Raw genomic sequence first — 144179 nt, forward strand, 5'->3', positions numbered from 1 at the left:
AATTTAAAAAAATGATATACCAACAGTATATGCAAGATGATGTGAAGCCATAGTAGATGAAAATGACTTCTCACCTAGGGAAGTCAGAGGGAGAAGCTTGGAGAAGGTTGTTTGAACTTGAAATATAAGAATTTACCAAGCAGCGTGGAGATAGTGGGTATGCCAGGCAGAGAAAAAGAGCATGTGCAAATATATGAATGTATAAAAGTACATGACATTTTTGGGGAACGGCAATGATTTGGGGAAGATGTGTTGAGACAGTGACAAGAGATGAAGCTAAAAACATATTAGGATCCGATTTTAAAGGGCCTTATATATCATTTTAAATGACTTGGGCTTTAAACTGAAGTTATTAGTGAGCCATTCAAGGTTTTTATAGAGATATATGATTTCAGATACATATTTTAGCCAAGATAAATCTGACGAAAGATAAATTAGAAAAAGGAGAGACTAGACCTAAAGATCAATTATTAAGCTAGTGCAGTAGTCTTAGAGAGAGATGATGACAACCTGTACAAAGATGCTGATGATGGAGAGAGGAAATAAACTGAGAGTTATTTAGGGGGCATAAACAATAAGGATAAATCTATAACAAAGATATAAGAGGTGAGGAGAGGTAGGAATTGAGGATGACTTCATGTTTTCTATCTTGGGTAACTGCATTGAAGATATAGAAGAGCCAAACTGGAAGCAAAGAGAGACGAGGACAAGCATTTGGTTTTGGTTAGGCTAAGCTGGCTTTCTAGGTGACGTGTGATAGGCCGTTGAAAATACAAATATGGGTTTTGGAAGAGAGATGAGGACTAAAATAATGAATCTCAAATAATGATTTGAGATTCAATATAGATGCGTATATTCAACAATATAGATGGCACTTGGAACCATGGGAGTAGTTGAGATCACCCAGGGTGAGTGAATAAAGTGAGATGGTGAAAGGACTGGTAAGATCTCTTAGTAACAATTCAAGAAATGAAACGAAGTAGTCTGTGGTAATTAAGAAATATACCACAAATTGATACATTTCAAGAGGTAGAGCCTAATTCCTCTCTTCTTCAGTGTTGAGATGAACTTATTGGCTAACTTCCAACAGTGGACAGTTTCAGAGAGGAGGGCATAAAAGGTACTGCAGCTTTTCTGTTTGTCTGTTTGTCTGTCCTTCTTTACTTAATCTGGGGGATGTTATCTGTCATGCTGTGAAGACACTTAGGTAGCCCGTGGAGAGACCCATATCGTGAGGAACTAAGGCTTCTAGCAAACAGCTGGTGAGGAACTGAGACATATAGGACACATAGGAACTGGGGCCTTCTGCCAACAGCCATGTGAGTGAAACTTCATGGAAATGGATCCCCTCTCCCCATTTGAGCCTTTAGATAATTGCAGCCCCAGTTAATGCCTTGACTGCAACCTCATAAGAGACCCTGAGCCAGAATGTCCCTGTCTCCCCACCCCAAGCTGCTCCTGAATTCCTGACCATCAGATACTTTGAGATAAGTAAAGTTTGTTGTTTTGATACACTAAGTTTTAGGGTAGCTTCTTACATAGCAATACATAACTAATACAAAGACATTGAAGGAAAAAAGACAAGAAGTTATCAGAGAGGTAGAAGGGAAACAAGGAGAAAGAGTAGTGTTGAAAAAGCCAAGAGAAGAAAGTTTTTAGGAGGAGGAGTTGTGTCAAATGCTATACGTAAGCACTTTTTGACCCTGTATTTATTCATCTTATTAATCATTTCCCTTATTTTGCCTATGTGTGCCTTGAGTCTTTGCTTTTCTCTACATACTTTTTTTTTTTTCCTAAAGAGATCCTATTCTCTCTCATGGCTTTATGTAATTACTGCCTGTAGGTCGAAAATGATTACATGCAGAATTCTAGGTTTGGTTTCTGGAAGTAGCAGCTTGAACTAAATCAGTGCCATGTGCCAGAGAGTCTTAATGTGCTCAAACTTTATGATCTAGTTCAAATGGCAGTTACTCAGTAAAGCCTTCTCAAATAGAGTTATTTTCTTTTTCATAGTCCCACATGATTTTTTCTTCAATCTCTGCTATAGATATTATATACTATTATTTACCTCACTATCTCCCTCACCAGACTGATTTTCTCGAGTGTAGGGGGCCCATGTGAGATAGTCACATCTGCCTCTCCTTGGTACAATAACTGACACAAAGACATTTAGTATTTATTCACTGAATGAATAAATGAATGTTGAGCAAATGTTGACCATGTGTACTTGTTCTCAGTGGCAGCATAATAAATTACCCCAGAATTCAGTGGCTTAACCCAAAAAACATCTATCATCTCACACTTTCTGTTTGTCAGAAATCTGGGCTTGGCTTACTAGGTCCTCAAACTGCAATCAAGGGGTGGCCAGGGCTGTGATCTTATCTGAAGTCTCAACTAGGGAAGGAGCTACTTCCTGCTCACTCAAGTGGTTGATATCCTTGTGGGCTGTTCAACTGCGTGCCTGAGTTTCTCATGGACTGTGGGCTGGAGATGTCCCTCAGATCCTGACAAGATGGGCCTCTCCATCAGACAGTAACAACATGAAAGCTGGCTTCTATCAGAGTGAGCCAGGGAGAGAGGAAGAAAGGGCAAGCAAGCTGGACGCCAAAGTCTTGTTGTAACCTAATCTTGGAAGTGACAGTCTGCCATTTTTGCTGCATTCTATTCGTAAAGCAAACCACGAAGTCCAGCCCACAGTTTGGGGCTGGGGTGGATTACACAAAGTTATGAATACCAGGGCAGGGGTCCTGAGATCATCAAGGGGCATCTTAGAAAGCACCTATCACACAATCTGTATTGATTAAGAGCAATAATTTCACAGACAAATATGTGGACTGACTCATATTCCCTTCTACTTAATGAGCATGTACTTTTGATTTTACACATTAACAAAGATTAATAATGCTAAGATTTTAGTGTTATCCTTTGACTTGTGTCTGGTATTCTTTATAACACAGTTGCCAGATACTGCAATGGTAATACAGTAATGGAGAAAGAAGAAAGAGACACTAGCAAAGAGGGGGAATGAAATTTTAAAATTTGTCAGGTTTTTTTTTCAGCATCCTCTCATTTTTTAAAAAAATAAAAACAAAGCCCCAAACAAAAAGGTGTCTAAAACCAGTGCTTAGAATACTACTTAGTACATTATTACAGTAAATGTTATTGTTATTATTATTTCTATTTTTCCAGTGATTTCTCCTGATTCTACTTTTCTCCTATTAGTACCACCAATCTTGGACTTGTCTTTTACACCACTTCTGCCGTAGTTCCCCAAAGCTAAGGCATTATTGACATATTTACTTTTCCAATGCCTTTTAAATTATCTTTCCTTTCTTCTATTGTAACTTTTACTACCCTATGTTCCAGTTTTTCTTACATTATTGTTGAATGATTGCAAATGCCTTCCTACTGGTTTTCCTCTTCTAATCTTTTCTACACAAACTTGATTTTTGCATCCTGTTTAGTCTGGAGGTCTGTTTCTAGGTCAGAACTAGTACATAAAGTTGCAGCTATTTGGTACTGAGTTGCCCATTTCTGCCAGGAGATAAGTGGGAGGTGTTTGCCAGTTCCTTAGTTCCCAGTACTTCAATGCTGTGGATAAGAGGTTCTCAAATCAAGGTACATAAACACTGGGGTGGGGGAGGGAGCCTCCAATCCTTTTCAGGGGGTCCATGAGGTCAAAATTATTTTCATAATGAAGTTGAGACTTTATTTGCCTTTCACATGTATTAACATTTGCACTGATGGTGCATAGCAAGGCAGTGGCACCCAACAATATTAGCAGTCTTTGTATGCTTTGTTGCCACTTACAGAAAAAAAGCAAGTTTCACTTTAGAATGTCCTTGATAAAGTAGTGTAAACTATGAAGTTTATTAAAACTTGACCCTTAAATACATCTATGTAGCATTCTGTGTGGCAAAAATCAGAATTATTTATAAAGCTCTTCTGATGCATACTGAAACACAATGGCTGTCTCAAAGAAGAGCATTTGTGCAACTGTTTGGGTTGGAAGCTGAACCAGTTGCTTTTCTTATGGAACAGAATTTTTATTTAAAAGACTGACTGATAAACTATGGTTGTTTAGACTTGGGTATTTTGCAAATATTTTCTTGAAAAACAACTGAGTGAGACTATCACTTCAAGGAAAATTAATTGTTGCCAATGGTAAAATTCAGCCTTTCAAAAGTTAGAATTTTGAAAAACTTGTACTTGTCATTATGGGCTTGACAGCTTCATACTGTCTAAAGATTTTTCTGATCACATGGTGGTGATATTAACAAATGTGATTTAAAAAAAATAATTTTATAATAAACATTTGGAAAATCTATATAACTCATTGAACTGATATTTTTCAAAAGACCAATGCATGAGTTAACAGAATTATATGTGGGTGAAAGATCTACTCATAGTGCAAGGTGGGTCATTTTATGTAACAGAGTATGAAAATTTATTGATATAATTTTGGATTCCTCATCTCAAAAGGAATTTGTATTACCTGATAGAAAGTAGATACTGCTTGCCAAAGAGCTTGTTTTCTTAGTTTTTATTTTATAGTGAGACCCGAGCTTCCGAAGAATATTTAGGGCAAAGAAGAGAGTTAAATTCCTTTGAGGGAAGTGAATGAGGAAAGAGAAATTCCCCAACACTGGGCCTGGAGGTTTATGAACTTCAAAAATAGTGGTGATCCACCCTCTATTCCCTGGCAGTACCTTCAGGAACTGGCAAGACATCTGAGTTGATTTGCTGTGTGGTGCTCCTAGAGAGACTGGACCGGGAAATGGGACTCCCAGCTTTGACAGAGATTCCAGTGCTCAGGTTTGACATAGAATGAACAGAGCCATCTGCCTTCAGGAACCAAGAGGCCTTGAAAAATAAGATATCAAAGGGAAATATGATAAAGCTGAGAGGATATCTGTGAACTCTAAAGGACCTAGGTTGAATTTTTTTGCTGGTCTGTGGAATGGGAACTTGGAGTTGGAATTAATTTGGTTTTAAAGAAATAATGGAGTTTAACATTTCCTGCACACTTCTTTGTAGTTGAAAATACAATATATACCTATTATATCAGTTAGAATTCTGCAAAGAACTTGGGTGTGTTTGTGTGTGTATGAGTGTACACGTGGACATATATGTGTATTTATTTATTATAAGGAATTAGCTCATGTGATTTTGGGAGCTAGCAACCTGAAATTTGTAGGGCAGGCGGGCAGGCTGGATATTCAGGTAAGAGTCAATGTTGCAATCTTGTTACCATATTGAGGTGGCATTCCTTCTTTTCTGGGAAACTCTAGTTTTGCTCCATAAATCTTTTATCTTTACATTTACCTGTATATTTGCTTTTGTCATCATAGACAAAATAAAAAGAATATCAAAATGTCCAGGAAAAAGTAGAGGGAATAAAAATATCAACTTCTTTTTTAGTTCCAATTACAGTGCTAGTGTAAATTAAAATACTTTAAAAACAGATTAATTCTGAGAAATATGGTTCCACAAACACACTTTTTTCTTCTCTGATCTTATAGAAAGCTGTGTGACCGTTTCATGTGCAATACATCTGACTTATTTCCATTCCTCTGTTCCCCTAATATTTTTAGAAAATCCTAATAATATTTGGTATTTGAAAAGGCTTCCATCAAACAGAAAAAGACAATTCTTATATATGAGAAGATACACAATTATACTTGGAATGAAGTTGGAAGTAACAATTATATGAATTAATTGGTATTACAAAGGGACATAAATAGATTGTTTATGGTGCTTTCTTTCTACAGCCCTCCCACGGTCCTTTTGGTCTTCATAATAAGGCAAAAATAAAAGTTTACAAAAATAAAATGAGCTTAGTTCCAAGATAAGATTTAACCTTGGATTTGAATGATTCTATTGATTTGGTTTTATGAACCTGAGGCAGGATTGCATTTAAGGATTGGGTGTACTTTAGTTTAAAATTAGTGCTTCTTAAATTGTTGGCAAATAGACTGCAATTGCCAACAAACTTGGCTGAGACAGGCTCAAGCAATAGCTAAGTTCATACAGAGATAATAACTGAGATAAATATAGAGTCACAAGATGTTCATAAAAAAAATTTCTATACTATAATTATCAAAATAAATCTCACAAGTCATGAGAAGTGAAGCTAACCAAAACACCTCAAGGGTACTCATGACCTTCAGTGTGGAAAACTGCAGCATAGTTTTAATCTTTTTTTCCTATATCCTCCTTTTCACCTCTTCTCATTTTCTTCTTGTACAATCTACAACATCAGCTTCACCTATAAGGAAGTGTCATTTTAAGCAATTTAAAAAATACTTGTTAAAGAAGTTCTGGCTCTGAAATCTTAGATAATGACAATTATCTAGTCACTGGGAACTGGAAGGGGAGGAAACAGTTGCAGTCTCATGCCTATTCCTCCCTCTCCTTTCCCCTCCCCCATTGGCTCAGCCAACTATCACTAATAGTAACCTTCCCATCCCTCTGCTAAAGCAATAAGCAATCAGCTATTGCTTTAGCAGAGGGATGGGAAGGTTACTATTAGTGATAACACAAGTTCATCCTAAATGTTTCATTTAAGCTAAGTTAGATAGTGTATTTTATTTTGTTTTGTTGTCTTTTAGAGATTAATGATGCCAGGCTGAATAAGGCATGGCCCCTGTCCTTAATAATGGTGGATATAGACATGAAGTAGTTACTATACAACTTGGTAAATTCTGTAACAGAAGTCGGCAAAGTATTCTGAAACCATAGTGCCAAGAACAATGAACTTTATATTAGGGTGACAAGAAATGTAATGGGATGTAAAAGTAGGTCTTATAGTATTTTGGAAATGTGTTGACATAGTAAAAATTAATTTAAGAAAAAAGGCCTCTTCCAAAAATCAGAAGTGAAAATACAAGGATAGTGAGAAAACAGACCCCACTGGCCTAATGCCAGCAGGCATTAGGGAGAAATAACAAGGGGACAGGTAGCTCCCTGTATTATAATATGCGAATAGGAAGAGGCATGGGTCTAATGTAATCCCAGGGGGAAGTGGTCAAGAGAGGAAACAAAGGGAGGAGGAGTTTTTGTTTTTTTGTATAAATATGTACATCCAAGCCTGTGCACCTGAGAACTCTTTGGGTACCGCAAACCTACAGTAGCCTCACTCACTGACTCTGATGAAATCAGTGCAGATACTAAATCACAAAATGGCCACATAATCTTGTTGGCCACACTTGTTCTCCCAGTTGGACTCACTGAATAGAAGAAACATTTGACTGGGAAAAAAGTCAAAAGCTACCCAGGAAGTCAGCAGAAGGTATTTGGAAAGGTTCTCAAGGGAAGTGACCTTTTCCAGGCATGGAAGTAATGGAAAATTTATTCTAGGAAAAGCAAAATTTATGTGCAAAGGCTCAAGAGCATAGAAAAATTATGGTGAGTTTGATGAATAGTAGGTTGATCGGAGGAGCTAATGACAGCTGCCACCTTTAGAATCATTGGCAAGGCCACAGGGCACAGCTCTTCAAGTGCCACTACTCTGTGAGCTAATCTTCGACTTGAGGAACTTGGGTCAAGACTATGCTATAAATATCGGGAATTCAAAGCAGCAGAGCGAAAGGTCTCTGATACTAGATGAACTTCTAGATGGTTAGGAGTTCTGTTTAGAGGCCCCAGCTTAGGTTAGGATTGGTTTCACCTCTCCATGTACCTGAATTTCCCTTTACTAGCACCCATTTGTCTCTTCACCATTAGAGGTCTAGTGCCCTTAAGTGCCAAAACAGCACTAAATGATGAAGAAAAAGGAATGCATCACTGCTTTAAATTTAAAAGAGCTCTGGGCTGGAGCTACCATGATTTATATAGCAGCACAGCTCTAATGAGAGGTTTATATTAGCCTTTATATTATTTTCTTGTATTTATTTCTGTTTCCATTGTGCTTACCATGATAAAGTGCTTGCTACAATGAAGTTACAGTAAATTGTATGCTATAATAAAGTTACGGTTATCATTGCTGATTTTGATTTCTTATGATGAATATGTCAGGTGAAAAAAAACACAAAAAACATGAACTATAGTAATATAACACAAACAAGTAAAGTAAAAAATTCAAAGGCATAGTGTATTCGTTTTCTATTGCTGCATAATAAATTATCACAAACTTCGTAGTTTAAAACAACACACAGTTATATCTTGCAGTTTCCATGGGTCAGGAGTCTGGGCACAGCTTAGCTGGGTCCTCTGTCCCACGGTCTCAGAAGGCTGCAATAAAGCTGTCAGATGGAGCTGCAACTCATCTGAGGCTTGAGTTCTCTTTCAAGCTTGCCAAGGTTGCTGGCAGAATTCGGTTTCTGCCATGTGACTCTTTCCACAACATGGCAGTTTGCTTCTAGCCCAACAGGAAGGTGTTTGCTGCTGCTTTGAGCCTCTTTTAAGGGCTCGTCTGATTAGTGCAGGCCTCCACCAAGCATAATCTCCCTTTTGGGTAACTCAAAGTCAACTAATTAGGCACCTTCATTACATCTGAAAAATTCCTTCACCTTTGCCATATAGTGTAACCTAATCAAGAAAATGATATCTCACCATATTTGCAGGCCCTGCCTACACTCAAGGGGAGGGGATTATACAAGGGTGTAGGTCATTGGGAGTCATCTTAAAATTCTGCCTACCACATACATCAATCTTAAATTACGGATATATTTCCTATTTTCACAAATGAGCTGAGAATTTCCATAATACCTATATAATATCTAAAGCTTAGATGTTATCACAGCACTATCTAGTAGAAGTATAATGCAAGCCACAAACGTGAGCCACATATGTAACTTTAAAATTTTTAGTAGCAACGTAAGGAAAAGTAAATAGAAATGAGTGAAATTAATTTTAATATGTTTTATTTAATCAGTATATCCAGGACATTATCATTTCAAAATGTAATCAATATAGAACATTATAGGTGAGGTAAAATATTGTCTTTGAACACCAAGTCTCAGTTTGGGTTAGCAACATTTCAAGGGCTCAATGGCCACAAGTGGCTAGCGGCTGTCGTATTGGAAGCAAACTACTATTACTTGCCTTTTCAACAATATCCACCAGGTGTCACAATGAGTTTACAACTCTAAGCCAGCGACGCCAGCAATTTCTTCTCTTGGTAACAATTTTCACATATATACAGAATCTGAAAAAAAGGAAAATGGTCCTGAAGAACCTAGGGGCAGGACAGGAATAAAGACACAGATGTAGAGAATGGACTTGAGGACACGGGGAGGGGGAAGGGTAAGCTGGGAAGAAGTGAGAGAGTGGTATGGACATATATATGCACTACCAAATGTAAAATAGATAGCTAGTGGGAAGCAGCCACATAGCACAGGGAGATCAGCTTGGTGCCTTGTGACCACCTAGAGGGGTGGGATAGGGAGGGTGGGAGGGAGGGAGATGCAAGAGGGAGGGGATATGGGGATATATGTATGCGTATAGCTGATTCACTTTGTTATACAGCAGAAACTAACACAACAATGTAAAGCAATTATACTTCAATAAAGATGTTAAAAAAAAAGATTGGTGGATTGTATCAATGTTAATACCTTAGTTGTGAAATTATACTACAGTTTTACGTAATGTCATCATTACAGGAAACTGGTTACAGTGTACACGGAATGGATCTCTCCATATTTCTTGTAATGCATGTGAATCTACAATTATCTAAAAAAATTAAATTAACAAAACAAAATCTACAGAATAGTTGAAAAATAAACATATGTTAAGGCAGAAATAAAAAAGAAAACAATTGTTAGTTCTCTTTGTATTCATGTATTTTTGACTTTCCATGTACTTGTAATATCCCTTGAATTTTTTGCCTAGATAAATAAGAAATCAAGCAATGTGGATTTTACTACTTAAACAAATGAGTCAGAACTCAAAATGATGTGTATATCAGACCCATTATTCCTTAGTTTTTCTGTAATCTCATCCTTAGATGGTCTGCCTGGTGAGAGGGTAAATAATTAATAATTACATGCACGTGCAATACTCAATAACATAATAACAATTATTTTAAAATTAGATCATTTCAAATACCTAAGCAATTTTCTCAACCCCAGACACAATTAAATGGTGGTTTTTTTGTTTGTTTGTTTTTTTGTTTTTGTTTTTTTTTTTTTGGCGGTTTGTGGGCCTCTCACTGTTGTGGCCTCTCCCGTTGCGGAGCACAGGCTCCAGACGAGCAGGCTCAGCGGCCATGGCTCACAGGCCCAGCCACTCCGCGCCACGTGGGATCCTCCCGGACCAGGGCACGAACCCGTGTCCCCTGCATCGGCAGGCAGACTCTCAACCACTGCGCCACCAGGGAAGCCCAAATGGTGTTCTTTTTACCTTCTCAAATTTTTAATAGAACACATTAAGAATAGAAAACCAAAGTTTTTTTTAGGTGACAAAATATTCCTTAATTTTAATAACATTACTGCAATTTACTAATTGCCAATAATAACTTCTACTTCTCACATACACAATAAGCCTCAGTGGGATTATGATGTTTGAGCTTATTAACACTTATTACTTTAGAAAGCAGCATCATTTAAAAATGTTCATTTACTTACTTGCAGGTTGTTTTAGGATTCCTTTTAAAATGAGGGACAGGGCTTCCCTGGTGGCACAGTGGTTGAGAGTCCGCCTGCTGATGCAGGGGACGTGGGTTCGTGCCCCAGTCCGCGAGGATCCCACATGCCGCAGAGCGGCTGGGCCCGTGAGCCATGGCCGCTGAGTCTGCGCGTCCGGAGCCTGTGCTCCGCAGCGGGAGAGGCCACAACAGTGAGAGGCCCGCATACCGAAAAAAAAAAAAAAAAAAAAAAGAAAGAGGGACAAACTGGGCTTCCCTGGTGGCGCAGTGGTTGAGAGTCCGCTTGCCGATGCAGGGGACAGGAGTTCGTGCCCCGGTCCGGGAGGATCCCACATGCCGCGGAGCGGCTGGGCCCGTGAGCCATGGCCGCTGAGCCTGCGCGTCCGGAGCCTGTGCTCCGCAGCGGGAGAGACCACAACAGTGAGAGGCCAGCATACCGAAAAAAAAAAAAAAAAAGAGTGATAAATTGCTTTTGTTTTAATATTCTGTGGTTTTAATTTTCACAGTCTTGTACTTTATTTCCTAGGTAAAACTAAATATACATATTTAGAGATTGAGGCATCTCAAATACCTTCTCCTTAACTTTTAGAAAATCACTAGTCTATAAAATATTTTAAAAAATACAAACAGATGTCATACAGAAGCACATGAGTAGTGAGAAGATTAAAATGTGAGTTTTTATCACTAACTTCCATAAAGTGAGTATAATTTACATGTACTCTAGTTTTATACCAATAATTATGCCTTCTTTTTGTCCTATTAGTCCCAACTATACGATGTCCATAAAATAAAAATAAACTTGATTCTAATGAAAAACAATAATTATTTATCTCTTGAGGATTCACATTGTCAACTACCTTCAGAGGAAATGAATCAGCCTTGGCATCTTATTAACTAATATATTAAGGACAGAAATGAACAGTGTTGTAGCCATAACTATATAAGATAGAAAAATGAAAAAAAAAAAAAGAAAAATGACCATGTGGAAGTACACAAGTAATATTTTTTTTAAAAATCCATAAAGCTTAAAGTTGGGATAATGTATACAGTACTTTTGTGTGTGTGTGTGCCTCCTGTTGGGATAAACCTCTTTTAACACATCTAGGAAAATTTAACCACATATATAAATATTTTAGAAACCAGATTTTTCATGAAATAATCAAGTATATGCAAATAACATTGTTTGCTGCTCAGCTCTTTACAATTTTTCTTATTTCCTTCTTGAAGAAATATTAGTAATATAAGGCCTAATTTGTTTGTTGTTTTTGAAAGCAAAAGCCTCATATAGTCCAGGAGATGGCAGCCAACACCTTTTGTAAAATAAATGAGTTATGTTGATACTTTATTATGGTAATTTTAATGTGATTTCTTGGTTTTAATAACATCAGCATTGAAGAGATCACTAAAAGAATAAAACTGTTGAAATTCTAAATGTAGATATCTCATTGTGTAAGTGTGCTTTAAAGAGATTCCTCAGAGTATTTTACAAGGCAAACTGAATACATTTCTTTCTCCTCTTTCCTCCTGCCCTCAGAGCATTGGTTTCTGCCACAATATTGACCTAGAATTACCTATAGAGCAGGAGGATTAAAGAATAAATTGCGATATTAATGAATATTTCAGAGGTATTCAAATTAAACACATAAAATATTAATAATATCATTTAGAAAGTATGTCAGAACCAATAACTGAGGTTTTTTTTTGAATACCATACTTTTCTGGTTAAATTCATAATTCATAAAGCAAGAAAAGAAGGCCAATACAGTGAGGATTTTGCATTTGCATTTGTTTTAAGGGGCTATTTTAACTTATGAATACATTACTTTGTATAATATTAAAGCTGTTTTATTATGTGAGCCTACAGGGTAAGGAAAGGCATTACTCTGTCCCTTGTCCACACATCTAGTGCCCCAATTTTTATGGCTACTACCTGAGGGACAGTCTACAAATCATGCAGTTCTGATAGCCAACAGAACTTGCATTTACAAGTCCCACAAGACTACAGCAAAGAAAAAAGCAGTTTTTATTTTTACTTATTTATTTTTTGGGGCTGCACCCAAAGCACGTGGGATCCTAGTTCCCCGAACAGGGATGAAACCTGCACGCCTTAACCACTGGACCCCCAGGGAAGTCACAAAACAGCAATTTTTAAATGGGTAAAGAAGCACCCCCTTCCAACGCAGGCTATATACCTGGGCCCAGCACTGGGGGAGCATGCCAAAATGCCCATCTCCCAGTTCCTACCTGGAAGGAGTTTAACTGCATACTTCCCCAGGTGCTGCTTGAGAGTCTGGCTTCTACCCAGCCTGCATCTAGGTGCTGACTTCCATCCTCCCCTTTGGGACACTGCTGGGTCTTGACACACCCTTAACTACTAGGAACCATTAAGAAAAAAGATGGTAACTTGGACAATTAAAAAGGTTTGAGAGGCAAACAGGAGCTCAGACCAGGCTGATTGATGAGACTCAACTCCTACAGAAGTCTGTCAAGATAGGGAGAGGTGGCTGTTTTATCTAATGTGCAGAAATCAACACAGAGAGTCAAGGAAAATTAAGAAACAAAAGAATATGTTTCAAACAAAAGAAGAAGGCAAATATCCTGAAATCAATTTCAATAAAATGGAGAGAAACGCTTTATCCAGTAGTTCAAAATAATGGTCATAAAGATGCTCACTGAGGTCCAGTACAGCAGTGCATGAACAAAGCAAGAATTTCAACAAACAGAAATGTGAAAAAGTACCAGACAAAATAAATAGATAGATAGATTAATTAATTAATTAATTAAAAGTACGAAACAGGGACTTCCCTGATGGCACAGTGGTTAAGAATCTGCTTGCCAATGCAGGGGACTCGGGTTCAAGCCCTGGTCTGGGAAGATCCCACATGCTGCAGAGCAACCAATCCCATGCACCACAACTACTGAGCCTGCACTCTAGAACCCATGAGCCACAACTACTGAGGCTGCGTGCCTAGAGCCTGTGCTCCACAACAAGAGAAGCCACCACAATGAGAAGCCCACACACCACAATGAAGAGTAGCCCCCGCTCGACACAACTAGAGAAAGCTTGCATGCAGCAATGAAGACCCAAATGCAGCCAAAAATAAATAAATAAATTTATATTTTAAAAAGTGCCAAACAGAAGTCATAAAGATGAAGAATACAATAAGTGAATTGAAAAATTCAGTAGAGGAGTTCAACAAAAGGCTAAATACTGTAGAAGAAAGGATCAGCAAACTTGAAGACAGGGCAGTGGAGTTCATTCTATCAGAGGAACAAAAAAGAAAAAAAGAATAAAAAAAGAGTGAAGATAGCTTATGAGACTTATGGGGCACCAATATGTACCTCATAGGGGCCCAAGAAGCAAAAGAGAAAAAGGTGCAGAAAGCTTATTCAAAAAAATAATGGATGAAAATTTCCCTAACTTGGGGAAAGAAATACATGTCCATATCCAGGAAGCCCAGAAAATTCCAAAAAATGTATGTCTAAAGAGACCCACACTGAGACACATAATTGAAAGCAGCAAGAGAAAAGCAACTTGTAACATAAAAGGAACCCCCATAAGGCAGTCAGCAGATTTTTAAGCAGAAACCTTGTAGGTCAGATAGGAATGGGATAATGTAGTCAACGCGCTGAAATAAAATAAAACAAAAAACTGCTAGCCAAGAATTCTTTACCTGGCAAAGTTGTCCTTTAGAATTGAAGGAGGGATAAATAGTATCCAGACAAACAAAAGCTTAATAAGTTCATCATCACTGGATTAGTCTTACAAGAAATGTTAAAGATAGTTCTTCAAGCAGAAATGAAAGAACACTAATTTAGTAACATGAAAACATATGAACGTATAAAACTCATTAGTAAAGTTAAATATATACTTAAATTCTGAATACTCTAATATTGTACTAGTGGTGGGTAAATCACTCATGAATCAGGTATAAAGGTTAAAAAACTAAAGTATTAAAAATAACTATAACTACAATGATTTGTTAACAGATACACAAGATAACAAGATGTGACTTGTGACATCAAAAACATAAAATGGGGCAGGAGTATGCAAATAAAATGGACAACCACGAGGAAATGGGCAAATTCTTGGAAAGGTATAATTTTCCAAGACTGAACTAGGAAGAATTAGAAAATATAAACAGACCTATCACAAGTAATGAAATTGAAACCATAATTAAAAATCTTCCAGCAAACAAAACTCCAGGACCAGATGGCTTCACAGGTGAATTCTAGCAAACATTTAGAGAACAGCTAACACTGATCCTTCTCAAACTCTTCCAAAAAATTGCAGAGGGAGAAACACTCCCAAATTCATTCTATGAAGCCACAATCACCCTGGTACCAAAACCAGAGAAAGATATCACAAGAAAAGAAAATTATAGACCAGTATCACTGATGAACGTATATGCAAAAATCCTGCACACAATACGAGCAAACAGAATCCAACAGCACATTAAAAGAATCATACACCATGATCAAGTGGGATTTAACCCAGGGATGCAAGGATTCTTTGATATACGCAAATCAATCAATGTGATACACCACATTAACAAATTAAGGAATGAAAACCATATGATCATCTCAATAGATGCAGAAAAAACTTTTGACAAAATTCAACACCAATTTATGATAAAAACTCCCCAGAAAATGGGCACAGAGGGAACATACCTCAACATAATAAAGGCCATATATGACAAACACACAGCAAGCATCATACTCAATGGTGAAAACTGAAAACATTTCCACTAAGATCAGGAACAAGACAAGGATGTCCATTCTCACCACTCTTACTCAACATAGTTTTGGAACACCTAGTCACGGCAATCAGAGAAGAAAAATAATAAAAGGAATACAAATTGGAAAAGAAGAAGTAAATCTGTCAGTGTTTGCAGATGATATATAAAATCTTAAAGATGCCACCAGAAAACTATTAGAACTAATCAATGAATTTGGTAAGGTTGCAGGCTACAAAATTAATGCACAGAAATCTCTGGCATTCCTATACACCAACAATGAAAATTCAGAAAGAGAAATTAAGGAAACACTTCCATTTACCACAGCAACAAAAAGAAAAAAGTACCTAGGATACCTAGGAATAAACCTGCCTAAGGAGGCAAAAGACTTGTACTCAGAAAAACTATAAAACACTGATGAAAGAAATCATTGACATAAACAGATGGAGAAATATACCATGTTCTTGGATTGGAAGAATCAACATTGTGAAAATGACTATACTACCCAAAGCAATCTACAGATTCAATGCAATCCCTATCAAACTATCAATGGAATTATTCACAGAATTAGAACAAAAATTTTACAATTCGTATGGTAACACAAAAGACCCTGAAGAGCCAGAGCAATCTTGAGAAAGAAAAATGGAGTTGGAGGAATCAGACTCTCCAACTTCAAACTACACCACAAAGCTACAGTAATCAAGGCAGTGTGGTACAGGCACAAAAACAGAAATATAGATCAATGGTACAGGATATAATGCCAAGAGATAAGCCCATACACAGATGGTCACCTAATTTATGACAAAGGAGGCAAAAACGTACAATGGAGAAAGACAGCCTCTCCAATAAGTGGTACTGGGGAAACTGGACAGCTACATGTAAAAGAATGAAATTAGAACACTACCTAACACCATACACAAAAATAAACTCCAGATGGATTAAAGACTTAAATGTAAGACTAGACACTATAAAACTCTTAGAGGAAAACATAGGAAAACCACTCTTTGACATAAACCACAGCAAGATCTTTTTTGACCCACCTCCTTGAGTAATGGAAATAAAAACAAAAATAAACAAATGGGGCTTAATTAAACTTAAAAGCTTTTGCACAGCAAGGGAAACCATAAACAAGACGAAAAGACAACCCTCAGAATGGGAGAAAATGTTTGCAAATGAAACAACAGACAAAGGATTAATCTCCAAAATATAAAAACACCTCATGGAGCTCAATATCAAAAAACAAACAATCCAGTTAAAAAATGGGTGGAAGACCTAAATAGACATTTCACCAAGGAAGACATACAGATGGCCAAGAGGCACATGAAAAGATACTCAACATCACTAATTATTAGAGAAATGCAAATCAAAACTACAGTGAGGTATCACTTCACGCTGGTCAAAATGGCTGTTATCTAACAATCTAGAAACAGCAAATGCTGGAAAGGGTGTGGTGAAAAGGGAACCCTCCTGAACTGTTGGTGGGAATGTAAATTGATACAACCACTATTGAAAACAGTATAGAGGTTCCTTAAAAAACTAAAAATAGAGCTACCATATGACCCAGCAATCCCACTACTGGGCATATACCCTGAGAAAACCATAATTCAAAAGAGACATGTACCACAAAGTTCATTGCAGCACTATTTACAATAGCCAGGACATGGAACCAACCTAAATGTCCATCAACAGATGAATGGATAAAGAAGATATGGCACATATGTACAATGGAATATTACTCAGCCATAAAAAGAAACGAAACTGAGTTATTTGTAGTGAGGTGGATGGATGTAGCTTCTGTCATACAGAGTGAAGTAAGTCAGAAAGAGGAAAACAAATACTGTATGCTAAAGCATATACATGGAATCTAAAAAAAGAAAGAAAAAAAAAGGTACTGGTTAAGCTAATTGCAGGGCAGGAATAAAGAGGTAGACACAGAAAATGGACTTTAGGACATGGGGTGGGAGGACGAAGCTGGGGCGAAGTGAGAGTAGCATCCACATATATACACTACCGAATGTAAACTAGTTGGTTGGTGGGAAGCAGCAGCATAGCACAGGGAGATCGGCTCAGTGCTTTGTGATGACCTATAGGGGTAGGATAGGGAGGATCAGAGGGAGATTCAAAAGCTAGCGGAGACTTCCCTGGTGGCGCAGTGGTTGAGAGTCCGCCTGCCGCTTCAGGAGACACGGGTTCGTGCCCCGGTCCAGGAAGATCCCACATGCCGTGGAGTGACTGGGCCTGTGAGCCATGGTCGCTGAGCCTGCGCGTCCGGAGCCTGTGCTCCGCAACGAGAGAGGCCACGACAGTTAGAGTCCCGCGTACCACAAAAAATAAAAATTTAAAGAGCTAGGGGATATGGGGACATGTGTATGCATATGCCTGATTGGCTTTGTCGTGCAACAGAAACTAACACAGTATTGTGAAGCGATTATACTCCAATAAAGATCTATTTTTAAAAAATGTAGAGCTTGTGTATATGTTTGAAGTTAAGTTGTTATTTTAAAATAGGCTGTTAAAATATACCACATATCTGATAAGAGATTAATATCTAAAATATATAAAGAACTTATACAACCCAACAGTAAAAAAAACAACCCAATTAAAAAATGGGCAAAGAACCCAAATAGACATTTTTCCGAAGAAGGTATACAAATGGCCAACTGATATGAAAAGGTGCTCAACATCACTAATCATCAGGAAAATGCAAATCAAACCACAACGAGATATCACGTCACATCTATTAGAATGGCTATCATCAAAAAGATCACAGATAACAGGTTACGGCAAGAATGTAGGGAAAAAGGAACACTTATACGCTGCTGGTGGAACTGTAAACTGGTACAGCCACTATGGAAAACAGTGTGGAGGTTCCTTAAAAAATTAAAAATATGATCCAGCAATCTTACTTCTGGGTATCTATCCAAAGTAAGCAAAATTACTATGTTGAAGAGATAACTGTACTCCCACATTTATTGCAGCCTTATTTTCAATAACTAAGACATGGGAACAACCTAACTGTCTATTGATAGATGCATGGATAAAGAAGATGTGGTATAATTTTATATATATGATACATATTATATATATATAATTCAGCTTTAATAAAGAAGGAAATCCTGCCATTGCGACAACGTAGATGAACCTGGAGGGCATTATGCTAAGTGTAATAAACCAGGTAGTGTAAGACAAATACCGTATGATATCACTTATATGTGGAATCTAAAAAAAAAAAGTTGAATTCATAGAAATAGAGAGTAGAATGGTGGTTGTCAGGTGGGAAATAGGGAGATGCTTCTAAAAAGGTACAAACTTTATAATTGAAAATTTTGCTAAGAAAGTAGAAATTAGTGTTCTAACCAAAAAAAAAAAAAAGTGAGATGATAGATGTGTTAATTAACTGAATGATGGGAATCCTTTCACAATGTATACTGCAATTTTGTCACTTATACATCAATGCAGAATAAAGAAGATTTCGCTCATAACACTCCTCCCTTCACCCTTTGAATCCTTTAATATTAAAGCATTATAGTTTTATACTTTTAAATATCTTATTGTGCTTTATCAATGATTTTAGAGAGGTAACATTGATAATAGTATAATTAAAATGTTTTTTAAAGTGTTTATTATCTATATTATATTACCTGCCATATGTTAAATTCATGTAATCATTTTATTTGATCTTCATAACAACTGCAGGAGATATTTTTAACTTAATTTTACAGATGAGGAAACAGGATCAGAGATGATAAGTAACTTTCTTAAAATCACACAAATAATAAGTGGTAGAGCATTATCTAAATCCCCTGAGCATAATATCAGAGTTATTTTGAATATATCATTCTTTATAACAACCATCTCCGAAGTACAAGAAATCAAATTCTGTAAAAGCAGATTTTCTGACAAATTCTTGCCACATTTTGCTTACAATCTCACCTCTCAAAAGGTCAAAAGGGACTAAGCGGTATTGCTAGTCTGTGATTAATTCTAAATAAGAAAGTATTATTATTATTTTTTTACATCTTTATTGGAGTATAATTGCTTGACAATGGTGTGTTAGTTTCTGCTTTATGACAAAGTGAATCAGTTATACATATACATATGTCCCCATATCTCTTCCCTCTTGCATCTCCCTCCCTCCCACACTCCCTATCCCACCCCTCCAGGCGGTCACAAAGCACCGAGCTGATCTCCCTGTGCTATGCGGCTGCTTCCTACTAGCTAACTACCTTACCACGTTTGTTAGTGTGTATATGTCCATGACTCTCTCTCGCCCTGTCACAGCTCACCCTTCCCCCTCCCCATATCCTCAAGTCCGTTCTCCAGTAGGTCTGCGTCTTTATTCCTGTCTTACCCCTAGGTTCTTCATGACATATTTTTTTCTTAAATTCCATATATATGTGTTAGCATACGGTATTTGTCTTTTTCTCTCTGACTTACTTCACTCTGTATGACAGACTCTAGGTCTACCACCTCATCACAAATAGCTCAATTTCGTTTCTTTTTATGGCTGAGTAATATTCCATTGTATATATGTGCCACATCTTCTTTATCCATTCATCTGATGATGGACACTTAGGTTGTTTCCATCTCTGAGCTATTGTAAATAGAGCTGCAATGAACATTTTGGTACATGACTCTTTTTGAATTTTGGTTTTCTCAGGGTATATGCCTAGTAGTGGGATTGCTGGGTCATATGGTAGTTCTATTTGTAGTTTTTTAAGGAACCTCCATACTGTTCTCCATAGTGGCTGAACCAATTCACATTCCCACCAGCAGTGCAAGAGTGTTCCCTTTTCTCCACACCCTCTCCAGCATTTACTGTTTGTAGATTTTTTATAATGGCCATTTTGACTGGTGTGAGATGATATCTCATTGTAGTTTTGATTTGCATTTCTCTAATGATTAATGATGTTGAGCATTCTTTCATGTGTTTGTTGGCAGTCTGTATATCTTCTTTGGAGAAATGTCTGTTTTGGTCTTCTGCCCATTTTTGGATTGGGTTGTTTGTTTATTTGATATTGAACTGCATGAGCTGCTTGTATATTTTGGAGATTAATCCTTTGTCAGTTGCTTCATTTGCAAACATTTTCTCCCATTCTGAGGGTTGTCTTTTGGTCTCGTTTATGGTTTCCTTTGCTGTGCAAAAGCTTTGAAGTTTCATTAGGTCCCATTTGTTTTATTTTTGTTTTTATTTTTTCTGGGAGGTGCGTCAAAAAGGATCTTGCTGTGATTTATGTCATAGAGTGTTCTGCCTATGTTTTCCTCTAAGAGTTTGATAGTTTCTGGCATTACATTTAGGTCTTTAATCCATTTTGAGCTTATTTTTGTGTATGGTGTTAGGGAGTGTTTTAATTTCATTCTTTTCCATGTACTTGTCCAGTTTTCCTAGCACCACTTATTGAAGAGGCTGTCCTTTCTCCACTGTACATTCCTGCCACCTTTATCAAAGATAAGGTGAGCATATGTGCATTGGTTTATCTCTGAGTTTTCTATCCTGTTCCATTGATCTATCTTTCTGTTTTTGTGCCAGTACGTACTGTCTCGATTACTGTAGCTTTGTAGTTTAGTCTGAAGTCAGGGAGCCTGATTCCTCCAGCTCCTTTTTTCGTTCTCAAGATTGTTTTGGCTATTTGGGGTCTTTTTTGTTTCCATACAAATTGTGAAATTTTTTGTTCTAGTTCTGTGAAAAATGCCACTGGTGGTTTGAAGGGATTGCATTGAATCTATAGATTGCTTTGGGTAGTAGAGTCATTTTCACAATGTTGATTCTTCCAGTCCAAGAACATGGTATATCTCTCCATCTATTTATATCATCTTTAATTTCTTTCATCAGTGTCTTATAATTCTCTGCATACAGGTCTTTTGTCTCCTTAGGTAGGTTATTCCTAGATATTTTATTCTTTTTGTTGCAATGGTAAATGGCAGTGTTTTCTTGACTTCACTTTCATATTTTTCATCATTAGTGTATAGGAATGCAAGAGATTTCTGTGCATTAATTTTGTATCCTGCTACTTTACCAAATTCATTGATTAGCTCTAGTAGTTTTCTGGTAGCATCGTTAGGATTCTCTATGTATAGTATCATGTCAACTGCAAACAGTGACAGCTTTACTTCTTCTTTTCCGATTTGGATTCCTTTTATTTCCTTTTCTTCTCTGATTGCTGTGGCTAAAACTTCCAAAACTGTGTTGAGTAAGAGTGGTGAGAGTGGGCAACCTTGTCTTGTTCCTGATCTTAGTGGAAATGCTTTCAGTTTTTCACCACTGAGGATGATGTTGGCTGTGGGGTTGTCGTATATGGTCTTTATTATGTTGAGGAAAGTTCCCCCTATGCCTACTTTCTGCAGGGTTTTTATCATACATGCATGTTGAATTTTGTTGAAAGCTTTCTCTGCATCTACTGAGATGATCATATGGTTTTTCTTCTTCAATTTGTTAATATGGTGTATCACAATTGATTTGCATATATTGAAGAATCCCTGCATTCCTGGAATAAACTCCACTTGATCATGGTGTATGATACTTTTAATGTGCTGTTGGATTCTCTTTGCTAGTATTTTGTTGAGAATTTTTGCATCTATGTTCATCAGTGATATTGACCTATAGTTTTCTTTCTTTGTGACATCAGTGTCTGGTTTTGGTATCAGGGTGATGGTGGCCTCGTAGAGTGAGTTTGGGAGTGTTCCTCCCTCTGCTATATTTTGGAAGAGTTTGAGAAGGATAGGTGTTAGCTCTTCTCTAAATGTTTGATAGAATTCGCCTGTGAAGCCATGTGGTCCTGGTCTTTTGTTTGTTGGAAGATTTTAAATCACAGTTTCATTTCAGTGCTTGTGATTGGTCTGTTCATATTTTCTATTTCTTCCTGATTCAGTCTCGGAAGGTTGTGCTTTTCTAAGAATTTGTCCATTTCTTCCAGGTTGTCCATTTTATTGGCATAGAGTTGTTTGTAGTAATCTCTCATGATCTTTTGTATTTCTGCAGTGTCAGTTTTTACTTCTCCTTTTTCATTTCTAATTCTATTGATTTGTGTCTTCTCCCTTTTTTTCTTGATGAGTCTGGCTAATGGTTTATCAATTTTGTTTATCTTCTGAAAGATCCAGCTTTTAGTTTTATTGATCTTTGCTATCATTTCCTTCATTTCTTTTTCATTTATTTCTGATCTGATCTTTATGATTTCTTTCCTTCTGCTAACTTTGGGGTTTTTTTGTTCTTCTTTCTCTAATTGCTTTAGGTGCATGGTTAGGTTGTTTATTTGAGATGTTTGCTGTTTCTTAAGGTAGGATTGTATTGCTATAAAATTCCCTTTTAGGACTGCTTTTGCTGCATCCCATAGGTTTTGGGTCATTGTGTCTCCATTGTCATTTGTTTCTAGGTATTTTTTGATTTCCCTTTGGATTTCATCAGTGATCACTTCGTTATTAAGTAGTGTATTGTTTAGCCTCCATGTGTTTGTATTTTTTATAGATCTTTTCCTGTAATTGATATCTAGTCTCATGGCATTGTGGTCAGAAAAGATACTTGATACAATTTCAATTTTCTTAAATTTACGAAGGTTTGATTTGTGACCCACGATATGATCTATCCTGGAGAATGTTCCATGAGCACTTGAGAAGAAGGTGTATTCTGTTGTTTTTGGATTGACTGTCCTATAAATATCCCTTAAGTCCATCTTGTTTAATGTATCATTTAAAGCTTGTGTTTATTTATTTTCATTTTTGATGATCTGTCTATTGGTGAAAGTGGGGTGTTAAAGTCCCCTACTATGATTGTGTTATTGTCGATTTCCCCTTTTATGGCTGTTAGTATTTGCCTTATGTATTGAGGTGCTCCCATGTTGGGTGCATAAATATTTACAATTCTTATATCTTCTTCTTGGATTGATCCCTTGATCATTATGTAGTGTCTTTCTTTGTCTCTTGTAATAGTCTTTATTTTAAAGTTGATTTTGTCTGATATGAGAATTTCTACTCCAGCTTTCTTTTGGTTTCCATTTGCATGGAATATCTTTTTCCATCCCCTCACGGTCAGTCTCTATGTGTCTCTAGGTCTGAAGTGGGTCTCTTGTAGACAGCATATATATGGGTCTTGTTTTTGTATCCATTCAGCCAGTCTGTGTCTTTTGGTGGGAGCATTTAATCCATCTACATTTAAGGTAATTATCGATATGTATGTTCCTATTCCCATTTTCTTAATTGTTTTGGGTTTGTTATTGTAGGTCTTTTCCTTCTCTTGTGTTTCTTGCCTAGAGAAGGTCCTTTAGCATTTGTTGTAAAGCTGGTTTGGTGGTGCTGAACTCGCTCAGCTTTTGCTTGTCTGTAAAGGTTTTAATTTCTCCATCAAATGTAAATGAGATCCTTGCTGGGTAGAGTAATCTTGGTTGTAGGTTTTTCTCCTTCATCACTTTAAATATGTCCTGCCAGTCCCTTCTGGCTTGTCAAGTTTCTGCTGAAAGATCAGCTGTTAACCTTATGGGGATTCCCTTGTGTGTTATTTGTTGTTTTTCCCTTGCTGCTTTTAATATGTTTTCTTTGTATTTAATTTTTGATAGTTTGATTAATATGTGTCTTGGTGTGTTTCTCCTTGGATTTATCCTGTATGGGACTCTCTATGCTTCCTGGACTTGATTAACTATTTTCTTTCCCATATTAGGGAAGTTTTCAACCATAATCTCTTCAAATATTTTCTCAGTCCCTTTCTTTTTATCTTCTTCTTCTGGAACCCCTATAATTTGAATGTTGGTGCATTTAATGTTTTCCCAGAGGTCTCTGAGACTGTCCTTGGTTCTTTTCATTCTTTTTTCTTTATTCTGCTCTGCAGTAGTTATTTCCACTATTTTATCTTCCAGGTCACTTATCCGTTCTTCTCCCTCAGTTATTCTGCTATTGATCCCATCTAGAGTATTTTTAATTTCATTTATTGTGTTGTTCATCATTGCTTGTTTCCTCTTTAGTTCTTCTAGATCCTTGTTAAATGTTTCTTGCATTTTCTCTATTCTTTTTCCCAGATTTTGGATCATCTTTACTATCATTATTCTGAATTCTTTTTCAGGTAGACTGCCTATTTCCTCTTCATTTGCTAGGTCTGGTGGGTTTTTATCTTGTTCCCTCATCTGCTGTGTGTTTTTCTGTCTTCTCCTTTTGTTTATCTTACTGTTTGGGGTCTCCTTTTTGCAGGCCGCCGGTTCATAGTTCCTGTTGTTTTTGGTGTCTGTCCCTAGTGGCTAAATTTGGTTCAGTGGGTTGTGTAGGCTTCCTGGTGGAGGGGACTAGCACCTGTGTTCTGGTGGATGAGGCTGGATCTTGTGTTTCTGGTGGGCAGGTCCACATCTGGTGGTGTGTTTTGGGGTGTCTGTGGCCTTATTATGATTTTAGACAGCCTCTCTTCTAATGGATGGGGTTGTGTTCCTGTCTTGCTAGTTGTTTGGCATAGGGTGTCCAGCACTGTAGCTTGCTGGTCGTTTGTGCATCTGGGTGCTGGTGTTGAGATGGAGATCTCTGGGAGATTTTCGCCGTTTGATATTATGTGGAGCTGAGAGGTCTCCTGTGGACCAGTGCCCTGAAGTTGACTCTCCCACCTCAGAGGCACAGCACTGACTCCTGGCTCTGCCCAGGGAGAAATTCCAGCAGCAGGCTTGGGTGACACAGCCTCTTCTTTAGCAGGTGGCAGCCCAGCAACGCCCGGCCTGCCGTCCCCAAGACTGTTGCGGCTTCGGCCGCCAGGGCTCCTCCAGAGCCGGCAGCCTCGGTGAGGCCGACCTGCCCTCGGGCTCCGGGGCAGTTCCGTGATGGTGGAGGGAAGAGACCCCGAGCCGGGAGTTCCAGCTCTGTGGCAACGCAGGCTCCAAATAAGAAAGTATTGATTGATGATGTGGAACTGATGTGCAGCTTGAGAGAAAACTCTGTGTGACACTGAACATAGTCAAGTATATACGGTGGATTCTAGGAAAGAAAATTTCAAAAACTTCAGAAAAATAGATAGGCATAAGACCATGATTGGAGACTTAAGTGGAAATATGGTTCTAGATGGTTGGGGAAGTATGAAATTAAATGCAGAATGTACCATGTACTCTATTGATAATGAATAGGGAGCTGCAGTGGAAGAAATCAATGTGAACAAGATGCTGAACAGAGAGTTTAAAGACCATTTACAGAAGATGGGAAGAAAATAAACACAAAAATAATGGTATGGGCCTATAACAGTGGTGGTAAATTGGATAACTAAAGTTCATGAGTTAACTTTTTGAATTATGCTACAAATAATTAAAAAATGGAATTAAAACCTATTTTGAGACAGGAAGAAAGAGCGGGAGAATGAAGTAGAGACAGGTTTGCTGTTTCGAGCAGTTAGTGTAGTGTTAACAAATGTTAGGAAAAAGCCCAACTACTCAATGTGTATTTTACTCCTATTTTACCTATTAAGAGGGAATGGGCTTCAAAATATGACACAATCATAATTAAGAATAATTGAAGTCCAATATCAGGTGAGAAGAAATTAAAAGTATCATCACTTCAGTGAATTCATCTCTTTGGGTTGGGTGAATTACATTTTTTACAAATAAATAAATAGTACCATTAATGTATGTGATCAAAGAACCATCAGAATCTTTGTAGGAATGTTGAAAAACTTGAGAAATAAAAAAAGCCTAGGTATAATCAACTTTGATTTTAAGATAAACAACTATAGACAGACAAATTTGATTTCCAGGAAGGGAAAAAGTGAATACTAGAAATTACAATCTGATAAATGAATTCTGAGAAAAATGTTGAAGGAAGTGTTAATCAAATCATGAAGAGAAAACATATTTGTGCCAAAATGAATTCAAGCCAAATTAGTCTTTCTTCTGCCCCTGCCACTTGCTTTTCCATGTTGAGAAAGCTATTCCATGATGCAAAGTGCATAGTGAGGTATACAAAAGAATCCTGAAAGCATTGAAACTAGTCTCTTCAATACTGAAAAAACAGAAGTAACATGATAACTGCAAGGTTTTGATTGTGTATAAACATATGACAACAATAATCATCTTCAAGTTTAATCTGAATATAGCTTAATGATCACACATTCTTTTCATGGAGTCTTTTCAGAGGAAAGCAAGTATTTAAAATAACAACCACTTAATGATATTTGTTTTTGTCTTACGTTGTTTTATTTACTCAACATACCTTTATTAAATTCACTTCTTAGGTGTCAGACTATGCTACATGCTCAGAATACAAGGATGAATAGAGCCACAAACCTTGAAGGTTCAATACCTAGTGGTGGGGATAAAAACGTAATTATGGCAATATTATAAATATTATAATAATATAATTAATATACTATATTAACAAAATACTTGTATGATAAGTATTATAATGGAACTATAAGTGACCATGGGAATACAGAAGAGGCAATAATTAACTTTGCCTTGATTACTTGAGAATTTTAGAAAAATTTTCAAAAAGTTCAGAAAAAAAGGTAGTCATGAAAGTATGTGGGAACCTTTATATTGAGTCTTGAAATGTAAATGGTAAAAGGAAAATTGTAATTGCAGGAAAAAGGACTAGGCTATGAAAAGTCACATCTTGATATAGAATTCTGTCCTCAGGCACCTACAAGTGGCTTAGTATTGCTGGAAAATAATGTGCATGTAAAGGAGAAAGGGTGATGGGAATTGTGGTAGGAGAGTGGGTACCAACTGGTAACGAACATCTGACATTAATCATGTTAACAAGTTGCTGGGCTGGAGGAATAATGATGGAAAGATAGGATTACTGCCTTTGAGGGCAAGCTAGTAGAAAGCACTTGCATACTAAGGATCTTATTTTATAAGAAATAAGGAGCTATTGAAGAATATTAAGTAGAGGAAAAACATCATTTGGTTTCTTTTATAGAAACATCACTCTGACTGCAGAGAAGAGGTTGGACTAGAGGAGGCCAAGAAGGGAGGTAGGGAAACTAATAAACTTTTATAAGAAATGAGTTAAACTAAAGCAGTGGAAGGTGAAGAGGGAGGGATGAATTCAGTTTGGAAAATCCACTGGTTTTATTAACTAATTGGAAATGATGTATAATGGAGAGGAAAGAGTCTAAGATAACCAGTAGATTCTTGGATTAAGTTATTAGTCAGATGGTGATGCCAATAACCAGGAGGGTACATAAAAGAGAACCCTATATTTGGAATAAAATAATAAATTTATTTTGAAAATGTTGAATTTCAGATAGTTGTGGGAAATTCAGAAGGAGATGTTCAATACTGGGAAATACAGGTCTGGAGCTGAATATAGACTTGGGGATCATCACCATGTAAATCCCTAGAAGCCCTGTAGAATAGTATAAAAATCAAAGTTAGAATCAAGGTGAGTGTGTCCATCTGTTTGGTGATAATATTCTAAAGTCTAATATAAATATTTAAAATATGTATATTGCATTTTGGATCTGTGTCTCTTTTTCTTTAATATGGAGCTACCTATTTTATTTTATTTTTAACTTATTTATTTTATTTGTTTATTCTTTGGCTGCATTGGGTCTTCGTTGCTCTTTGTGGGCTTTCTCTAGTTGTGGCAAGCAAGGGTTACTCTTCATTGCGGTGCGCGGGCTTCTCACTGCGGTGGCTTCTCTTGCTGTGGAGCATGGGCTCTAGGCACGTGGGCTTCGGTAGTTGTGGCTCACGGGCTCTAGAGCGCAGGCTCAGTAGTAGTGGCGCACGGGCTTAGTTGCTCCGCCGCATGTGGGATCTTCCTGGACCAGGGCTCGAACCCATGTCCCCTGCATTGGCAGGTGGATTCTTAGCCACTGCACCACCAGGGAAGGCCCGAGCTACCTATTTTAAATAGTAAGAAAGTCAATTTGAAAAATTATCTGAATGTGAATAATATAATCTTGTTTTAAGACATATTTTATAACTGTAAATTGAAAAATGAACTCTAAAACAAAAAATATGTGGATAAAAGTTACCATATAACTTTTTTTCTTAATTTGATTAAAGGGCATGTTAGTGTAGCTTGTGAAGCCTTAATATTTAAGTAGTATGCAAAATATGTGCATATTGTAAAAACATTTCTAAGAGCAGTACTTCAAAAATTTTTTACATATTTAGAATTTTATATAACAAATAAGCGCATGTTGTTAAATAGTATAACTGATAGATACTTACATTTATTTCCTTTTTAAAGACTCCTGTTTCTTCATAGGCTGGCTTAAATAAATGCCTTTTCTCCAGTTTCCATACAACCCTAAATATAATTTTATCATAGAATTTATATTATTACCTTGAAATTTTCTCTTTACATGTCTATCACCAAACATTCTCCTCTGACCCAACCACCACCCTGGACTGTGAGATATTCTAGAAGAGTAACTTTCAAATCTTTTTGCTGTCAACCATAGTAAGAAATACATTTTATGTGAGTTATGCATAAAATTGAAACTAAATTTCACAAAACAATATTTATATTTACTATGGGAACTGTACTCTGCTATTTTCAATTCCATTTTTTAAAAACATTGATACAACTCAATATATTCATTTAACAAATCTCTAATTGGTCTCAAGCTGTGGTTTGAAAAAAATTACTCCAAGGCAAGTCTTCCTGATGCCCATATCTCTGGTGTTTAGCATAGGCTCTGGCACTACTGATTGAATGTAGACCCATGAAATTCTTTTAGATTGTACCTCTATGTAAATTCTAATATAGGAAAAAAATACTATTTCCACTGTGCCCAGCATAGGATTTTCTAAATTCATATTTTAAGAGGTAGCATATGCCATGAGCCATGAATTGTGTTAAAAATAAAAAGCTGTAAAGCCTTACTGCATTGCATTTTTGTGATTCCGCTAATACCAGTGTGATCTATCCACATGCATCCAGGGGTAGCATACTGACAAATTCTCAATTAATACAAGCATTTCTGAGCTTCTAGCAGGCAGCTCTAGTGTATTAAAAGCTTTAACTCTTTCAGCATGAAAAAAGCATAGAAGCTAAATGATTAGCATATATAAAGGAGTTCAAATTTTTAATATTGCTTAAATGTAAGAAAAATTGTACATTTTAAATGACTAGCCAGAGATAAAATAATAAATCAAGAGAAAATTATTCTTTTTCGGTGTGAATAACACAGTCTTAAAAAAACTGATGAAGTATTGAATAAATATAAAAATATTTGTATTTATATTCATAGTGTTTTTATGAACCTGAGTATACATAGGTAAATGAATAATACAAGAATCTATTATGGAATTCATAATATAGACATTTACATTTATATATATTTTTCTCTAGCAACCTCCCTTACTCTTTTCTCACTTTCACAGCTAAATTTCTAAATTTCAACCTGCTTCAGTTATACTTACTCCCAGTTATACCACTGAAAATGCTTTTGCTTCAATTACCAATAATCTCATTATCACCCATTTCAAAGGACACTTTAGGACCTTATCTTTCTTGCCAAATCTGTTCAGTCTGATACTTTGGTCAGTCTTGAAATTTTCTTCTTCCTTGGCTCCTTTGACATCATTCTTTTCTAGTTTTCCTTCTACACTTTATTGGCTGCTCCTCAATTTTCTTTCCAGGGTCTCCCCATTAGCATCTTCAATGTTTGTACCTACTCTAAATAGTCTTCATGGAAAATCTCATCCAGCTTCAAATATTTCTGGAACTCATATGACTACTAAATCTATGTCATCAGTCCCAACAACTTTTCTGAAATGTATAATACACTCATACATCTATCAAACTACCTCTTAAATATAGTTCCTATTAGGAATTATAGTATGTATCCTAAAGTCTCATCAAACTCTACATGTCTGGAAAAGAACTATCTTCCTCTCCTTGCCCCTCACTCCAACTTGAACACATCTGCTCCATATGTATATCCTACTTTGCTTGCTATAGATTTTCCCTCTTTCACCTCCTCCCCCAATCAAATTACTGACCAAGGTAAATTTTCCTATTAACTATTACTTGAATATCTCCACATCTTTATTCCTATACTGTCCCTCTCAGCTAGTGTGGTGAGGAAAACAGAAACCATTTTAGGTGGAAGGTATTTGATACAGAAAATTAGACACAACACTATTGGAAGACTGAGAGAAGGAAGATCAGAAGAAAGTGTTTCTGGTAGTTAGGAAGTCCAGAAATGCAGGAATCACAGGGAAGTTGTGATTGCAATGCTGAAGCAAGTCCTAAGAGCTCTGCCCTCATTGTTGACGTTGGCTTATCTTGAACATCCCTTGAAACTTTGTAGGATCAATGTCTGTGTATTTAGATGTTGTGTCTCTCTGAGGGCTTTATCTGGCTGTAGGGGCATACTGTATGTGGGACAGGCTATAGGTGGCAGGAAGTGAATGCCTCAGGAGCAACCCTGAGGGACAGCAGCTTCCTTGCCTTAAGTGGGACAATTAAGGCAATTTTGCCTTAAGTGGGACAACTTTGAAATGTTCTACCTAGTCCCGTGGAGGGTTTCCAGCAGGACTGAGCCCTAGTTGGCTATAGTTGTAATCCACATGTCAATGTCCTTTTATTGTCTTTCTTTCCTTTCTTATTTTACTTCTGCACTCTTTTCTCCTGCTTCTGGATCAATTCCAAAACAAGCTATTTGCACTCAAAGTCTTGCTCATGGTCTAAGACATGTTTTGTACACTGCTTCTGGAGGAGAACAATACTTTTATTTCTCTTCAATCTTCTATGTTTTCTGAAAGTGCCCCTCTTTGAAGAATTTAAACCAGAAAATTGCCTGCAAAGTCTTCTGAGAAATGTATTTTTTAGGGTTTTAGTCCTTGTGGTAATGAGGAATGTTTTTTAGAAGGGCAAGAATGATGCTGAACATCTTTTTTTTTCATGTTTGAGAACTTTATTTTTTTATTTTTATTTTTTTAACACCTTTATTGGGGTATAATTACTTTACAATGGTGTGTTAGTTTCTGCTTTATAATAAAGTGAATCAGTTATACATATACATATGTTCCCACAACTCTTCCCTCTTGCGTCTCCCTCCCTCCCACCCTCCCTATCCCACCCCTCCAGGCGGTCACAAAGCACCGAGCTGATCTCCCTGTGCTATGTGGCTGCTTCCCACTAGCTAACTACCTTACCACGTTTGTTAGTGTGTATATGTCCATGACTCTCTCTCGCCCTGTCACAGCTCACCCTTCCCCCTCCCCATATCCTCAAGTCCGTTCTCCAGTAGGTCTGCGTCTTTATTCCTGTCTTACCCCTAGGTTCTTCATGACATTTTTTTTCTTAAATTCCATACATATGTGTTAGCATATGGTATTTGTCTTTTTCTTTCTGACTTACTTCACTCTGTATGATAGACTCTAGGTCTATCCACCTCATTACAAATAGCTCAATTTCGTTTCTTTTTATGGCTGAGTAATATTCCATTGTATATATGTGCCACATCTTCTTTATCCATTCATCTGATGATGGGCACTTAGGTTGTTTCCATCTCTGAGCTATTGTAAATAGAGCTGCAATGAACATTTTGGTACATGACTCTTTTTGAATTATGGTTTTCTCAGGGTATATGCCTAGTAGTGGGATTGCTGGGTCATATGGTAGTTCTATTTGTAGTTTTTTAAGGAACCTCCATACTGTTCTCCATAGTGGCTGAACCAATTCACATTCCCACCAGCAGTGCAAGAGTGTTCCCTTTTCTCTACACCCTCTCCAGCATTTATTGCTTCTAGATTTTTTGATGATGGCCATTCTAACTGGTGTGGGATGATATCTCATTGTAGTTTTGATTTGCATTTCTCTAATGATTAATGATGTTGAGCATTCTTTCATGTGTTTGTTGGCAGTCTGTATATCTTCTTTGGAGAAATGTCTATTTAGATCTTCTGCCCATTTTTGGATTGGATTGTTTGTTTTTTTGTTATTGAGCTGTATGAGCTGCTTGTAAATTTTGGAGATTAATCCTTTGTCAGTTGCTTCATTTGCAAATATTTTCTCCCATTCTGAGGGTTGTCTTTTCGTCTTGTTTATGGTTTCCTTTGCTGTGCAAAAGCTTTGAAGTTTCATTAGGTCCCATTTGTTTATTTTTGTTTTTATTTCCATTACTCTAGGAGGTGGGTCAGAAAGGATCTTGCTGTGATTTATGTCATAGAGTGTTCTGCCTATGTTTTCCTCTAAGAGTTTGATAGTTTCTGGCCTTACATTTAGGTCTTTAATCCATTTTGAGCTTATTTTTGTGTATGGTGTTAGGGAGTGATCTAATCTCATACTTTTACATGTACCTGTCCAGTTTTCCCAGCACCACTTATTTAAGAGGCTGTCCTTTCTCCACTGTACATTCCTGCCACCTTTATCAAAGATAAGGTGTCCGTATGTGTGTGGGTTTCTCTGGGTTTTCTATCCTGTTCCATTGATCTATCTTTCTGTTTTTGTGCCAGTACCATACTGTCTTGATTACTGTAGCTTTGTAGTATAGTCTGAAGTCAGGGAGCCTGATTCCTCCAGCTCCTTCTTTCGTTCTCAAGATTGCTTTTGCTATTTGGGGTCTTTTGTGTTTCCATACAAATTGTGCAATTTTTTGTTCTAGTTCTGTGAAAAATGCCAGTGGTAGTTTGATAGGGATTGCATTGAATCTATAGATTGCTTTGGGTAGTAGAGTCATTTTCACAATGTTGATTCTTCCAATCCAAGAACATGGTATATCTCTCCATCTATTTGTATATCTTTAATTTCTTTCATCAGTGTCTTATAATTCTCTGCATACAGGTCTTTTGTCTCCTTAGGTAGGTTTATTCCTAGATATTTTATTCTTTTTGTTGCAATGGTAAATTGGAGTGTTTTCTTGATTTCACGATGCTGAACATCTTTGATCACATATTCATGATACCACTAATATCTGTTTAAAAATATAATATGTTTTACATTCACATGACACTTGATCTTATATATTATTCTACTGAGTATCCACACACTATCTAGCACAGTCCACATCATCCAAATTTGAACTATACACATTTAGACAGTAGCAACTATATCATGCAGTATAACGCAACTATCCCTTGTGTATAAAAATATCCTCACTATTTCCCCTAAAAGGAAAGACACCAAGTATTTCTTAGAGATGATAACTTCTCTTCTAGCTTACTCACAGTCTCATCAGGGTATCCTATAAACTAAATATTAAATTGAAACACTCCATTTTGTTAGATGTTAATCCTTAAAAAGGCCTACAGAGTCTTACATATTCTCTTCCTAACCCAGTTTTCCATTCTCATCACACACTGCGCTTTCCCTCTCACTGCCTACTGCAGACACAGAGGTCTTTGTTGACTCCAAAGTATTCCCCAAGCTTGCTCCCACCATACACATTACTTACGGTCTTCCTGAGGTTTCAAATGAATGTAACCATCTTTTTCTTCTAATTAACCCATACTTATCTTTCAGATTTTAACTCTAGGGTCATTTCCTCAGGAGATCTCCTCTGACCTTGTGATGAAGCCAAAATCCATTAGTGGAGTGTGTGTGTGTATGTGTGTGTGTGTGTGTGTGTGTGTACATAAAGCATTTACTTGATTTCATAGTTTCTATTTCCTATTTATTTGTAATTGATTGACTGACTGATTGACATGTTTCCTCGGTTAAGGTGTTTGTACCATGATGGCACGATCATTTATTTTTGCTATTTTTTTGCTTACCATTATACTCCCAGCACCTAGCGCATGTAAGACCCTCAAAATAATTTTTTTAATGAATGAAAGCAAAGGATTGCTTGTGAGATGAGTTATAAAGATTGCTGAAATTTGCATCATAAATTCTATCACGTTATTATTGCATATTATATTATTCTTAGAATTCTTTTCCTTTCCCAAGCAATGTTTGTTAGTTGTAATTTTCAGTAACTTCAGGAAGGATACTTTTACAAGTACATCCTCTCTTAACTGTGATTTCTAAATTGCTGCTATTCTTGATTTTAAATTAAAAATCATGATATTTTGATGTCATTTTATCAATGATTTATCAATTTTGGGTTGCTTATTTAATCCAACAGTATGTAGCAATGCATACTTGCATCAACAAAAATATTACAATATTATAGACTTTAAGGCACAGATGGATTCTAGTTTAAGATAACACAGTTATAGCTCTCTTGTTAAATAAGGTTAATAAATAGTAATGCTCCCCAAATTTGTTTGTAAGTCAAGAGTCAGGTAGATTGGCTATGGGTCATGTACCAGTTAAATTCAGAATTCAGAAAATTCGAATTCAGACTATTTGATAGCTATTTCAGTTTGAGGGTTTAGGTTGCCTCATTCATCTTTGTATTCCCTAAGCCTAGCGAAAGTCTGGGCATTTACTCACTATGTCAGGTTTCAAAGGCTGGTTGAAGTTCATAGATTGATACACATTATGAATCTACTTTGTATCATTCTCTTTGATTTTCTGCTGAATCAGCAATCAAGATTGCAAAGAATATATATGAATGGATACAGTTCCTCCAAATTTCCAGTTTTTCATGGAGATGAGTACTTAGTTTGATGATCAATATCGTACCCATAGTGTAAGAAACTGTAGGCTTAGAGCTACATCAGCCAGGGAAGCAGCCAGGCCAGCACTAAATGGTCTACCTACTGCCTTATAAAGCAATACCTTGCTGCACACTCAAGTTTTATTTCTCTTTGTGTCAGGCCAGGCTATAGCACATCACACTTTCCCTAAAATCCATACAAGGTGTAGTTTGTACGACAGAATAGATTTGGGCAGTTTTTTGTGTAATGTAAATAATTAGGCAAAAGGCACTTTAGAAACAGATGAGGATCTATCATAATTTCAGCATGGTGCTGGACTGAAAATACGATATTGGTGGGACTGTTCTATTGAGGCTTTTTTAAAAAAAATATTGTATTTATTTATTTATTATTTCTGGCTGTGTCGGGTCTTAGTTGCAGCATGCAGGATCTTCATTGCGGCATGTGGGATCTTTCGTTGTGGCACATGGGTTCTTCATTGTGACGCTCGGGCTTCTCTCTATTTGTGGTGTGTGGATTTCCTCTCTCTAGTTGAGGTGTAGGAGCTCAGTAGTTGTGGCACGCGGGCTTAGTTGCCCCCCGGCATGTAGGATCTTAATTCCCCAACGAGGGATCGAACCTGCATCCCCTGCCTTGGAAGGTGGATTCTTTACCATTGAACCACCAGGGCAGTCCCTCTATTGAGCCTTAGCACAATTTTTCTTTGCCATTAGAATGTCGTGTGGGTCAAAAATGTTTTTTGTTTTTTATTTTTAAGTTTTATTTTAAATGGTCTATATTGTCTGTTGTTATATTATATACAAAATTGAGAGAGATATCATGTAACTTATTTTTCATTCTGGAACAAACGAGGACATAATATTTAAAGCAAGAAAAAAATTGACATTTGTAGCTATCATTTGTGCGCCCCCAAAATGGTCTGCTCTAGAAGTGAGAGTTAATGTTTTCAGCAGCCTTTGATAAATCCTTCATTTTTAAAAATACCCACTGAAGAAGACACCTGAGGAGTCATTACAAACAACCTTTTGTATTTGAGGCTCTACCAGGTAAAGAAAACATAGAGAATACCTTTGCAATCTTGGTATTAAAGATTTCTTAGACAAGACACAAAAAGCACACAGCATAAAATGATAAGATGATAAATAAGACTTCATAAAAATTGAAAACTTCTGTTTAGCAAAAAGATACCATCAAGAAAATGAATAAGCATTCACAGATTTGAGAAAATACATGCAAGAAAAACATTTTAAAACAATTTTTATCAGAATATATAAAGAATTCCTAAAACCCAGTAATAATAGCTTTTGTGTTTCTATCTATTCTCCTTCTGAAATTAATTTTTGAGCATTGTGAGAGACACATTTGAAGTTAGTTGTTTTTTTTTTATATATATATATAGATATCCAGTTGTTCCAATACCTTTTGCTGAAATGACTTTCCTTTCCCCATTGAATTACTTTAGGCCTTTGTAAAAATGAATTGACCATATAACTGTGTGTCTATTTCTGGACTCTATTCTATTCCATTGATCTATTTGTCTACCTTAATGATTACTATAACTTTTATAGTAAGTTTTGAAATCAGGTATTGTGAATCCTCCAACTTTGTTTTTATATTTCAAGATTATTTTGGCTATTCCACATCCTTTAACTCTCATGTAAATTTTACAAACAGCTTTGTCAGTTTCTACAAAAAGGGGCCTCTGTGCTCTGCCTGCCTTCCACATTTTTGTGCAGTGGTTTGGAAAGTGCTTCCAGACCAAAGTCCGAGCCATTGTGGGACTCACCTGATGAGTTTCCTTTCTCTCATGGATTATGGTTCTTCACTACCTGTCACCAAAAATGTGACATCTGATGCTTCATATATTTTGTTTAGTTTTATATTTGTTTAAAACAAGATAGTTAATTTAGTGCCAGTTATTTAGTGATGGTTGGAAGCAGAAAACTTAGAATTTTAACCTAGAATTCTACACAAAATATAGGAGAATATTACGTGGGAAATGTGACCATTCTTATTTTCTAATTACAAAATTGCAGAAATGTTGATTAGAACATAGGATATATTAGTATGTAACCAGGTAAATACTGTATAAACAGAAGTTTAAAAAAATCAAGTGAATGTTTTGGTTGAATAAACTGATATTGTTTTGTATGATCAAGATTTAATTTTTTGCTATTTGAATAGCTGAGGCAGTTAAGTCATTTCTCTTTGACTTAATTAATTAAAAGTAACAATTTCCTTTTTTGTAAAGCTTTGGAAATGTGTGTGGCAATTTGAGTAAAAGTCGATTTTGAATTTGCCTTAGATAAATGCCCTGTTTTTTTCTTGTGTTTAACACTAGTGACAGCAGGCAATTATTGAATGAATCTACCAGTTTGAGTTTGTAGTGGATGGACCAGCTGGATAACAGTTTGTACGTTACTGTTGTAAACATGGGGGGAAGTCTCCCACTTGGGAGAGAAATTTAATTCCATCATTTGAAGCTATGAAATTAGATGTTTCCTATACATCATTTAAAATTGTATAATTTTAAAAGAAGGATATAGGGTTCTCTGGAATTTGCCCCTATTTAAGTTTTCATGACATCATTTGTACCAACACATTGAATATATTTAATGGTGTTAGGCATACACACAAATTTACCAACACATAAACACAAAGAGTTATGATGAGGTATCAAACATTAAGAAATTAGTTAAGCTGGCAACTGATTTGGTTTGAAGTATGGTCAAAAAGGTGTCATTTGATAGTGCTTAAAGACATGATAGTGTAGTCAATTTAGGGAAATGATGAAACTTCAATGTATTAGAATAACTAAACATAAAATATAATTGCATATCCAGTTACTAGATAATCCACAACTTCCTATGGGTCACAAAAATACTATCCTAAGATTCTAATGATCATTTTATTGTTCACTTAATTTTGATAGTCAAATACAGAATCCACCCAAGTAAAAACAAAAGTAAACAAATGGGACCTAATAAAACTTAAAAGCTTTTGCACAGCAACGGAAACCACAAACAAGACAAAAAGACAACCCTTAGAATGGGAGAAAATATTTGCAAATGAAGCAACTGACAAAGGATTTGTCTCCAAAATATACAAGCAGCTCATGCAGTTCAATATCAAGTAAACAAACAACCCGATCCAAAAATGGGCAGAAGACCTAAATAGACATTTCTTCAAAGAAGATATACAGATTGCCAACAAATAGATGAAAGGATGCTCAACATCACTAATCATTAGAGAAATGCAAATCAAAACTACAGTGAGGTATCACCTCACACTGGTCAGAATGGCCATCAACAAAAAATCTACAAACAATAAATGCTGGAGAGGGTGTGGAGAAAAGTGAGCCCTCTTGCACTGTTGGTGGGAATGTAAGTTGATACAGCCATTATGGAAAACAGTATGGAGGTTCCCTAAAAAACTAAAAACAGAACTACCATACGACCCAGCAATCCCACTACTGGGCATATACCCTGAGAAAACCATAATTCAAAAAGAGTCATGTACCACAATGTTCATTGCAGCACTATTTACAATAGCCAGAATATGGAAGCAACCTAAGTGTCCATCAACAGATGAATGGATAAAGAAGATGTTATTAGAGTAATATTGCTTTACAGTGGTGTGTTAGTTTCTGCTTTGTAACAAAGTGAATCAGCTATACATATACATATATCCCCATATCTCTTCCCTCTTGCATCTCTCTCCCTCCGACCCTCCCTATCCCACCCCTCTAGGTGGTCACAAAGCACCGAGCTGATCTCTCTGTGCTACGCGGCTGCTTCCCACTAGCTATCGGTTTTATATTTGGTAGTGTATATATGTCCATGCCACTCTCTCACTTTGTCCCAGCTTACCCTTCCCCATCCCAGTGTCTTCCCCCTACCTCCATTCTCTAGTAGGTCTGCGTCTTTATTCCCGTCCTGCCCTTAGGTTCTTCATGACCTTTTAAAATTATTTTTTGTAGATTCCATATATATGTGCTAGCATACGGTATTTGTTTTTCTCTTTCTGACTTACTTCACCCTGTATGACAGACTCTAGGTCCATCCATCTCACTACAAATAACTCAATTTCATTTCTTTTTATGGGTGAGTAATATTACATTGTATATATGTGCCACATCTCCTTTATCCATTCATCTGTCGATAGACACTTAGGTTGTTTCCATGTCCTGGCTATTGTAAATAGAGCTGCAATGAACATTTTGGTACATGACTCTTTTTGAATTATAGTTTTCTCAGGGTATGGGCCTAGTAGTGGAATTTCTGGGCCATATGGTAGTTCTATTTTTAGTTTTTTAAGGAACCTCAATACTGTTCTCCATAGTGGCTGTATCAATTTACATTCCCACCAATAGTGCAAGAGGGTTCCCTTTTCTCCACACCCTCTCCAGCATTTACTGTTTGTAGATTTTTTATAATGGCCATTCTGACTGGTGTGAGATGATATCTCATTGTAGTTTTGATTTGCACTTCTCTAATGATTAATGATGTTGAGCATTCTTTCATGTGCTTGTTGGCAATCGGTATATCTTCTTTGGAGAAGTGTCTATTTAGGTCTTCTACTCATTTTTGGATTGGGTTGTTTGTTTTTTTGATATTGAACTGCATGAGCTGCTTGTAAATTTTGGAGATTAATCCTTTGTCAGTTGCTTCATTTGCAAATATTTTCTCCCATTCTGAGGGTTGTCTTTTCGTCTTGTTTATGGTTTCCGTTGCTGTGCAAAAGCTTTTAAGTTTCATTAGGTCCCATTTGTTTATATTTGTTTTTATTTCCATTTCTGTAGGAGGTGGGTCAAAAAGGATTTTGCTGTGATTTATGTCATAGAGTGTTCTGCCTATGTTTTCCTCTAAGAGTTTGATAGTGTCTGACCTTACATTTAGGTTTTTAATCCATTTTGAGTTTATTTTTGTATATGGTGTTAGGGAGTGTTCTAATTTCATTCTTATACATGTAGCTGTACAGTTTTCCTAGCACCACTTATGGAAGAGGCTGTCTTTTCTCCATTGTATATTCTTGCCTCCTTTATCAAAGATAAGGTGACCATATGTGCATGGGTTTATCTCTGAGTTTTCTATCCTGTTCCATTGATCTATATTTCTGTTTTTGTGCCAGTACCATACTGTCTTGATTACTTTAGCTGTGTAGTATAGTCTGAAGTCAAGGAGCCTGATTCCTCCAGCTCCGTTTTTCGTTCTCAAGATTGCTATGGCTCTTCAGGGTCTTTTGTGTTTCCATACAAATTGTGCAATTTTTTGTTCTAGTTCTGTGAAAAGTGTCAGCAGTAGTGTGATAGGGATTGCATTGAATCTGTAGATTGCTTTGGGTAGTAGAGTCATTTTCAGAATGTTGATTCTTCCAATCCAAGAACATGGTATATCTCTCCATCTATTTGTATTATCTGTAATTTCTGTCATCAGTGTCTTACAGTTTTCTGCATACAGTTGTTTTGTCTCCTTTGGTAGGTTTATTCCTATGTATTTTATTCTTTTTGTCTCAATGCTAAATGAGAGTGTTTCTTAATTTTACTTTCATATTTTTCATCATTAGTGTATAGGAATGCAAGAGATTACTGTGCATTAATTTTGTATCCTGCTACTTTAGCAAATTCATTAATTAGCTCTAGTAGTTTTCTAGTAGCATCTTTAGGACTCTCTATGTATAGTATGATGTCATCTGCAAGCAGTGACAGCTTTATTTCTTCTCTTCAGATTTGGATTCCTTTTATTTCTTTTTCTTCTCTGATTGCTGTGTCTAAAACTTCCAAAACTATGTTGGATAATAGTGGTGAGATTGGGCGACCTTGTCTTGTTCCTGATCATAGTGGAAATCGTTTCAGTTTTTCACCATTGAGGACGGTGTTGGCTGTGGTTTGTCATATATGGCCTTTGTTTTATTGAGATAAGTTCCCTCTAAGCCTACTTTCTGGAGGGTTTTTATCATAAGTGCGTGTTGAATTCCGTCAAAAGATTTTTCTGCATCTATTGAGATGATCATATGGTTTTTATTCTTTAATTTATTAATATGGTGTATCACATTGATTGATTTGCATATATTGAAGAATCCTTGCATTCCTAGGATAAACCCCACTTGATCATGGTGTATGATCCTTTTAACGTGCTGTTGGATTCTGTTTGCTAGTATTTTGTTGAGGATTTTTGCATCTATGTTCATCAGCGATATTGGCTTGTAGTTTTCTTTCTTTGTGACATCCGTGTCTGGTTTTGGTATCAGGGTGATGGTGGCCTTGTAGAATGAGTTTTGGAGTGTTCCTCCCTCTGCTATATTTTGGAAGGTTTGAGAAGGATAGGTGTTAGCTGTACTTAAATGTTTGATAGAATTCGCCTGTGAAGCCATGTGGTCCTGGGCTTTTGTTTATTGGAAGATTTTTAATCACAGTTTCAATTTCAGTGCTTGTGATTGGTCTGTTTGTATTTTCTATTTCTTCCTGGTTCAGTCTTGGAAGGTTGTGCTTTTCTAAAAATTTGTCCATTTCTTCCACGTTGTCCATTTTATTGGCATATAGTTGCTTGTAGTAATCTCTCATGTTCCTTTGTATTTCTGCAGTGTCAGTTGTGACTTCTCTTTTTCATTCGTTATTCTATTGATTTGAGTCTTCTCCCTTCTTTCTTGAATGAATCTGGCTAATGGTTTATCAATCTTGTTTATCTTCTCAAAGAACCAACTTTTAGTTTTATTGATCTTTGCTATCATTTCCTTCATTTCTTTTTCATTTATTTCTGATATGATCTTTATGATTTCTTTCCTTCTGTTAACTTTGGGGTTTTTTTGTTCTTCTTTCTCTAATAGCTTTAGGTGTAAGGTTAGGTTGTTTATTTAAGATGTTTCTTGAGGTAAGATTGTATTGCTATAAACTTCCATCTTAGAACTGCTTTTGCTGCATCCCATAGGTTTTGGGTCGTCATGTTTTCATTGTCATTTGTTTCTAGATATTTTTTGATTTCCTCTTTGATTTCTGCAGTGATCTCTTGGTTATTAAGTAGTGTATTCTTTAGTCTCCACGTATTTGTATTTTTTACAGATATTTTCCTGTAATTGATATTTAGTCTCAGAGAGTTGTGGTAGGAAAAGATACTCGATACGATTTCAATTTTCTTAAATTTACCAAGGCTTGATTTGTGACCCAAGATATGACCTATCCTGGAGAATGTTCCATGAGCACTTGAGAAGAAAGTGTATTCTGTTGTTTTTGGATGGTTCAGTGGGTTGTGGAAGCTTTCTGGTGGAAGGGACTGGTGCCTGTTTTCTGGTGGATGAGGCTGGATCTTGTCTTTCTGGTGGGCAGAACAGCATCCGGTGGTGTGTTTTGGGGTGTGTGTGACCTTATTATGATTTTAGGTGGCCTCTCTACTAATGCGTGGGGTTGCGTTCCTGTCTTGCTAGTTGTTTGGTATGGGGTGTCCAGCACTGTAGCTTGCTGGTCGTTGAGTGGAGCTGGGTCTTGGCGTTGAGATGGAGATCTCTGGGAGATTTTTGCCGTTTGATGTTATGTGGAGCTGGGAGGTCTCTGGTGGACCAGAGACCTGGTCCTGAACTCAGCTCTCCCAGCTCAGAGGCAGAGGCCTGACACCTGGCTGGAGCACCAAGACCCTGTCATCACACGGCTCAGAATAAAAGGGAGAAAAATAATAAATAAATAAATAAAATTAAGTTATTAAAATAAATATTAAAAATAATTATTAAAAATAAAAATTTAAAAATAATAAAAGGAAAGAAAGAAGAGAGTAACCGAACCAAAAAACAAATCCTCCAATGATAACAAGGGCTACAACTATACTAAAAACAAAACAAAAAGCAAAAAAACCCCTGACAATTAGAACCCTAGGACAAATGGTAAAAGAAAGCTATACAGACAAAATCACACACAGAAGCATACACATACACACTCACAAAAAGAGAAAAAGCAAAAAAATATATATATATCCTTGCTCCCAAAGTCCACTACCTCAATTTGGGATGATTCGTTGTCTATTCAGGTATTCCACAGATGCAGGGTACATCACGTTGATTGTGGAGATTTAATCCCCTGCTCCTGAGGCTGCTGGGAGAGATTTCCCTTTCTCTTCTTTGTTCTCACAGCTCCCAGGGGCTCAGCTTTGGATTTGGCCCCGCCTCTGCATATAGGTCGCCGGAGGGCATCTGTTCTTCGCTCAGACAGGACTGGGTTAAAGGAGCCGCTGATACAGGGGTTCTGGCTCACTCAGGCCGCGGGGAGGGAGGGGTACGGTGTGCCGGGCGAGTCTGCGGCAGCAGAGGCCAGCGTGATGTTGCACCAGCCTGAGGCGCGCCGTGCGTTCTCCCTGGGAAGTTGTCCCTGGATCCCAGGACTCTGGCAGTGGCGGGCTGCACAGGCTCCCTGGAAGGTAGGTGTGGATAGTGACCTGTGCTCGCACACAGGCTTCTTGGTGGTGGCAGCAGCAGCCTTAGCGTCTCATGCCAGTCTCTGGGGTCCGCACTGATAGCCACAGCTCGTGCCCGTCTCTGGAACTCATTTAGGCGGTGCTCTGAATCCCCTCTCCTCGCGCACCCCGAAACAATGGTCTCTTGCCTCTTCGGCAGTTTCAGACTTTTTCCCGGACTCCCTCCCGGCTAGCCGTGGCGCACTAGCCCCCTTCAGGCTGTGTTCACGTAGCCACTCCCAGTCCTCTCCCTGGGATCCGACCTCCGAAGGCTGAGCCTCAGCTCCCAGCCCCCGCCCGCCCCGGCGGGTGAGCAGACAAGCCTCTCGGGCTGGTGAGTGCTGGTCAGCACCGATCCTCCGTGCGGGAATCTCCCCGCTTTGCTCTCCGCACCCCTGTGGCTGCGCTCTCCTTCGCGGCTTCGAAGCTTCGCCCCTCCGCCACCCTCAGCCTCTGCCCGCGAAGGGGCTTCCTAGTGTGTGGAAACCTTTCCTCCTTCACAGCTCCCTCCCACTGGTGCAGGTCCCATCCCTATTCTTTGTCTCTGTTTTTTCTTTTTTCTTTTGCCCTCCCCAGGTACATGGGGAGTTTCTTGCCTTTTGGGAGGTCTGAGGTCTTCTGCCAGCGTTCAGTAGGTGTTCTGTTGGAGTTCCACGTGTAGATGTATTTCTGATGTATTTGTGGGGAGGAAAGTGATCTCCACGTCTTAGTCTTCTGCCATCTCGAAGCTCCTCATACCTTGGGGTTAATAAAACCTATTTTATAATTTTATTGTGAGGATTAAATACTCTACTGTATGAAATAATTCTAATATAGGGTCTAGAAATATTAGATACTCAGTAAATATTCATCTCTATTTCTAAATTTTCTTTATTTTTGCCTCTTAGTTACAAAGTATATTAGGTAATGGGTAAATCTAAGAAAATATGTTACAATAGGAAAAGATTTTTGTGTAATTGTGTACCAAGTTAAGCTAGGCAATTTTGCTGATGGATGTTGTTTATTTAGGACTAAGGAATATCTCCAAACAAAAATTTATTTTGTGTAACTTCTTGACCAATTTTAGTATAAGAATCTCTTATTTTAGGGAAAATCATTATATAAATTATTAAATTTAATGTAGGGACCAAATGGTAGATAGTATAATCATCATCATCGTCATTATCATAAATCTCAGTGCCCTTATATGGGATATGAGATTTGCAATTCTCTTTAGCTCTCAACATTCCCTATTGTCTTGGTGGCCAGCTTCTCTCCTTTACATTACCTGAATGGCTCCTGTAAATATTTGTTTGCTGTCCATGGTTTTGAATATTGAAATAATCCTCCATCCTAAGGATTTGTTATTAGGCAAGACAATTTCCCTTTCCTAAGTTGTGAGTTGAATGTGGAGATTACTGACTAGAGAGTTAGCAACTGTAATAGAAACTCAGATACTTGTGTTCACCTATTTTCAAAAGCCAAAGAAAGAGCAGCAACAACAAAAATAATACCTGATTATATCAAAAAAGAAAAACAAATTAACTTTGACCTAAATAGATAAAAATGATCAGCTCTCTCTTTTCAGCTTTAGAATGGTAGCATACTTAAAGCCCTTCCATAAATAACACTATTTTCTTTTTTTAATTAAATTAAATTTAATTTTTTAAACATCTTTATTAAAGTATAATTGCTTTACAATGGTGTGTTAGTTTCTGCTTTATAACAAAGTGAATCAGTTATACATATACATATGTCCCATATGTCTTCCCTCTTGCATCTCCCTCCCTCCCACCCTCCATATCCCACCCCTCCTAGGTGGTCACAAAGCACCAAGCTGACCTCCCTGTGCTATGTGGCTGCTTCCCACTAGCCATCTATTTTACATTTGGTAGTGTATATATGTCCGTGCCACTCTCTCACTTTGTCACAGCTTACCCTTCCCCCTCCCCGTATCCTCAAGTCCATTCTCAAGTAGGCCTGCATCTTTATTCCCATCTTGCCCCTGGGTTCTTCTGACCCTTTTTTTTCTTTTTTTTTTAGATTCCATATATATGTGTTAGCATTGCAGTATTTGTTTTTCTCCTTCTGACTTACTTCACTCGGTATGACAGTCTCTAGGTCCATCCATCTCACTACAAATAACTCAGTTTTGTTCCTTTTTATGGCTGAGTAATATTCCATTGTATATATGTGCCACATCTTCTTTATCCATTCATCTGTTGATGGACACTTAGGTTGCTTCCATGTCCTGGCTATTGTAACTAGAGCTGCAATGAACATTTTGGTACATGACTCTTTTTGAATTATGGTTTTCAACATGGCCCATTTTGTAACATACCTATACTCTTATAAATCAGGAATCTTAGAAATCTTAAAAATCAACAGTTTTAATTCCTGGCCCTCTGAAAATTGATAGAATTCTGCTGAATTATTAATGTTAGCTTTGGAGATTGTACCTTCAACGGCAGGGCTAGCTTTTCTTAAAAATATTTTCTTTCCTTTCAATTCGAAAATAATATGTCCCCCAATGCTTTGATTTTTTATTGCAATTGCTGTTACCCATTTAACAAAAAGTAAATGTTATCATAATATATGCTTAAGCATGAATCTAAAATTCAGGTTTTATTTGTTTTGCAAAATTGGCTTATATTACCTTACATTCTGATCATTGGATTTATAGTTAATATTTACCCAAGGTTAAACATACCATAATTGGACGATGTTCCAATTAAATACTAATGTTACGCATTATGTCTAGTCTCCTAGTGCTTACCAGTATTTATTTTCATGCTGATTTTACTATACATGTTTTTTTGTTTTTGTCTTTGTATCTTCTTTCTAATCTATCTTCTTTTGCCTTCAAATAAGTAAGTAGATGGAGTATGGATAATAAAGTAAGGGGAATCTATGTGCTTCAGTAATCTAAAGGGTATTAGATTCCAGTAACTTAACAACAACTTCATGATTTGGGATCAAATAAGTAGGATAAAGTTTAAAAGTGCTGACATGTTATTTAATCATCAGAATTATGAAAGAGCAGGTACCAGAGCAGTGCTAAAGGTTCATTTATGTTGACACTTTTAGGACAATGGGGAGAAAGTGTGACTACCTGCTATCTCATTTTGTTACTTATGTAAAAGATCTGCTGATTTTTTTCTGTGCAACTCAAGAATCACTCTAAAATTTTCCTGGCTCCAAACATTGCCCTGGTATCATGCAACCACCTCCAACTATATTTTTCCTTTATTCTCCAGTTATGTGATTTTCCCCAAGATATTACAGGTTTTCTTATCTGATTAAGTAGTAATAACATTCATAAATAAACATGAAATAATTTTATTCCTTCATTCACCTAAAACCTGTATGTTGAACATTCCTCTATTTTCTGAAGCAGGTACTGGGGATGCAAAATCTAATAAAATATGGTCCACAGACAAATATACAAGGTGAGAAGTTCTGATAATGATGAGTAAAGAGATAGGGAGTTGAAATAGGATGATATTCATATCATCTAGGGCAGTAGTTCTTAACTTTAGGTGCACATTAGAATCACCTGGAAAGGTGTTACAATTCCTATGCCCAGGTGGCAGCCCAATCAATTAAATCAGAATCTCTGAGGGTAGGTCCCAGGCCTCAGTTTTATTTTTAAGCTTTCCAAGGGATTCTTTTTTTATTATTAATTTTTTTATAGGCTTGTTTTCTTTTTTTATAAATTTATTTATTTATTTATTTTTGGCTGCGTTGGGCCTTTGTTGCTGAGCATGGGCCTTCTGTAGTTGCGGCGTGCGGGCTTCTCATTGTGGTGGCTTCTCTTGTTGTGGAGCAACAAGCTCTAGGGCACAGGCTCAGTAGTTGTGGTGCACGGGCTTAATTGCTCTGCGGCATGTGGGATCTTCCCAGACCAGGGCTTGAACGCATGTCCCCTGAATTGGCACGCGGATTCTTAACCACTGCACCACCAGGGAAGTCCCAATTATTATTAACTTTTACTGGAGTATAATTGCTTTACAATGTTGTGTTAGCTTCTGCTGTACAGGAAAGTGACTCAGCTAAGTGTACATATATCCCCTCTTTTTTGGATTTCCTTCCCATGTAGGTCACCACAGAGCATTGAGTGGAGTTCCCTGTGTTATACAGTAGGTTCTCATTAGTTATCTATTTTATACATAGTAGTGTATATATGTCAATCCCAATCTCCCAATTCATCCCACCCCTCCTCCCCCACCTTGGTATCCATATGTTTGTTCTCTACGTCTGTGTCTCTATTTCTACTTTGCAAATAAGTTCATCTGTATCATTTTTCTAGATTCCACATGTATAAGCTTTCCAAGGGATTCTAATGTGCAGCCAACTTTGAGAATCAGAGATCTGGATATTTACATATGGGGTCCCAGAAGAGTTGAGACTTGAGTTGACATTTTATTTAGCTATATGAAGAAATGGGGGATGTCACAATAGGAGGAAGGGGCATTTTGAAGAGGCATTTGAAACGATTATGAAATAACATGAAGATTTAGGTGGTTCACAAGTTATTCAGTACAGCAGAAGGAAAGACAGTGAATGGAATGTTCTAAAGTTTGAGGGAGAGGTAGGTGGAGAACTAATCATAAAGAACCTTGACCTACTTATTTCCAATAGAAATGATTGTCATTGTCAGTGACAAACTGGCATAGGAAAGGGGGAGTGAGATTAGAATGAAGTAGAAGAATAAAGGTGGAAGACTAGGAGTGGATGGCTATGAGGAAGAAAGGAATAAACCAGGTTGGAAAGGCTCGCACCCTCTGGAAGGAGCCAGTAACTCAAATGGTCAAGGGCAGAAGGGCTGGTAGAGTCACAGGGAAAGAAAAAGTTTTGATTAATGTAGGTCAGGTTTGTTGAAACCAGGCTTAGTAAATGTTTGTAGGCAATTGTTACCTCTTGTGGACTTTCAAGGTGTGGATCACGGAAGGTAGTGCCTAGGAGAGGGGGTAGAGGGAACTAGGTAAGATGGTCCATGTCCTCTGTTACCTTGCTAGAGGGATCAGGATTCAGCTATTTCAGGCATGGAGAATCAGAGACCTGGGCTGAGGAGCAGATAGTGAGGTTGCTACTTAATGCTTACTTTAACGTCCCAGGGTTAAAATGTTCTGGTTGTATCAGCAAATTTAGGACCTTCGGGTATCTGTAATCACATACCCTACTTTACCACTTGTTACAATGGATCCACTCTCTCTGCTCCTATTAGGGACAACACTTCCACCTGTATACTGGATCCTACCCTGTTAAAAGATTTTGGTTCTGCAATTACTCCCTTTTCTTCTTTACTAACAGTTTCCTTTTTCCTGATGGACCATTGCCAACAAGACACCAATATATTTGCTGTCTTTAAAGTAACTCTCTCTGTCCTTACATTCTTTTCCATGTGCCGATCTTATTTTTCTTATCCTAATTATCTTAACCTATTTATTATCTCCATTTTTCTTAACCCTTTCAGAAGGGTTATCTATCTTCACTCTATCTCCTTCTTTACCTCAACTTTCTCCTGAACACATTCCAACAGGATTTTCATTTTCTCTATTCCTCTAGAATCTCTCTTGTTAAGGTAATTATTGGCTTTCAAATTGCCAAAATCAATGGCCAAATCTCAATTCTCATCTTACCTGAATTTATTTGCATCATTTGGCAACAATTAGACCCAATACATTGAACACTGTCTTCCTTTGACTTAGGATACTATTCCTTTTTGGGTTTACCCACACCTCACTGGTCACACATTCTCAGTCTCCCTTGCATTTATTTCCTCTTCTTAACTTTTCTATTGCTCCTTATTCCTTCTCTAGCTACACGCATTCGCCAGGTCATCTCATCCAGTGCCACGGCTTTGATTTCCACCAGTGCACTTGACTCATAGTTATATCCCCAGCCTCTTCTATGAGTTCTAGACTCATTTATCAAATTGTCTTTTTCAAAACCTCTACTTGGAGTTCAAGTAGATACCTTATACCTCAAACAGAAATCCTCCATTCAATCCTATTTCTTCCCCAGTGTTCCCCTACCTCAATAGTTGAATTACAATTCTTGTAATTGATAAAACTTGTATGATTTTCTCTTGGCTAGTTCTTTTACCTGTGCTTTTTTGCTACTCTTCCTCTTGACTCACTGTATTGGCCATACTGATTTCCTTGCTGTTTTCTAAGCATCCCAGGCACACTCCTACCTCAGGGCCTTTGCACTTGCTGTTCCACTCCCTGGAATATGTTTCCCCCAGATATTCACGAGGCTTACTCTTTTACTTCATTCAGGTCTCTGCTCAAATATCATCTCTTCAGCAAAGCTTTTCTTATTCACTCTAAAAGTGAAAGCTTTCCTTCATAATTCTCTATTCAATTCTAGTTTTATTTTTCTCTGAAGAAGTTATCACTGTCTGACATTCTGTTATTTGTCTATTTACTTTTTGCCTGTCTTTCTTACTAGACAGAAAGCTCTAAGAGGGTAGGGGTTTTTGTCTGTATTGTTTCCAGCTTTATTTTCAGCACCTAGAATAGCACAAAGTAAGGAGCTCAGTAAATATTTGTTAACTGACTGATCCAGTGAATGAACCAGCTGTTAATGAACGTAGATTCTCCTGAGATAAGAATTAATCATCTTGTGTCAGAATAATCTGGTATAGTTTCTTATTATTAGAAAACTTGTTAACTATGATATGGAAAAGTCATTATTTTTAGTCTTGTACCTAGACTTATCTTGATATGCCCTCTTAAGTGAATTTACAAGCAATGTGGCAAAGTGTTCTTAGTCTTATTCTAATAATTAATCTGGTATTTGAAGTAAAATAGGAAACATTGATTTTCCTTTGTTTTCTCAGAGTTTGACTTTATAATATACCCAATAGTTTTTCTCTTCCCCCTTCTTTTTCTACTACCCCTTCATCATAATAATGACACATAAAATACAAAGGAGAGGGTGGGAGCAATTCATTAGACTCCAGTGATACATTCTATGTTCTACATCACATCAGTGGATAAGTCTTTTTTCTTTTTTTTATAAATTTATTTTTTTATTTATTTTTGGCTGCATGTGGGCTTTCTCTAGTTGCAGTGAGCGGGGGCTACTCTTCATTGTGGTGCGTGGGCTTTTCATCGCGGTGGCTTCTCTTGCTGTGGAACACAGGCTCTAGGCGCGCAGGCTTCAGTAGTTGTGGCTTTCGGGCTTAGTTGCTCCATGGCATGTGGGATCTTCCCGGACCAGGGCTCGAACCCGTGTCCCCTGCATTGGCAGGCAGATTCTTAACCACTGTGACTCCAGGGAAGTCCCATCAATGGATAAATTTTAAGTGGAACACAAGATGAGCTATAGTCCTCCAAAACTGACTAATAGGTTGAGCTAATCCAAGAAAAATGATTTGGCACACACTGTAAAGTTTAGCTGACAAAGCAGATGGTTGAAATGTTTTTTAAAATTTTTCAAGATGTCACTTTTAAAATTAATGCTATACATAATAAAATTCTGAGTTCGGAGGCTTATCTTTTTCATGAAAATCTGAAACACGAGCCACTTATTTCTACAATTGCAAACATAAATCGCCACGGCACATAGTATGTTAGTAATCAGAAATGGCCCTTTGAATAAGTGCTCATGCATCAATAGACTTTGAGAAATGTGTTATTTGTGTATTTTCCCTGATAAAGAGGAAAGGTGACAAGGAGAACTAAACGCATGAATGTGAGTAAAACTTAGAAAATAGTAAAAACATTTACAACAGGAAAACAACGACTTATGTTGTGTTTACATTTCTAGTTTGTATTTTCAGATTTATAAGGGTACGGTTTTATTTCCAAATTAAACAGCAAACACTGAGTAATGTAATATAAAATTGATTTCATTCATCAGCTTAACTGGGAAGTATTAGAGGTGCCACATTGATATATAGCATTTAATCAAAAGAAAAGCATCCAATTGCTGATTTCAATGGCTCATATGATAATAAATCCTCAATCCATGCTAGAATTTTATGTTCCTAAGCAACAGTAGTCCTCCAGTGACTTCATTATGATCACGTTAATGTGTGTTTTTTCTCAAGGGTAGTTTGAGACACAAACTATAACTACTATGTATACTGGAATTACAGGGGAAAATCCCATATATGTTATTATTTTGATATTATAAATAGTTCTACCCATAACAACAAAGTAGATGAGGTTTACAATAATATCTAGGGCTTGGGGGTTCTTTTGGTATTGTAATTCATGAGCTTTCTAACCCCAGGCTAGGGACATATTTGTAATTTACTTCATTTCTTGTAATTCATTTTAGGCTGGAAAGACTCTCAGGGTACACTTTCAAGGTTTCACAGGTATAATAGCTTGTGATGTATTTGCAATTCTGGTGATGACTTTAAATATTAAAACTGCAACTCTCATGGTGTTAACACTGATCTGGAACTAATAGCTACATAAGGAATGTAGCTGCCTGCTTATAAAAACACTTGCTATAATTTAATAGTTGATATCCAGTTTAAAAATCCAGTCTTAAAACATCTTAATCTCTATACAAAGCTCTTTACTTTCTACTGATGAAACCCGCAAATAGTAAAATATACTTCAGTGTAAATACTGACAAAGTAATGAAAGAATTTAGAAACATTAGAATTTCTATATTCCAGTGAGTATTATTTTCTTAGCAATTTGTATACTTATTTCAATGAGTCTGCCATTATTCAAAATATATTAGCCCTGACTAAAGAAATCCTCTTTTTTTCTTTTCTTTTTTAAATTGTGGTATAAAATGCTTGAAATCTACTTAACTTTTTAAGTATACAGTATTATCGATTTTAAACACAACGTTATACAGCAGATCTCTAGGACTTTTTCATCTTGCATGACTAAAAATTTACACCCATTGTTCTGTGTATTAGTTAGGGTTCTCCAGAGAAACAGAACCAATAGGGTGTGTGGGTGTATATATATATGTATATATATATTTATATATATGTATATATATATATAAAATATATATATGAAATTTATTGTAAAGAATTGGCTTAGGAGAGTATGAAAGCTGAAAAATCTAAAGATCTGTAGTTGGCAAGCTGGAAACTCAGGAAAGCAGATGTGAAGGCTTGAACACCCAAACTATTAATATTTTCTTATTAAGGATTTTAGGTAACCACAAAGGAAGGAAATGTCTCATTACACTAAGATTAAATAATATTTGTCAACAATTCCTGGATAATTTCTTTCAGTCTGTATGTTTCCAGGTATTGTTATTTAAAATGGGTATACAATACCAGTTATGTATTAGTTTTCAGATAGCATGGCTAATTTCTAGACTATCATAAGAAGAAGATATTTTTTTAAAAATCCAGTAATAGATGGTTAGGAAAATTATGGAAGCAAGATTTAAGTTAGATGTATTTCTCTAATCTTCCAACTATACGTCTTCCTTTTCTCCCCTACCTACCATAAATTATAATTTTTAATAAGTAAGTATTGTAGTGCTATTTGCCAACCCTTGGTATATTTAGTATATATGACCCTGAACTTGCTCAGGGAGAAATATTATATCTTACAGTATCTGTCCGTAAGGGGAGAGCACTCTCTACATCAAACTTGTCCTGTGAACTGTCCCAAAGTTTCAAGTCCTCAAAAAATCTATCTTTACTTGAACATATTAACTAGCATGGATACTCACTAAACAGCAGGAGAAAAATTCTACTTTTTAAATGTACAATGTCAAATGAAATTAGGAGAAATTTAAGAAAGAAAAAAAAATGAAAAAGTGGTACCAGTAGTTTCTTCATGACTCTGGAAGTCTTAATATATAGTAATGGCAATCAATACATATTTATTTGTTAATTGGTTGGAAATAATTTTATAGTTCAAGTTGAAGTAAAATAAAGAACTTAGAGCTATGGATGAAATCTGAAAAAAAAAAAGACAAGAGTGAAAGTGCTGAAGCACGATCAGTAATTGAAATACTTTAGGAATCTAAAGTATTGCAGGGAGCAATACTTTAGCAACTCTGCTAATTTGTATATGTGCATATGTACGTGTGTATATATTTGGGTCTGTGTAACTTCTTATACTTGTAAGAACGTACTGTTACTTTTCTCTGCTTCATTAAAAATGTTATTATGTTCACACTAGGGTGATAAATAATAAAAACATATTTTATTTTAACTATTAATCAATTTGTTTGTTAATACAATTAGAACATGATTCTCAAAGTGTGGTTGTTTTGGATCACAGTAGCATGACCACCATCTGGGAACTTGAAAGAAATGTAAAATCTCAAGCTTCACCCAAGATCTACTGAATTAGAGCCTTTATTGTATGATCATATTGACAAGACTGTCACATGATTTACATGCATGTTCAAGTTTGACAAGTAAATTTTTTTGAGTGTATTTCGTTATTATTTTTTTTCACACACACACACACTGTATTTTATTTTTCCAAGAGGTGAATAGACTGACACCAAGCATTGTAAATGGATGACCACAACAAAAGCAACAATGATTGCAATTACCAAACACGAAACACACTCATACTATGTCATAATATTGACATTCAGTCCAGTAATCCTCCACTGTAACAGCTCCTTTACTTTGCAGTGAAAATTGATTTGTATATTTTTTGCCTCTGAGTCCTGTGGGATTTTTTTTTAAATTTAAACAGAAAGTCACAAAAATTATAATCATCCTCATCAGTTCACTCAGTCACATGTAATTAATTTTTTTTATCTTGATCTTTTGTTAGCACTTTTATGAGTTCATCAGTTTTCCATTAGAGTTCTGAAAATGCTTATTTTACATTTTAGGACATTTAATTTGGCAACAGGGAGAAGGATGGTGATGAGACACCTTGGGTGGCTTCTTGGGTGGGTCACAGTCTAGATAAATGATACTGAAGGTCTGAACAGCATAGTGATAGTGTGAAAAGCTATAAATTAAAAAAATAATTCTCCTGTGGGGTCCACTCTCAAATATTCTTTTTCAGTGGATCTGAGGTGAAGCCTAAGTACAAGTATTTTTAAAAGCTCCCCTGATGATTCTAAATGTGCAGCCAATGTTGAGAACCATTGCTCTATGGATTGGAAACTTTAAAATAAGCACGGTAAAAGTAAATAAAGATGTGACATGATAGTAACACAGAAGTATATTAGCTTATTAATTATACAAAAAAAGCCCTACTTCATTAAGAAAAAAAACTTTAATTTAGCTTTTATTTTATTATTTTTTAAATCAAATAATTCTTACTCATTTGGGTCAAATTACCAAATAAGATTTGTCTTCTTCAGATTTTCATTGTATGGAATTTTGGCTCATGCTTTCAGCCTGTCATGCCTTAAATTAATTTTCTTAAATATATTGCCTGAGTTTAAAAATACTAAACATACAGAATAAATTGTTTTCTGTGGGGAATCACAAGGCATGAATATTATGTATCTAATTATGAAGTTCAAACTTCTTGTTAACAAACATTTCATTAAAAAGTGAATAGGGGACTTCCCTGGTGGTGCAGTGATTAAGACTCAGCCTGCCAGTACAGGGGACATGGGTTCGAGCCCTGGTCCGGGAAGATCCCACATGCTGTGGAGCAACTAAACCTGTGCTCCACAACTACTGAGCCTGGGCTCTAGAGCCCGTGAGCCACAACTACTGAGCCCACGTGCCACAACTACTGAAGCCAGAGAACCTAGAGCCTGTGCTCCACGACAAGGGAAGCCACCACAGTGAGAAGCCCGCACGCTGGAACAAAGAGTAGCCCCCGCTCGCTGCAACTAGTGAAAGCCCGTTCACAGCAACGAAGACCCAACGCCGCCAAAAATAAATAAATTAAATAAATAAATTTGTTTTAAAAATGTTAATTTAAAGAAGTGAATAGGATGTAAGAAATATACTTAGGCAGCTGATTCATGCAGAGTCAAATAATTTTAATTCAAAAGTTTTTTTTTTTTTTTTTTTTTTTTTTGCGGTACGCGGGCCTCTCACTGTTGTGGCCTCCCGTTGCGGAGCACTAGCTCCCGACGCGCAGGCTCAGCGGCCATGGCTCACGGATCCAGCCGCTCCGCGGCATGTGGGATCTTCCCGGACCGGGGCACGAACCCGTGTCCCCTGCATCAGCAGGTGGACTCTCAACCACTGCGCCACCAGGGAAGCCCCCAAAAGTATTTTTCTTGCTCATTTTAAGATTTCGATTTATTATAAATTGTCAATGTTTCTCAATATTAATATTGGGGCTCAGTATTATTACCGTCTTTAAATATTTTGCTGCACATTTCTCAAACCCAATTAGTACATATCAGCAAGCACTTAGGTTTAGCATTGCTCAGAGTTTGAGTTCGTAAGCTACAAATTTAGAATTTCTTGGCTATTACTTTCACAGGGTACAATTGTTCACAAAGGGTATTAGCAATATCAAGTAGTTTTCAGGCTGCAGAGCTTCAACCAATTCATTTTCTCCTCCTCTGGTTCTCAAATAAACTCATGCTTTCTATTTATTTTGTTGTTCAGAGAAGAAAGAAAAGAGCTATTTTTTTCCTTTGAACACATACTACTTTGTCAAACATTGTGCTGGCAGCTTTACATACAAACTATCTAATTCTTATAACGAATTTACCAGATAACATTAAACTCAGGTCTGACATCCAGCCCATGCACATTTGATTAACTGCATAATCCTTCCTTGTTTAACATCACGGAGCTCAAGACAGTTGATATTTAACAGTATTTAGCAGAAAATCCTTTTGCTCTTACAAAACATCTTTCTTGATGTTGCCTAAGTCATATTGTAAAACCCCTTTCATAAGTTTATACTTTCGTTTATAATCCTCTAGCCCCTCATTGCCTTCTTCGTGTAAAGTCAAGAGAAATCTTACTGTCAGGTTCCTGCCTGTATTTGCAGATTCTTCTTTGGTGCACCCACACCCACTTTGGGTCCTGTCAAAACAAATCTACTTTAATTCTCTGAATCTGCCCGAGTCCTTCTCTGTTCCCCTGTATATGTTGCTTGCTGTGTGCCTGGAATGCTATTATCCCTTCTTAATCCCATGACAAATTTCTACACTCTGTATTAGTCTGGGTTTTCCAGAGAAATAGAACTAAAGGAAATATACATATAAAGAGATTTATTGTAAGAAATTGGCTCATGTGGTTACGAAGGCTGAGAAGTCCTGGGACCTGCAGTCAGCAAGCTGAAGACCTAGGAGAGCTGGTGGTATAGTTTTAGGCTGGGTCCCAATACCTGAGAACCAGAAGAACTATGGTATAAGTTCCAGCTGGGGTCCAAACGTAGGAGAAAACATGTCCCAGCTTGAAGACCATCAGGCAGAGAAAGAATTCTCTTTTCACATTTTTATTCTCTTCAGGCCTTTAGTGGATTGGATGTGGCCCACCCACGTTGGGGAGGCAATCTACTTTAATTAGTCTACCGATTCAAATGTCAATCTCATCCGAAACACTCTGACACACCTAGAATAATGTTTAACCAAATATCTGAGCTCCCCTGGCCGAGTCAAGTTGACACATAAAGTTAACCATCACACCTTCCTATATTTAACCCAAAGGTGCTCTGTGCCTTCAAGCCTTTTCTGAGCATTATAGGCTGAGTTAATTGCTTTCCAGAGCACCTGTGGCAGATTGTTAGCTGTTCAACCAATCCATTTTCTTTTCCTGCTGGGCACTCACCTAGAGTACATTATCCAAACTCCCTTGTGCGTTGGTGTGGCCATGTAGCCTTACACTTAAATTTCTCCCACACAATCTGCTCTTCTTTCTTCTCTTGTCTTAGTTTTTTGCTTATACAGACAAGTTATCTTTGAAAGCCGTATATTGAAATGCCAGAGCCTGTCAACTGGGTTCCTGAATGACGGAAGGAATACATCTGCCACTCTTCCATCCTAACTCAGTCCTACAGTCCTATTGATTGAATTTTGTGTGAGAAATAAAATTTTATTGTATTAAGTCACTGAGATTTGGGGATTTATCTGTTACAACAGCAAGCCCTACTTTATCTAATACACACGATGTAACATGTTCTTAATGCCCCTTCCCGTATTGTTATATCCTCAGCTTTGAGCTACCCGCACCTGGAGTAGAGGGTTTCTGGCACACTGACCACTTTGCATCTTAAACATCTTCACTTCTCTGCTTCAATGTCTGAGGGATTTCTCTGGCACCACATGAAGCTCGCCAGGCACAGTGGCAACTCAGAAGAGTGGGAGAGAGCCTTGGCCAATAGGAGACAGATGTCAAGTGCATACAGTGCTTCAGCTTTTCCATCTACTTGTGGGGCAATTGTGAAGTATGTTTCATATGGTTGTCAGCGGGTCCACAGTGGGATTTAGCCCCAGTGCCCATAGTGATAACCTGCTTTCCTTTTTTTTTTTTCGGTACGCAGGCCTCTCACTGTTGTGGCCTTTCCCGTTGTGGAGCACAGGCTCCGGACGCGCAGGCTCAGCAGCCATGGCTCACGGGCCCAGGCGCTCCGCGGCATGTGGGATCTTCCCAGACCGGGGCACGAACCCGTGTCCCCTGCATTGGCAGGTGGACTCGCAACCACTGTGCCACCAGGGAAGCCCTGCTTTCCTTTTTTTAAAAGCCCTGCTTTCCTTTTTTTAAAAGCCCTGCTTTCCTTTTTCCTTTTCCTTTATTTATTTGGCTGCACTAGGTCTTAGTTGCAGCATGTGGGATCTTTTTTAGTTGTGACAAGAGGGATCTTTTAGTTGCTGCATGGGGGCTGTTGGTTTTGGCCTGCGGGATCTAGTTCCCTGAGCAGGGATCGAACCTGCGCCTCCTGCATTGGGAGTGTGGAGAGTTAACCACTGGACCACAAGGGAAGTCCCTAACCTGCTTTTTTATTCTTTTAGGTTTTTTTTTTTTTTTGATGTGGACCATTTTTAAAGTCTTTATTGAATTTGTTACAATATTGCTTCTGTGGGTTTTTTTTTTATGTTTTGATTTTTTGGCCACGAGGCATATGGGATTTTAGCTCCCCAACCAGGAGTCAAACCCACACCCTCTGCACTGGAAGATGAACTCTTAACCACTGGACTGCCAGGCAAGTCCCCCTAAACTGCTTTTTAATGCACCTTTTATATTGGCCTTTCTACTTTCGCTGTCTCACTTATGCTTCCTGGTTCAAAATAGACTGCACTCAAGGTCTTCTATCTGGGTCACCTTTTGGGGGACCCAAACAGGTATACACATCTAATATAGCTCATCTCACATTTCTTTAAACTGTTGGTCTTATGTCTATGTCTTCTACCAGATTATAAGAGCCTTGAGGTACTGTGGTATGTAGAGTTCTGAGGCAGCTCCCAAGGTTCCTGCCTCCTGGTGTACTTGCTGTGAATAATCCCCCTCATCTTGAGTGTGGGCAGGACCTGTGAATATGAGGGGGTAGTCACTCCTTTGATTAGATTACATTATATGGCAAGATGATAATTATGTTACATTGTACACAACTCTGCCTTAGCTGACTGCATTCAGAAGTTCTCCTGCTGAATCTTGAAGAACCAAACCACCATGAGTTCTACAGATGCAAGGAAATGAATTCTCCTAACAATCAAGTGACTCTAAAAGAGGATCCTAAGCCTCAGATGAGACTCCAGTCCTTGTCAACACCCTGACTACAGCCTTCTGAGAATCTGATTATGCAGCTAAGTCATACCCTGACTCCTGACCCACGGAAATTGTGAGATAATAAATGTATGTTGTTTTAAGCCATTAAGTTTGTGAACAGCATAGAAAACTATTACAGACATGTATATATTCTTTAAAAAATTACATAATATTTCAATATACAAAAATATTGGAGAATAATGTAACTAGTATCATCTATGCAGTATGAAGCTTGAACATAAAATTCATAAAATTATGGATAATGTTGAAATCTTCTGTGTAGTCTTTCTTAATTCTGGTTCCATTACTTCCTCTTGAGAACCCACACTGTCCTGAAGATAGTATTCAGCATTTCTGTGCATTTTTAAAAACTTTATTTCACTACATATGTCTGAAAATAACATACTATTGTTTCTTTTTGCTTGACCTCTCCTTCTCTAAAAGAAGTGAATTAAAACTCATGATTTTTTGGGTTAATTTTCCTTTGTAATATTGTTCAATTTTACATTGTGGACAAACTAACAAATATTTTGTTAGTTGCTACCACAGAAACATGTAACACTTACTGAACAAGCATGTACTCCAACACACCTGCTAGGCCCTAGCAGTTGGGTCATGCCATGTGACAAATTCTGGCCAGCTGCCTATTAGTGGAAGTCAAGTGTGTCATTGCTGGGCTAAAGTACTGAAGAACTTCTTCAGGATGCTCAGTTTATCTGTTCTCTGTCTTGGTAACCAAGGAAGCTGCCTGTTGAGATGATTTCCAGGATGGAAACAGCCTGAATTTCAGGCTGTACAACTTGATGAGTTTGGAGATATACACCTGTGAAACCATCACCAAGGCCATGAACTCATCCATCCTCCAGAGGTCTCCCCTCATCCCCTTTTATTAAAAATTATTTTTTTTGTGTGATAAGAGCACTTAAGATTTACCTTCTTAGAAAAAATTTTAAGTATACAATTCAATATTGTTAACTATAGGTCCTGTGTTGTACAGTAGATTTCCAGAATTTATTCACCCTGCATAACTGAAACTTTGTACCCTTTGACTCACACTTTCCCATTTCTCCCTGCCCTCAGCCCCTCGTAACCACCTGCTTTTATGAGTGTGACAATTTTAGATTCCTCATAATGTGAGGATCATTCACTATTTATTTTTCTGTGACTGGCTTATTTTATTTACTTAGCTTATGTCCTCCAGGATCATTTGCCATGTAAATGGCAGGATTTCCTGCTTTTTTTATGGCTGAATAATATACCATTATATGCATATAATGGAATATATATGTATTATATATGAATAATGGAATATTTATATGAATTTATATTTATATGAAGGATGAGCACTTAAGTTGTGTCCATGTCTTGGCTACTGTAAACAATGCTGCAATGAACATGGGGTACAGATTTCTGTTCAAGATAGTGATTTCATCTCTTTCAGATATATACTCAGAAGTGGTACTGCCCGATTATATGGTAGTTCTATTTTTAATTTTTGAGGGACCTCATAGTTCTCCATTTCTTTAGGGTCAGTTATTGGAGCGTTACCGGATTCTTTGTGATCCTTGTATCCTTGCATTCTTGCTTTGGTATCTGTGCATTTGAGTAAGTGGTCGCTTCTTCCAGACTTCACAGGTGCACTTCAGCAAGGACAGACCTTCTACAATCAGCTCAGTGTAGGGTACTGGATGAGTCAATTGGTAGCATCTGGAGGCAGGTGGGGCCTGCTATTCGGTTTCTTGTTGGGTGAGGACACTGCCCTTGCTCTGAGGTGAGGGGATACCACAGGCTGGGCCCCGGGTAAGCTTGCGAGCTAGGCTCTGTACGTATGTGGGGCTGCTGGGTGGGCTCCCCGGTCAGGTTGGGGCCACTAGCTGGGCTCCGCGAACACGTCAGGAGAAGTTGCAAGCCGTGTTCCCTTTCAGGGCGGGGCCACGGGCTGGATTCTGCCTTTGGGCAGGGCTCGGGGCTCCGCGCTCACTCCTGGTTGGACGAGGCGTCAGGCGTACTCCTTGATTGGATGACGCGTATGGCGGGACGCTGCGTTCAGGCGGGGTCACGGGCCGGCTTCTCGGTTGGTGGCGAACGCAAGAGCTGTGCTCTGAGATCAAGTGGAAATGCAGAAGGTTCCCAAAGTTGTGCAGAACCACAGGCGGGGCTTCGCAATCAGGTGGGCCATTGTCTGTGCTCCTTTGGTGAGCGGGGACGCTGTAGTGCCTCTGTAGCTGGGTGGGGCTAGAGACTGCTCCCCACGGAGCAGGCTGGGTCCTCGTTCTGGCTTAAGTGTTAGGTGCGGCCGCAGGCCTTGCTCCAGGATTGGGCGGGGTCACAAGCTGGGTTCTCTATCCCAGCGAGGCTGCAGGCTGCGTTCAGCCATCTGGCAGGGGCCCAGTGCTGGGCACCGCTGCTGGGTGCGGTTGTAGGCGGGGCGCCCAGGCTGCTCAGGGGCACTGTTCAGGCTCCCTGGTTAAGTGGGGCCAGAAGCCAAGCTCGACAGCTGGGCCTGGCTGGTGGCTTGGCTCCCTGCCAGGGTGGCAGGATGTGCTCCACAGCTTCCAGGTGTGTCCCAGAGGGGTGGGACTGGAGACTATGCGCTGCAGTTAGGCAGACCTATGAATCTGCAATGTGGTCTAAGTGTAGCTGCTCCTCTTACCCTTCCAGTGCGGCTCTTCTTGGTCTCCGTGGTCCATGGGAGTGCTTCAGCTTCCCCCTGACGCTTCTGAGATTTTCATAATGGTGTCTTGTCTATGGATGGTTACTAGGAGGTCTTCTTGTGAGGGGCACTGAAGTCGGAACACCTGTGTCTCCATTCTGAGGATGTTACAGGGACATAAAGTTGTGGATTCAAACACTACCTCAGTTGTTTAGTAGCTGTGTGGGCTCTGAGGCTCAATTTAAAAGGGGGATATTTAAAATGGAGATAATGAGGCCACCTTAGAGAATTATAATAAGATAAAGGAACGTGTCCTGTGGTGCATGGCTCTCAATAAGTCATAGCTTCCAAGGAAAGTTGTGTTTAATTTGAGTGACTATCAATCAGATGGAAGAGAAAGAGTTGTTTAGCTATTTAAAAGTCGTTCTCATTTTGCAGATGAAACTTTACAACTCAGAGAGACAGAGTAACTTGCTCAGGTTACTTTCTCACAAAGCTTATAACTGTGACATAGATGTGAGAAGTTGAAAGACATGGGTATGTATTTCTAAACTGGAAGCCCCTAAAGGAGGCAGTCAAGGGGGGAAATGCACTTAATGATGGGGGAGAAGTGCCTGATTTGATGAACATGATCATTTCTCTCAAGACTCTCAAGATCCCCTGTGTGGCTGGGACTGTGGTTCTTGACCTTTCTTTTCATCACTGAGCCTTTTGGGCCAGGCTTTGACATGTTCAGATGGAACGAACATGAGGGAAAGAAGGAGATGTCAGGTGAGGCTAGAAGTGGGCCTTGAGGCAGGTCATCTAGGATGCTGAAGGTCAATCTCATTAATCTGGGCTATTGAAGATTTTTGAGGATGAATGGAAATGTTTCTGATTCAGCCAGCACTATGTTTCCATGATAGAGACGTGACTCTGGAAGTGGAGAAATTGTGCTGTTATCTTCCCCTACCCCAGAGTCCAGACTGTTCTCTCCCAGGAGCTCACTGTCCCACCTGTGCGCCGGCAGGTTCCTTCTCTGACCTTTGCACTAAATGATAAACACACTTCACGTGTGAGCTTTTACAGCCTTGAGGAAACATTTTTAGCAGAAGATGATGTCCTGTGATAGCTGGAGAGACTGGTGAAGTTTTGGTCATGATTTCTTAGGATCAGTGATCCTGGAAAAGCCTAGCTGGGTGGTTCTTGCTTGGGGCATTTCACGAAGCTGTATTCAAGATGGTGGCAGGGGCTGCAGTCTCGTAAGGCTTGGCTGGGGTTGGTGGATCTGCTTCCAAGAAGGTTCCCTCACATGGCTGTTGTCAGGAGGACTTAATTCCTCACCATGTGGCCTTTCCACAAGGGCTTCTCACAACATGGTAACACACCTTCCCCAGAGCAAGCAAGTGAACAAGTGAGAGAGAGGTGATAGAAGGTTTTAAAAGACTTTTTTTTTTTGTCTTTTTCTCCGATGTGTTTTTTCCTTTAACGTAGAGTGGTTTGCAAATGTTTCTCCCTGGCTCCTTGGTCCCGAAGATTATTTTATTAACAGATTGGGGCTCCTTTTTTGTCACATTGAGGATATTGTATGTTGGTCACCCAACCTGTAGGTGGCTTGACTCATCAGTAGTCAACAGTCTATCCTCATCCTCTTCCTCCTAAGATCAGTGTCGCAGAAGCCATAGGGTCAGCCAGTGTTTTGGAAGCAGCTTTTATCAGCATCATTTTATGAATAAGAGAGTATCATCTAAGTCTCTGTCTTCCATCAGGAATTTTGACTACACTACCCCACTTAGTGCTAAGTTCCAACGCACCCATGTGCTCTTCCAGTTTATGCATTAGCCATTCTTTGTTTCGAAAAATCCTTTCCAGAATTTCACATGACTTTTTGTTTCACCTCTCTAGAGAAGCCTTTCTTGACTGTTTTACCATTTAAGGTAAAACGCTGCTGTTCTGTTATCTCTCACCAAAGTGTAAATTCCATGAGACAGGGGCTTTGCAGGGTTTCTGTACAGCTTTGTTGCCCAGTGCAATGCAGAAAAACTGATCCGTAGTATATACTTAATACTTTTAAAAATAAGTGAGTGACTGAAATTATGGCATTATATGTAATAAGGTTGTATGTGCTTGAAAAGGGAGAAAGGAGGAAGGAAGGAAATTAACACTGGTTGACAGACTATTATGTGCCATTCATTGTACTGGGTACCTTGAATATATTATCCCATTTAATCTTCATATACCTATGAGGCCAAGATCAAAGTCATACTGCTAATTGGTGACAGAGATAGATTTCAAGGTCTGAGTATACTGAATTTATATAACAAATACTTTTGAGTATACAAAGATCACTGACTATTTAAAGTAAGAAAGCAATAAGTTCTATTGTGTTATAAATAATATTTTATGGACTGTGATTGCAAGCTGTAGACATGGTCCATTATTTAGTTTTCAACATTCAGCTACCAAGAAATAGAATCTTGGAAATGTAGATGGTACATGGAGCCCATGCTGGGACAACTCCTTGCCCTTGGTCTATTTTTTTTTCCTTACAGGACCAGTCATAGGAACCACAAACAGCCCTTTGGGGCTGAAAACTTCTTTTGATCAAGTGAATTACTGCTGCCTTGAATTTATCTTCTTTGTAATAAATGAAGAAACAAATTAGCCATCCCATCTTCAAGATAGCCATCAAAAATCCTGGTAGAATTCCCATTGTTCTCTGAGCATCAAGACTTTAAAAGTGCAAATGTTTAAGTGTTTAGGGTATTTAGTTATATACCTTCTGGGAAAATATATGAAATGAAGTTGTCAGAGGCCTCTAAAAATCACTAGTGAGCAAATAATCCTCCAAGGCTGTCAGGGTCTAAGGGGATTTTTATTCAGCCTAGGGAGTTATCTTGTTGACAAGGGGCTTACTAAACACTGAACAGAAGAAAACCCATTTACAAGAAATGGGACAGTTGGTGCATCAAATCAGTGGATAATCTAAACCTAGCACAAAAACACATGGCTTGTGTTAGCTTAGTAGAATGCACATGGGTCATACATTTTCTTTCTCATTTGTTCCAATCACAAACCAGTTCAGCTCCATGGACTGTGTAGTGAAGAGAAATTGAGAAATACTGTGCAGAAAATTTAGATTATATCATCTATTTGGGGAGATACTTAAATATAGCAAACTGTAATCGAGCCCTCTGCGCTGCTTTAGCAATTGGAATATAAATTAGTTTTCTTTATGAAAAGTTATGAAAACTTTGACTATATGTGTATTATTTTCAGCACTCTGAAAAAGTAATTATTGAATTTGAAATTTCAAAAATTTTATAAGAAATCGAGAATATGGTAATCACTTAAATCTGAAGTAACATTTGGACCTTTTGGAAAGGCAATGCAAATCGAACTCAGTTATGCCACTAATGAAGAGCTCTGCATGGAGAAACCTTGGCCTGGAGTGGGGAGAGCTCAAGTAAAAGATTGAGGAGCCTTGAATTCCAGCCTTTGTTTTCTCAAACTCTTGTAATTTGACCTGGGTTAACTCACCTCATTTTTCAGGACTCAACCTCCTTGTCTGTGAATGGGGATTTACACCAGATCTATAGTACAAGTTTTTCGGTTTCAGATCTTCAAAATATTTATTAAAGCATTATATCTAAGCCTAAAAGAGAAAACAAATTAAAAAATAGGGCTGCTTTGTTTGTGTTTGCAGCAGAGTGGTAACTGAGGCCTTACACTTCCCTGGTCCTAACTCATGTTCCCTTTGCCTATGGGGGTATCCTTGGAAGACAATGGAAACATTTTATTTTTGGTAGATAGTTTCTAAAGTTCTTTCTAGCTCTAATGCTTTGAGATTCTGTGCTTTTTAATAATGAAAGACTCTTTGGATCAGATTTTGATTTTCAATTATGTAAAATGATCTCTTTGTTCCACAAATATTTATTGAGTTACTACTATATACCAGGTGTTGTTTAGGTGTTAGAGAAGTGAATGAACAAACAAGCAAACAAACAAATATCCTTATACTCACAGAGCCTGTATTTAATGAGGAATGACAAAATAGAAAAAAAAAAGTATGTCATATAACAGATGATAAGTACTATAAAGAAAAATAAATGCATGAGGGGGCTGGGGCTTCTGGGTTGGGGGCTGTATTTTGATTTCATATAGGGTGGTCAGGAAAGTCCTCACGTAAGTGAAGTAGTGGAGACTAAGGCCTTGGTTTCAATGATGGCATTCAATAGAAGAAAAAGCGTTAGTACAGTAAATTTTTTGATGAGTTTTGCTATAAAGGTGAGCAGAGTAAAGGTCATATGTGGTAACAAGAAGTTATTTGTAAGATGGAATATATTACTGCATATTTGTGTGCAAATGAAGGAGATGATGCCTTAAAGAGAGGAGTGTTCCTAGAAGTTAAGTGGGTAGGTGGAGGATAATGGGATCTAGGGCACAAGTGCAGAGGTCAGTCTAAGATTGGAGAGAAGGTGGACTATTTTGGCAGGGATGCAATATGGGCATAGGTGTGGTGATGGGAGCCTGTGGGAATTCTCTTTGCTTCAGATATCTCAATGAAATGGAAGCCAGGTCATAATTTGAGGGTGGAGGTGTTAAAGGTTTGAGGAAAGTGAAAAAGCTGTGAAATACTCACAAGGAAAGCTAATAAGGTAGGAAAATATACTATGATTGCTTGGGCAAAATAAAGGGCCTAATTGAGATTAATGCTCTTGAATTTAAAGTGAGACCAGTCAGCATGGTTATGTGTTTTTCTCCAGCTACTTGTACCCGTGTGAATATAGGTGCAAAGAAAACATGGGGTTGAATTTAGTCACAATGGGAAAAATGGTTGAGATGAGATTGTGAAGATGGACTGCAGAATCTGAGGTGTGTAAGGAAAGGGGTTAGAATATAATGGGGACAGTAAACTGTGAAAAAAATCAAGTTTGTAGTTTCCAGTGGGTAGAAGAAATATTGAAAATCTGGTACCAGAGGGAATGGAGAGACATGTAATAGGGGGTGGTGATAAAAGAGAATAATGTTTCAAATTGAGATTGTGAAAGGAATGCAGTTTAGGGCAGTGTGTGACTTAAGAAGGGTGGAGATCAAAGTTACTGAAAGAGTAGAGGTCAAGGAACTGCATGAATGTTGAAATATATGAAAATATATTGAAAATCACCAAGATTGAATATATGAAAATCACCAAGAACTATGATAGCAGTAGAGTTGGAGAAAATGATAGTGACTATATCTCAATTACGTTATCAAAATCATGGTGTTTTTTAATTCAACATTCAAAATAGTTAGGAATTAAAATAGAAGGACAAAAGTCTTTATAGAGCAGTTTTCACTGAAAGGATAAATTAAAAATCACTGCTCCAAACTACATTTTATTGAAAAATGATTTTACATCTCACAGGTTGTTTGGGTGGAGAAACTTAGCAGAAATGACTTCCATACATATACCCTCAGGGCTCCCACATCTTTGTGCTTGGCCATCACCTCTCACATGACAAAAAGTTACAGAATCCTATTGTGCAAAGAATTATTAAAAAAGTCGAATATTTATTTGAGGAGCAATTTCTGCTAACAAACCATTTATTTCATCATTCTAAATGGATACATTTCAAGTTTACCAGATTTTTCTCATAAAGTAGATGAATCATACCCATAAGACATAAATATTTATTTTTAGAATTAGACATAATCTGAACAGTAATATATATACTGACTATGCATTTCTTTTTTTTTTTTTTTGCGGTATGCGGGCCTCTCACTGTTGTGGCCTCTCCCGTTGCGGAGCACAGGCTCCGGACGCGCAGGCTCAGCGGCCATGGCTCACGGGCCCAGTCGCTCCGCTGCATGTGGGATCTTCCCGGACCGGGGCACGAACCCGTGTCCCCTGCATCGGCAGGCGGACTCTCAACCACTGCGCCACCAGGGGAGCCCCTAACTCTGCATTTCTTGAATTTAATTTTTCAAACAGTTATAATTGGATCCCACAAGTGGAAGATAAATGTCTGTGGTGGTCTGAGTTTGACTTGGCCCTGGTGATAACAGCAGAGACATTTAAACTTTGATCTTCCTACTTTTCAGCTACTTTTTGAGGGAAAAAAGAAAGGTCATTTCAGATTTTGGCATGCAGAAAAACTTCAGAGATATCACTGGGGAAAGCTCACTGTCCCAAGAAATTACCTATTAATGCAACTTGGACAAATTGCCATTCAGCATCTGTCTTTGGCAGTAAAGATTATATGCTAAATTGGTCCCCAGTAAAAGCAATAAACAGGCCACATCTTGTGGCCCTGTTTCTCCTGCAATTAGTGTCATTGTCTCACTTTTAATTTGTCTCAATTAGTGTCATTATTTCACCTTCAAATTAGAGAAGAACGTTCTAGGCTGTAGCTCTTTGATTTCAAAGCATTTTCTACTTGGAAGTGATCCTAGAATTCAGTTCAAATCATCTCATTTTACCAATAAGAAAACTGAAGACCAGGAAAGCACAGTGGTCTGTTCAAGTTCACATTATTAATGGGAGTTTGCAATGAGAAATATAGATCTCCTGTACCTACTATATCCAGTTGCCATTCAAATGTTAGTTGTAAATAAAAGTCGGCAAGTTAACAACTTGACACTTGAAAATGTTAATGATCCTTTACCTTAAAAGAGCTTCCTAAATTTAGACAGATATTCTGTTCTGTAACCACAGCACTATAGAAGCATAACTGGAGTCTGGGGGAATCTAAGCATTAACAACTATAACAGAGACATTTCTAAATAAAATCTGATTGCAAGTTTCTAAGTATGTTGGTAATTATGATATAGCATTACTACTAGAAATATGTAAGGTTCTTTTTCTAAAATATTTGTTTCTATTCTCGATTATAAAAGTATGAGAAGATGCGTTGCTGCTTTTAAAAATTCATACTAAGGCTTTTTAATTAATTTATTTATTTTTGCGGTATGCGGGCCTCTCACTGCTGTGGCCTCTCCCGTTGCGGAGCACTGGCTCCGGACGCTCAGGCTCAGTGGCCATGGCTCGTGGGCCCAGCCGCTCCACGGCATGTGGGATCTTCCCGGACTGGGGCACGAACCCGTGTCCCCTGCATCGGCAGGCGGACTCTCAACCACTGCGCCACCAGGGATGCCCCATACTAAGGCTTTTAATAGTAGTGATAATATATTCAAAGGTGAAGTATAATACTTCCTTGTAAATAAAAAAGAAGGAAAACTGTATTATGAGTTTCTTGATTAACTTTCATCCTGTTATTCTACATCATAACTCTGATATTAAAACCTTTCAATTTCAAAGGAATACCTCTTTTAAAACATTTTCAAGTTTTATTTAGTTAAAATTTACAAATAAAAATTGTATGTATTTAAAATATACAACATGGTGTTTTGATATAGGTATACATTGTGTGAAATGATTACCACAGTCAAGTTAGTTAACATGTCCATCACCTCACATACTCGCATAGTTACTTTTTTTTTTTTTTTTTTGGTGAGACTACAAGATCCACTCTTTTAGCGAATTTCAAGTCTACGGTACGGTATTACTAACTGTAGTCACCATGTTGTACATTAGATCTCTGTGACTTATTAATCATGGATAAATTAAAATTTATACCCTTCAACCAACATCTCCCCCATTTTCCCCACTGCCCCAGCCCCTGGCAACCACCGTTCTACTTTCTGCTTTTATGAATTCAACGTTTTTAGATTCTTTATATGTGAGACCATGCAGTATTTGTCTTTCTGTGTCAGTTTATTTCACTTAGCATAATGTCCTCCAGGTTCATCCATGTTGTCACAAATGGAAGGATTTCCTTCTTTTTAAAGGCTAAATAATATTCCATTGTGTATGTGTGTGTGTGTATATATATATATATATATATATATATAGTCCAGAGTGTGTATGGAAACATTTAGGTTGTTTCCATATATATCTTGGGTATTGTGAATAATGCTGCAATGCACATGGGAGTGCATTAATCTCTTCAGGATACTGAGTTCTTTTGCTTTGGATATATCTCAGAAGTGAGATTGCTGTATTGTATGGTAATTCTATTTTTAATTTTTTTGGGGAACCTCCATACTGTTTTCTATAGTGGCTGTACCAATTTACATTCCCTCCAACAATGTACACGGCTCCCTTCTCTCCACATCCATGCCAATACTTGTTATCTGTTGTCTTTTTGATAATAGCCATTCTAACAGGTGTGAGGTGATATTTCATTGTGGTTTTGACTAGCATTACCCTGATGATTGGTGATTGGAGCATCTTTTCATACACCTGATCGGTTAAGTTTTATGAATGACACAATTTCTAACAGCCTCAGATGCTTTCCAGAACCAGGTTAACTTAATTGTCTTGAATGAGTTGGTGATTTTACCCACATGCAGAATGTTATATTCAGTATATCCGAGGGAGAAAGGATATTTTTATTAATAACATATGGTCAGTGTGCTTTGACAGCAGTAGCAGTGGTAGTTCAGGTAGGCGTGGCTTTTCTGTTCTCTATATTTGTCACTCTGCTTATTAAAGGGGATTCATCCATAAATATTCATTAATGATTTTTTGCTACATGGCAAAGCAATAAACAAAAAATAGTCTTCTTCTTTTCTCCATAGATGTATTCTTATCATCTACCACAGTTTTAATATATGTTTATTGAAATAAATTAAACCCTTTATGTCCCTGCTCTCTAAGATCTTAAAGCCATTTTCTTTCTTGGGGCAACATTTGCTCCCCAGTGGCCTCCTATATCATACACTGCATCTGCTAGTTCCCAGGTTGCTTCCGCCTTATTTGTTCATTACTTTTATTACCACATGCTTTTTAAATTTGGCATTATTTGCTCATTACCACAACAGTTTTGTTTTTATCTTTCACACTCTAGATACTAGTGGTAGGGACTGGGGAGTTTCTTTCCCAGTTCACTCCTTTATGCAATTTGCTGATCTTACAGTAACAAACCAAAAGAAGATATTAACCTCTCTGAACTGGTTAATCTCTCTATGTTGACTACTCTTGGGTATAAGTCCTTTGTGCCTTCACTAAAGCTTCTCGTACCTCATGATAGTCTTACTACAGAACCATCCACCAAACAAGAACAACAACAAACCAGGAAACACAAACAAAACAGTCACACAAAAAGCATAAACTTGTTAACCCTGATCCATGTTCATGAAGGGTGACTATTGCTATTGAGGTGTGGTTCCCCAAAGGCTTTAAACTTCATCCTGTGGCTACAAGATCACTTGAAATATTTTCTATCTTGTGATCAAAAGGTATTGACCACATATTAGTAAAATTACTCTGTGGAAAGAGGAGGAGTCTGGGACATAGTAGGAAGTCAGTAAGTGTCTGGGTTAAATACTAGATTTTTCATTTTCTATTAGCTGTGAACAGATCATATGAGTTATGTGTTTATAGCTATGAATGAAGCAGTTATTTTGTTTTTTTTTAAATAAATTTATTTTTGTCTGCGTTGGATCTTTGTTGCTGCACAGGCTTTCTCTAGTTGCTGTGAGCGGGGGCTACTCTCTTCATTGCAGTGCATGGGCTTCTCATTGCAGTGGCTTCTCTTGTTGCGGAGCACGGGCTCTAGGCACGCAGGCTCAGTAGTTGTGGTGCGCGGGCTTAGTTGCTCCGCGGCAAGTGGGATCTTCCCAGACTAGGGCTGGAACCCTCGTCCCCTGCACTGGCAGGAGGATTCTTAACTACTGCGCCACCAGGGAAGTCCCAGTTATTTAGGAATATAGTAATAATTGTAGTGATAGTACCGGTTACAGAGTCCTCATATGCTGGAGAGTGTGCTGAATACTTTAATGTATAATATCTCTTTTGAGATTCAAGACAGCTTCATGATAGTTTTTGTTATTTCTTAAATCGAAACCTAGGAGAACTTGCACCCATAGACCTCAGACAATGATACTCATTGATGTTGTAAAGAATGCCCTCAAAACATTCCTGTTGTGTGTCAGGCTGTTCTAAGGACTGACCTGTTATCTTGTGCTTGGCCCCTCAGAAAAAAGAAGAAGATAAGTAAATCTTTAATTATTTCTTCTATTTGTCAGAATTTTGTTGTTTTAAGAGTTGAGATGATTCTGGGATAATTTTCAGGTTTTTTTCTATGCTATTAACATTTTCCTTATTTCCCCTTAAATCTGGGAGGGTTAGCCAGGAAGAATCCTGAACATTGTAAGGGGACAGTGCACTTCGTATTAGTAAGTTTTGCCATATTTGTGGTGGAAGGAAAGATACTGAAAAATATAATTCTGCTATACTTTTGTCCAGTGTGAGGTATCAGACCATGCCGATAGACCTGTGCCTCTTGAAAAAAACCTGTAAACAGTAGTCAACGTGTAGGATCTGACTAGGGAAAAGACATTTCTGTAGCTCTGCTAATTGGTTACAATTAACCACTCTTGTATTTATTGAGCACAGAGTGTTCACATCAACAAATATATATTGCACAGTAACTATAGTAAACATTATAGTAATTAATTCAGAGTATAAGAAGATAATTTAATACTGTGCCTTCAAGAACCTTGCCATCTTGTATTGGGTATGACAAATATAAAAATATCTTCAGATAGCTGTTTTTGTATTTTTTACACACACACACACACACACACACACACACACTCTGTGTGAGTCTGGTTTTAGCTTATTCTGTCATTAGTAGCAGAAGTCCAGTTGAATTTATTTTATGCTTGAAAAGTATCATATTTGTTGGAAGGCTAATGTCTGGCTCAGTACCTTTTTTTTTTTTTTTTTTTTTTTTGCGGTACGCGGGCCTCTCACTGTTGTGGCCTCTCGCGTTGTGGAGCACAGGCTCCGGACGCGCAGGCTCAGCGGCCATGGCTCATGGGCCTAACCCCTCCACGGCATGTGGGATCTTCCCGGACCGGGGCATGAACCCGTGTCCCCTGCATCGGCAGGCAGACTCTCAACCACTGCGCCACCAGGGAAGCCCCATTATATTCCTTTTTCATGTATGTCTTAAATAGAAATGCTTTCTGTATGGTTTCAGGGGAATGAAGCTATTGTTGTGCCTGACATCAGAGGCATAGAAAATTGGTCTACTAGATCCTGCAATTTCATTTATTTGTCTTTTTATTTTAAATTGTGGTTTAAACTTTTCATTTACCTTCAGAGCCTTATTATTAAAGGGTAGGAAAATTAAGGGTGGGATGGATGTTTTCTAGAATAACTGAATGTATCCATATGGATTTATTTCTGAGGAACCTATAAGAGGTTGCATGCAGATTACAAATTACTTTTTGTTAATTGCCTTAGCAGGCTTTTTCCTCCATGTAATATTTTTTGTCTTAGATTGAAAAGATTCTGGAGGGAAGATTGTGTTTGGATTTGCTAGAGAATATAGAGTAGGCAGAAGCCTGTGAGTGAGTGTGAATGTGAGTGTGTGTGTGTATGTTCGTGTGCATGGAAAAAGGTAAACATTTACAATTATTTGATATAGGAATATATATAACTTCCTGAAATTGCTATCCAAGATATATTGGTTTTCTCCTTTTAATCTTTGAGACAAGATAACTTTTTCTGTATTCCATAGCTTGTAGTATGTTAGACTTTTGGCCCTCTGCCATTTCCAAAAATCTTGGATTCAGACCAGATTTAGAAAAGATTCATAGGCTACCTAGCAATTCATATGCTGACCAGTACATTAATCTTCAGTGACTGCCAGGTGTTAAATCATGTGATGTTGGATACCTTGGCAAGAAAACAATTAAGAAGGAAGAAATATGGGAAAGGAAGACCAAAAAAAAGCAGCATGTAATGTCATAATGGTTTGTGATATTAGAGTGCCTAATGTCATCCAAAGCCAGAGGCTAAAAATGGAGGACTTGTGAACTTAACCTTGAATTTCTTCTACTGGTGAAAATTTGATGTACTTAATTTTAGTGTAGTTGTAGAATGTTCATGTTAGAAGAGATAGTCTAATAAAAATGACTGTTTTCAAGATAAGAAAATTAAGATCCAGAGGGACTTAATTTGCACAGTTTTTCTCAAGATAACTTAGCTATTTGGGGACAAATTCTTGGTTAAAAAGCAGGTCTCTGTGTACTTACTGTTAATTCAGGCACTGAAAATTGGATTTTTTCCCAACTATAATTAATAAGCATAATAATCATGTATAATATTTGAGATAAACTAATTTACAGTTTTTATCTAATGTACAGTTTTCCTGATGAAGTTTCTGCTGGCCATTACTTCCTCTCAGTGTCTACTCTAGTTCTTAGCTCACACTCAATGTCATTATGACTTGTGTCCTATCCTTATACTCTTTTATTGACTGCCCCATCTCCTTTTCTTAATCTAGGCAATCTCACCTTTCTTTGGCAGCTATAAGAGACACGAGAAAAGTTAGTTGACTGTCAGGATTGCCACAAAGCCAATCCTATTCCCAAGTACTCAGAGAGTTACCTCCTCTGATTCTTAGTCTAAGAATTTGCACAGGTGCCAGTAGGCAGAAGAGTAGAGGAAGAGAAGCAACAGGAAATCAGATAATACTGATTTATTCACACTGGCTGGCTACTGGCTCAGTGGCAGCACTGAAAGGTCTGCAACCCTGAAATGTTCTAAGTAAGCATGCCAGGGTTTGCATACTTTTACAAATACAGATCTAACCCCCTTCATTGTTCCTTCTTTTGTCTCCACAAAGTTTCCCACCATTTCTGCCCTAGGAACAATATGTGCCACTTCCTGGATAGTCCTCAAAGAGCTACTTATTTTATGCCATTATTAGGCTTGGGCATCTACTTTATTATACTACTACTATTATGTCAGTATACTATGGGAAGAGGTTTGGGGTCCCAGGCTACCTTGCTTGGTAAGTGTATAGTACTTTCTAATCCTGGTTGGTTTGCTTCCAATACATGGAAACAGTATTATGCATTTGTAGTCTTAATTGTACACAGCAAACAAACAAACAAAGCCCAAGCTACTTAAGTTTATCCTACAGACACCAATTAGTGTTAAATTGACCAATCTATTTTATTCTGGTGTCTTTGTTCTTTGGTTCTGGTTTTGGTACAAAGGAATTCTTCCTTTGATGATTATACCTACTTATCTCTAAAATATTATTTGAACTTGAACCTATCTATGTAATATATTTTTACAATCATGATATTACTTCCAAGTTTTCTAAATAGTCTTTGTCTAATAATTTATGTTTCTGGACTTCTCTAGAATTCAAGGTCATTTCAGGTATTTATGCCCTTTTTGATATGTAAGGTGTTGGTGAAACAAAGCCACATATTATACTGGGTTGGGCTCCAAGTAATGGCAAATAATGAGGAAATGTGAGGTTTTACATTGAAAATCCTCGTTAGATTCTACAGGAGGGTGGATTCAGGGTGAGATTTTTCTATCAAATTCTAACTTCCTGGAGATTAGGGTTATTTCATCTTTAGTTACCTTTCTGGATGATGTGAGTTGTGAATAAGGACACTTTGTGTATATGGTAAATTTGGAGCACAGTGTAGATAATTTGTATTTGTATTATGAACATTTAACTTCATTGAGTTAGAAATCTATCTATTTAATTAGGACAAGGCAAATTTTCAGTGTGACAGAAGGACCTAGTCCTCCTTAAGTAGAGCATAGACCATACCTACCATGTGTTATGAGGTCTAAGAATGGGAAAATAAATTGCAAAAGGAAAGAAAATAATGGTAAATAATGATGAGTATTTAAGCAAAAGTAGTAGAACAAAATGTAAGGTAGATTTATTTATTTAGGTGATATGGGAAGATAAAACAGTTCAAGGGTAATACTGCCATTGTTAATAGTAAAGTTAACTTGGGCCTGAGGTGAGAGAAAGTTCATGCTCTAATACCATGAAATACTAATAGGCAGAATGTTCTGCTGTTACATGTGCTTCATCAGGCTCAAAAGTTAAAATGCCATTGCTTTCTTTGAACTTGCCTGTCATGTTTTATCTAGTGATGAATTACACAATATTACCTGCATAAACAGCATGTGAACTGTGGGGAACCTCTTTTCTCTAGTTATTTGGAAAGATGAACAACTCTTCATGCTCTAAAATAAATGATACTTCTTTAAATTCCAAGGTTTTAATTGTTGAATTGTAATCACAAGGTATAGATATATTTGTTTAATTAAGAAAGTCTGATGTTCAGGAGGAAATAAGAAAATGTGTAGCAGTGGCATACAAGAGTCAACACTGAGGGCTAAGTTTTTCATGACTGAGTTATCTTTGCACGTACAATTAAATACAATTCATCTATCATGTCTTATTTAAGGGAGATAGTTTAAAACAATTTATATGTTTATGAACTTACAGTTTACTTGGTATTCATCTGAACCCCTAATAAACTTGACTTTGAGGTAATTTTCAGTTGTATAATTTACCAGCAGCTTAATTTTTTTGTCTTTCAATCCATTTTAGTATTTGAATTTAAAATGAATTCAATTAAAGGGCAAATAAGCAATGATGAAAATAGAATAGATGTGAGAGCAAATTGTTGTCATTTGATAGAAAGGCAGGAGAACTGAAATGGCTGTCAGATCATGTAAATTCCGGTCCCAGGCTGACTGTCACTCACTGTGTGACCTTTATTTCCCTGGACTCCAAAAGCCTTTTATTTAAATTAAAACGTACAGATTAGAAAATTCCTGGGACATGAACTGGATAGTTGTTTAACAGATTCCCTTTTCCTATTGGACACGCAGCCTCCTTTGCATTTACAGGTGCCCATGTGACTGAATTATGGCCAGTGAAATCTGATATAAGTGATGTATATAATTTCCAGTCCTGGCCCATAAAAATTCCCACAGGCAAATGTCTCTTTATCTGTCTGCTAAATGGAGACAACTATAAGGCACTGTACAGGGCAGGTCACATGACAGAATAATCCTGGGACCCTGAATGACTGCATGGACCAGAACTACTTTTGCTGTCGCACATTTGGCAACTGTCTAAGTAAGAAATAAAACTTTTATTGTATTGAGCCACTGAAAATTTGAGGTTATTATTAAACAATAAACCTATCTTACTAATACAGTAGAGGTTTCCTTCTAGTTTTAAATTTTATGATTTGCGAAAAATCACTAAGAGTTAATACATGTGAAAACACTTTCAAAAGTAAAAACCTTTGTAAGTGTAAGTAACATTTTTTTTATATTCAAGGTAGACACACAGAAGTATTCAAAATAATTGAAATTTAACACTTATTTCAATAAGGAAGTTCTTGTTTTACATAATTCCAATGTACATGATCTTTAATTACCATGGTTTAGTTAAATGATACCAGTTTCCCAACAACACAGCTCAAATTTCAGTTACTGTAGTATATTAGGTACATAAAATACAGATTTCACTGTTACCTCTTCAGTCCACAAATTACTACATAAATAATAGATGAATATTATGATAAAGTGACCAATCATGTCACTTCTTTCAAAGTCTGTTGGTGATTGGTCAGTGTGCATGTTATTTGATTCATGCAAAGTGTGAAGTTGTGTAGCCTCTTTGTAACCCATTGGTAAATCAAGGTGACATTTTACACACAAATAGATATTTGAAGGAGGAAATTGGCTAATCAAGATGAAAGTGGAGCAAAGAAACAGAAGGTGATAATGTTTGACATGAAATTCCAGTTGAACGTAAATGACATTATAGAAGTAAAAGCTGACTGTGGGAATGTTAACAGTGATCCACTGGAGAGACTCTAGATACGCAGCCAGAGGAACTTGGTAAAGGTAAACTTATCACCATAAATGAGGAAAGTGGTTGTAATGAAAAGATGTCCCAGAGAAAGTGACACTGTCTCAGAAAACAACATTATAGGAACATTTGGAAATATTTTATGACATTGAAAATACAAAGATAAGAAGTTGGAGGTGGGGCGTGGGAACGGGAAGCCAAGCTGTACCTCCATTTTGAAAGTGAAGCCAACCCAGTTTTCTCATTTCCTTTTTGTTTTTTTGGAAAAAATTATCTAGGAATGTTTTTTGAGTTCTTTTCCAAATTCATATGGAATAAAAATCATATAGTCTCATGTTTTACAAAGTGCTTTGAGACATAATTTCATTTGCCTCTCATACTAATACTTTTAATTAGGTAGCCCAGGTATTATTATGCCCATTAAACAGATGATCATTGGGTAAACTGAGGCCCAGAGAAGTTAAGTGTCTTGCCCAGTGTCACAGAGTGGTAGAGCTGACTCTTTTTTTTTTAAAATATTATTTATTTATTTAGGCTGTGCTGGGTCTTAGTTGCGGCATGCAGACCTCTTAGTTGCGGCATGCGTGAGAGATCTAGTTCCCTGATCAGAGATCGAACCTGGGCCCCCTGCATTGGGAGCCCGGAGTCTTACCCTTTGGACCACTAAGGAAGTCCCTAGAGCTGACTCTTGAGTCCAGAACTTATAACTCTAAGACCAGTGTTCTTGTTCCTTCACCAATGACCATAAAACCTTGACCTGACTAATAACCTTTATGAACGAAGAACCTTGGCCATATTCATGGGAGCTGAGATGGTTCTAAAAGAGTGAACAGAACTAACAGGAGCATCTATTACACATGAACTTTTCTGTTGAGAGCACACCCTGGTTCTTGACTCATGGGAGAGTGGTGGGAGAGGCCACCGCTCCTGCCCTGTCCCTTCCCAGGAAGTCTGCCTCCTGGAAAAGAAAAAGAAAATAAAAGATAAAATGGTGGAAGCCAATCCAAACATAGGAATATGACAGTTTTCACGGCACAGAAAAGATGCTTGCTCTGTATTGTATTATATGACAAGAAGTAGAAGGAAGCACTGTTCATACTACTCTTGTTAGTACAGATCTTCCTTGACTTAGGATGGTATTATAGCCTCATAATCCCATCATAAGTTGAAAATATTGTTAAGTCAAAAATGCATCTAATACACCTAACCTACTGAGCATCACAGTTTAGCCTAGCCTACCTTAAATGTGCTCAGAACATTTACATTAACCTACAATTGGGCGAAATCATCTAACACAAAGCCTATTTTATAATAAAGTGTTGAATATCTCATATAATTTATTGAATACAGCACTGAAAGTGAAAAACAGAATGGTTGTAAGTGTATCGATCGTTTACACTCATGATTGTGTGGCTGGGTGGGAGCTGTGGCTCTCTGCCACTGCCTGGTATCAGGAGGGAGTATCATACCACATTTTACTAGCCTGGGGAAAGATTAAAATTCAAAATACGGAGTACAGTTCCTACTGAATGTGTATTGCTTTTGTACCACTGTAAAGTTGAAAAATCGCGAGTCCAGTGATAAGTCGGGGGCCATGTGTATTTTATAAAGAAAACACCTCCTTGGGAGCTTCCCGGGGAACCTGAAATGGGCCCCTATAAACAGAGGGTAGGGAGAGACTGAAGAAGGAGGCAGACCACTCTAGATTGGTAGGTGGCAGGTTTAATAAGCAAGAGAACTTACATCTGAGGCTTGTCTTGGGTGGCTATAATACAAGTAGATCTCCACACCCGTCTGCCAGAATCTTAATAGTATATATAGAGGCTTTAGTTAGGCTCAGTCATGTACACCATCTAGAAGGCCTCAACACCACCTTACTAACTCAAGGCTGTGACCTTGGGCAGCTTCCAGCATGGGGAAAGCAAGCGGAACGCACATTCCGTGGGCAAGGGAAGGGGTGAGGGAACTCCGAGATTGCCTGGATCCAGGTCACAGGTTATCTGGTGGTCATGTTCTTTCCATTACCTCTTCCAGAACGAATTTATAAATTATAATATGTTGAATAAATATCAGTTTCACTTTTAAAAAATTCCCTATATATTTATAACCAACAGTCAGAGAGTTTTGAATGTTTTAACAAATGTTTGTAAAGGTCACAAAATAATCGTTTTTTTCCAATTGATTTTTAGGATCACTTACCACAATTCAACTTGCACAATTGTTTTATATGAGTGGATCTTTTCTACAGTGCCATTCATCTAAACACCTAACACCAATACTAGCACTGTCTCGATTACTGTAGATTTATAGTAAGTATTGAAATCAGGTAGTTTGTCTCCAACTTTGTTGTTTTTCAAAAAATTTTTGGCTATACTACGTTCTTTGCATTTCCATATAATTTTTAGAGTCAACTTGTCAATTTCTACAAAAGCATCCTCCTGAGATTTTCATTGGCATATTGTAGAATCAGTAGCTTAATTTTGGAAAAATTCTTATCTTATAGCTTTGAGTCTTCTGGAACTTGAAGATGGTTCATCTCTTCATTTATTTAGGTCATATTTAATTTTCTTCAGCAATATCTGTAATTTTCATTTTATAGCTCTTGCATATGTTATGTTATGTTTCCTTTTTTATTACATTAGTTTATATAAAATGGTTTCAAACATTCACATACAATTTTTAAAAAAATTTTGTGCTTCACATTAGATTTTCCCCCAGTTTTATTGGGAAATAATCAACATACATCACTGTATAAGTTTAAGGTGTACAGCATGATGGTTTGATTTACATGTGTCATGAAATGATTACAATAGGTTTAATTAACATCCACTATCTCATATAGATACAATAAAAAGAAAAGAAAAACAATTTCCTCCTTGTGGTAAGAACTCAGGATCTACTCTCTTAAAAACTTCCCTATGTATCATATAGCAGTATTAACTATAATCATCATGTTGTACATTATATCCCTAGTACTTATTTATCTTGTAAGTACTTATAACTGGAAGTTTGTACCTTTTGACCACCTTCCTCCAACTCCCCCTCGATCCACTCCAGCCTCCGGTAACCATAAATCTAATCTATTTTTCTATGAGTTTGGTGTTTTGTTTTGTTTTGTTTTTAAGATTCCATATACGAGTCAGATCATGCAGCATTTGTATTTCTGACTTATTTCACTTAATGTCTTCAAGGTCTAGCCATGTTGTTGCAAATGGTAGGATTTCCTCATTTTTTAATGGTTGAATAATATTCCATTGTCTTTATATATATTACAACTTCTTTATTCATTCATCCATCAGTGGACACTTAGGTTGTTTACATGTCTTGGCTATTGTAAATAATGCTAAGATGAACATAGGGGTGCAGATATTTTTTTGAGTTAGTGTTTTCATTTCCTTTGGATATATTCCCAGAAGTGAAATTGCTGGATCATATGATAGTTCTGTTGTTAATTTTTGAGGAACCCCATACTGGTTTCCACATTGGCTGTACCAATTTACAAGCCCACCAATACTGCACAAGGGTTTCCTTTTCTACACATCCATACCAGCACTAGTTATCACTTCACACACAAATTTTGAGTGGATCTATCTATGTATCATCTTCAGTTCTTAGGGTAACTACATAGGAATAGAATTTTAAGTCATATGGTAAGTATAAGTTCAAATTTGTGAGAAAGTGCCCAACTCAGTATTTTTGAGTTGTATCTTAGAAATTTTGATATGCATTTTTCATTTTAATTAAGTTCAAAATATTTTAAAATTTCCTTTGTAATTTTCTCTTTGAACCATGGGTCCTTTAGAAATATGTTGTTTCATTCCCTAGTGCATGGAGATTATTCAGATTTCTTTCTCTTACTGATCTGTAGTTATTTCCATTTTGATCAGAAATCATGTTCTATATAATGTCAGTTTTTTTTTTATCTCAGTAAGTTTGTTGAGACTTGTTTTATGGCCAATATGTGGTCTTTTCCAATTAATATTACAGGGTATTTTTCAAGTCTCCTATATTTTTTGTCTGATTGTTTTGTCTATTTGTCACACCAGTTGCCAAGAGAGCAGCATTGAAATCTCCAACTGTAGTTGTGAGTTTATTTTTCATTTTCGTTCTGTCAGTTTTGCTTCATGTATTTCAAGCTCTGTTTTGGGGTGTATATATATTTATATATTGCCACATATTTTACTTATATTATAAATGTCAAAATACATTATTGTTTTTGCTATGAACAATGGATTATCTTTACAAGATTGAAAAATTTAAAACATTTTCTTTTATATTCATCCATAAATGCACTATTTCCATCTGGCATCACTTTTTTTCTGCCTGAAGATTTTCTTTTACATTTATTCTGTTCCAGGTTAGGGGTAAGTGGCATTGCAGTGAAACCGTTTATTTAGCTTTTGTTGGTTTCAAAAAGTTTCTATTTCATCTACATTTTGGAAGGATATTTTTGCTGAGTCTAGAATTTTAGATTAAGCTTCTTTCAATTTTTTCCAACAATTTAAAGATATCATTCTGTTGTCTTCTGGGTGGCATAGTTTCTAACGAGAATTTTACTGCCAATCTTATCTTTGTTCCCCTGTATGTATTGTGTCTTTTCTTTCTGTTGCTACTTTTATTCACTTTATGCCGGGTTTCCAGCAATTTAGTTATGTGCTCTGGTGTGGTTTTTGTTTATTATGCTTGGATTTTGTTTAGTTTCTTGGATCTGTGTCTTTATGATTTCTATCAAATTGGGAAAATTTTGGCCATCATGTTGTCACATATTTTTTCTCCCCCTGCTCCTTCGGAGGCTCCAGTTATATACATTGTAGACTTTTGATATTATCCCACATTCCATTACCACAACTAACAGAATTAACTGTAATTCTCTAGTATCATCCTAACTAGAGATACCATCTACCAAGTTCCACATGTTATATTTGGTTGTTATATTTCTTGAGTCTTTTTTATTCTGTAAAATCTTCCTCACCCTTTTTGTCTTTGACTTATTAAAGGTTTCAGATCATATATCATATAGACTAGTGCTTCTCAACTCTAATATTTGAGATATAAATTGTATAGAAGTCTTGTCAGATGAAGATTCTTTTTCAGCCCTGAGATTCTGCATTTTAAACAAACTGTCAGATGTTGTGTATTTTGATGGGCTGAGGACCACACTTTAAATAGCAAGGTTTTATAGGCCATCTAGACTTCCTGAATTAGAATCTGCATTTTATCAAGATCCCTAGTTGATTCATATGCACATTAAAGTTTGAGAAGCATGGCTATCAAGTGAGAAAGTAGGACCATATATGGTAAGGAAATGATCATTATTTTTACTTTTCTTAGTCCCTTAAGAGTAGAGTCTGATTCTTCGTAATGAAGAATAATTTTTCCCTGTTGGAAGCAGGTTTGAGTATCTTTGCTTCCTTTAAACACAAATAGACTAATATGTATTACTATTATTAAATCATCATCAGATAATTAATAAGTACCTCACGGTTTACACAATTACCTTCTATTACTGATTATAATTCCCTTTCATCTGCCAGTGCTTATAGATTAATTTTAATTTCCTCAGAACATTAGAAGAGAGTATCAACTAATGATGAGGAATTTGATTGCATCTCTCTCTTCTCAACACTCATACAAGTTCTTGGCTTTTATTTTCTTATTCTCACTTTTCAGGATTTTTCATTATTTAGAAATAAAGAAAATACTTCATGGAATACAGTGGGGATATTTGTTGCAAAATAAAATAGTAATTTCATACATTACCATAAAAAGAGCTAGGCAAATCTTAAGAAACCTTGACATTAACAGCAAAGAGAGATTTTTAACTCTTGAAGATTTTTTAAAACACCAAGATAAAAATATAATTTTAAAGCAGGGCATATTTTAAAAATAACTAATCTAAATATACTTTACTTGCCTAAATTATGTTGTTTGATTTTCTTCATTATAGATATTCTTCTTTCCAGGAGAAAGCACTTTTAAGAACTAATTTTAGTTTCATTTTCACATACTATTAATTACATTTGTATATGTCCATAAGCAGCACATACTGGTTTTTTCATGTGTGTGTTTAACTTTTTTATATGGTATCTTACTTGTAGGCATCATTATGAGCCATGTCTTTTCTTCATTTAATATTTAAATGTTTCTGAGAAATAACCATGTTTTTATATGTGACTCTAGTTCATTTATTTTTCCTGCAGACTAGTGTACCATTATGAGTATATCACAACATACATGTATATATTTTCCTGTTGAAGAACATTTAATATGTTTCCAAATTTTGCTATTGTAAAGGATGCTGCAAGAAACAGGTATATTACTTCTTATAATATATTTGGGCATTTCCCTATTATAGATACCTAGAGTTGGAATTGTTGGATCTCATCTATGGCCAGTTTCAGTTTCATTAGATGATGCAACATTGCTCTTTGCTCCCTGAGGTGATTTTAACACTGTAACAACTAGCAGCATATGAATTCTTATTTTTCTTTAGCCTATCTTAAAATTGCTGTTTTTTTGTTTTGTTTGTTTCGTTTTGTTTTTGTTGAGGTTAAGAAAATAGTGTTGTCTGGCTATCGTGTCTTGAGACAAGAGACTCTGATAGATGATCGGTTTGTTAATGTTTATTGCTTAATTCCATTCTCCTGAATCAATTTGGTAGTCTGTATCTTTATAGGAAAGTACATTTCAAATTTGTTGACAGTCTTTAATGTCCCTCAGGTTTGTTTCATTTTCCATTCTCAATATTGTTTAGTTTCAGCTTTCTTCTCTGTAAGTCTTGCTGGAGATATGTTGCTTTTGTTAATTAAAAATTGTTTTTTTGTGTGTTTTTTTCCTCTATTTTTCCTATATAATGTCTTTCATTGTCTTTTTAAAATTTCATCCTACCGTCATGTTGTAGATTTACTTTCTTGTTCTTATTCTAGCATGTTGAATTGAACACAACTCACTTATTTTTAATCTCTTGTTTTAAAATGTATGGGTTTATGGCTGTAAATTAAACTCTAATATCACTTCAGCTGAATCCCATGGGTAGTGCTTGCATTGTTTGATTCTTAATATTTTGTAATTGTCATCAAACAGGTATATGTATATGTCCCACCCCCACCCCCCCCACGCCCACACCACCGGGGCTGTTTTTACTTGCAGACTTCTAATTAAATTCTGTGATCAGAGAATATAGTGCATGTAATTGAATTCTTTGACATCTTTTGACTTTTCCTTTCTTACCATTTATGAGATCATTTTTGTAAGTGTTCCTTGTATATGGAAAAAAAGCTCATTGTATGTCTTAGATCACACGTGCTAATTTTGCTTTATAAAACTTTATATGAAATTTGTCCTATCAATATCTGATATGTATGGGTTAAAAATGTCCCCAACTGACTGAGAGGGCTTTTAAAATTCTCCTTGTATTTGAGTTCATTTTTGCTTTCTCTAGATATCAAGACTGAATGTTTTAGGTATATCTTAGGTATAACATAGCCATTATCATTTTATCTTCTTGAATTGTTCCTTTTCTTATTATGTAAGGCCTAGGAATTTTTTTTTTAATCCCTGTTAATGTTTTCTTTTTTTGCCTTAAGTTCTGCTTTAGACTCATATTGATATTTACCCCATCCAGCTTCTTTTCATTTGTATTGTTTGCATATTATGTTTTATTTCTTTTGTGATCCTGCCTGTGAAGGTATTCAGGCTAACAGATTCAATCATTGAGCCATTGTGCCCCTCAGTACATTCTTAGTTATAAGGCTTGTGCCTGTGATCTCTACCTACTAAGCGAGGCTACCTGCTAGAAGCAATCATTTTGCCAGTCTGGTCCCTGAATCAACTCTGAATGTTCCTGTTGGAATCTCTACTTTAAATCTCTTCTATTTGATATTACTCTTTCTTTTCTTTTTTTCTTAAAAATTTCTTTTTCTATATTCCTAGTAGAGTTTTAGAATTTCTTTTAAGGTTTTTTTCTCCTTCCTTCTCCAGCCCTACTGTTTATTTTAGGATGGTGGTTCACAGCCTTGACTGTGTATTGTATTCACCTGTGGAGTCTTAAAAACTTGAAGTCTGGGTCCCCTACCCTCCAAAGATTATGATTTAATTAGTTGGGGAGGGTAAGGCCTGGGCATCAGACTTTAAAGTGTTCCACAGGTGATTCTAATGTGTAACCAGTATTGAGAAGGACTATCTAGTTCTGGGTGCTCTCTCTAGACAAACCTCTCTTTTTGCTAAAGCCATTGCTGATTCTGGCTTGGCAAGGGGAAAGAGGAGAATAAAGAGTCTTTTGGTTTAGCTGTAGAATTTACGAAGTTCTTTACTTACTTCAGGGCCCCTTATCTTTATATATCCTGTTTCTGAGATTTGGATATCTCTGAAATTGCTCTTACCTTTGTGTAGTTTTGTCCTGCATTCATTTGGCTGTGGATTTTCTTTGTTTTCCTTTCCCTGTCAATTTATCTTCCTGGAATCCCCTAAATATTTGATCTGTCAATATCACTATTGTTTTCTAGTACTATAATATATTAATATAATAATTATAAATTATTATATAAGGTATAGTACTATACTATGTAATATATATATATTACACATACATTCTGTTGTTCAGGGGACTCTGAAAGAGAGGTTAGATGAATTTGCTCAGACTCTTTCTTGTTCTGATCTTTGCCTCTTCATTAAATTATCTCTTAAATCGTTGTATGAACTAATTGAATCTTTTTTTAGTTCCTTATAAACCATGTTATACCCCTCAGAAACTTGCCTCCTTTTTGAGATGACCCATAGATTAGTTATAATTTCCCTGGACTTTCTTCCCTGGGATTTTGGACCAGAGTTGGCCCTGGGAAATTTGAAAAGATAGGGAAAAGATAATTTCCATGGCTCCTGCCGTCACACTCTTGCCACTTTGAGTTCTCTACTCAGAAAGCATAAGATAAATGATTTACATGAAAGGGGGAAGATCTTAAAAGGCTTAGTGTACCATTTTAAACAGCTAATTTAATGCTTTAGTTGAAAAGAGAAACCTTTAATCATGAAGTTTTAAATATTAGGTAAGAAGTCAATTAGGGAAGGTAAAATCATCCAAGTAAACTTATTCTTTAGGCAGGGTTAGGGGTCTCCTAAATGTGGGGGTGAAAATATACTTCTAAGGTAATTAATCTGTTTTACCTAAGAGTGTGACTAGGGCTAAGATGTTTTATTATATTTTATATTATATATATTTCTTGCTTGCTCTTCTATTTGTTTCCTGTTGTGTTAAAACCTTAATTTGCTGTTTATTGTGCTTGCAGAATATATCTAATCCTAGATCCCAGGGAATGTATTTTTTTTTTTTTTTTTTTTTTGCGTTACGCAGGCCTCTCACTGCTGTGGCCTCTCCCGTTGCGGAGCACAGGCTCCAGACGCGCAGGCCCAGCGGCCATGGCCCATGGGCCCAGCCGCTCCGCGGCATGCGGGATCCTCCCGGACCGGGGCACGAACCCGTGTCCCCTGCATCGGCAGGCGGACTCTCAACCACTGCGCCACCAGGGAAGCCCAGGGAATGTATTTTGATCACTGCAGGGAACCATATGATGACAGGTTTATGGATTAATATTGGGAAATAATATTTACTAGATGAAGTACACAAAACAGATGAATAGATTTTGCTCAATCTTCCTTACAATAGTCACCAAGAGACCAGTTGAAAAATATTAACACTGAAGTATTATTTTTTTGAGAAAATTTATAACAATTGAAAGCAGAACTTTAAGATGAAGTTGCCAGTGCAGTCTTAGAGCATCATCCCAAAGTACTGTCAGTAAGATTGAAATTTTTGATCTCCATCATTATTTTCTACATAGTACATTCACAGACTGAGCACAGGTAAATAATATTCTTCAATGAATTCAGTTCATAGTGCCGGTATCTTGAAAGGCACTTTACATCAGTGCTTCCTATTATATGTCAGCAGGGGATTACTAGTCTCAGCTCTTCTGATTGTGTTCTGAAAACTCTGGTATTTATCTTAATCCTCTCTCTTTTCCCTTACCAAGATATCTTTTTCATATCTTTCAGGCAGTTTTGCCTCGGCATTTTCTTCGGGGATTACAGTTTCTTTTACATGTCCTGGGGTCTCCTCTAATACTTAGTAGGAAAGGAATTGGGGACTCCAACTTTGTTAATTTGTGTGTGTACACTAGTCCAATCTTGCAGCAGTTTTTTTATATTCCTAATAAACATATCAAGAGATTCAGCTTTCCTAATTGTGGTCACCTCTCAGATGATTGAATTCTACCAATCAACGGCCGGTAAATGACTTTACTAAGGAAAAAAAAAAATCACGTTTGCTTTCTTCTGGTAGGAGGGAGCCATAAAAACAATCCTACCATTGGAAAATTTTCTGAATAAAACATTAGGGGGAAAAAATCCTACTGATTATTAAAAGGAACAAAGTGAAATTCAATTTGACTGATTAAGACATAATTATCTTTTATAGCATGAGTCCCATGATAAATTTATTTACTTTTATCAATGATTAAAAGTTTAATTATAAAATAAATTTCTCTGTAAAATGACCTATTTTTAACCAATAACTTTATTGTGACAATTTAATAAGGGTACCTTAAATTATCTTATTTGTTTTATGATGGAAACCGGACACAATTTCCCCCTCACTTTGTTCAGGATACACTTAGGCTAGTCTCTCTCAATATCTTGTTTTTCTCTTCTCTCCCCTTGTTCTTACTCTGTGGTATTGATCCTTCTCAGGAACTTAAAGTTCTTAGGTTTTCTGTTCTTTTGTTTTCTCTTTAAAGCTCTATCTCAAGAAAGTACCTCATTGATTTATTCAAATTAACACATTTTATTAAACTATAAATTTGCATTTTTAACACAGGACAAAATCTAATTTTGCTTGCACCCATAAATGAAATTCAAATTAGTCATAATTTAGAGTGGGTAAATTTGGAAAAAATTTAAGCTTACATTGTGATTGAAAATCATCCAACAAATGACTGCTTCTAACAGCTTGTGCTGCATTGTCTGTTGTCAACTCAGCACAATCATCATTTCTTCTGAGGTTGGGAACTACATTTTCAAGAATGCTCTGTGTTCCCAGCCTCCTTGGAAGCTTCCTGGGTGTAATCTGAGACCAGTCCCCATACTCCGAGGGCAAGGAGGGAACAAAGAAAAAGGCAGACCACCCTAGTGTAAGGTCGGATCTTAACAAACGGCACCGGGAAACAGAGGAAAGCTTCGAGTGAGCTTTATTAGGGAGCGCTCCAGGGCGAGGTTCACTGGTCCGAGAGAAAGGGGCCAGAGAAGTCGCACCCGGGCGAGGGCTGGGCAAGATTTTATAGGGGAAGAAGGGAAAGGGGTGTGGTGAATCCGGGAGGGCGCAAGGTATTCCTTATTTGGTGGTCTTTTCGGGTATCCTGGTGGACCGTTAGTCCCGCCCCTCGAAAGGCGGGAAGGCTGGGCTGGGTTCAGAGTCCCCAGGTCAGTTCCTGGAACTGGCTGGTCCAGAATGTCTCCAGGGCAGTTTCTGGAACTGGGTGGTCCGGAGAATTTCGGTCTGATGCAACCTGTGAATCTGATTGTGTTCCTCTGCCTCGGGCCAGTTGGCCTTACACCTAGATCGGTAGGTGGTAGGTTTAATAAGTAAGGAAACTTACTTAACAAGACTTGTCTTGGGTGGCCACAAGATGAGAACAGGCATACCTCAGAGATATTGTGGGTTTAGTTCCAGACCACTGCAATAAAGTGAACATCGCAAAAAAGCAAGTCACATGAATTTTTTGGTTTCCCAGTGCATTTTAAATTATGTTATTGTAGTCTATTAAGTGTGCAATAGCATTATGTCTAAAAACAAAAGTACATACCTTAATTTAAAAATAGTGCTAAAAGATACTGTCATCTGAGACTTCAGTAAGTCATAGTAACATTAAAGATCATTAAAGATCATTGATCGCAGATCACTATAAAAAATATAATGTTACCGAGTCTAAGCTCGTATGCCGCACGACAGGCCAATAATTGAGAGACAGGTTGTTGGGGCGAAGAATAACGACTTTATTGGGAAAGCCAGCTAACCGAGAAGATGGTGGGCTGTACCCCCAAAGAACCATCTTGCCTGAGTTAGAATTCAGGCTTCTTTTATACTAAAAGGGGAGGGAGTAAAATCAGCACTTCCTGGTTCCCATCAGCCTCTGGAGGGGATGTGTTAATTTCTTCCTCTCTGCAGTCATTCACAGGTGGACCTGGTCAGGATGTTTCCTGTGAGCTAAACAAAGGTATTTTAGCTTAATGCTTATTGCCTGGGAAGCAGGGTTCCCAGAGATGGGCCATTATGTACAATTTAAGCTTACAGGCAATGTCCCTTTAGTGATTAACTTGTAACAGTATAGGAAAGGTTCTTCTCTATTACAGTTCCCCACTGTCAATGGCCTTTCCAGGATCTTCTTGTAAGGCCAACTGGCCCGAGGCTGGGGAACACAATCAGATTCACAGGTTGCATCAGACCGAAATTCTCCGGACCACCCAGTTCCAGAAACTGCCCTGGAGACATTCCGGACCACCCAGTTCCAGGAACTGACCTGGGGACTTTGAACCCAGCCCAGCCTTCCCGCCTTTCAAGGGGCAGGACCAACCGTCCCCCAGGATACCCGAAAAGACCGCCAAATAAGGAATACCCTGCGCCCTCCCAGATTCACCACACCCCTTTCCCTTCTTCCTCTATAAAATCTTGCCCAACCCTCGCCCGGGTGCGACTTCTCTGGCCCCTTTCTCTCGGACCAGTGAACCTCGCCCGGGAGCGCTCCCTAATAAAGCTCACTTGAAGCTTTCCTCTGTTTCGTGGTGCCGTCTGTTAAGATCCGACCTTACACTTCTGGGAAGAGGAATGAAGACCATTCTGTTGAATGGAGGTGATGAATATTCCTTAGAATCTTTAGTCAGTCATTTTTTAGCCACAACTATTTGAACCAGATGCAACCTCTTAGCACTGTGTTGTCTAATTCATAATTGGACTTGGGGTTTTGGTTCCAGTTCCCAGTACATATACTAAATTCCTGTGCTATTTATTTGGACAAAATTAAACAAATTGGTTGCCCCTTCTCCGCTACGATGGAATTCCCATCTACCTCAGTTGGATAGGAAGACCTGTTGGAGGCAAACTCATGAATAGCATAGAGCCCAAAGTTTTAATATAGTTGGCAACTGCTAGGTCTTTTAGCATTTATAGATTCTCCTATCTGGGCAGACACCTGGAATGGCCTACCATACAGTATTTTAAAGGGGTTAATTTAAGCCTGCTTCTGGGAGCCACTGATCCGTAACAGGGCAACCGGCAAGGCCTTATCCCAAGTTAAATGTCTCTTGACATATTTTAGCGACTTTCCTTTTTAATGTATGATTCATTTTCTTGTTTTTTTCTGTTGATGGTGGTCTCCAGGATGAATGTTGTTTTAATGCCTTAATCCAAATAAGGAGATAATTTCCCTAAGGAGGGCTTTAACCACTTTAGAGATTTTCTGTCTGTGGGATATGCTTCCACCCATCCTGGAAAAGTGTCCACACACACTAGCAGGTTATCTGAAATTTCCTGCAATTCAAGGCATTTAAGTAAAGTCTGATTTTCAGTCCTCAATGGGGTAGGTTTCTCTGTGTTGAGTCCCCATCTGGGGATGCCTGACAGCAGTCTTTGGGTTATTTTTAAGACCTTGGGGGGAAGAGCTCTGTCTCCTTCTCTGGGATTTTCATGAGCCCTCTGTAGACTTAAAGCATTCTGGTGGGACTCTGATGTCAAGCTATTCTGGTGAAAAACTTCAGGGTGAGGTCCGTCAGAAACTTATTCAGCTCATTCCCCACTGTCAGTTTTACCCACGGCCCCTGTGGGGAATTAGGTGCCTCAAGTCCGAGGGAGCCCCTGGGCCTCTTCATTCAGTGTGTTCCTCTCTTTCTACCATATGGCAGGCTCTCATCTTTTATCATTCTTCTGTTTTAGCCTAGGGCAATCTTTTCCAATGTTCCTCCTCCTTACCGTGAGCACATTGTTTCTTCCCCAATGGGGGCTTACCTCTCTTCGAGTTAGTAAGATGTTGATGGTCCAAGGAGAGATTATCAGTATGAATTTTAATTAGCGATGACATACGTCAGACCAGAGCGGAAACATAGTTTGGAATGGCTGGTTAAACCATGAACACTGGGCATTTAAGGCACAGCATTTTCACTGTGTTTTGCTGTAAGACACTGTAATATATACATTTGCACATAGCATGTAGGTCAATGATTATGATTTTAATGAATTAGTTATATGTACCTCAGTCATTTAATGTTTCATTGATAATGGTTATTCAAAGTATTTTTGTTGATAGGTAGAAGTTTTGAATTGACAAAGGACATTTTATTAATAATAAGTTGAAGGTATCATAATGCAAGTGAAGCCTATGGGATATAAAATTGATTTTTATTCTTCATTCATACTATAAAATTGAATATGAACCATGTAATGAAAAAAAGGGCTTGGGATGGATTTATTTAAATACCAGGAATGTTATTATTCTAACAAGAGAGGATCCATTCAACTTCTGTGTTACAAAAACCTACTGAGTTCAGGGCTTTAGAGATCTTTTCTTGCATAATGTACAAAGATGAATTCAAACATTACTATGTGAACAGTTTTAAGGAGGAAATGATATTTAGGAAGGCCTTGAAGCATGAGTAGGAGTTATACAAGAGGCCATGGGAAAAGAGAATCCCAGGCAGAAAAAGTGAAATGAGGAAGGAAGTGGAAATTCAGTGTATCTGCATGAGGCTGAGATGAATTCAGTTTGAACATCTGTGGGTGTGATAAAGATGATAAATTTGGGAAAATATTATGAGCAGACTTGAATTTCTGGCTCTCAAGTTTGGATGGAGATAGTGGACAACGATAAAATTCATTTGAGTTGGGTGAAAAAATAAAGGGGTCCAAGCTTTAGAAAATATAACCTGACAGTGGTGTGTCAAATGCACTGGTATCTAGAGAGGAAGGAGATGGGTAATCGGTTCTCTTGTAGTTGTAGCCTATGTGTGTGGTTAGGGTACAATGGCATTGCTGCATTCCGTGTGGTAGGAATGGCTGCCCTTTGCTCAGACCTGAGCCTCCCATTTCCTGTGTGAATCCTATGTGAGCTCAGCTATGTGTCACATTTTTTCTATGGGGCCCTTCATAGACAAATGGAAGTTTCTCTTTGCGTGTTTTTAACTTCTTGTTGATGGCAAAGCAACACTGCCTTCATTGTTTTTTAGCCATTTATTGTCGAAGCCAGGAAGTTTACCTTTCTCATTTTGCATTTTCGACTAGTGCATGAAAATTGTTAATTTTCTGGGAATCTTGGTTTTTCTGTTTCTCTAAAACAAGAGTTTTAGAGCCAGGCAGAATTGTGTTTGATTTTCTTTTCTCGTCCTTATTAGGAAAGTAGGAATTTTTGAGCCTCCAGTTCCTGACTGTGAGATGGGTGAAATAATACATAACTCAAGGTTTTTGAGAATTGTCAATGAGATTAGTTATGTAAAAAACATAGCTTATTGGCTTGTTCATATGGGTGATCAATGAATAATGCTAGCTTTCCTTCTCATCTTAATTGACTGTTTGTAGAATGGGCATTATTGATGATTTCTTTTTTTTTTTTTTAAAAAAACATTCCTTCCTCTTTCCTCTTCTGCAGTTCCTACTTATCTGGGGGTCTTCTCACATGCCTCTTCGGCTTCAGCATACTCTGCTTTTTCATTAGCTTTTCCCTTTTTAATATATGACATTTCCTGGAGTCTCATTCTCTGCCCTCTTTTCTCTATACTATAACTAGGTGATCTCCCTAGTGCCCACAATTTCAACTACTTTGTGAAAAATGATGTTTTCAGGTTTTAATGTTTAGTAGAATCTGTCCTCTTTGGTTTCATATCCATTTTTCCTACAACAGGCTAAATGTACACTCCTAGATGTTACACAAATATTTGAAACTTAACAAGTCTAAAACGTATATTATCTTCTTCGCTTTCTTGTGTATTTCCTCTTAAATTCCCAGTAAATGGTGTCACTGTTAACTGACGTTTGTAAGCCAGTATCCTAGGAGTTTTTCTAGACACCACCCTCTGCCTTACCTTCTGCTACTGATCTATTGTCATCTCCTAAATTCTTTTCAGTATGCCTCTCTTCTTTCTGAAAAGGCTGTATTTCAGGTCCTCTCTGCAGAGATTATTATAATATCCTTCTGACACGTTCACCTGCATCCTATCTTTTTCCTCTGCAGATTCTCCCAGAGTCATCTTTCTAAATGCATATATGATCTCCATATCCATCAGGGTAAAACTCAAACTTCTTATCTTGACATACAAGGCCAGCAGTTGTCAGACCTTTCCTATTTCTTTGGCTTCATCTATCTCACTAAACTGTTACACATCTCAGGGTATAATGTTAAAAACTTCTTTGCAGAAATTGTTTTCCCTATTTACCATGTCATTCCCTATCTTGTTTTCAAGTGTCTACATATCCTTTAAACACTCAGCTCAAAACTCAACTCATTTAATATTCAGAAATTCGTATTAAGCATCAACTATGTGCCAGGCACTGTGCTACTCAATTCTTTGTGAATAATTCCTTGACTCCCAGGCACTTCTCATTCTGCCCTGTGCACATCTCTATTATCAAATTGAATTGTCAAGAACTGCATATTTATCTGCCTCTTTCACTGAGCCATGTGCTTCCAGAAGGCAGGGAATTTATCTAATTCATTTAAGTATCATTAGCTCTTGACACAGTCATAGATAATCATTAAATGTTGAACAAATGAATGAATGGTTACTTTAAGCAAAATGTTAATAACAGTTCTTAGGGAGATTTGGAAAAACATAATTTTCCTTGAGCTTAGTAGAACACAAATACTGTTTCCTGAAATTCTAACCTACTGGGCTAGAAAATGAGTATTTTAAAATAAATGGAACACCTCAGCATTCTAGTTAATTGGCGTGAGTAATTTCTTACAGAAGGTTGAATATAAAACAGCTATCTACATTGCCTCTCTTTTGTATTTATCATATATGTTTTGATAGAAATTAGCAATAAACCAAAGAGATGTTTACTCACAGATACCATTGCTTTTCATTTGGATGTGGATATTGAACACTAAGAAGGCAGGCAGAGTTTACAGGGAGTAATTGATGTTGATGTTTTGTGCTATCATGTGGATATTATTAAAAAAAAAAAGAGGCACTAAACTATCATTACATGCCCAATAGTTACAAGCAAGGGCCATGCGGATCAGTGATTCTTTAATGAAATGCTGTGTAGCACATACTGTCATTACCTTGTTCTTACAAATAAGAAACAAGAATGAACTATTCTATTGAATTCTTGGGCAAGGAGGGCTGTTTGGATTGTATAACCCCAACTCCTCTTTTTATAAATGAGGGAATCGAGGGCTAAAGTTGTTACAGTATCAACTTGAAGTGACAAGGATAACTAGTGTTAGAGGTAGGATAGAAATCAGACATCCTAACTAAAATTTCTTTCAATTGTTTTAAGTTCTGACAGAAGCTCATACTCTGTCCACCATGTGGGCCTAAGATTGGTATTGTATTCCTTTTAAACAGTCACATTAATCAGTCTTATATGTATGTATTTATTGCTCATATGGTTAATATTTATGTGTCAAGTAGCTCATATTTGGTGTTAATTTTATATCATGAACCAAGATTTCACAGATTTTATTTTCCCTTTGTTAGCTCTTGAAAAAAAGTCAAGATTATGTCAGCTTTTCCTTCATCTCTTCACGGATAAATGTGATTTGCAGTGTCTAATGTAGTTACTCACCTCAGGGCCTATGGAAGATCAAGTCTAGGTTCCACGTTTTATATTTCCATTGGATTTCCTGTATGTCCTGGGAAAGTTGTTAGGAGGAGTTTGTAACAGATGGCCAGGTCCTCAGGAGCTCTGGGTTAGAACTTGCCAGGAAAAGAATGTGATATGAAGGCTGTCTGATGGTCTGGGAGTGGACAAAGAGCAGGAGAGAGAAAGGGAAGGAAGCAGTAGAACAGAGGAACTTAAGAAAAAAAAAAGGAAGTAAGGAAAGAACCAAGAATGGAAGGGCAGGAAAGTTTATTGAATTCCTGCCTGTTAGCTTAAGATACTGTGCTAGAAAATTTCACGCAGTTAATCCTCACAGCTTCAAAACATACAGGTGAGGAAATACGACCAAGTCACCTACTTAGTAAGTGTCAGGACTGGAATTCAAACCCTGATTTAGAACCTTTCCTGCTGCAGGAGGAAAAGCTCATTAAATGCTTCTCAGAATGCAAATTCATGGCTGGTAAGGACTGCCTTGAAAATTCAATCCTCACTAGGTTGATTCAAATGGCCTGGTAGTGCCTGCTTTTAGGAACTTCAGTGGGTTCCTTAGCAGAGGGCCCTGAAAAAATGAGGCCAGTTGATAAGTCCTGAATGGTCTGATTACTGAATATTATCTGAAAGATGGAAGGGAATTCTTTCATTAACAGGAACAAAAGAGTGAGAAAGCTGAAATAGTAGAAATTACAATAACGCAGGACCTCCCAGGAATGAGGGAGTAATGGTTTTCCCTCTTTGGCTGCAGAAATCACTCCTGTAAACAGATTGGAAACCAGTCCCCAAATGTGGAGGAGGGTGTGTGTGTGTTTGTGTGTGTGTGTGTGTGTGTGTGTGTGTGTGGTGGCGGCTATGGTAGCAGTCCCATTCATAAAACTGGGCTGGGATTTGGAGCCCTATATAATTAAGATTGTAATTACACTTTAGCTCTTTATTGTCCGCAAATATGGTCTAACTTGGGAACAAGGTTACTAGCAGGTTAAATTGCATTGCACACATTTAAGCACATCCAAATGCCCAACATCTGCATTAAAATATTTAAAAAATCTCAGCTTGAAGTTGATTTAAAAAGACTAATGTATGTATTATTTTCATAAGAATGGAACAGTTTCAGTACATATAAAGAACTAAAAATGAAAAATTACAAAGAAGAAAGTAAAAAAATCAGCCAAAGTCTTTGTGAGAGAATAATCACTTTAAATATTTGCTGAATAACATTTAAGATATCTCTTTGTGTACATACAGGTAGAAAGATAGCTAGGTAAAAATAATTTTGGAGCAGATGGGATAATAATTTATATGCAATTTTTTTCCTTTAATAATTTTTATTTTTTTTAACATCTTTATTGGAGTATAATTGCTTTACAATGGTGTGTTTCTGCTTTATAACAAAGTGTATCAGCTATACATATACATATATCCCTATATCTCTTCCCTCTTGCGTCTTCCTCCCACCCTCCCTATCCCATCCCTCTAGGTGGTCACAAAGCACCGAGCTGATCTCCCTGTGCTTTGCAGCTGCTTCCCACTAGCTATCTATTTTACATTTGGTAGTGTATATATGTCCATGCCTCTCTCTCACTTCGTCCCAGCTTACCCTTCCTCCTCCCCATGTTCTCATGTCTTTATATGCAATTTTAAATTAAAATGTGACATTTAACATGCATTTAATAAAAACCTGAAACTGAAGTAATTTTTAAACTTTACACTAAATACTTGGTTTTAATCACAGAACTATATTAGGCCTTGGAGTATCTCTCTAGAATTAAAAAAGATACTAAAAAAATTTAAGAAATTGGGTCATTGCATTTTGTCAATGATATTTTTTCAGCATTAGAGACTAGCTACAGATTTGCAACTATGAATAAAGACATTAGCATACGTAAACGTTTTTCCTTCTCTTGATTCCCCTTGTACCTGGTTCTTTCAGACATTTCTGAGTTTACTTTTGCCCCATTTTTCTTAAAAACTTTAAATTTCTGCTGTCTATTTATATTTTATGTATTTTTGCAAGTCACCCTTAATACACAACAGGAACAAGTTGGAATATAAATAAATCACAGATAAACATAAAATGTTAGAAGTTATTATAATTCAAAATGTCGATAATCCTCAATCATGATTTACCAGTAATTTTTCTGTGTTCAGTAGTATGTGTAAAGGTTACCTCTAAATTATATATTAATTACTAAAGGCACAATTTAGAACAATGCAGAAGTATCTCTTTTTAAATCAATATTCACCTATTCAACTAAGTCTCTTCTAAATTGTGTCTTCAATTTACCATTTATAAGCAATAGGAAAAAATTGCTTTGCTTTGCTTTGGTATTGAAATTTTGTGTTCTAGTATAGTGAGGCCATGAGGTGAGTGCCTCCTGGCTTACTGTTTTTTAAATTATAGGTTGTTAAGTAAGACCTACCAGAATCGGGTCCTAAATGTGAGTTATTTTTCACATATCAAAATCTAGGTTGTAACACTGGCTTGCTTATTAAGATTAATTAACTAGAGGTAATATTTGCACATTGGCTCGTTAACAGAAGAAAAATTGGCCCACTCTAATCACTCACAGAATTTTAGTAGAAAAGTTAATGATGAATGTAAGCAAACCTCATGTAAATACAACCCTTTTACTGTTTAGGAAAAAAAGAAAACATATTTTTTTTTTCCCCCTCCATGGAAGGGATAATTACCCAGTGTGTAGTTCTCCAGCAGCTCTTTTCTCTTCTTCATATGACCTCTCTTTCCTAGTGTTAGAAATCACAAACTTAACCACTTCTGATCTTGTATAGTTGAGCAGTATTGGATGTTAAAACAATAGTGAAATTAGGCACAATGGCTCTGTCATAAGTAGACTTGAACACGGACAAGTTTCTTAGTCCTATGAGCCTCAGTTTCAGCTGAAAAAATGATGGGGGTGAACTAGTAGGTCTTTAAGTGCCTTCTTTCTGTAAAATTTTTCTTCCTAAATGAGCTGTGTTGAAAATATAAGAATGCCTTTTTGGGTATTGCTTGTGTCAAGCAGCATTGCAACAATTTCAAAAATATACTTGCAGCAAAAATATATCGACTTGCTCTAATTTAAGCTTTAAGTGATTTTGTGAAATAAAACAATTGTAATTGAGTGTCCAGTCTCAACAAAGAGGGCCGTCACTGATCATGTTTCTGTGATCAGCAACACATTGTATCTCTGAAGCCCTGTAGCACTTCAGTCTGTTGGATTGATGGTTAATCTTTTCCAATTTCCACCATGGTGGCCATCTTTGAATATTTGGAGAAGGTAAAAGACTAATTGTATATGAGCCAATGTAGTCATCTCGTAAAACAGTAACTATCTGCCTGCCCACTCTATGGTCAGTACAAATCCTAGGACTTTCAGCCAGGGTACACAACCAATGAGATCAAGTATCTTCGACTAACTTTTAGTAGAATGTGTTTTGTTGTTGCTAACAAAGTTAGCAATGATAACGCATTTGTCAAGTTTTGATAATGGTTACTAATTAAGTACCGTATATCCTGTATGAAACTTCTTTATAGATCTGTCAGTAGGTTAAATGTAAGTTTTACAGTGTTGAGTTTTCATATATATTCTGTGTCTTCATAAATATTTCAGTGAGAATATTGTGTGACAGTTTTCTAGTCAGATGTTTTATATGTAGAAAACCATGTTAGGGTTTTTTAGTTAGATGCTATCTTAATCAGAAAATAGTTCCATGAGTCCTACTTTCTCTCACTAGGTAGAAAATGTCAGGCTAGATCATCTTTAGGGCCCCTTAACTCCAAACTACTGTATTTCTTTAACTTACGCTCAGAGAGTTTCTCAGTTAAGGGTAATGCCACTCATTCTGAGTCTGTCCAAACTGCTAGATACACATGCTACATGCTAGCAACTACTTCAAGATTACTTTAGAGATGTTAGTAGATTGATACAAACAAGTAGATATAAGCATTTGAAATGATTGAAAGTTGCATGTAGTTAAGTCATCATTAGAAAAATAGATTTTAAAAGTTCTCTTCGTCATCTGAGTTTAGCAGGCACAGTTATTGTGTCTAGCCTGGAATTTGAATCCTTTAATTCACTGCTTATCATAGGACTGGGCCCAACAGGAGTCATGTGTTTGTTTCTTCACTGAAAAGCTGTGACAGGTTCTCCTAGCAATCTTAGTACAAAGTGATTTCAAAATAATGTTAGTCTGGAAACTGTTGTTCTTCCCTGCCTGGTGAGTGAGGAAAGTTGGGCATGTTGCTTCCTGCTGTTGCATTGCTTCCAAAGAACATTGTAATTGTAAAGAAGAGAAGGACTAATGACAATGGTGAAATCTGCATCTCATTTTAGGGATTACTTTTTAAAAACCAATCTTTGTTTCAGAAGCTTAATTTTTTTTTTCTTCAGATTCTACCTTTTTGTTGATGGAGCGGTAATATGTGGCATAGTCAAAGAGCATAAGCAGCTTTGAGTTCACCATAAAGCTCTTATCTACCTATTAGTTTTTTTTTCTTTTAAAAATTATTAAAACACTCCAGGACTCATTTTTTCCCTTTGTAAAACTTCGTAGTATATGTAATATTTTTAGAAAATGGCATAGAGCTTATGAGGAAGTGTTCTTAGATTAGACTGGCTGATTTTGAATTTTGGCTCCAACCCTTAAGAACTGTGTGATTTTGCTTGGTCTACTTAGTCTAAGACTCAGTTATTTCAATGGTAAAAATGGGGAAAATAGTACTAACGGGCTTGTTCTGATCACTAAATCAGATAATCCATTGTAAAACATTTAGTACAGTACCTGGCACAAATACATGCTTATTAACTGTTGGATGTTATTATTAACTCTTAGTAAATACAATGCAGACCCTTGTAGAAAGCACTCAAACTATTATTACTGAGCATGTAGGAGACTCAGTAGGTGTGTTATTAAGCAGTAATTATAGTTAGTCTCTTTTCTCTGTGTATCTATTATCTAATGACTTCTGAGAAGATATTGCTGATAGGACATCTATTCAGGCATTAAATTATGGTGGAGATCACTCATGTTTAGCCTGTTCTGCTTTTCCACATCCCTGGATTCTACATGATTTTTCTCAAATTGAATTGTCCTTTTTATTTCTAACTGCACACCAGGTTGTTGTCTAATGCCAGTATTTCTTAACTGAGAAACATCCAATTAGTTCTTATTCTGACGAAGGAACATCTTTAATATTCTATCATGGGTCTTTTATCTGGGATATTTAACAAGTTCTATGTTTTTTCTAATTGCAAAGGCTATAATGATACTGATTTCATTATCAGTATAGATTTGCGAGCAGCTATAATATAGTAAATAGGGCATTTCCCTGCTTTTTCTAAAAATGAATGCAGTTTAAGGGAAACCTTTTCTCTGAGTGATGGGTGATTTCAGTTATTTAAAGCAAATGTTTTTCCATGGAGTATACACAGCAGTAACTAGTAATATAGGTAAATAACACATAATTTTGCTTACATATTTCATAGCCTAATAGAATTTTTTAAAAGGAAAATGGTGTAATCTGTTTTGGAAGGAATATTTGTCAGAACAGTTCCTCTTATTGTCATATTAATGTGGTAATTAACATTTTTTTTTAGCTAAGGAAAGATGATTAAATTTTGCACAGTGTGCGTGTATGTATTGGGTTGGCCAAAAAGATCGTTTGGGTGTTCCCATAACATCTTCCATAAGATCTTACGGAAACACCCAAACGAACATTTTGGCCATTATATATATATTATATTATAAAACATGAGGATTTTGACTTTTAAAATGTACCATTATCCATTTTCTCAATTCTCACTCTTAATCACAGAATGTTGTACGTACTGTCATTGTACTTAGGTACTTCACTAGAGACCTTTTCAGGGTGGTTTAGCTCCTGAACCGCAGTTGATTCTTCTCCCAGCCACTGGGAACAGGTACTCAGAACCTCCAAAGGGAGCTGGGAGGAGAACACCCAGACAGGCTCAGATCTTTAACTTCCATACTTGTGACTGTGGATATCACCACCTGTAGTACTGAGATCCATCAAAATGTACTTGCCCTTCATACTGACTTCCTGGAGGGAAGACTAAGGAAGGGAAGAGGCAAAGGGGGGAGGGTCTTAAGATCCTTTTTGAGATCAATAAGCCTCTGACATCTTTTTATGTATTCTTTTTGTTTTGTAACTCTAGAGATTTCCCATCCAAATGCTCTTTTAAAAGTCTGATGGTATACTTTATATCATACATTTATCATTATGGCTTTGACATATAAAAGTGACCTTTTAGAGACCTTATTATTAAAGGTAAATCATTTTATGAAAAAAGGGAAAATAGAGAAATCATTTATCCTCTTTTGAGTACTATAGATTTGTTTACTATGTACTCATTTTTTGGTATTACAAAAAGAGAAGATCCTGAGACTTCCCTGGTGGCGCAGTGGTTAAAAATCCGCCTGCCAATGCAGTGGACACAGGTTCGAGCCCTGGTCCAGGAAGATCCCACATGCCATGGAGCAACTAAGCCCGTGCGCTACAACTACTGAGCCTGTGCTCTAGAGCCCATGAGCCACAACTACTGAGCCTGCGAGCCACAACTACTGAAGCCCGTGTGCCTAGAGCCCATGCTCCGCAACAACAGAAGCCACCACAATGATAAGCCCATGCACCGCAACGAAGAGTAGCCCCCACTTGCCGCAACTAGAGAATGCCGGTGCACAGCAATGAAGACCCAGTGCAGCCAAAAATACATAAATAAATTTAGTAATTAAAAAAGCATTAAAAAAATGAGAAGATCCTGCATTGTTCATGTTAATCTCTACTGGTTTATCTTGTACCCTATATTGTAGAATAAGATTTATCTTCTGTTTTAGATACATACAGTGATATTTCTTTGGTCTTGGAAGGTATTGCTATTTCCCAGGGCAATAAATCAAGGAGGCTGACTGAAAGCTCTAAAATAACTAAATAACTAAGTTGTTGAGCCACTAACAGGCATATGCAATTCATCACATAAATGATACATGCCATGATAGGTAAGAGTTTGTGAATGATATGCTATTGCCCTCTTTTTGTTTATTTATTTTTAGTTTTATCAGAGTAGGTCACTGGGGCAGAGAATATGAAGAGGAGGATATAGAGAGGAGAGAAAAAGGAAGGAAAGCTTTATATTTTATTGATTTCAGAGGATAAAAGTTTGTTATTTATAGGGCTGGAAGGGGATATTCAGGCATTTTCTCTTTATATTTTAGCACCATGACTATGCTAAGGATGTTGTTTTAACCGAGGATCAAGAAGAAAACTTTTTTTTAAGAATCATACTTTATTTTTTGATGTGGATCATTTTTAAAATCTTTATTGAGTTTGTTACAATATTGCTGCTGTTTTCCTTTTTTTGGTTTTTTGGTCGCAAGTGAGAAAGCATAGATATAAACTACATGATTAATTATTCACACTGACTAGTGCAGAGTCAGTGGAAAAAGCAAAAGGTCATCTGTGTCTAGAAATTCAATTTTTAATATTCTCCTTCATGACATTATTCAAAACATAATATTTCTCTTAAGATATATATTCATGTAAGTATAAAAATTCTATTCCATATTATATCCATGTTGTTTTTTAAATTTTTTTTTAAATTAAATTATTTAGTTATTTTTGGCTGCATTGGGTGTTGCTGCACGTGGGCTTTCTTTAATTGCATTGAGGGGGGGCTACTCTTTGTTGCAGTGCATGGGCTTCTCATTGCGGTGGCTTCTTTTGTTGCAGAGCATGGGCTCCAGGTGTACGGGCTTCAGTAGTTGTGGCACACAGGCTCAGTAGTTGTGGCTCATGGGCTCTAGAGCACAGGCTCAGTAGTTGTGGCGCATGGACTTAGTTGCTCCATGGCATGTGGGATCTTCCTGGACCAGGGCTCGAGCCCATGTCCTCTGCATTGGCAGGTGAATTCTTAACCACTGCCCTGCCAGGGAAGCCCCTCCATGTTGTTTTAATATGAATATAATGTTTAAAATGACTTGCTTTCAAAGAAAAGGAATACATCACTAGAATGAGACATATCTATTTTATTTCATATATTTCTTTGGATAGTACTGGATATATTTATCTTCGTTTAGGAAGCATGTTCTTAAAGTATGGTATCTACTAAACATGTATGGCCAAACAGGCACATGAAAAGATGCTCAGCATTGCTAAGTATTAGAAAAATGCAAATCAAAACTACAGACTACAATGAGGTATCACCTCACACCAGTCAGAATGGCCATCACCAAAAAGTCTACAAATAATAAATGCTGGAGAGGGTGTGGAGAAAAAGGAACCCTCCTACACTATTGGTGGGAATGTAAATTGGTGCAGTCACTATGGAGAACAGTATGGGGGTTCCTTAAAAAACAAAAAATAGAGCTACCATATGATCCATCAATCTCACTCCTGGGTATATATCTGGAAAAGATGAAACTCAGATTCAAAAAGATACGTGTACCTCAATGTTCATAGCAGAACTCTTTACAGTAGACAAGACATGGAAGCAAGCTAAATGTACATTGACAGATGAATGTGTAAAGAAGAGGTGAGATACACACAAACCCACAATGGAATATTACTCAGCCATAAAAAAGAATGAAATAATACCATTTGCAGCAATGTGGATTGACCTAGAGATTATCACACTAAGTGAAGTAAGTCAGACAGAGAAAGACAAATATCACATGATATCACTTATATGTGGAATCTAAAAAAATGATACAAATGATCTTACTTGCAAAACAGAAATAGACTCACAGACATAGAAAATAGACTTATGGTTACCAAAGGGGATAGTGGGGAGCAGGGAAGGGATAAATTAGGAGTCTGGGATTAACATATACACCCTTATATATAAAATAGATAAACAACAAGGACCTACTGTATAGCACAGGGAACTATATTCGATATCTTCTAAAAACCGATAATGGAAAAGAACCTGAAAAAGAATTTTTTATATATATATATATTATACATATATATATAATATATATATATATATATCTGAATCACTTTGCTGTATAACTGAAACATTGTAAATCAACTATACTTGAATAAAAAAAACTTTAAAAATATATGGCCACCTTTTTTCCCCGTTTATTCATTATATATGAATAAACTAATCAAGCTATGAAACAGAACACTTAGATAACAAAGTGTGTTATTTATTTGTTAAACAGAAAAACTCATTTTTTATTTTTAGCCTCATTAAAAATTTTTTTGAAATATTTTCTTAGAAAATATTGGCTGCATGAAATACTTGAATATTTTTTGGTTGATTGAAAACTGGAAGTGCCTTAAGATCCTTGTTTGACTTTATTCAGGAAAGTAAGCACTCCCTGAGAACTTCTGATTATATTTCAAAGTCCAGAGCTATGCCATGTGGCCACACCTAGGTGCATGGTGGGCTGGGAATCTCATTATTTTTAATAGGTGTTGAATGAGCCAATGTACACCATCTACTGTACTGATAGTGGTGGAGGGCATATGCAGGAGAGAGACTGAATAGGTGAGAGAGAGGGAGGGAGGGCTGAAGGAAGGGAGAGAGAGTTAGAGAAAGAGGAAGAGAGAGAATTATTTCAGTGGTCAGTAATCTAGACAAAGGAGTGCACAGTGGGCAGGTGGTGGTGGTGGAAATAAGTGAAACAGCCAAGCAGCATTCTGAAAAAAAAAATGTTTTTTTAAAAAGAATTTGTCAGGAGAGAAAGCCTCAATAGGAATTAAGTGGGACTGTGTTGAAGGGAATTTAGAGCTGCTGTACAAGCAAACAATAGTCTTTGAATGACATTGACAGAAGAAAGTGTTATTATTTTATCTTTTTCTTTTTAACTAAAGTTTTAAAAATACTACAATCAGGTTAGATTTTTATGTTATAGTAGAATTTTGATTGTATAGCTACAATTGTGTTTTTGACCCAATCTCTTTATGACAAGTATACTTGCTACTGTAGGTAGGTAATAATTTGTAAAACAGTTTAATTAAATGGTACCTAAAATGGAAGATGACAAAGAAATAAGGAGTTTTTAAATGAATGCTTTGAGAAGACTCTATATTCACTTCAAAGATAATTTTTTGTCAAATTAGTTGTATGCTAGAAAATTCTAAAAGACAAAAATATATAAGAATTATAGATTTAGTTGATTGCAGGGTTGTTTTTCCTCTAATTTGAAGAAACCATGAAAGGAAATAGTATATGATGCATTATGAGAGTGATTAGAACAATAATTTTAAAAAAACAAATCCTACGACAAAACATTGAGAAATATTTTATATATTTGTATGTTTAGAGTTAAAAAGAAAATGTTTAATATTTGCTTGTGGGACTTCTCTGGTGGCTCAGTGGTTAAGAATCCGCCTGCCAATGCAGGGGACACGGGTTTGATCCCTGGTGCAGGAAGATCCCACATGCTGCAGAGCAACTAAGCCCGTGCACCACAACCACTGAGCCTGTGCTCTAGAGCCTGTGAGCCACAACTACTGACCCCATGTGCCACAACTACTGAAGCCCGGGCTCCTAGAGCTCATGTTCTGCAACGAAGAGTAGCTCCCGCTCGCTGCAGCTAGAGAAAGCCCGTGCACAGCAAAGAAGACCCAATGCAGCCAAAAATAAATAAATAAATAAATTTATATATATAAAAAGATTTGCTTGCATTGGTATGTGTTATTTTTCCTTTTAACTGACATTTTGCTTAACTGATAAACTATCTGTTTTGGTTGTGTTAGATAAGAAGGTACTAGATATAAAGCTAAAAGATGCAACTGCATATAATAGGGCAGTTTAAAATAGGTATCTATACTGTGTTTGAAAAATAAGAATATAGTATGCTCTTACACATGCACATATATATTTCTAACATTTCAACATATAAAATTTATTAAACTTAGCTTCTACCATTAGCTTTTCAGTATATTACTGAATTATAATTACATTCATCTCTCTATCACCAATCTGCCTTTTTTTGATCCATTTTAAAGTATATTGCAGACATCAGTACATTTCTCCCTAAATATTTTAGCAATGCATATCATTAACTATAGTTCAATATTTTTTATAGTTCTTTTTCTCTAGAGGTAAAATGTACATGCAATAAAATTCATAAAGCTTAAGTTATGCTTTCTGACTTTGTCAAATGCATTCACCTTCGTAAACCAAATCTCTATTAAGATGTAGACCAATACATTACTCCGGAAAGTATTCTTGGGTCTATTTGCAGTCAATCTCTGTCCGACTTCCCCCTCAAGAGGCAATCATTTTACAAATTGTTTTTCATTTTATAATTTTTAAAAATTATGAATTAGCTTTCTCTTTTCTAGAACTCCATGTAAATGGAATCATACACTGTGTGCACTTTCAGATAAGGCCATTTTACCCAGCATAATGTTTTTGAAATTCATTTGTGTTGTGGGTATTGTTAGTTTGTTTGTTTATATTTCTGAGTATATATTCTATGGATACACCAGTTTGCTTATTAATTCTCCTTCTTATGAACACTTGGGTCGTTTCCAGTCTTTGGCTATTATTAATAAAGCTATAATGAATATATCTTTCCATTACTCTTAAATAAATACCAATAAATAGAATTTCTGGGTCATAGCGTAGGTATACATTTAGTTCTATAAGGAACTGCCAGACCTTTTCCAAAAGAGGCTGTATCACTTTACACCCCCAATCAACAATGCACGAGAGTTCTGAGTGCTCTACATTTCTGTCAAAATTTTATGTTGTCTTTTTAATTTTAGTCATTCTGGTGGATGTATAGGATATGCATTTTTTAAAAAGATTTTTGTTCCTGGGCATTCCAGCCCCTACTTTCATAGACAACTTCAGTATGCCTAGATTACTTGACCCTTGCATGTCTTGCCCTATAAAAGTTGAGTGTATAATCCAACTGACACTACTAAAGTGAATTTCTGATTGTCTTCTCTCTGAGACAGCCTGCATGAGTCAACAGGATAAGTATGTTAATTAGTTTGTGTAACTACTGTTGCACCCAATGAGAAAGGGAGGTGAAGGCTATTCTTCTAATTAGACAAAGAAAGCCCCAGTATCTTGGGGACCTCCAGACTGTTAGAATGGATGCACCTGTATAACTCCACGGTTGGTATGATTGGAATGCAGACTTGAGTAGTGAGAAACAGCAGCTGTTATATTCCTTCTTTGGCTAGAATTTCTTCTCCACTGGCTCTCAAGAGGATGAGAGGCAACATTAAGGGTAGCTTATATTATAGTCATAATTTGAAAGTGTGTGTGTCTCTGCAAAGGCTAATTTATGTGATAAAAAGGGATCTCTCTTAGCCTGATCTCATGAAGTAGGAAATCAATCCTTAGTTAGACTGATATGTTATGATCTACTCTTGGAGAATATATCTTTTGGGTCCTTCGGGAAGCAATGCTGAGAGTGAGTTAGGGCTGCAAGAAGTTTGTATTACTCAGCTAGGGCTGCCATAACAAAATGACAGAGATTGGGTGACAAACAACAGAAATTAGTTTTCTCACAGTTCTGGAGGCTGGAAGTCCAAGATATAGGTGTTGGCAGTTTTGTTTTCTCCTGTGGCCTCTACTGTTGGCTTGCAGATGGCTGTCTTCACCCTGTGTCCTCACATGGCCCTTTCTCTGTGCACACACTACCCTGGTGTCTCTTCACACTACCCTGGTGTCTCTTCCTCTTCTTATAAGGATACCTGTCATATTGGATTAGGGCCACACCCTTATGGCCCCCTTGGAGTTTTTTTTTTTTTTTTAACATCTTTATTGGGGTATAATTGCTTTACAGTGGTGTGTTAGTTTCTGCTTTATAACAAAGTGAATCAGTCATACATAAACATATGTTCCCATATGTCTTCCCTCTTGCGCCCCTTTAACTTTGATTACCTCCTTAAAGGTCCGGTCTGCAAATGCAGTCACATTGAGGGTTGGGGCTTCAATGTATGAATTTGGCGGAGACACAATTCAGTCCATTATAAGCCTTATTGATAGGTAATACCTGTGGAAGATAAAAAGGGAAAGAAGCATTAATTAGGCAAGGAAAGCTTTCAGACTATGATGCAAATCTAACACCTGTGAAAGGAGTGAGGGAAGGAAGCAGAAGTAGGTAGGGAGAACCTTAGCCAATAATGCAGATCTTGGCAAATTCAATGGAGAACTTGGAGCAAATACTGTACTTGCCTATTAGGATCCTGTAATGGGAAGAAATGGGCAGACCCTAGTACACCTGCTGTGCTCAGTCTTGGCTGAGGGCTTCATGGGAAGAGTGTAGCCTTTAGGGTATGAAATATATCCACTTAATACCCTGATGGTCACTTTGCTTATTTGATGTTTTTCCCAGTAAATTTATAGATCCCATGTTTGATTATTATAAACAATGCTAAATCATATACATCTTCCTCATAACATTCCAGAGATAAGGACTATCCTTTTATCAAATATCAGTATTCTATTTACCAGGTGGTCCAGTTATCAGCATTTTATAAGGAGATTAGACCAGGACCTAGGCCTTCTTTCTTTCCCCAGGACAGTCACCCCTCCGCAACCAAATGAGGAGGGAAATGAATCCCATCCAGTTGCTTTAACTCCTTTCTCCCAATTGATTAATACCTAGAATTTAGGTATTAGACTTATATGTTTATCTCAAATGTTCAGAAAAGACAGGTTTATAAGACAGAAAGTAAATTAGTGCTTTCCTGAGACTAGAGGTGGGAACAGGAATTAACTATACATGGACATAAGAGATCTTATTGGTGGAATGAAAATGCACTAAAAATAATTTGTGATGGTGGTTTTACCACTTGGTAAAATCACTAAAAACATTGAATTGTAAATTTGAAATGGGTGAATTTTACTATATGTAAAATATAGCTCTATGAAGTTATTAAAAAAATGAAAGCTGAAAGTAAAATTCTTGTTACAAAGACAGATAAAAACCTGTCAGATTTGGGAGAAAAAGCATATCTGAAGAACATGTTTAGTAAGTGCAATTCAAGCTATCAGTCTTGTAAATCACAAACCTTCTTAACAAACAGTTTTATCTTGAGGTAACATCCAGTTATTATATATTCTATACTTTTATAGTATGAGTAATTTTCTTTAATTAATTGAAAAAAGCTATATAAAATTGAAACTACATTAAATGAAAATTGCCCTCCCTACCCCAGATAACGAATGACAAAGATATAATAATTTTCTAATAGTGAAAGTAGGTCATTTTGAGAAAAAATAGGTATAAATAGCATCCAAAATTCAAATGATAGCAATGGGAGATATTTGATATGTCATGATATACGACAGATTAAAGAAATGGTCTGGAAGTATCCCACATATATGCAGTACATAGGACATATATTTGAATCCCACACTGAGAGGCTGTTCTGCATTGTTGCTCATAAATTGAATTGGTTAAGTAATTAAACTGTGAATTTCTGAAGGTCAAAGACATTGTTTCCCTGGCATGTTTTACTTGTTCTGTATATATTTATTAATAGTACATACTGGGCCAATTTCTTAAAGTAATTCAATTATAGTAAATGATAATACTCAACTAAGAGAGTCATTAATCACTTTTCATCTATCTCTTGCAGGCATTAGGTTCTTTTTATGGCATAGACTTTGTAATGATTTAGTTTTAGGCAATAATGCACAAATATATTTAGTCTTAGTAATTCATGAAGTACTAAAATATTGAACAACTTAAATCAAATCCACAATAAATTTATTGACTGGAAAAATATAGCATAATTTCACATATTTTAATTTGAGACTGTAAAGTTTATGATATGTTAAATATTTGGAATGAATAATTTTTCATTTCACTGTTACAATTTGTAGGTCTCAGGAGAAGCCTGTTATAGATACCCTGTTCTCTGTCACTTTTCTACTCATCTCTGGTAGGAAAAACAATTTTTGTAGCACTGGGAATTTTTTTCCTTACGTACCTGCTTGCTATATCACCATCATCATTATCATTACTTTGTTTATGCCATTACAGAATATTAGCTTCAGAGTTTTTCCTATTCTCCCTGTTTCTCAGGAAGATTTGAAGTAAGCATCAAGCACCTTATTTTCTAGGCCTTCTAATGCCCTTCCTCACTGTCTTCAGGGTCAAGAAGGGAGCGGTGGCAGAATCACTTGCATTAATCGACTTTAGACTCTCTGCAATTTGCTTGAATTCATTTGTTCTGCTTTTCAGTGCCAAATGTTTGAGAGAAAATAGAGTTTGGGGATATAATAAATTACGTGGGTAAGTATATACACTTTGAAAAGTATCAATTCATGATTACTTTCATGGCTTGATTGCTGGGGGTCCATGAGCTCCCCTATTCTTTTATCCTTTGCTTAGGAATCTTTAGACCTCTAGTGGACTTTAACTAAATCTTCATCATGGGCATAGTTATCTGTAACCAAGTGTGTTGGAGGGTAAAATCCTTCAATAAAAAATGACAGGATTGGGGCTTCCCTGGTGGCGCAGTGGTTGAGAGTCCGCCTGCTGATGCAGGGGATACGGGTTCGTGCCCTGGTCCGGGAAGATCCCACACGCCGCGGAGCGGCTGGGCCCGTGAGACATGGCCGCTGAGCCTGCGCGTCCGGAGCCTGTGCTCCGCAACGGGAGAGGCCACAACAGTGAGAGGCCCAGGTACCGCAAAAAAAAAAAAAAAAAAAGAATCCTCTGTTATGTGGCAGTTAAAAAAAGAAACCAACTTAGCTTGAGATATAGGAAAATTTACTGAATCAGGAAGGAATATTTACAGTCTTTGCTTGGAACATTCTGGATCTGAAAGCCATATTTGCTCAGACATATTAGGAAAACAATGGCTATATGGGAAGTCTTCAGAATATATAGTGTGTTTAAAGAAAATTCCTATAGCATGGAAGGCCAAATTTAAAATTGAAGGTCAAACTGGCCTCTTAAAAAAATCTAGTTTTAAAAATCTTGTTTTTAAAAAAGAAACTGGAAAATAGAAAAAGAGGTAGACTGAAACTGTGGGAAATAGGAATAGAAGAATTAGTAATAGCATAGTGAGGCCAAATTGGGGTACATTTAATAATTTATAACCCCAACTGAACTTATATAAAGTGCAGGTAGCATGGCAAAACTTGAAGAAAGGAGACCTAGGTCTTATGTGATGGTTGCAGAGGCTATTTGGAGAACCATGAAAGTAGAATGGACACCTAAGGGCAAGGAAAAGCAAGAGCTGAAAAGAGACTTTAAAAAATGGACTTTAAAAAATGAACTTTAGGGCTTCCCTGGTGGCGCAGTGGTTGAGAGTCCGCCTGCCGATGCAGGGGACACGGGATCGTGCCCGGGTCTGGGAAGATCCCACGTGCCGCGGAGTGGCTGGGCCCGTGAGCCATGGCCGCTGAGCCTGTGCGTCTGGAGCCTGTGCTCCGCAACGGGAGGGGCCACAGCAGTGAGAGGCCCGCGTACCGCAAAAAAAAAAAAAAAAAAAATTAACTTTAAAAAGACTTTAAAAAATGGAAAGATTTTTAAGGTAGATCTTAGAAAGCATTTTAAGAGCAGGTCTAATTCAACAATCTAGGAGCCAAAGTGGTGTGCAAACGTAAGAACCTGGAAAGACTCTTCTGTAGGAATAAGGAGCTAGAGGCTCAAGGAATTCCGAAGCAGGCAGTAATGACAGAAGTCAGGGTGACAGAAATCTGACATAAAAAATAAATGTGTGGCACATAATAAATTATGTGGGGAGGGAGATCCTGTGAATGTTTTTCAGATGGCTACCTGTATTGTCACTATTCTTCACAATAGTGAAGAATCTTTCTCAGAAAAAGAACAGAGGCTGTATCTCTTGACTGAGTCCACATAATTCAGAATTGAGGTGCAAGAATGTAGGAATAAAGGCGGACATGGAGAGGCTCTCAAACACATTGAAATGTGATGTTATAAGGAGACCCGGGCTTGTAATCATAGTTACAAAAATCTATAAATATTTTCAACACATAGTCTTCCCAATGGCAGTATCTAATCCAGTTTTACATTGAGGAACTCCAAAAAATTGAAAAGGATTTTTTCAAGACCCTAAAAAACCTGACCATGATGCTTTTCTCTTTTTCTTGCATTTTTGCCAGTCAAATGGAGTCTGATCAGTCAATGAAAAAAGTCTGTTATTGCATTAGAGAATTGTGCATGATTTGTAAAATACTATAGTATTCATTTGGGTCTTGGATTCAATTCTGTTTTTATCTTTACTGATACGTTGAATAATTATGAATCCTGTATTGTCATTTGTGCCTTGATATCAACCTTCCATCTATTCTAGGAATTTAAAAGTTGGACATTTAGGAGACAACAGGTGAAAGTTTCCACATAGGACTTAGGTCCAGGATCCATATTTAAAGTGAAAGATAAGTGTCTAGTTTGGATGGAGCTGTGATGCTTTCGTTGAAAACCTTCCTGGGACAACGCTTAGGCTCTGGTTTGATTCTGGAATGAAAGGCTTATGGCTTTGGCTAAGCTATGAAAGAAGAAAGGAGAGATCTTTCAATTATCTGAATTAATCTATGGGAGTAAAGGATTTGTAGTATTGTTTTATCCACAGAAGAAAAAAGATTTAGTGCCCCAAGTGTCAAAGGAAAAACTAAAAAAAGATAAATTAAACTAAAGATAAATTAAAACTAAAAAGATAAATTAAAATGCCTTGGCACGCTTTCTCTATTCCCTTTGGATTTTGGGGGTAGTAAGAGTGAGGCTACTATAGTTTTTTTTTTTTTTTTGGAGTTTTTGCTCATTTTTGATTTCTTGAAGTAGTAAAATATTAAAATATTAAATAATCTACTCCAGCATTTCTCAATTTTTACTCATCAGATTGCAGTAACCTAATGCTCAGTACCTAACACAAAAACAAGCAAACCAGCAAACAAAAGTTTACATGTCAAAAACCTTTAGAAAATAGGAAACACTATACCTCACCTCTTCTTTACATGGGTTAAGTGATGATTTTAAAATCACATTGTTGGTCTGTGTCTTCTCTTAGAAGAACATTTAAGATGTTTAAGTTAGTAAAACTCCTCCATTAGTAGCTTAACTTGCTCAGTATACTCATACCTTGTTTCTGTTTATAGGAAGAGAGCAGAACTAACTAAAAATTCCCCTCTGGCTAAATATACTCTGGCTAAGTATATTCTCTCTGTTCCTTTCCTTTCTGTTCCTTTCCTCTCTCTCACTAAAAATTATTAAGTACATAATTAGCTAAATGATTTTAACAAGATAAAAATGGTGCTTTTAAATTAAGAGTTGTCTTCCTTCTTCCTGGTACAGGGGAGGAAGACACCTTTACAAATGGAACTTTCCTTCGTAAATTTAAATTTCCTTTACAAAAGGAAAATTTGTGTTCTGTTTTTAGAGATTTTCCTGCATCTGCTATTCCTCAAATGCCTTCAGCTCAAAATAATATCAGAGTCATATTCGAGGTGGCATATTTTGTTTCTCTTCAATATATTTATATAAATATATAATTATATATATAAAGTACAGATACATATATCTGCTGTAATGTGTAATATGCATCTATGCTATCTATCAGCAATCAACAAAACTCATTTTGAAACAGAAAATAAATGATTAAATAGTTCTTATCCTCTTCAAGTTTTACTTTATTTTTTTTTTGGTAGAGATTTAAAAAGTTCTTTGGTTAGGTTTTGTCAAAGCAAAAATTGCACTGGATAAAGATAGACAAAGAGGATGTTATTCAAGGCAGTTGCAATAGGACAGTAAAAGCAAAACTAAGTCTCAACTCCACTGAAACAATGGGCAGGAGGATTTTTAAGCACTGAGGTAAACTAGTGGAAAAACACTGAAGGGGAGGTTGATCAATGGGATCTGTTGAACACATTCAGTTATTTCCTGAGTTTGCATCTATTTTTTCTCTGTGATTAGGCCATCTGTGTTTGCCAATTGGTGCTTATCAAAGAAGTTAGGCTCCTGCCCTCTTCCAGACTGGGAGATAGGGGCACTGTCTTCCTTGTTGATTACATTTCAAAAGGACAGATCCCAGGCCCTTGAGAAAGGTGTTCCTGGGTTATAAAACAGCCAAGAGGCCTTTTAAAAAATGTACCTCTCAAAGGGGCAAAGAAAGAACTTAAAATTACAAGTTTTCTAAAGCAAATGCTCCAAGAGAGACCAGGGCCCAGAGTCAGGAAGAAGCCTGTCTAAAATTTAACCAGGTCAAGGGGATTGTTAAGGCTCTCTTGGTCAGTTATTTAATTAGAACTCTTTGCTTATAAACCCAAAGTTCCTAATTATACAGACAAGTTTTTGATATTGAAGAAGCATATGAATGGTGTTTTGATCTTCAGTAAGTTTTCTTCTTGTGCTAGACTAGATGATGTAAACATGTAATCAAGTGATAATTAGGGATAATACAGATAATGTGAGCTTTTTTGGAATGAATTTTTTTTAGACCACTCCTATGGTGAGGTTTTGATGTATTAATTGATGTGGGTATTTCCTTTGCGTTTTTAAGTTTTTGAGAATTTTCCCCCAATCTTCATCAATTAAATATCTTTATTAGCATGTAGTTTAATTCCTTTTTAGTTGTCATTGAAATAAATAGGTTGCTTTGATGTGAGAACTATTGAGTTTCCTTTTATTAACCTACAGAGATGGATTTAACTAAGACCAAAAGCTCTGAATTTTCTGAGCTTTTCAAGCTCTGCTTCCCAACATCCAGTTTATAGCACGTTAGTTCTACAATCTTTGTCCTTGCCCCAATACAAGTACACGGCATTTACTCCATTTTTAATAGACAAGGAACATGTTCAGTGCCTGAGTCTGGTTGTTTTGTTTTATTCAGTCTTCTTGTTTTAACACAGCTTAGTCTTTCTCTTCAACTCCAAGTTTATAACAAAAACTAATTATTAAAAAAAATGAGTATCTGAATCTTACTGAGGAAATATAATTAAAAATAAAATCTCCTGCCAACCCAGTGAATCCTCTCCACGAAATGTAAAAAGAATGAAAGTTTTTTTAATTGTAAAATCATTAAATCAGACTGTGATGTGCATTATAGGCAATATGCTAAAGAAATTGAAAAGACAAAAAGAAATCATACTCTTTTTATGTAGCCAGGCAGACATAATCCGTTATGTACATGTTAATTGTCTTTATCCAAGGAAAAAGAAAACTTCCTTTATCTTCTTGACAAGCAGGAAGTTATAACTTGGAGCCAGGCACCTCAGCTAAACTCCAGAGGAGACAGGGCAATAGGGCATCATCCTCCCTGATGTTCACATTTCAAAGGGATCGATTTCAGGTCCCTAAGAAAGACCTTCCTGGGGTCTTGGCAAAAGACTCTTGGCAAAAGACTCATTTAGCTTTTAAAAAGATTTATATACATCTCAAAGAGACAAAGCATTCATACAGATAGGTCTTTTTTTTTTTTTTTTTAACCACAAACCTCCTCATTTATGTTTTTTGGAGGTTCATCAATTTCTTTATTTTTATTTTTAATTCTCTTTGGCTGTGTTGGGTCTTAGTTGCGGCACACAGGATCTTTTGTTGTGGCGCACGGGCTTCTCTCTAGTTGTGGCGTGTGGGCTCCAGAGCACAGTAGTTTTGGAGCTCAGTAGTTTTGGCACATGGGCTTAGTTGCCCCGTGGCATATGGGATCTTAGTTCCCCGACCAGGGATTGAACCCGTGTCCCCTGTGTTGGAAGGTGGATTGTTAACCACTGGACCACCAGGGAAGTCCCACAGATAAGTCTTTCAGATAAAAAATTAACTCTGGTAATAGCTTTCTTTCTGATAGGCCTCCTTTCTTAGATAGGCCTCCTGTATAAATTCTTTTAGATAGTTAAGGGAAAGATAAAAGCTTTTCTTGAGTCTGCCAGGTCTTGATTGCCTTCAGCTCAAAATAATCCATATGCCAAAATGACACATTTTGGGGACTTGTATTCTCCCCTCACTCCCAAACAGGTGCTTCCTTAACTAAAGGCATCCGTTGTGAATTAATGAGAACACTTTTACATTTCACTGGAAATTATTTTTAAAACCTCACAAAATCTGTTTCTTTAAAACACCATAGAGCCGGATCAAGATGGTAGAATAGAAGGACATGGAGCTCACCTCCTCCCACAAATACATCAAAAATACATCTACATGTGGAACCAGTCTCACAGAGTATCTGTTTAATGCTGGCAGAAGATCTCATAAAACCAAAAAATGCAAAAACGATCACCATGTAACCGGGTGGGATGAGAGAAAAAAAAAAGAAAAAAAAGAACTGGGATAGGATCTTACCCCTTGGGAGGGAGCTGTGAAAGAGGAAATGTTCTCTCACCCTAGGAACCCCCTTTACTGGTGGGGAGATCAGCAGGACAGAAAGTGAGCTTCAGAGGCTCAGAGGAGAGTGTAGCAGCTGGACTGTGACAGGCAGAACAGAGAGAGACCAGCACGAAGGGTCCTGGCCACCTCCCTGCGCCCCCCAGCCTGAGACGGGCACCTGTTGGTATGGGCAGGTGCTGGTGCAGAAGTTCAGGCTTCAGAGGACAGATATGGGGAGAGGACTGGGGTTGGCTGCACGGAGACAGCCTGGAGGGGCTGGAGTGTGCTCTGGGCTGCAACCAAGAGTGTGTGCGGGATGGAGCGTGGGTCCGCTATTGAAGCCCCATTGTTAACCTCTGTGCTTGAAGGGAGGGCAGGGCCTGCCACAGCAGCCTCATTGTCACCTGCTCACAGGGGGAGTGGCTTTGCCTCTACCAGTTCTGGCTGCTCACAAGTGCCAGTGGGTTACCCATTCGTGGAGGTGGGACTGAAACCCGAGCCGATCCCCAGGGGCTGTGTGACTTAGGAAGCAGGGCTGAAATCTGAGCTCTCTCCCCACGGCTGTACAATCCTCAGATTTACACCACCACAGGCTTTGTAAACTCAGCACCTGTGAGACATCCCAGCAGAATACTGGTGCTCCTGTGGCTGGGGCATGTCTGGCATTAGCAGCTGTGGGCTTTGTGGGTGCAACCACTGATACACTGAGGCAGAGCCAGGGTCTGGGCTATTTTCCTAGCTCCCACAGTGGGTCCAGGTGTGTGACTACTTCATCCTGGTGCCTGTCTTCAGTGGATCTGTGCCTACAGATCTGCACTGGTGGCTTTTCGACCACAGTGCCTGAGGGACACCAGGGCCTATTGCTTGCATTCCCATGGGTGAGGCAGGGCTGAAGGCAGTGCAAACAATAGTGTACTTTGTGAGCCTGCACATTGAGTGACAGGTGACACCACAGAGTGCACTTCCCAGTGAACAAGTGCTGCAGAGAAATACTCAATGGCTCATCTCCCAGGGGGTGTGTTTGAGTACCACCTACCTCACACCACAGTTCAGAAACAGATCTGGGGGCTTCTACTCTGACATCTGGGGAGGAGACCTTGCCCCTGACAGGGCTGTGACAACCACAGAGCAAGGAGGAGGCCCTGCTCAACATCCAGTGCAGGCTCTGGTCACCACAACACAAATCACACCCCCTATCAAGGGGATAACAGCCAGCACGCACCCAGGAAAGACACTGCAGGCATCCATATTAAAAAAGCCCTTGAACCCAGAACCTGAGACTCACGCAGGCTACAAAGGATTGCTCCCACATAAAAATAGCCCTCTAAGACCACAGTAGATAAGTGTTTCTCCTAAACTCAGAGTCAGAGAAATACAAGTAAAATGAAGAAGCAGGGGAACCATTCCCAATTAAAAGATCAAGAGAATTCCCCTGAAAGAACAAACAGTGAAACAGATCTCTCCAGTGTAATAGACTCTGAGTTCAAAAAGGAGGTAATGAAAGTATTGAAGGAATTAAGAAAGGCCATTGATAGAAATGCAGATTACTGTAAAAAGGAACTAGAAACTATAAAGAGGAAACAAGTAAAATTAGAAGACTCATTTGCCCAGATGAAAGCTGAGCTGAGCTAAAGGCAATAAATAGTAAACTGAATAATGTAGAAGAGTGAATAAGTGATCTGGAAGATAGAATAATGGAAAGCACCCAATCAGAACAGCAGACAGAAAGACAAATTAAAAAAATGAAAGAAGTATACAAAACCTATGAAATAATGTAACGCATGCCAATCTATGCATAATAAGGATCCCAGAACGAGAAGAAAGAAAAAAGGGGATGCAAAATGTATTTGAAGAAATTATGGCTGAAAATTCCCAAACCTAAAGAAAGAAACAGGTATCCAAGTAGAGGAAGCACAGAGGGTCCCAAACAAGATGAACCCAAATAGACATACACCAAGATATATTCTAATTAAAATGGCAAAAGTTAGAGGATTCTAAAGGCAGCAAGAGGAAAGCAAAGAGTTAATTACAAGGGAACCCCCATAAGGGTATCAGCTGATTTCTATATAGAAACGTTGCAGGCCAGAAGGGAGTGGTAAGATATTTTCAAAGTCCTGAAAGGGAAGATCCTGCAACCTAGGATACTCTACCCTGCAAGATTATCGTTTAGAATAGAAGAAGAGATAATTTTTCAGACAAACAAAAACTAAAAGAATACAGCAATACTATACCTATCCTAAAAGAAATATTGAAAGGTCTTCTCTAAATAGAAAAGAAGCAAGAATCTATAGGAAAGAGAAAATCACAATTGGAAAGTAAATCACTTAAGCCAGTACACAGATTAAAAAAATTTTTTTTGTGTGAAAGCAATGATAGCTACAATGGACAGCAAAAGGATAAACGTGAAGATGTAAAAGAAGACATCAAAATTAGAAAATTTGGGGAAGGAGAGTAAGAAAATGCAGATTTTTTTCTTTAGAATGTGTTTGAGCCTATATGACTACCAGTCTAAAGCAAGTAGATATAGTAATTGGTTAACGTACTTAAAAAGAAATAGGATAACCACAAATCAAAAACATACAATAGATTCACAAAAACCAAAAAGAAGAGAATACAAACATAATATAAAAGAAAACCACCATACCGCAGAAAGAAAAAGAAAGGAATGAAGAAGAAACATAGAATCACCTGGAAAACAAGTCTTTAAAATGGCAGTAAATACATATGTATCAATATTTACCTTAAATGTCAATGGACTGAATGCTCCAATCAAAAGACACAGTGTGGCAGATTGGATTAAAAAACAAGAGCCTAGAGCTTCCCTGGTGGCACAGTGGTTGAGAGTCTGCCTGCCGATGCAGGGGATGTGGGTTTGTGCCCCGGTCTGGGAGGATCCCACATGCCATGGAACGGCTGGGCCCGTGAGCCATGGCCACTGAGCCTGCGCATCCGGAGCCTGTGCTCCACAGCAGGAGAGGCCACAACAGTGAGAGGCCCACGTACCGCAAAAAAACAAAAACAAAAACAAAACAAGAGCCTACAATATAGTGCCTACAAGAGACCCACTTTAGAGCAATGGACACACATAGATTGAAAGTGAGGGAATGGTAAAAGATATTTAATGCAAATGGAAATGACAAGAAAGTGAGGGTAGCAATACTCATATCAGACAAAATACACTTTAAAACAAAGGCTGTAAGGAAAGATAAAGAAGGACACTATATATAGATAAAAGGATCAATACAGGAAGAGGATAAGACACTCATTAACATATAGGCACCCAATATAGGAGCACCTAAATACATAAAACAAATACTATTGTACTAGACATAAAGGGAGAAATTGATGGAAATACAATAATAGGAGGAAACTTTAACACCCCACTCACATTAACGGACAGATATTCCAGACAGAAAATTAGTAAGGCAACAGAGATCCTAAATGATACAGTAGAATAGTTAGATTTAATTGATATCTTCAGGACATTACATCCAAAAAAAGAATACACATTCTTTTCAAGTGCACATGGAACATTCTCTAGGACTGACCACATACTAGGACATAAACCCCAACAAATCCCTTGAGGAGGATAGAAATTATTTCAAGCATCTTTTCTGACCACAACAGCATGAAACTAGATATCAACCACAGAAAGAAAAACAAGAAAAAAATGATTACATGGAGACTAAGCAGTGTGTGCTACTAACAAACAAATGGGTCAATAATGAAATCAAAGAGGAAATTAAAAAAATACCTTGAGACAAATAACAATGCAAACAAACCATACAAAATCTGTGAGATGCAGCAAGAGCAGTTCTTCAAGGGAAGCTCATAGTGATACAGGCTTTCCTCAGAAAACAAGAAAAATCTCAAATGAACAACCTAACTTACCACCTAAAACAATTAGAAAAAGAAGAACAAACAAAACCTAAAGTCATCAGAAGGAAGGAAATCATAAAGATCAGAGAGGAAATAAATAAAATAGAGATTAAAAAACAATAGAAGAAATCAATAAAACCAAGAGCTGGTTCTTTGAAAGGGTAAAGAAATTTGACAAACTTCTGGCCAGGCTCACCAAGAAGAAAAGAGAGAGGACCCAAATAAATAAAATAAGAAATGAAAAAGGAAACGTAACAACCGATACTGCAGAAATACAAAAAAACCATAAGAAAATACTATGAGTAATTATATGCTAAATAATTGGACAACCTAGAAGAAATGGACAAGTTTCTAGAAATATACGGCCCACAAAAAAACTGAATCAAGAAGAAAGAGATAATTTGAACAGACTGATCACTAGAAGTGAAATAGAATCTGTAATAAAAAAACCTCCCTGCAAACAAAAGTCGAAGACCAGATGGCTTCACTAGGGAATTCTACCAAACACACAAAGAAGAACTTACACCGATCCATCTCAAACTCTTTCAAAAGATTGAAGAGGAGGGAACACTCCCAAAATCATTCTGTGAAGCAACCATCATCCTGATACCAAAACCAGACAAAGATACTACCAAAAAAGAAAATTACAGGCCAATATCTTTGATGAATATAGATGCAAAAGTTCTCAACAAAATATTAGCAAACCAAATCCAACAATGCATGAAAAAAAGCATACACCACAATCTAGTTGGATTCATCCTAGTGTCACAAGGATGGTTCAACCTACACAAATCAATCAACATGATATACCACATTAACAAAAGAAAAGACAAAAACCACATGATCATCTCAATAGATTCAGAAAAAGCATTGACAGAATTCAACATCTATTCATGATAAAAACTCTTAACTAAAGTAAGTATAGAGGGAACATATCTCAAAATAATAAAAGCTATTTATGACAAGCCCACAGCCAACATAATACTCAATGGTGAAAAGTTGAAGCCTTCTTGATGAAACCTGGAACAAAACAAGGATGCCCACTCTCACCATATTCTACATATTATTGGAATTACTAGCCAAAGCAATCAGACAAGAAAAAGAAATAAAAAATATCCAAATTGGAAGAGAAGAGTTAAAATTGTCATTACATGCAGGTGACATGAAAACCCTAAAAGTTCCACACAACAATTACTAGAACTGATAAAAGAATTCAACAAGGTAGCAGGATACAAGCTTAACGTACAGAAATCTGTTCCATTTCTTTACACTAACAATGAAATATCAGAAAGGGAAAGTGAAAAATAATCTCTTTTTAAATCACATTAAAAAATACTTAGGAATAAACCTGACCAAGGAGGTGAAAGACTTATATGCTGAGAACTATAAAACATTGATAAAGGAAACTGAAAATGATTCAGAGAATTGGAAAGATATCCCATGATCTTGGATTCGAAGAATTAATATTTTTAAAATGGCCATACCACCCAAAGCAACCTACAGATTTTTTGTGATTCCACTCAAATTATCCATGAGTTTTTCACAAAACTAGAACAAATAATCCTAAACTTTATATGGAACCATAAAAGACCCAGAATTGCCAAAGCAATCCTGAGGAATAAGAACAAAGCAGGAGGCATAACCCTCCCAGACCTCAGACAATACTACAAAGCTACAGGAATCAAAACGGTGAGGTACTGGCGCAAAAACAGACATACTGATCAATGGAACAGAATAGAGAGACCAGAAATAAACCCACACACCTATGGACAATTAATCTGTGACAAAGGAGGCAAGAATATACAGTGGGGAAAAGACAGTCTGGAGATTCCTCAGAAAACTAAAAATAGAGTTGCCATATGATCCAGCAATCCCACTCCTGGGCATATATCCAGACAAAACTGTAATTAGAAAAGATACATACACCCCAATGTTCATAGCAGCTCTGTTTTCAATAGCCAAGACATGGAAGCAATCTAAGTGTCTATTGACAGATGAATAAAGATGTGGTGTATACACACACACACACACACACACACACACGCAATGGAGTATTACTCAACCATTAAAAAGAATGAAATAATGCCATTTTTAGCAACATGCATGGATCTAGAGATTATCATTCTAAGTGGAGTAAGTCAGAAAGAGAAAGGCAAATACCATGTGATATCACTTATATGTAGAATCTAAAATTTGATACAAATGAACTTATTTACAAAACAGAAAGAGACTCACAGACATAGAAAACAAACTTATGATTACCAAAGGGGAAAGGGTGTGGGGGAGAGATAAATTAGGAGTTTGGGATTAACAGATACAAACTATTGTATATAAAATAGATAGACAACAAGGTCCTACTATATAACAGAGGGAACTATATTCAATATCCTATAATAAACCATAATGGAAAAGAATATGAAAAAAGAATGTATATGTATGATAACTGAATCACGTTGCTGTATACCAGAAACTAACACAACATTGTAAATCAACTCTAATTTAATTTAAAAAAATTAAAAAACACCATAAAAGGACTTAGATGCCTGTTTGGAATTGTGTAGTAATTTCAAATGAATGAGATTTAATAAGTAATTAATGGTGAGAACTTTTATTTGCTGTAGGACTCTGTTCTAGCTGTACACAAATTACAGAGCTAGATTTTCAAAGCCTCACATTTATTTATGAAATGGGAAAATTCTAATGGACATGTTTCTTTCAAACAATCATGTTTAGACTCCTTAAATTCATTCTTTTACTAATTCAAAATTGTTCATGGGTCAAAGCTGTAAAAGGTTTAAGAGTGAGCAGATTGGGGAGTAACAATGTCATCGCTGGTTCAAAATAGGGTAAAGGAATCCAAAGGAGAAGATCTAATGGAAGGAACAGGAATCATTGCTTTTTGTCAACTCCCTTGCTCAGAGAGAGATGATCCATCTAGGAATAAAATAATTGGAACTATTTTCTTTTGTTTCTTTCTGTTTTGAATGCAGGAGATCATTTATCATATGGATAAAATATGCAAAATCTCAGTCATTCTGAGAAAAACCTGTATGCTTTTATTTAAAATGGTTTTATACTGTTCAGTGAGTTATTAAAGTTTGCATAAAGAAGGTTGAGTTGTCTTATTAATATATTGGTCATTACTCTTTAGCTTCAGACCCTTCAATTATTTTTTCACTGCTTTTATAATAAAGTCCAAAGTCCCCAATGGGAAAAAAAAGGCCTTCTGTGGTAAAGCCCTTAGCAACTTCTCTTGACCTGTGTGTCCCAATTTATGCTTCCCATTCTTCATCCTAGAGGCTTGCTGAACCTCCTGCAGTTTTCTGGGCCTATTTCAGGCTACTGTGACTTTGTTTATTCTTTCCCCATCCTGCCCTCCTGGGAGTGAGTTGGACAGGAAAGGTTTCCTGAGTGATATGACACCTTAGCAGAAAAGCAGTTGTAACGAATGGTTCTCAAACTTTTGTGTGCTTCAGACTCTCCCAGCAAGCTAGCTTGCTAAACTATACATTCCTAGGCCTTCAGGGGATTTTAGATTCAGTAAGTGTGGGAGGTGAATACCAGGAACCTGAATTTTAACAAACACTGCAGGAGATTTCATGCAGGTGGTTCATGTTCATAGTTCTTAAAACCCTGCCTTGTAAGGGTGAGTAGCCCTCAGCTTGGCAGGAAGCAGGCTGCAGAATTGAATAAGATATTGCATAAGAACACCCTTGAGCAAAGGCATAAAGGCAGTGAGTGTGCTGGGGCCTTTCATTCTGGCTTGCAAGCATTGGTTGTTAAATTTTCAGGAATTTTGTGAGCCACTTGTTAAACACAGTCATTATTAAATTAAATTATATGAACTTGCAATTAAGTAAATTATATTAAAAGCAAAAGTAATAAACATGGAAAACATCACTTCCTAATAATTTTACTACATCTTATTATTATATATGTGCTCAAGATTATTTATGTTTATTTTGTCTAGGTGGTGAAAGTGCTATGTAATTATATACTACTGTGCATCTCTTCCCAACTTCATGTTCAGTGTTGCCATGTTAGTAGCTTGAAATTGGCCATGGTGGGAGTATTTATAATATGGAACTTGGCAAATGTTATAAATCAGTGTTCCACTTACATCCCCTGCCAGTCCCAAGGCAATTTATACCACATCACTGCATAAGGATGAAAAAGAGTTGGTTGTATGAAGTGGAATACGAGCAGTGTGATACTTCTGGATCTTTAGCTGGATTTAGCTAAATATGAGACCAAAGAAATAGATATTGGCTGTATCATGGAGTTCTTTGTGGCCCAGTTTTAAGAAGCATGGACTTTATTCTAGTGATGATGGGAAACCATTGTGTCAGTTTGGCCAGAGAGCACTATGGTCAGATTTAATTTTGGAAAGGTGGCTCTGTGGAGGATAATTTTGAAGGTGAAAAAAGTACAAACCAGGTGACCATTTAGGAGGACATATTCCATATGACAGATGATGATGAGTTGGACTATGGGAGTGAAAATACAGATGGAGGAGAGTGGACTAATTGGAGAAATATCTAGAAGTTAAACTTGACAGTGATTAGAATGGTGATGAGAGAGAGGAGGGGGTCATGTATGATTAATAGTTCTAACCTGGGTGACTGAGTGTGTGGTGATAGAAGCCAGTGAGATAGAGAATATAATATTGTGGCCCACATATAACCTGTTGGAGGCATGCCACTGGGAAACTTCCATACTGTATTCATTGTCTTCTTCTATCTCTATAAACTCATAAGAAAGTTTAAGGAAGAGGAGAGGGGGGTAAATATACATATGTTGTAAAATGTTCACAGAGCTCAGTTAAGTATCACATTTAATACTGATGTGACTTATTGGAAGTGGGAGAGTTGAAAATGAGACCAAATAAAAGAAGTGGTATAATGTAATGAGGTGCTCAACAGATTAGGCCAATTTATTATATGAAGAATATGTGTTAAAATAAACCAGTGTGCCAGAATGGATAGGTTTCAGTTAACATAATGCAGTTGGGGGATATCTTTTTTTTTTTTTTTTTTTTTTTTTGCGGTACGCGGGCCTCTCACTGCTGTGGCCTCTCCCATTGCGGAGCACAGGCTCCGGACGCGCAGGCTCGGCGGCCATGGCTGACGGGCCTAGACGCTCTGCGGCATGTGGGATCTTCCCGGACCGGGGCATGAACCCGTGTCCCCTGCATCGGCAGGCGGACTCTCAACCACTGTGCCACCAGGGAAGCCCGATAAAGCTATTTTTATTTGTAATTTTGCAATCTATATGCATTTCAATATTTTAATATTTGCAATGCATTGGACTTCTTTTGGCCATTGATAGTGATTCCTGAAGAGTAGAGAAATTAAATAAACCTTATTAACTTTACTGTGAAAGTATGGATATTTAACTAAAAAATTGGGAAAATATGTAAATGATATAAATATACTGTACCTATAATACATATCCTAACGCATTAGGCCTGTAGAACATTTCTTCAATTTGTGATTATATCTAAAATATGCAGATAGAAGTTACTGGAGTGAACCCCTTGTTCATAGTGGGAACCAATGAGGAATGAAAGCAACTTTTTTTTGTTTGTTTTTAATCATTTCATATCCTATTTAATGGATCTTTTAAAGTATTATTAGTGTAAAAGAGTAAATATTCCTTTCCTAAAAATGGTCATGTTTACTTTTAATTTTGGACTCAGAACATTTTTCTTACGAACATATTAGGTTAGAAAGTAGGATGTTCTTCATTAATTTTGAGGAAATGTTATATTTAAAAAAAATTCAGCAGTCTGTAGTTACGATTGCCAACATCAATGAGAAAACATAAGGAAGATTAACAAGAAGAATCACACTAAAATCCTATATAGGAGTCACAAAGACCTGCGGCCTAATGGTATGTCAACGTGCTCTTACAACAAACCAGCACAGAATGCCTTTAAAGCAACAGGATGTTGGTATGAAGTAATTACTGAGAAGCAATTTGAGGTGTTAAGTTTGATACATTGTGGTCTTTTCTATCTGTTCCAATTTGCTTCCATGGTAACCATTGCTACTTCTCCGGCCTGACTACCATCTAGCTGTCAGCATTTTCTTTTAATGGAAGATATTCTTTGTTTGGATGCAATTTCATTTACCCATATGTAGTTGGATTTTTAAAAATAATAATTCAAAACTTAATGATATAAATTGTTGATCTTCAGAGTATTAAGCCACAGAGAAGTTCATGTTGAGACTTGAATTTCCGGCCCCTTTCACTTTATTTACTTTGCTGGAATATTCAGTTAAAAAATAATTTCATAATAGCTTTGAACACTTTAGAGAAAACAACTACCAAAACAACTACCTAATGGTTATGCCATTGGCATTATGAGTCACTGGTTCCAAATTTTGCCTTCAGAAAGTTGAGAGGTAAAAAACCATGAATATTAATTTTTCATATTAATCTACTCAGTGTTTTACTTCTTTAATAATATGTCAGTAAAGTACTTTTAAAGTTAATTTCTAATTTTTCTCTCATTCTTCCCACATATATTGAAAAATAAATAGTATGCTTTCTTCTGTGAAGAGAACCTGGACTTGCAGGCACATGATTGAGGTGTGAGCTTTGCCTTTGCCAGATGTTACCTTGGTGACTCTGGTTGAGTTACTCAACCTCTCTGTTCTTCACCTTTGTCATCTGCACTGTTTAGGATGTTCTATCAAATAGCATATGTGACATTTCCTAGCACAAAGTAAAAGTTGAGCACATGTTACACAAACTGTAGTTCTATTTTGGTTCAAAGGACAGGGAGCAAAGTTATGATTATCCAGGGTTCTTCAAAAATCAGGTATTACTTCCCATTTTATATATTTTATATAGTTTCAAATTATGCAGACACAAATGATTTGAGACTGTTTATGAACACATTGCAATAAAGATAATTATTTTTTATTTTATTTTATTTTTTTTTGCGGTACACAGGCCTCTCACTGTTGTGGCCTCTCCCGTTGCGGAGCACAGGCTCCGGACGTGCAGGCTCAGCGGCCATGGCTCACGGGCCCAGCCGCTCCGCGGCATGTGGGATCTTCCCAGACCGGGGCATGAACTCGTGTCCCTTGCATCGACAGGCAGACTCTCAACCACTGAGCCACCAGGGAAGCCCTGCAATAAAGATAATTATTAAAAAATTTTTAACAAGGAAAAATTTTAGTTATACTTTCAATGTCACATGAAATTCGGAAAAACTATTCTGTGACAGAGTTCAACAAGAAATAAAATATAGAGTGATGCTTGCAGTATTCAATTCTGATAAGATTTTCTTTTCTTAGAAGATATGAAATCATGAATTTTAGTATTTTTATTACCATTACCATTAAAAGTAAAGCATGTGCTACATGTTGCAAAAAAGAATTGAGAATACTCACTGCTTTTGCTAGTATGATTGAAAGAGAAATGGCACGTAAATCTAGATCATTGTGAAGGGAATTTCAGGTTCTGTACCAGTCACGAAGAAAAGTTGTTTTCCACTGACTCAAAATCTCTAGCAGGAAACTTAGATTCCATTTTTTTTTCATAGTAATTGAATGGCCCATGTAATTTCAGTTTTACCCTGTAACTACATAAGTGAACCTGGGTTATGGGATGGAAAAAATTAAAACTATTTAAGCTTTGCTTCTATTTAATTTCTCCTTCCACAGACAATTGTATAAAATGTATTTTTATGTTGTTATGGAGGAAAATGCAATATTAAATTTTTTTGCAGTATTCAAGTTTAACCTTTGTTCAATGCAGTATTGTATACAAAACTTATATTCTAATTTTTAAAATTTAATTAAAATATAAAACATTTTATGTAGATTATATAACAAAATTCTTGAGAGGGTTGGAAAGTAGAGGAGAAAAGCCCATTAACTAAATAATGATTGTTAGTAAAAAAATACTTTAGGTAACTGAAGAGAGGAAATAAATATATTGATGTCTGCTCTTACATATCTTAGAATGATTAAGGTATCCCGCACTGCACTCTTGATCTTCTCTACAAAAATCCATCTCCAGTTTTTTCTATCTTTAAGTGAAACACCATCCATTTGTTTGCTTAACAGATCTGTAAGGAATCCTTAACCCCATTTTCTCACCTCTCACACCCTATTAATCAAGTTGTTGATTCTACGGTTAAAATCTTTCCCTCTCCACATCTGTCCATTTCCATTGCCACTGCTCTAATTCAATTCCACTTTTGTTTTTTGCTGTTATGAATAATACTATATGAAATTTGTATACACATTTTTGCATGGACATACGTTTTCATTTCTTTTAGGTATATACCTAAGAGTAGAATTGCTTTGTCATATGGTAACTCTGTTAAACATTCTAAGAAACCATCAAACTGTTTTCTAAAGAGATTCCATCATTTTACATTTCTACTGTCAATGTATGAGGATTCCAATTTTTCCACATCCTCACCAACACTTGTTACTATCTTTTTAATGATAGCCATCCTCATAGGTATGCAGTTGGTATCTCTTTGTGATTTTGATTTTTGTTTCTGTAATGACTAATGATGTTGAGCATCCTTTCATGGGCTTATTGGACACTTGTATGTCTTCTTAGGAGAAATGTCTATTCAGGAATTAATTCTTAAATATTAACATTCAACCAAGCATCTGTACGTACAGAGAAAAGCCTAATCCACAAGAATTGAGATAAACATATAGAAAAAAAAAGACCCTAGGAAAACAGTAATAATTCAGCAGAAGGAAAGAAAACTCACTTTGATAAGCAGCCTCAGAGACATGAGATCTTTTGCAGTCACAAAAGAGGATGCTCCTGAAGAGAAAGTTTGAGCAGCAAAGACCGTCTAGCAGTGTAGCTCTAAAATCTCTCAATGTGGAGAGGGGAGCTCTGAGACTTGCATCTGGAGATGGGAGAGGCGTAGGACCTCCTGGCTGCTGGATTGGACAAAAAGCATGTGCTTTCCAATAAATGTGTGTACTAGTGCATAGAGTTGGTTCATAATGTTCTGTCTGTGACTAACTAATCTTGGAGGCTGAGATGACAGCAGGGGTCAACCTGTGTTTTGGGGTTTTTCCTGTGCAGAATGTGGTTATAATTTTCTATCCTTGAAATAGCCTATATTCTATATTAACACATCCTTTATTAATATCAAGTATTCAGATAATAAGCATGTTTTGGTTTAAAATGTAAAATTTATAAAGTAAATTTTGTATATATTTGCACACTGGATAAAGAGCTTAAACAATGAAAAAGTCCTCAGCTTCTTATACAATACAATACAAATGGTACAGGACTGGTGAGTAATTAGCTTTTCTCTGTTGGTCAGATAATAAGAGAAGGGGCAAAGCCCCACTCAGGGATTGGATTTGCTGTGAGACATTAACTTGTTTGATTATAAGAAGTTTAAATACTAAAAACAGTTAATGTTGCAATTACTGTTTCTGTCTTCCAGATTACCTCTCTGTGGTCCATTCACTAAGTTATCCTAGTCATAACAGCTAGGGCTGAGATTAGAACCTAGGGAGTCTGATTCCATTTACCACTCTCTTAGTACACTCTGCCGCTTATTCTTTGCCAGGAAAAGCAATGGAGCAATTAAAAATGGTAGCCTTTCAGGGACTGTGTCTTGGTCTAAGAGTGGTCACTTAACATCAGTTTTTTGCTAACATATCTATCCTGTGGAAGAATGTCTGCCCTAAACCTAGCAGTAGAGATTGGGGGAAAGAGCACTTGATTTCTCTTTTTTCTTCTTTTTATTCATAACACACAATTAATAGGCCTTTTCTCCTTTTTAGTACTTGGTACTATTGAGTGGACTGGGGAGAAATAAAAGGAAGCTCTGTGAAGTAAATAAGTGAGCTCAGAAACAATTTTCTAACACTGCATGATAATGATTTTACTCCTTGGTATCAGGAATATCTGCCACCACCAAGGGTTTTTATAGCTATCAGAGAACTAATAAGAGAAAAAAAAATCACTTGACTTTGGTGTATAAAATTAATACTAACGATAGTCATCAATAAGAATAATGAAAACTGCATATCATCCATGGATAATTACCTTATGTGTAACAACTATGATGAGCGTCATTAATATCTGTCAAATTATTACTATAGATTTTATTTGATTACGACACTAAATTATGTTCAGATATGCCCAGGTTCTTCAGTTCTATGTCTGAAATCTTAAACTTGAATATCCCATTCTTTCATCATCATCTCCTTTCCTTCTAGGTTAATAATCTGGGTCAAACTCACTTTAATTCTTTGAACTTAAGTTTATCCATCAGTAAAATAAACACTGTTACAAAAGGTTATTGTGACAGCTGAATAACAATCACAAAGGCAAAGTACTTGGCAGCATGGCAGGCTCATTGCAGACACTGCATAAACATTCCCTTCTGCATTTTTCCTGTTTTTTGGTCTTCAGATTCTTGACCTTTCAAGTTTACTTCAGTTACTCTCTTGACTATATCCATAAGCTCCTCATCTCCTTGTTCTTTTAATAAATTACTTCATACTTCACACACTTTTCTGGTCCTATGCCTGAGTGCTCAGTGCAAATAAAATTACATGTTGATGAATTGGTCCCCTACAAGTTCAGTTTTTGTATCATTTGAACTTCCAATACCCTTTATCTATTCTCATATTTGTCCTTGTTTAGATCCCTCTCATTTGCACTTACTATTTCAAGAGTGTCCTCTCAAAATCCTCAATCTAAGATTCACACTTTATCATTCTCTATGGTCTCAGTGTTTGTTCCTCCTTCCCCCCAAATTCATATGTTGAAATCCAAAACTCCAAAGATGATGATATTGGGAGGCAGGCATTGGGAGGTGCTTGGGTCTTGAGGGTGGAGCTTTCATGAACCAGATAAGTGCCTTATAGGGGAGGCTCTGGAGAGATCCCTAGGTCCTTCCACCATGTTAGGACACAGAGAGAAGATGTCAGCTATGCAGCAGGAAGAGGGCCCATATCAAATGTGACCATATTGGTGACTTGCTGTTAGACTTCTCAGCCTCCACAACTATGAGCAATAAATTCTGTTGTTATAAGGTACCTAATCTGCTATTTTGCTATAGTAGCCTGAACAGACTAAGTCACATTCTAGACAATGAACAACCTCACCGCCTATATCACAGAAAAAGTGTGATGCCTTCAAATCTGACTGTCATTGACCAACATGGCTGCATTTGCAGAATCCTGTACTTTTTTACTGGTCTCAGGGGAATACGTGTTCATCCTTCTGTTCAAGGCATATCTTTCAACTTGTGCTTTTGATGCCATGTTCTGATCATTATTCTTTAGGACCTTGCTCTATCAATTTCTCTCTTTCAGTCTTCTCTCTTTTTGTCTGTCTCTCCTGCATCTTGAGTTTCTTCTTGTCTCTTAGCATGTTCATATTTATTTTAAAATTTTTAATTTTATTTTTAATTGAGGTATAATTGATGTTTAACCTTGTATTAATTTTAGATGTGCAACATAATGATTTGGTATATATGCACATACAAGGCATACCTCGTTTTATTGCACTTTGCTTTTGCTTTATTGCATTTTGCAGATACTGCATTCCTTACATATTGAAAGTTTATTGCAACTCTGCCTTGAGCAAGTCTATCGGTGCCATTTTTCCAACAGCATTATTTTTTAATTCAGGTATATACATTTTTAAGACATAATGCTATTGCACACTTAATAGACTACAGTATAGTTGTAAACATACCTTTTATATGCCCTGGGAAACCACAAAAAATTATGTGACTTGCTTTATTGTGGTGGTCTGGAACTGAACCCCTGAAATATCTCCAAGGTATGCCTGTATGTTGGTATGTATATATAAATATATACATATATGTATGTAAAAGTGATTACCACAACAAGTCTAGTTAACACCTATCACCACACATGGTTACAAATTTTTTTCTTGTGATAAGAACTTTTGAGATTTACTTTCTTAGCAACTTTCAAATATACATACAGTATTGTTAACTGTAGTCATTGTGTCATACATTACATCCCCAAGATTTATTTCTTATAACTGGAGTTAGTACCTTTTGACCACCTTCACTCATTTAACACCCTTTCTGACAACCGTCAGTCTGTTCTCTGTATCTATGAGTTTGGTTTTTTTTTTTTTAGATTCCACATATAAGTGAGATCATACAGTATTTGCCTTTATCAGTCTGATTTATTTCACTTAGCATAATGCCCTCAGGGTCCATCCATGTTGTAGCAAATGGCAGGATTTCTTTCTTTTTTATGGCTGAATAATATTCCGTTGTATACATATATATATGTACACATATATGCATATATTATATCATTCACAATTTCTTTATATATTTATCTGTCAGTGGACACTTAGATTGTTTCCATGTCTTCACTATTATAAATAATACTGCAGTAAACATGGGGGTGCAGATATCAGATATCTTTATGAGTTAGTGACTTTGTTTCCTTTGGGTATATACCCAGAATTGGAATTGCTGGATCATATGGTAATTTTATTTTTAATTTTTTGAGGAACCTCTACACTGTTTCTGTACTGGCTGCACCAAGGTACTTTCCCACCAACAGTGCACAAGACTTCATTTTTCTCCACATTCTTGCCAACATGTCTTTCTTTTTTTTTTGCTCTTTCTCCAGATTGTCCACTTGCATTGGCATAAAGGGTTGTGAAGTATATAACAAGTATAAAGTATAGTATAAGTATACTTATATTTTATAAGTCAAAGCCATTGTGTAGTATATAACAATTCTTAACGCCATTAAAAAGAATTTTCTAGGACATGACAGTCATCTTGGATATACTTCATTACAAATTGTTACATCTTTAATTACAAATTATTAGAAAAGTAAAACTGAAATTTAGGTTTTCTGTTGTGAAATGATCACATTATTTTATGCCTAGATAACAAAGGTTCCTTTTTACTGTCAAAATGTTATGTTAACTCTGTCCTTATGGCAAATTTTTAAGACATTTTGATGAATCAGTCCTTATTTTTTATGTTATGTTCCTAAAAATCACAGTTACATATTGCTATGCTTTTAAATATTACTTATATTAGTAATTATATCTTGTGTTTAAAAAATATACTTATATTCATGTCTTGTCTCACCTGACAATTTTCTTTACTTTTTTCTTTCCCTTATCACATCCTAAATTCTGAATAATAAAACTGTTAAGATGCCTTGAATTATCTGTGTGTTTTCTGGAGTGGCCACCATGGAACACAAAGATTTGCTCCCTCACCTTCTAAAGAAGGATAATAGAAATAATTAAGTTTGTTTTGGTCTTCTCCAAATGTAATTTATTCAAAACAATTGTGATTACCAAATTTGAGATAAAAGAAAGACTGGTGAATCACAAGAAAAGTAGTCTTTTTAGTTTAATTACATTTGAGTAAAAAGTATGTATATGAATATACTTCACTGATTGTAATGTTTAAGTTAAAGGAGGCATACTTGTGTTCATACATAAATACTGGTACAATATCTACCTGTAAAGTGATTTTCTTTCTAGGTTGCCTCAACCAGGGATAATCACAATACTTCCTAATACAAACCAGAAGTCCTAACAGTTTTTCAAGGTCAGCACTGATCAAAATATGTTCTCACTCCCACCGTAATCTTTGACTTCATTCTTATAAATTAATCGTGTGTTGTAACTTGAGAGAGAATGCTACTCTTCCATTCTGCCAGTGCTGATTAACATAATGCGTTAGCCAGAGCTGTTAGTGTTATAACCGTGGCAGGGATAAATTGACTACGTTTAAAAACCTGCATTGATGAGAACAATTTACAGAAAACGTAAAAGGATGTTTCTAGTGCCTGCCTACTGATGTAAGCAGGATGTCTTACCTGCCTGCAACGTAATCCTGGCAGAACTATAAAGCTGAAGTAGGACTGAAACCAAAACCTCATTGTTAGATTTAGTCCTAGATATCTTATAAATTTTATGTTATTTTTAAATAGGATTTTCCTTTCACTTTTTCCAGAAGACTGTGGTGATAAGAACAATGTAGTTTCTGGCTAACAGATAAGGCTCTGCAGCATTCTTTATGACTGTGGAAGGAAAAATGGCCTTTTAAAATGCAAACTTCTGAATTCACCAGAGAGCTTCAACTATTTTGGCCCGAGGTACTCACTTTAGCGCTGGCTGACAATTCATCCTATTCCTTCAGGATCACAAAAGTTGTCTCCATATGAGTTTATGGCAGCTCACACTTAATGAGATTGAGAATCTCAGTTTTCAGGGTAGATTTCACCCTGGTCTATGTAGATATAGCTAAATATTGTCAAGGTAATATTCTCAGAATATCATCAATATAAGGGAAACTAAAAAATATTTATAACTGAATGAAAATGAATGTACTACATGTTGATATTTGTGGGATGATGTCAAAATGGTACTTAGAGGTAAATTTAGAACCTCAATTGCTTAGACTAAAAAAAAAAGTTATGTGTTAAGTCAGGAATCTAGATTAGAACAATAGACTAAACAACAAAGAAGTAGGAGCAAAGCAAAATAAAAATGAGTAGGAAAAAATTAAAAAGAAACATTAGAAATAATAGGTTAATAAAACCAGAAGATGGTTATTGGAAAATATAATTATGTATAAATCTTTAGCTAGAATGATCAAGGAATGAAGAGAAGCAGCACAGATAAATAATAGTTGCATCACAAAAAGGCAACATGACCTGAAATATATTAAGATTAATAAAAGAAATCTTGGGCTTTCCTGGTGGCGCAGTGGTTGAGAGTACGCCTGCCGATGCAGGGGACACGGGTTCGTGCCCGGTCCGGGAAGATCCCACATGTCGCAGAGCAGCTAGGCCCGTGAGCCATGGCCGCTGGGCCCGTGCGTCCGGAGCCTGTGCTCCGCAACGGGAGAGGCCTCAACAGTGAGAGGCCCACGTACCGCAAAAAAAAAAAGAAAGAAAGAAATCTTAGGAGAAGTCTATGAACAATTTTGTGCCAATACATTTCAGAACTTGGATGAAATAGAAAATTTTTTAGTAAATGTAAATGAGGTTGAACAAAAAATAGAAATCCAAGTAAATCAATAAAAATTAAATAAATCAATAATTAAAATCTCCCTTAACAACGGACATCATAACTAGATGGTCTTACAGATTAATTTTATCAAACTTCTTTAAAAAAGATATTTCATATATATATACACAAGTATATATATATTAATTGATATAATTGACATATAATATTGTGTAAATTAAGATGTAAAATGTGTTTATTTGATACATTTATATAGTGCAGTATAATTACCACTATAGCATTAGCTAACACCTCTATCACAACACATAATTGTCATTTCTTTTTTGTGGTGAGACTATTTAAGATCTAGTCTCTTAGTAACTGTCAAGTATATAAGACAGTATTGTTAACTATAATCATACTACTGTGCATTAGATCCCCAGAACTTATTCATCATCTAACAGCAAATTTGAAAAAAGGTACTTCTAATATTTTTATTATGAATACCTATCTATATGTATATGTATACTTTTCAGAGTAGAAACAGCAAAAACTATTCAAGTCATTTTTGAGGTTCCTATTACTTCGATACAAAAACTGAATAACTATAGTGCAAGGAAATAAAATTGTAGACCAGTTTGATTTATGAACTGAAATAGTTTATAAGTATATACTTACAACTCAAATTCAGGATTATGTAAAAATCAGTAATATGTCTCAATTCAATGATACATACCAGAAATGCAAGAAATTTTCAACATCCATAGATTAAAGAGGGTGAGGGATCATTTCTGTAGATGCAGAAAAATGAATTGATAAGTTTACCATTCATCAGGAGAAAAACCATTAGCAAATTAAGAGAAAAAATTTACTAACCTTCAAAAGTATATCTAAAATTTTTTATATCAAGCATAATGATGGTGAAATTGTACACAAATTCCCAGTAAAGTCAAGAACAAGAGAAAATGCTATCATTTCTTTTCTTCATCATTGTAATAGAGGTCTTAACCAATGCAATAAGGAAGCAAATGAGGTATAACATTGGAACAGAAATGTGTCCACTTCTTTTTATTCTGATGCTATAATTATTTCTATAGAAAATCCTAAAGAATTTATTAAAACTGTGGGCTTAGTATTTCCTGAAGGCAAAGCAACATAAAAAAAATAACATCTCTGTACACCAACAGTTGCTAACCAGAATATATAATGTGCAAAAATATTCCTATAAAAAACCATAAAATTTGTAAGATATCTAGGACTAAATCTAACAATGTGCAAAACCTATATGGAGAAACATAAAATCACACTGAAGGGTGAAAAAGAATAAGCAGTGTTTACCCAATATGTTAAATAACTCATTCCTTCTCAGTTTATAATCAAATGCAATTACAATGAAAAGTTTCTCCCTGAAAGGTGTCAAGCTGTTCCTAAGTAACATTGAAAAGAAAAAAGTCAAGAAGACAAATGTTACAAGAATAATCCTAAAAATCCAATAAAGAGAGATCAGAATCAGTACTATGCATAAATATGTATAAATTGATATTGACAGAGATGTGGATATAAACGCATCAGTGGAACTACAAATAAGTAGAAAGAAGAACATCTTCTCATTATGTGGTGCCTAGATAATTGATCATCTAAGTTTAAAAAAAAGACACATTATCTCAAGCTAAAACAAAGGAATTGGGGCTTCCCTGGTGGCGTAGTGGTTGAGGATCTGCCTGCCAATGCAGGGGATACGGGTTCGAGCCCTAGTCCGGAAAGGTCCCACGTGCCGCGGAGCAACTAGGCCCGTGAGCCACAACTACTGAGCCTGCGCGTCTGGAGCCTGTGCTCCCCAACAAGAGAGGCTGCGACAGTGAGAGGCCCGCATGCTGCGATGAAGAGTGGCCCCCGCTCGCCGCAACTAGAGAAAGCCCTCGCACAGAAACGAAGACCCAACACAGCCAAAAATAAATTAATAAATTAAAAAAAAAACAAAGGAATTTTCCAGGTGGAGTAAAACTTTCAATGTGAATATTTTTTTCTTCAAAAATTTAAAAGAAAATGTAAGTGAATGTCTTTCTGACACGAAATTCTGGAGATTGGTTGCCTCTGAGAGAGATGGATGCAAAAGTTTATGTGGAGAAGCATATACATCATTTCAACTAAGTTAATATTCTTTTATTCTTTAAAACGTTTTAACCTGATCTAATATCTAACATCAAATTATAGCTCAAGCCTTGATAGTTTTTTTACCTGTATTATTTGCATTTTTTCTGTATGTTTGAAACACTTAAAATAACAAAATAAAGAATGTACCAATCTGGGATTACTTCCTGGACAAGAAGAATAATTTTACTCTTTCTACAATTCTTTTTGACTAGTGAGATATAATTAAGGCCAAAGGCGAAAAAGTGGCTGAAGCTGTAGATTTTAAATCGTCCACTTTTTTTTATAGAACAAATACATATGTATCATATAATTACAGCTTTAAGAAAGTGATAGCATTGCCCTATTATCTTTCATTTAAAATATGACCTTTTAATTATTTATTGATAGACACAAGAAATAGTGAAAATAGGAAAAAGGTAAATGTTTTGAAGGAAATTTTAGCAGATAAAATTGAAATATGAGAAGTACTTAACAATTCATAGCTTATAAATTATATAGGCTGATGTTAGCCACTGAATTGTAACTCCATGAATACATTAATGTTTCTTCTGTCTTTTCACTCAGAAATTTAAGGTGAAATAATATTTTGTTTAGTGTAAATTGTATGTGCATGATAGGGATGTTAATTTTCTTTTCAACCGTTTCCTCTGAAGTGGATTATAAAATCTATCTCATGAATTTTCTCTTTAAAATGTATTTTTCTGGATCAAAAGAATTTGATCCAAAAATATAGATATTAGATATTTCAGATAAACACTATTCAAATAACAGTTTATCACACATTATTTTTAATGCAACCTTAATTTTTTCCGATATTTATGAACAAAATATTGGTAAGGATAGAAAGCAAATCAAATTTTAGGGAAATAATTGCACATTCCAAGGATGGTGATAGTTATTGTATTACTTTTGTGTCTTCAAGTTGAAGGTGCCAAACAAAAATCTTTATCTGTAAATATATACGTTTCCGAAGAACTTTATAGGTGCAGCAAAAAATTGTGAGGATTCTGGGTTCTCATTCCATTGGTTAGATGCCCAATGCACTTTGTATGTTTTTGCCAGTTTACTTTTTGCCTTTCGTATCAACAACTTTATCTGACTTGTCTCCTACAAGATACAGTATGGTTTGTATTTGTTTTCCATTGCTGTGTAGCAAATTACCACACACTTAGTGGCTTAAATGAACACAAATTTACTATCTCGCAGTTTTGGTGGGTCAGGAATCCAGCATGATTTCACTGCAACCTGTTCTCTGGGTCTCACAAGGCTAAACTCACGGTGTTGGGTGGAACGGGGTTCCCATCTGGAGCTCAGGGTCATCTTCCAAGCTCATTCAGATTATTGACAGAATTCAATCTTTGCAGTTGTAGGACTGATGGCAACTTGTTTCTTCACGGATAGCAGGAGAATTCTGACTTACGTCTTCTAAGATGAAGTCTAATATAGCCTAGTCAGAGGAGCGACTGTCCCATCATATTTAAGTTCTACCCACACTCAAGGGAGAGGCATAATCTACGGTGTGCCCACCAGGAGCAGGAATCTTGGGGGCAGTCTTAGAGTTCTGTCTACCACTGGGTGTTTTATGTCCTGACCCTGACTTTAATGTAAAAACTAATACAAAAACATCAATTAACTAATAATCTTGCTTTTCCTGTTTTTGGGTTATTGTGCCTGAGCAATTCAAAGAACTGTTTTCTGATAATAACTTGCATGGCTAGTGGTAGGTATGTTTCTGATCTTCTGAATCAAATTTGGAGAAGCAGCTAGCTATAGATTAGCTCATGTTGCTTAAGGATGGTGAAATTATTTCTTCATTTATTTAGAGGTATATAAAACGCTGTGAACCTCATCTGTCAGCAATAATAGATCACTTCATAGGAACTAGTATTTATTGAAGTAAGTAAAATTTGCTCTTTTAAATAAAATTTTTGGTAATTATATTTTAAGAGCAAAATTAGTAAAATAGTATATTGTCTAGGAGGGATATTAAAAATGGACTCAAATTTTATGGAATATTAAGATGAGAAACTCGGGGGAAATTCTTATTGTTAGACTGGATGCCACAGAAATTTATGTTCTCACCTTCTTAAGTGATATCAACCTTTGGATGAAAAAAAAATAATGATCGTGAAGTGGATTAGTCATGGAAACATGATGCCTTTATCTTTTCTGTCTTTCTTTTATGAAGAGCATAGAATTGAAAGTTTTATTTTTTAAACTAGAATTATTTTAGTCAGCAGTAAAGAGGGTGAATTGACATAAATCATAACAAGATCTTTTTTTTTTTGCGATACGCGGACCTCTCACTGTTGTGGCCTCTCCCGTTGCGGAGCACAGGCTCCAGACGCGCAGGCCCAGCGGCCATGGCTCACGGGGCCAGCCGCTCTGCGGCATGTGGGATCTTCCTGGACTGGGGCATGAACCTGTGTCCCCTGCATCGGCAGGCGGACTCTCAAGCACTGCGCCACCAGGGAAGCCCGCAAGATCTTTTTTGATCCACCTCCTAGAGTAATGGAAATAAAAACAAAAATAAACAAATGGGACCTAATGAAACTTAAAAGCTTTTGCAAAGCAAAGGAAACTACAAACAAGACAAAAAGACAACCCTCAGAATGGGAGAAAATATTTGCAAACGAATCAATGGACAAAGGATTAATCTCCAAAATATATAAACAGCTCATGCAGCTCAATATTAAACAACGCAATCCAAAAATGGGCAGAAGATTTAAATAGACATTTCTCCAAAGAAGACATACAGATGGCCAAGAAGCACATGGAAAGCTGCTCAACATCACTAATTATTAGAGAAATGCAAATTAAAACTACCATGAGGTATCACCTCACACCAGTTAGAATGGGCATCATCAAAAAATCTACAAACAACAAATGCTGGAGAGGGTGTGGAGAAAAGGGAGCCCTCTTGCACTGTTGGTGGGAATGTAAATTGATACAACCACTATGGAAAACAGTATGGAGGTTCCTTAAAAAACTGAAAATAGAGCTACCATATGACCCAGCAATCCCACTACTGGACATATACCCAGAGAAAACCATAATTCAAAAAGATGCATGCACCCCAATGTTCATTGCAGCACTACTTACAATAGCCAGGTCATGGAAGCAACCTAAATGCCCATCAACAGACAAACGGATAAAGAAGATGTGGTACATATATCCAATGGAATATTACTCAGCCATAAAAAGGAACGAAATTGGGTCATTTGTAGAGATGTGGATGGATCTGGAGACTGTCATACAGAGTGAAGTAAGTCAGAAAGTGAAAAACAAATATCATATATTTAACACATATATGTGGAACCTAGAAAAAAGGTAGAGATGAACTGGTTTGCTAGGCAGAAATAGAGACACAGGTGTAGAGAAAAAATGTCTGGACACCAATGGGGGAAGGGGGGGTGGGATGAATTGGGAGATTGGGATTGACATATATATACTAATATGTATAAAATAGATAATAAGAACCTGCTGTATAAAAAAATAAAATTTAAAAAAGTGAAGATCACAAAATACAAATGGATAAATAAAAATTCTGTATTTTGTGTTATTGGCCAGTTTCAGGACCTGGTGAGTTAATGGGGAGAGACTTCAAAGAAAAGACAATAGAAAAATTCAAGTCTATTTCAAGCATATGTAGATATAATCCTGTAATAGGATAGAAGTATGGTCGGAAGAAATGTGTTAAAGAAAGAAAAAAAAATTAGAATTACTTTTGAGGGACAGGGAACCCAGGTGCAAACTCTTGTCAGTCTGGGTAGATTATTAGTTCTCGTCACATTATCAGACCCATAAAATGCAATGAATATGAAGTCTTCACACCCCTAACCTTGGTGCCCTCCTCCCCTCATTCCCAGGAGGTATTGAAAATGAAGTTGAGATATGAAATTCTAGATGTAGTTCTACTGTCAATGCAGATCCTTTTGCATTTAGTGGCCTCTACTGTAATGCAAATTATAATTTTGATCTGAATGCTTCTTTTTTAACCAGCATTTATACTTAAGCTGACATGATTTTACAAAAGATTTTAGATTTACCTAACTTCCAAATTTAACAGTTTAATTTTTGTAAGGAATAGAAGAAACATCCTTTATCAATGGTGACACAAAAAAGGGATAGTACATGGAGGGATAATGGATAAATTCTACCCAAATAAATTCTCAAGAGTTTGAGATATGCTTACATCCTGATAAGAATGGAAAATGTTGAGTTTCTTACTTTTAACACTTTTTATGATGGATGTTATAGACTGTGGTCAATTTTTTTCTTTTACAAAGTTTAGATATCCATTTATATCTGATTGCTATATATGTTTTCACTTTACAGCACTGTACAGAACCTGAATCAGAACTTTATTTTGGTACGTTAGTACGGTTCTTTTTGGTACATTATTGCAATTAAATATTTTAGTTAATAGGTAATATAGAAGCAACTATAGATATATTTAAAATCATCTAGGCAAAAAAAAGTCTAAGGTTTTAAGGAAAATCATATCACTCATCTCTTGCATTATGTTGAAATGACACTGAAGCCATTTGCCAGAAATATAGTAGGTATTATTTATAGATTTCAGTCAATTTTAAGCAATTGAGCTTAGTTTTTGTAACAATGACATTTGGGAAGTGTATCATGTATTTCCAGAAATTAGAAATAATGTCTTAAATTAAGCCAAATTCTTTTGAGATATACCATACTAACAAGGAGACAGGGAATTAATATTTGAAATAAAATGAGCATATTAAAATGTGCCAAGCTGAGTCTCAGTAAAAATTAGAAAAAAGGAATAATAAGGTTACAACAAAGTAACTACTTTCCTACATATTGAATAATATCTTCAGCAACCCAAACGAATTGGTCTAAGTAACAAACTAGCTAATAAGTAGCTTAAAGATAGAATACAGAAGTGCAGATAATTGCTCATGTTCCTTTGAAGTAGTGAGGTATTCTTTTTCATGTTTTTCATTTCCAAAAGGAAATATGCCAAGCTACTTATGTCTGGTGAATTAATCTGAACTCAAAATTAATCAAGCTTTTTTTCCTTCTTAGCATATTCAATTGTTAAGTGTAAATGACTGGAGTCAATTTTTTAAACCCCTGGAATTAAAATTGGGAAAGTGGAGGAGTATTAATGATAGTGCAGTAGACTTTGATTGGGGCAAAAGTTCAGAAAAAGAATAGCAAGTCCCTGAATTAAGCACTATAACTGGAATGTTTAATATTAGCAAGCTATAATCATTCAGAAACATATGAAATCAAGCAAAGTATCTATAAGTTAAGATGTAGCCAGTTAAAATAGCAATACAACTTACTTCTAATGGATTCATTCTCCATTCCACTGCCAGCTCTGTTAGTTATATTTGACAAAGCTTAATCCACCAAAGCAATGTAGTCTCTACTTTTCCTATCTTTATTTTCTGTTATATTGGGATATTGATTGACAAAAGATATATTCCAAAAACTGTTTTGTCAAAAATTTTATCATGAAGAGTAGATATGTTTCTGATTTTGCCACTTACCTGCTATGAGATGTTCAGGAAAGGTCTCTCTGGTAAGATGACCTTTGAACTGAGACCTGAATGGTGCAAAGAGGCCAGTCCTACAAAGATCAGGAAGAAATAGTTATAAGCAGAGGAAGGAGACAATGCAAAGTTGAGTAAAGTGGGGAACTGGGAGTCAGGGGCCACATCAGGTTGGCTTTTGTGCATCAAAGTTAGGATTCTGAATTTTATTCTTAGGGTAGTGAGAAGGGCAAACACTGAAAATTTAATGTAGTTTTTCATTGTAAAATATATAATACACATCAAAGAGTCTGTATCTACCGCTTAAATTAGGAAATAGACTGTTGCCAAATAATGCTGAAGCCCACTTATTTGCTTCCCAGTGGGACACAACTCCCCATATTCCCACCGGTCCGAATTTTTTAAAAATTAATTTTTATTGGAGTGTAGTTGCTTTACAATGTTGTGTCAGTTTCTGTTGTACAGCAAAGTGAATCAGCTATATGTATACATATATCCCCTCTTTTTCTGGATTTCCTTCCCATTTAGGTCACCACAGAGCATTGAGTAGGGTTCCCTGAGCTATACAGTAGGTTCTCAGTAGTTATCTATTTTGTACATAGTATCAATAGTGTATATTTGTCAATCCCAATCTCCCAATTCATCCCACTCCCCTCCCCCTCCTTGGTATCCATACGTTTGTTCTCTACGTCTGTGTCTCTATTTCTGCTTTGCAAATAAGATCATCTGTACCATTTTTCTAGATTCCACATATATGCGTTAATATTTGTTTTTCTCTTTCTGACTTACTTCACTCATGGACCTAGAGACTGTCATACAGCCTGAATTTTAAATTTTGCATTTCCTAGACTTTCTTCCTAGTTATTTCATATGCTACAATTCGTGGTTTAGTTTTCCATCTTTTGAACTATAAATATTGGATTCACACTGTATATATTCTTCTGTGACTTGCTCTTTTAGCTCAGCATTATATACTTGTATTTCATTCATTTTTATTGCTGAATAGTATTTCATTCTGTTACTACACCACAATTTATTTATCCATTATATTATTGATTGATATTTGACCTATCCCCTTCCTTTTTTTGCTCTAAAAAAATGAATAAACTATGTACTGTGCTATGAGTAAACTTGTATACTGATGCACATATGTAAGAGTCTTCCTAGAGAATTGTTGGATGTAGCCTATGTGCATCTCCAGTTTTTGAGGAAATACCAAATTGGTTTTCCAAGTGAATGTATCAATTTATATATGCATCAGCAGGGGATGGGAGTCCCATTTACCAAATTTTAACTTTTTTAAATGAATTCAATGAAGTAAAATATTAACTGTTTATGGTTTTACATTGGATTTCTCTGAATGTC

The sequence above is a fragment of the Lagenorhynchus albirostris genome, chromosome 6 (genome assembly GCF_949774975.1).
Source record: "Lagenorhynchus albirostris chromosome 6, mLagAlb1.1, whole genome shotgun sequence".
Classification (NCBI taxonomy): Eukaryota; Metazoa; Chordata; class Mammalia; order Artiodactyla; family Delphinidae; genus Lagenorhynchus; species Lagenorhynchus albirostris.